This window comes from Ambystoma mexicanum, chromosome 6q (assembly GCF_040938575.1).
Source record: "Ambystoma mexicanum isolate Mex_15411 chromosome 6q, UKY_AmexF1_1, whole genome shotgun sequence".
Lineage (NCBI taxonomy): Eukaryota > Metazoa > Chordata > Amphibia > Caudata > Ambystomatidae > Ambystoma > Ambystoma mexicanum.
In genome coordinates this window covers 799,010,668-799,154,846 of record NC_090937.1, presented here as the reverse complement: position 1 = coordinate 799,154,846, position 144,179 = coordinate 799,010,668, and positions in this window count along the sequence as shown.

The following is a 144,179-nucleotide window of genomic DNA, read 5'->3' as shown; positions in this document are numbered from 1 at the left end:
ATACTAGAACAACTATCTCTGTTAGACTAGACGGCTTGGGACATCTCATGCAACCAATAGATACTGAGAACCGTCTCAAACAGGGGCGCAGGTTAGCACCAGCATTTTTCAACTTATTCATCTCTGATATTGATACCACATTTAAGCAATATAACCAGAGCGTCAGGGGCATTACGGAGTCCGTTTTCCCTTTCCATGGCGGACATCGGGAGCGGACGTGCTGGAAACACAAGTGTTCCCAGCGCGTCCGCTCCCGAAAAAGGATCAAAAGGAAGGTAAGTGGGGTTGGGAGGGTGGGAGTGGGATCGGGGGGGAGAAAACAAAAAAACAACAAAAAAAACCTACCTGCGTCCCCGGTGAGGGACGAGGGCAGCCTCCAGCTGTGTGGAGCTCCGAGTCTCCTCACGGCTGGAGGCTTCCCTCGTCCCCCGCCGGGGACATAGGAACAAGATTTGACGGTTTGAAGATCAATGTAAAAGAATCTAGGATTTTGACCTTGGGTGCAAGGTCAGGAGGGAAAAAGAGCTGTTACAGCTGGCAATTGAAAGGGAAAAAGATTAGAGGTTGCCTCTTTGAAATATCTTGGTGTGGACATTGGAAACAGCGAGATGGATGTGCACTATGAAAGCATGCTACGTAGTAGGGCGAACTGTTTGGTAGCACAGGTAAAACTGATATTAAAGAGGTACTGCAAATATACAATGATACCAATCATTGATTTTTATTGTAAAAGAGTAACTCCCATCTTGACGTATGATTCAGAAGCAATGTTGGTACTACCACACAATTTATGGCCAAAACTTGAAGGGCTCTTTTGGAGGAAGGTACTTCCCCTGCCAAACGCGACACCCATTCAGGATATCAGAGTACAACTGGGTCTAAATTCACTCTACAAAGTAGTCATTTGAAAGACCTTGGCACTTTTTAGCAAATGTCTGAGTGCGCGATGGGAAGGAGGCATGGCAGTCCTGAAAAAGGCCTTGTGGGAAAAGACCGAGCCTCTCCTGGATCAATGGAGTTTGATCTGAAACTCCCTACTGGTTTCCGTAAACGCCACCCAAGAGGATCATCTGAGAAATTCAACCTCAGTGAAGAAAAAATAGATGGACCTGGCCGGATTAATTCAATGGAGGCGAAGGACAGATGTACAATCTATGGCAGGCCTACCACAGAAGTAAGGGTGCAGGGTTCCCTCCACGCCTATTTAATTGAATTTCTGAGTAATCAATTTCGGCATCAATTTATGTACTTTTGGCTAAATCTGTTTCCTATGAAGGAGATTACAGAGGTAAGAAAACCGAAGGCAGAGAGGAACGTCTCTTGCAGGCTATGTGTGGACTCCAACGAAAATCTGCAACATCTGGTGTTATTTTGTCCTGCATTTAAGGAGGAACATACTCGACTTTTGGGAAAATTCATGGCTGAGTACACAACATTTGACGCAGAAGAATGATGGATTATGTTTAACTTGGGCGCAAAAGTATCTCCGTTGTTGGCTTTATTGGCATTCTTGAATATCACTCTTGAAATGCTGGTTGAATACGGAGAAAAATCAGATCCATAGTGACTTAAGGGCTGAGGCATTCATGAAACCAAGGGATGTATTTCAAAAGATGATTTAAGAAACTACTGGAACACGTTTATTCCCCCGTTCAGTTTATGGACCCAAATAAGGATTAGAGTTTTTTTTTCTTTTCTTCTTTTTTCCCTTAATCGTGCATAGAATTGAATTTTTGTTTTGTTTTGTTTATCAAGTCTTCCTTTTTTCTCCTTCTCGTTTTCTTTTTTCTCTATATTTTGGAATTGTTTTATAATGTAAAGAGGAGACAAATTAATTGTGATTTCTTTTTTTATCTATTGATATGTAATGGTAAAGATTTTGTTTTTAAACCATATGCCTAAAAAAAATATATATATATATATCAACAATCAGCAGAAGATCTAATTAAAAATGATCACACTCCATCAACATTAGATTTTGGAGCCAGCAATAGTGCTGCTAAAAATCACCTTGTCTATTCGAATCATGAAGAACTAGGGAGAGTTTTGCATCATTTGCACGCAGCAACATTAAGAGGGTAATTCATGGAAGATTTGCGTCGAAATAAACGGGATTTGTGCCCCATTTTGACCTCAAATCCCTGTTTAACAAATGGGGATTTAAGGGCAGAATGGCGCACAAATCCTGTTCTTTTGGCGCAAATAATCCATGAATTACCCCATAAATTGGGTACTAATAGTAGAAATTGGGCCATGGGAATTAGCAATATATAAGCATCTACACGTATTGTTAATCAATGTGCATGCAACCACCATATCAAACAATTGCAAGGAAAGGACTGTAAAATTACCACAGATGAGGTGATGTCACCCAATGGCACTGGACTGAAGGATGATAATATTATGTGATCAATAGTTGTGATTCATTTTCATTTTTTCTTTCTTTCTTTCTTTCTTTCTTTCTTTCTTTCTTTCTTTCTTTCTTTCTTTCTTTCTTTCTTTCGTTCTTTCTTTTCTTTCTCTCGTGTTTCATATTTATCCACTTTTTGTTTGATACCTGATCTCTGTTTAAACCCTCCCAAAACCCCCATCATTCCTATTTGTTTATTATATCAATGAATGCTTTGGCTAAACCGTTCATTTCTGTTGACTTTTGTACTCACACAAATTTGTATTGTTTCTCTATGGTTACGAATATGTTTGGGAAAACCATGGACTTTTGTTAATATGTTTCAAGCCCATTTTCAAGCCTTGATAAACACCTTCCTCAATCCCAAGGGTACTTTTGATTTGACATGTTTTCATCCAAAAGGAGATTACCAAAGATTTGCTTGACTATATTATTGTATTCCGCATTTGAGATATAACACACAGATGTATATTTACAAACCAATAAGTGTATAGGACAAGAGCAGGTCTTGGCAAAAGTGTCCAGCCTCCTTATGGATCCAACTGGAACAACATTTCTAAATGGCACCCATCCTGACTTCCAGAGGAGGTTGGTCATCTGGTCCTTGCATTCATTCCCATGGCCCACTACCAGAGGGCCGGGGTCGCCAAGCCCGGCCCTCTAGTAGTGCAATGCATTCCAATGGGCCCAGGTGGGAAAGGCCTTAGACGCTGTGGCAAAACTGCCAGGTGTTCTGATGAGGGGGCTGCTGGGCCCATGGCTTGACTATCAACCGCTAAATGCATTACAGCTTTACACGGCCGGTGGCCCGAGGGTGCTGATGGGTACACCATAGCTGCCAAGTTGTCAAGTTCCATGCAGGACTCCTCGAGCTTGTCTCAATGCACACTGCATGCCTATTCGAGCAGGCGAAGAGTTTTCACAAGCCCTGCTCATGATGTCTCCCTCTGCGCCATTGCTGCTGGACCTGCTCACCTTCACACACCACAGCTGTTTACATGCTTCTGAAATGGGGAAGATCCACTGCTGCCCACCCACTCCTTCCACATGCATGTCTCTTATGACCTCAACATGCCCCTGTCCATTCGTAAAGATGCTCTTCAGGACTTCGAGAAAGCAAACTAGCCAACCAGAGGATACACAAACATGAATTCATAGGTAAGGTAACACACCCTTCTCCATCAACATTCCTTGGCCATATCAACATGATACATGACACATGAGAAGAAGCTACTGACATCCGAGACCTGCACCTCATCAGCAATGCACCACACACTAAACACATCACCCACATGCATCAATGTCAAATGGATCATCCACCTATGTTGAAAGAGGCAATCAGGTGTTTTGCATGCCCATGCAACATGGGCAGGGGAACACCAAGAAACAAAAGAGGCCATGGACATGCTACCCGGAGTGGCCCCATATCACATTTCAACTACAAGGCCAACCCGATTCCAATGAGAAAATAAGGAAACACCACACAAAGGAGGCCCAGGGTGCACAGGCCTACCGTGAGTTCACCAGAGTACCCAATAGGCCAATCCACCCCTGATCATAAAGGGAACACTGGACATGACACATGGCAGAAGACGGCATGCACAACTGATATGACAGGAGTGCAAATGCAATTGCACAAATGAAACTGAGCTACTGCATTAACTCCCACCAGAATCATTTACACAGGTAAATCCCAAGGTGATTGTCTCCAAGTAAGTTGTGGATGTGCAACCAGAAACCCAAAGCACATGCATGGATGATCAAGGAGACAGGCACAGACATGCAGGCAAGCTCACATCTTCAGCGACAGTGACAATCACCAAAAAATCACCAATTCACATCATCAATGCAAACCCTGTGTGTGTCTCAGCATGTCACTATTGAGGTGCATACGTTGTCAGCAATAAACAAGATTGACCATGCACAACTGTACCTGCTGGTGCAGCTGTGGTGATGTGAATCCCTCACCACCTCAAGCTAACACTGAGCTTTGAATTCATGCAAGGAGGGTCAGTGTCCAGCAAAGGGAATGGGGACTAGGTGGAAATGGGGTGCTGGGTGGTCCTCTAAGGGAGTGTGGGTGCTGGATGTGGCAAGATATCTGTAACAACATAGGGCATAGGTTTGGACCATCTAAAGGAGTCAGTCATACAGACTGCACATATGAGAACTAATGTAGAATGGGATGTGCACCTGTATGTGGGAGGCTGTAGCAGTCCGTATCACCACGTCAGTTTACTACAATGGCCCTGACATGAAGGAAAAAAAGAAGAAAATAAAGTTAACCTTGGAAGGGGTATAAATCAAATAGAATCCACCCTGGATGAAGACAAAAAATAAAAAAGTCCACCTTGGACGGGTGTACAAATCAGAAAAGAACACAAATAGTCCATCCTGGAGGGGGTGGATACACAAATGTAAAAGAATAAAAAATCAAAATGCATACCCGTCCATGGGCTCATGGACACCAGGGCACCTGAAGAAGAGGTGGCATGGGCAAGTGGATAGGGGAGTGTGTGGACATGACCAAGGGACACAACTGCATGGTTCAACTGGGACTGCCACCCTGTCGTGCATCCTCGGATGGTGCACTCAGTGTTTATGGTCTTTGTATCGAAAGAAATGCATTGAAAGACAAATGCATCAATGCAAATCCATTGAATGGAAATCCATCGAAATGCTATCTTTTCCATGTAAAAGTACATTTCCATTGAAACTTGTCCATCCAATATAGGGATGGACAAATTTCAATGGATATTTGCTTTTAAATGTAAAACATAGCATTTTGATGCTTTTATTTCCCACATTAAAATGTTACAAGGAGCTGTCCAGTGCTGAAATTTCAGCACTGGCCAGCTCCTTGTAACGTTTTAATGTTTATTGTATATTGGGAGGTATCCCCAAAAAGCCCCACCAACCCCCACGCCCACCCCCCTTAACCCTCACCCAACCCCAACCCTAACCCAACCCTAACCCTAACTCTAAACCCAACCCTAACCCTAATCATAAGTCTAAGCCCAACTCTAGCCCTAATTCTAACCCTTGCCCTAACCCTAACCCTAATTCTAACCCTTGCCCTAACCCTAATAACCATCGAAATCCATCTAATTTTATTCAATGAAAATGCATTTCGATGGAATGGATTTTTGATGAATAAAATTCGATGGAAATGATTTAGTTGCATTTGTTTTTTATGTAAAGCCTAGATACCTGCACTTGGACCACTGTGAAGAATCCTATGGATCTCTCACTGAAACCATGCCTAAAGTCTCCTCGTAGGTGGCCATGAGAAATCAGACGCTTGCTGATCCCAACCCTGTGGGTGGTGTACTGTTGGAGTATCACCTCGGAGGAGACAGAGCACAGGGTGGTGATGAGATTCCCTGGGATGAGACACAGTATTTTTCCTATGGAAGGAAGAATCTTCCCAATGTATCTAAACAGGTAATGACTTATTGTCATTTTAATGTCCCTAACCCTCATATTAGACCTACCGTTGTGGACCCAAATATTGTAAAATCTGAACCAACTTTACCAAAAGAAAGATCTTTTTGGGTATCCCAGCTAAACACCTCCCTCAATCACAAGTGTGCAATGTAACGGAATATGGAAATTTTGTGTTCGGCAAACTACCTTCCAATGTAAGAGCTAATTCTCATAGCCCATCTTTTAATAACATTAAGGGAATTAAATCTACCCTTAAAAGTTACTCCAAAAACTACAAAAGCTAACATTGTTGAAGGGAACTACAAATCCCTGAATTCTAGAAGGACTGAAACGAGGAAGAGGGATGAGGAGGCATGCAGTTGTAACAGTCAGGCAATTAAGCCTAATAGCCACTGCAGTAGTCATGCAATTGAGCCTAACACCCCACACCTGAAGGAATCTGAGAGGCATAAAAGACCTCCTCAGTTGCAGGCAGCAGTAAGGTGTGGAAGGAGCTGGAACATTAGATGGAGTGCAGGCTGTACGAGTGGAAGCGAAAAGAAGGCACCAGGCTGTCAAACCAAGCAGAAGTGCGAGAAAAAGATGGATGCTTGAATGTGGAAACAGCAGATTTCCCCTGCATGTTATGAGAGAGTCCTGTTCCCCCAAACTCTGAAATGCACAGGCTGTGCAATGGAAGACATGCAGGAGAAATCATTTTCTGCATGTGAGCAAGATTCCCTTGGTTGCTGAGCTGCGAATGTGCAGGAGACTGAGGCAAGAAGAAATCATCAAGCCAAGGGTCTGAGGAGTAAGAGAAACTGCGAAAATGTATGGCCGGAAGGGGACACCTGTTCAGAAGAAGGGTGTGGGTCCCTAGCTAGACAGAAGCAGTAGAAGATGTGGTGGAAGTTGGGAAAGCAGAGCAAGTGTATAAGAAGCCGGTGAGTGAAGCACAGCATTCTAATACATTGCCTGAGCCTTGCCTGTAACAGTAACCAGCTCCTTAATAACTTGCATAAGGCTTTATGTGAGTAGAAGTTGTTTGTTACATTCAGAATACTCTCGACACTGGAAATGTAGTGCTTGCATGTAATGTGAAAGATCTCTTATTCGCGTGAGATGCCAAACGTTTCCACAATCCAATGTTCCATTATTAAAAGACTGTGTTCAAGGGAGTGGTCGCGTGTCCCTAATTAAGGAGACGGAACGCTGCTTACCTTATTATCGAAAACTGAACTTTGACAAAACAAGAGTTACAATCTTTAACGTGGGAAAACTACATCAAAGAGTGGTCACGGGTGCCTAATTGGGATTCCCAAGAAGACCTGAACTCTAACCTTTATCTTCACACGAGAATACAATTGATATGTCCATTTTTAACACTTGAAATGTACTTCAAACTGTGGTTGCATGCTCCTAATTGTAGTTTCTACAGGAAGACAGAATCTTACACTGTATCTAAAGTGACATACATTTCATTCATGCGAAGTTAAAGAATATAAACTGTTGAAGAGTAGAACAAGCATTGCCCATGCCAAGAGCCAAGAGGCACCCTGTGATGCCGGAAATGTATCGGAGGGACAGGGCCTCTGTATCCTTGTCTGTAACTGCCTTTTATCATGTGTTCTGTTGTATTTCCGCGCAGGAGTTCATGTGGGACTCCTGGCGGTGCAGCTCTCTCTCTTTTGGTTTGGTGAACAGACCCGTGGGATACCCTTATGGCACCCATGGTTGGGGGTACAACCCTGTGCCCCTAGTGTATGTTTTTGGGCACCTGTGGGTGGCCCAAAGAGCAGGGTATGGGCTGGTGGCAGCTCCATGCTGAATTTGACAGATGCGCTGAGTATCCTCCATTTTGGGATACCCAGGCCCTGCCATTGGAATCAGTTGATTCCAGATGCAAAACAAGATGGACCCCGTGGCCTCTTGCTTTCTATTACCTATTACCTTGTTTTCCCAAAGTCCTGAGAAGCCCTGACTCTGTCCCTTCCCCCTGACTGGCTGTTGGGTGGAAGTGCCATATATGGTGTTGTTGTGACCAATATGCACTTCTTGTTGTGGTTGTCTGGTTTCTGGCATGAAAGACAGAGACTGAGACAGCCCTGCCCGAAACTGGCGTGAATGCAGTGTGTTGTGATTTGATTTGATTTTTGATTTTGATTTATTTCTTACGCGCATCAGGCAGATAACTGCATTCCGGCGCAGATGTTAACTAGAGGATGACCATTTCACTGTGGGGAGTTTTAAGTGGTAGCGGCCCTAAGGCAAGGAATCATTTAAATAGGAAGGTTTTCAATTCCTTTCTAAATCTTCCCAGCGTGTTACAAGCTCGGGTGCTAAAGGGCAGCTGATTCCAAAGCTTAGGCCCAAATACAGAGAACCTTCTGTCTCCTTTTGAGATATATTTTGTCCTCGGGACACATAGCAGCAATTTGTCTTCCGAACGAAGGATTCTGGTTGAATGACTGGGTACTTGTCCAAATCCACATTCCTTGTTGTGAGTGTCTGAGAGGGAGGAGGATGGCCTGAATGCACTGTGTGCCTGATTGGCTGACTGACTGCATGAATGCCCTTCTGTATGATTGGCTGCTGAGAGTGACCCAGCAGTGTGGATGAGAGACAAGATAGTATATCTGGGGACCTCTCACCACTGGAAATTGTTCAGAAGCGTTCAGAAGCTGTGTCTTCATATTAAGAATAACTGGAACTGCTGATCCTCGACGCCCAGCTGGAAGAAGACTTGCTGTTGCATTTTCTTCGACCAATCTGAAAGCTGCTGAATCCGTCGAAGACTGATCCGAGAGAGGACCTGGTAAGGCGCCCTCTTCCCGTGCTCCGAGGGACCATCGAGCATCGCTAACCTTTGCCGAAGCTCCCTGGAAGTCAGACCCTCGAAAGGCTGCCAACCCAAGACGGGACCGCTGAGGAGAACAAAGCAAAGCACGCGGACTTCGCCGCTGTCGAAGTCCATTGCCGTCGACCAGGGTTTGCAGGTTTGTGTAACCGCTGGAGGCCCATCGAAGTTGTGTTGCCCAGCCGTGGGGACCACTTGACGCCGTGCCGCCGACGACCGGAGCAGCCCGCTCCTTTGCCTAAGAACATTTTGAATCCAAGGGCTCCCTTGTCCGCAACTTCAACCGCTTTGTCCCGCCGGAGAAAGTCGAGGACGACCAACACGCCGAGGAGAATCCGCCGGTGGGTTTCCCGCCACCTGAAGGCCACAAAGACTTTGATGACTTGACGCCCTCATTGGGCCACAGTTCTTCCGAAACTCTTTGCGGTCCTGAACAATCTATCACCGAGGTGCCCCACACACCTCATCCTCGTAGGACGTCGCTGTCGAGCACCGCCTGGATCGACATCGGGGTCTCGGCACCCTTGAACTTCTCATCGCCGCCGTCGACGACAAGTTCACCATCTTCGACGCCTCTCGACGATCCCTGGCTCCTGCTATAAAGGGAGTCACTCAAGAAGGATCCTTCAACACGTCTTCGAAGAACTCTACTCCACCAGGTACATTGAGGGGGTAAAACCTTAATAGGAGGAACTTAGACTAGTGAACAACATAGGGACTGGGCTTGTGCTATATATCTTTATTTTACAGGTTGCCCAGGTGGGGGGATCTCCACACAGAACTGTGTCTAGGTAACGGGGCCAGTATTCTGCCAATTGTTTCAACCATCTTGCGTTCCTTCCTATCTCTATTGCTGGTGTCCTCGTTATTGATCTGTGTGACATTTTAACCGTACAGTTGATGCACTTTAATGAGATTTGATAACATTGGTGGTACCACTTTAGAATTGTATATATTTATCATTGTTGATTTCCGAGTATAAAGTGCGTTATTGTGATCGTGTACATAAATTTGAATATTAATTATATAAAGACTGCGTTTTCAGTAATACAGTGTGTGGACATTATTTTGTGGGGGTTCGGGGACTACACTGTACTTAAGAACCAGCCTGCATCACCTCCTGAGAAGCTAGGCCTTGATTGCTCGTCCATTGCTACCGTAATAGAGAATCTTGGCTGGAGTCTTCTGTGCCTCTCCTCTGCCATATAGAGAGCAGAAGTACAGACACCCCCCTCCAGTCTTTACACTGGTGGCAGCGGTGGGATGCTTATGGTTTTAAGAATCAGTGTATAACCGTGCCACTTACAAAATATCTGCACTTTATTAAATTAAGGTTTGGTTGTGTACAAAATAACTGCACTACAAGCAATGGAGTCTATTGCAAATTGTAAATTGACTCGGATGAGCTTAGAGGCTCTCCAGAGTGCTTGTGAAGCCAGGGAGTTAAACTTTGTGGATAAGTCTAGGGCTGAGCTGATAGCTGCCCTGGTGGGCTACCAGACTGATGGTGAAACTCTTGATGAGGGGGGGTATGCAACCAATGAGGACTCTGCCCCTGGGATTTCTTCTGAATCTGTTTCTGGGAATGCCACCATTCCTGCTGCCTCTATTCCAAACCCCAGCAATTCCTTGGAGCTTGAGTTATTAAGGATGAAATTGGCCTTTGAATATCGCAAGTTGGAAATAGATGCTGAGCTTAAGAAGGAGGAGTTGGCTCAACAAGTTGAACTCAAGAATAATGATCTTGAACTCAAAGACAAGGACACTGAATGTCAGAGAATCCAGCTAGAGAAAGCTAGAGTGGAGACTTCAGCGAAACCCAGTGAGAGTGTCAGGTCCCCAGCAACTAAATTTATGAAAGATTTGGTTGGTGTGTTTGTGGAGGGTTCTGATATCCTCCAATGGATTGAAGCATTTGAAATGGCTTGTGCAATTCATGATGTTGACAAAAGAGATTGGGCTAAGTGTTTGTTAAGCAGAGTGCCTCAGACTGGGTATGGCTGTATTCTGAAGCTGAGTGTGGAAGAAAGGGGTCAGTATGAGTGTATGAAATCTGCTTTGATTGCCAAGTTTGGCAAGACACCTACCCAATACCTTAAAAGGTTCAGGGATTTTAAGAAAAGAGAGAATGTGTCTTGGGTTGACTGGGTGAGTGCTGCGCACATGAACATGATGGGGTGATTGATGGTTACAAGGTGAAAACTTTTGTTGAATTGTCCCACCTGTTGTTTTTTGAGCATTTTTCTGAAGCCTGTTCACCGGATCTGCATCAGTATGTTGCTGACCAGAACATTTTGGATCCCTTTAAGCTGGCTAGGCTGCCTGACAAGTGGGTCTCCCACCGGGTGTCCCCTAAGGACTCCAGTAGGAAGGACAAGGACAAAGAAAAGGGGGCCTCTCAGAAAGCTGAGAAGTCCCAAAAGCAGTCACAGTCGGGTAAACTTAAACCCTCCTCTCCTAAAACCCAAAAATCTAGTGGGGATAAGTCATCTGTGGGTGGGAATAAGAGTAGTGGTCCACCTGCTGCAAAGCAGGCTCCCAGTGGTTCCAGTACCGTACCCCGCACTCCTGGCACTTGTTGGGATTGTGGGGCTCTCGATCACAAGAGGGGTGACTCCAATTGGAAAGGTAAGGCACTTACCTGTCAGCCTGACCTACCCTTACCCCATGTCTGAGGTGGAGGCCACTGTCCTCTCCTCCTCTACAGGGATCACATTTGGTGCTCCTGTAGAGATTTCCTAAGTGTCCCTTGGGGCCTGGGACCAGTACGCAGAAGTACTGGCGACTATCCCACAGAACAGCCGTAGATTTTTGAGAAGTGTCCTCCTGAATGGCCAGCCTTCTACTGGTTTGAGAGACACTGGGGCGAGCATGACAGTGGTGGACAGGACCCTGCTCAAGCCAGAGGACTATGTAGGTGCTCCTCTGAGAACCACCAGGTTAGCTGGTGGGCCTCCCAAATTATCGCCTGTAGCCTTAGTCACACTCGTAATTGGAGACAAGAGAGCAAAGCTTCCTGTCCTGGTTCAGGACAATATCCCTGCTAACATTCTGTTAGGAAATGATCTAGTAGAGTTGGGATTGATCTCGGATAGTCTTCCCATGATTGCGGCTGCGGTCACTAGGTCACAGGTGACCCCGGGTCTGGCTGTGAGTCAGGTACCCGAGCCAAAGGCGCGGCCTAAGGCAAGACGAAGGAGGAACAAGAAGGCCACCTCTGTGGAGGGAGCTCCTTCTGTTCCTGCTGTTCCTACAGCACCCATTGGGATTCATGCTCCGGACGGGCTGGGTCCAGTGGTAAACCCCGTCTCAACTCCTGTGGGAGAAGAGTCAGAAGACTCTCCTGTGGGAGAGGTTCTCAACCCGGAGGATCATCCCGATCTTCAATGCTTGTTAGCTGAAGGGGGGCCCTCCCGGGCAGACTTCTGTGAAGGACAGAGAGAGTGCCACTCTCTCGAGGGTCTGAGGAAACAGGCCCTATCCCAGGTGCAAGGAGAAGTGCCTAGGACATTCCGGATTTATTGGGAGGGTGAGCTCCTTGTTAGTGAGCCCACTAAGCCTGAACCTGGTGCCCTCAAGAGGTTGGTGGTACCCCAGGTTTGCAGGCCCTTCCTACTGCAGTTGGCACATGAGGTGCCCTTGGCTGGTCATCTTGGTACCAAGAAGACTAAACAGAGGCTCTCTGCCCATTTCTACTGGCCTCGTATGGGAGTAGAAGTGGAGTCCCACTGCAGGACCTGCCCAACTTGTCAGTTGTCTGGCAAGACTGGAGGCAGTGTCATTGCCCCACTGCAGCCATTGCCAGTGGTTGGCACACCATTTGAGAGGGTGGGCATCGACATTGTCCGTCCCCTGGACCCTCCCACTTCAAGTGGACATCGGTTCATCCTGGTTTTGGTAGATCATGCCACCAGGTACCCTGAGGGTATATCCCTTTGGACTGTAACGGCCAAGGTGGTGGCCAGGGCTCTCCTGGGCATTTTCACCCGTGTTGGATTCCCTAAGTAGGTTGTCTCTGACAGAGGATCCAACTTCATGTGTAGTTACATGAAGACCATGTGGAAAGAGTGCGGAGTAACCTACAAGTTCTCCACCTCTTACCACCCCCAGACCAATGGTCTGGTTGAGAGATTTAATAAAACTCTCAAGGGCATGATAGGTGCCTTGGAAGAGCCCCTAAGGAGGAAATGGGATCTCCTCCTGCCATGCCTGTTGTTTGCTTACAGAGAGGTACCTCAAGAGGGTGTTGGTTTCAGCCCCTTTGAGTTACTCTTTGGACATCCCGTGAGGGGGCCCCTTGCCTTGATCAGAGAAGGTTTGGAAGCCACCCCTGCAGGTCCCGCCAAGCAAGTGGGGGACTATGTGTTAGGCCTCAGACGGAGGATGACACAGATGATGGGTCAGGCAACAGCGAATCTCAAGGCCAGCCAGGAATTGAACAAATACTGGCATGAACTTAAAGCATCGCAAGTGGGTTGGACTCCGGGACAGGAGGTCCGCGTGACGGAGGTCCTCGTGAAGGAGGTCCTCGTGCCCAAGCTGCGGGCATTGGCAGATAAATGGACTGGACCCTTCAGGATAATCTCCAAGATGGGCAAGGTCAATTATCTGGTTGACATGGGAATCCCAGGGGTAGCCCCTCAGGTATTCCATGTTAATAGGATCAAGCCTTTCCACAGGCGAGCAGAAGTCTCATGTCTCTTGCTAGCTTCAGAGTAAGAAGAGGATGAGAGTGACCCCCTTCCTGATTTGCTGCATACCAACCCTCAGGATGGCTCAGTGGAGGGAGTGCACCTCTCTCCAGGTTTGACAACAGAGCAGCAGAGGGCCTGCAGGACTTTGCTCCAGCAGTATGCCTCTCTGTTTTTCGCTGACGCCAGGCCTTACACCGTGGTGTAAGCACGAGATTGACACTGGTGATCGCGTACCTGTCAAAAGCAGGAGCTACCGTATGTCAGACACTGTTAAGAACCACATCCAGGCTGAGGTCGCCAAGATGTTGGATCTGGGTGTTATTGAACCCTCAAACAGTCCCTGGTGCAGTCCCGTGGTCGTTGTCCCCAAGGCAAGTTCCCAGGCAGGTACCAAGGATAGGAGGTTCTATGTGGACTACCGAGGAGTCAATGCCATCACCAAAACTGACGCGCACCCATTGACCAGGGCTGATGAGCTCGTGGACACCATAGGTGCTGGCAAATTTGTGAGCACCTTTGACCTCACCTCAGGCTATTGGCAAATAGCTCTGACGGACCATGCCAAGGAAAATACAGCGTTCTCAACACCAGAGGGACTCTACCAGTTTAGGGTCATGCCTTTTGGGTTGAAGAATGCCCCTGCCACCTTCCAGAGATTGGTCAATCATGCTCTCAGTGGGCTGGAAGCCTTTTGTGTGGCTTATTTAGATGACATTGCCGTCTACAGTTCCACTTGGGAAGAGCACTTGACACATCTGGGTAGGGTGTTGCAGGCCTTGAAAGGGGCTAACCTCACCACCAAGGCCACCAAGTGCCAGATAGCTCAGGGGAAAGTCACATATCTTGGTCATGAGGTAGGAGGGGATCAAATCCAACCTCTCCCCAGTAAGGTACAGTATGTACAGGACTGGGAGACTCCCACTACTCAAACCCAGGTGAGAGCCTTTTTGGGCCTCACTGGGTATTATCGCAATTTCATGGCAGACTATGGAACCATAGCTGCACCCCTGACAGCTCTGACTTCACCCAAACAGCCTAGGAAGGTTAATTGGACTGAAGACTGTCAGAGGGCCTTTGATGGCTTGAAAGAAAGTCTGTGTAGGGCACCTGTGTTGTGTGCGCCTGACTACAGCTGACCCTTTATCGTCCAGACGGAGCCTGAGACACCGGAATTGGAGCTGTCTTGTCCCAGTTAGATGACAAAGGGAGAGAACATCCTACCATATTCATCAGTAGACAACTCAAGGGTAGAGAACGTAGGTGGGCTACTGTTGAAAAGGAGTGTTTTAGTATAGTTTGGAGCCTTAGGCGTTTTAGGCCCTACCTTACGGCGTCTACCTTCAAGGTCCAAACAGATCATAAGCCCCTGAAGTGGCTTATGCAAATGAAGGGTGAGAACCCGAAACTGCTCAGGTGGTCCAGTAGCCTGCAAGGGCTAGACTTCACCATAGAGCACAGACCAGGGAAGAGTCACGATAATGCAGATGGCCTTTCCAGAAGGTATGTTGACCGTCTGGATGAGGGTGTCTATCCCGTGGGAGATTAGACACCCTCCACCTCAGTTTGGGGGGCGACTGTGATGCTGAAATGCATTGAAGGGACAGGGCCTCTGTATCCTTGTCCTTTACTGCCTTTTATCATGTGTTCTGTCGTATTTTCCGCACAGGAGTTCATGTGGGACTCCTGGCGGTGCAGCTCTCTCTCTTTTGGTTTGGTGAACGAACCCGTGGGATACCCTTATGGCACCCATGGGTGGGGGTACAACCGTGTGCCCCTAGTGTATGTTTTTGGGCAGTGCGTGGCCCACAGAGCAGGTTATGTGCTGGTGGCAGCTCCATTCTGAATTTGACAGGTGCGCTGAGTATCCTCCATTTTGGGATACCCAGGCCCTGCCATTGGAATCAGTTGATTCCGGATGGAAAACAAGATGGCCTCCGTTGCCTCTTGCTTTCTATTACCTATTACGTTGTTTTCCCAAAGTCCTGGGAAGCCCTGACTCTGTCCCTTCCCCCTGACTGGCTGTTGGGTGGAAGTGCCATATATGGTGTTGTTGTGAAGGCCTGGCCAGACTAGCTGTAGCCTTCCCAGTGATTGTATGTTGTGGGTACCTCCTGTGGGTGGGACCTGGGTGAATGGAGTGTGTGACCAATATGCACTTCTTGTTGTGGTTGTCTGGTTTCTGGCATGAGAGACAAAGACTGAGACAGCCCTGCCCGAAACTGGCCTGAATGCTGTGTGTAGTGTTGAATGGCTGGGTACTTGTCCCAATCCACATTCCTTGTTGTGAGTGTCTGAGAGGGAGGAGGATGGCCTGAATGCACTGTGTGCCTGATTGGCTGACTGACTGCATGAATGCCTTTCTGTATGATTGGCTGCTGAGAGTGACCCAGCAGTGTGGATGAGAGACAAGATAGTATATCTGGGGACCTCTCACCACTGGAAATTGTTCAGAAGAGTTCAGAAGCTGTGTCTTCACATTAAGAGTAACTGGAACTGATGATCCTCGACGCCCAGCTGGAAGAAGAAGACTTGCTGTTGCATTTGCTTCGACCAATCTGAAAGCTGCTGAATCCGTCGAAGACTGATCCGAGAGAGGACCTGGTAAGGCGCCCTCTTCCCGTGCTCCGAGGGACCATCGAGCATCGCTAACCTTTGCCGAAGCTCCCTGGAAGTCAGACCCTCGAAAGGCTGCCAACCCAAGACGGGACCGCTGAGGAGAACAAAGCAAAGCACGGGGACTTCGCCGCTGTCGAAGTCCATTGCCGTCGACCAGGGTTCGCAGGTTTGTGTAACCGCTGGAGGCCCGTCGAAGTTGTGTTGCCCAGCCGTGGGGACCACTTGACGCTGCGCCGCCGACGACCGGAGCAGCCCGCTCTTTTGCCTAAGAACATTTTGAATCCAAGGACTCCCAACGCGCCGAGGAGAATCCGCCGGTGGGTTTCCCGCCACCTGAAGGCCACAAAGACTTCGACGACTCGACGCCCTCGTTGGGCCACAGTTCTTCCGAAACTCTTTGCGGTCCTGAACAATCTATTGCTGAGGTGCCCCACACACCTCATCCTCGCAGGACGTCGCTGACAAGCACCACCTGGATCGACATCGGGGTCTCGGCTCCCTTGAACTTCTCATCGCCGCCATTGATGACAAGTTCACCATCTTCGATGCCTCTCGACAATCCGTGGCTCCTGCTTTAAAGGGAGTCACTCAAGAAGGATACTTTGACGCGTCTTCGAAGAACTTTACTACACCAGGTACATTGGGGGGGTAAAACCTTAATAGGAGGAACTAAGACTAGTGAACAACATATGGACTGGGCTTGTGCTATATATCTTTTTTTACAGGTTGCCCAGGTGGGGGGATCTCCACACAGAACTATGTCTAGGTAACGGGGCCAGTATTCTGCCAATTGTTTCAACCATCTTGCGTTCCTTCCTATTTCTATTGCTGGTGTCCTCGTTATTGATCTGTGTGACATCATTTTAACCGTACAGTTGATGTACTTTAATGAGATTTGATAACATTGATGGTACCACTTTAGAAGTGTATATATCTATCATTGTTGATTTCCGAGTACAAAATGCGTTATTGTGATCGTGTACATACCTTTGAATATTAATTATATAAAGACTGTATTTTCAGTAATACAGTTTGTTGTTGGGTGCCTTGACCCACGTTCAAGTTATTATGCTGCAACATTTGGTGCTGTGGGCTTAGAAAATCCAAGATGGCCGAAAAGCCCACATTTGCGCCAGAATCCAGGAAAACCGCACAGTTTTGCGCACACCAAAATGGTCACCTGACCTGCCACCCACCAGTGCGAGCGTGATGGGCCAGAAGCACCATGAGTGAAACGTGGTGCCAAAGGAAAAACAGCAGTGCCTGTTAGCTCAAAAAGCGCTTTGAAATCACCTTTGTTTCTCTGAAATGCAAGCTAAAAATGCCTATTTTAAACATTGCAAGATATTCAAAAATCTCACTGAACACCCGCAGACATTTGGCAGAATGTAGTCTTGTGTGCATACAAAATCTGGAAACATGAAGAGCCTAAAAAAATGTTTATAACAAAACTGGCTGAGCTGTGGATGTCAGCAAATTAAGTGAAATTGGATTTAAAACCACTAAAATCGAAATGTTTAAAATAAATGAGTGACCTACTTTTGAGTGTCACATAGGTTGCAACTGTTTAAAGGTCATAGTTTTCAACTTAGAATCAGCGTTCTAGCTGCATGTGTAAAAATTGTAAGTTTGATTTGAATGAAGAAAACTGGAACAAAAGTGACATTTAGCTGAAGCCTGGCTTGAAGAGATTGAATTCTGCCCGGCAACTACCCCCGACAGGAGTTGAAACTTGCCCAGCAACTGCATTTGCAGGCCTGGCTGCTTTCTGCTGTTCCCACCAAAACGAGATTACACCTTTCTGATTGAATCAGGGGAGGAGCACCTGGGAGCAGGGAAACAGAACAATGAGCTTTCCTTGTCTCAGGCAAATGTTAAATTAGGGGGGGTCGTAAATGGCTTCCTCTTGGAAGAAACTGGGAGGAGCAGTGCCTCTGTGAGCAACCTGAGTTGGAGGAAGTGGACAAACCAGAAATTCCACCATGTGCTTTGGGAAACCACACCCCTCTGGGCCAGAGCATAATTTTAAAAAGATGGATAATTCATAGTACGGACTTGTCAAAATTATATAATTAATATCATTATTCTTGTGATTTTTTATGTTCTGGGGGGTAGTAGCAGAAAATAAGGTATTACTCTGATTGTCTGTATGTTAAAAATCTGACACTTTATCATCTGATGCCCACATTCCTTGTGCATGTTTGTGTAAATTCTGGAAAAGTTTAGAGGTCCTGTTCTTGTTGAAAAGGGCAGAATTCTGTCATAAGTGGACACAACCTCTTACAAAGACTGGGATTGGATGGTTTGGTGCTACAGAAAATATGTTAACTGGACATATAATATTAGAAAAATGGTACATAGATAAATATGTATTTGGATCAAAAATAGATTTGTGTACAAATTGACAAGGGGAGTGTTCTTTCTGTATGCCATAAAATGGATGCCAAATGACACTCCATTCCTTCCCCCAATCAAGGGAGAGAGGAGAGCTTGGTCAATGATAAGTGGTGAGGGGCAGGCTTAGTTATGCCCACGCACACACCCATTTTCTAAAGACATAAAAGGAACACTGAAACCCAGGTAGAGTTTTCACTTTCCCCTTTCTTGCGAAGCGCTTTGCCGGACCAGACAATATCCAGAAGGACCATCTCCAGAACTTAGAATCCAGACTTCAGAACTTGTAACAGAGAGGCCTGAACGACCAGCTGAATCCTTTTTCAACAGGCCTCAAAATCTTTTGCAAAGTATTCAAACCGCCGGGCTGAGCTGTTTGATTCTGGCTAGAACCCTGTGCCAGCACCCAGAAAGCAGTGCTGTATCCAGAATCCGCTTGATCCAGACCAGCAGAACCAGAGATCCAGACTGCCGTGCAGTGCCGAGTGCCAGACCAGACTAGCAGAGCAGAGCTGACCCAGAGAGCTGTGACTTCAGAACCACCCGCCAGGAGTCCAGTCCAAACCTGACCAGACCTTGACGGCCTATTTCAAATTTATAGTGTGAGTACTCAGCCAGAATTGTGCAAACCAATCTCTTAGTTTAAAATAATCTAATTCAAACCATTTCCACCAATCTAGAACTGCATCATAGGATTGTGTGTCCATCCTGTTGATCCAAAACCTTCCACAGCGCATCTGTCATTCTGAAACTTTAATTTCATTTCTGAAAATCTATCTCCACAAAATCGTCTGTATCTTTTGAACCGCGTGTGCTAGGAACGAATGCCTGCCCATCCCCAATTATCTGACTCTACGCAATGTTGCAATGTGAGGGTCTTGCCATTGGTTCTTTTCCATTTCTACCCACCCCTAAAATGCTAACCTGTGGTTGGCTAGAGCTGATGTCCCCAGGCCTGGGATCCAAAATGGTTCTAAGCTCGAGGTGTACCTTTTCAAGGTAACAAGAACAACTATGGGCCTCATTACGAATTTGGAGGTATTCATGCCCTTGATAAGGGCATGGCTGCCTCCAAACTCGGGCCCGTGGTCCCTGAATGGGGAAATACTGGGCCCTTCCGACTTTAGAGGGCCCGGTATTTCCCCATTCAGGGAACCCGGACCCGGACCATCCCCATTCCCATTTGAGCCCCCATAGGGCTCAATAGGAATTGGGAGCATGTTAACAACAGGCCCGTTAATGATGGGCCTGTTGTTAACATGCTAGTCCCCTCGTGGGACCCGCAAAGGACGTCTGGTCTGACCATACATCCAGAGCGGGTCCCGCGAGGGAACCTCGAATTAGGGCGGAATCGGTTTAATTATCGCCGGCACCTTTACCGGCGCCGTTAAACCCATTCCGCCAGGGTCGTAATGAGGCCCTATGTGTCTGCATTGTAACATGTGTGCACCACCATAGTCTATGAGAGTGCCCGTTCACATCATGCAACTCTTGTCTTCTCGTTGTAATGACTTTGCTGCAAGCTTCTGTCTGGCGGCGTGAGATCGCTCCTCTTTCCCAGCACCGGTTTCAATTTGTCATCCAAGCCTGGCGAGTCACGTGTCTAGAGACAGGGTTTGAGCCCCTTCTGAGCTCTAAACTGTTATGAATATTGAAGAGTTATTTGCATTTACTGGAGCTGGTTTTACTGCCGTTCAGGGAATGGAATGTCACTCGTATCTCTGGCTTTGGCAGCAGGCCTTGTTTCATACATTGCTCTTCTGTCCTGCTTGAAGTCACTCAGCTCAGCTCTCTCTGAGGGTCTGTGGCCTGCTGTGATTTCCTAAGACATATCATGGCCCCTGTGTGCTTGTGCTACTCTATATTCTCCATATGTTAATCACACTGTACTATCAGGTCCCATGGGTGCTCCTATAGTTCCATAAGGTTAATTGCATATAAGCATCTACAAGCATTCATTCAGGATCTCATGCTTCTTGTATTTTCTGCGTTGCTGTGTTTAAACTAGTGACAAAATAATAAAGCAATGCCAGTATGTACGTGTATCTGTCCTCTAACTGTAGAGCTGCACATCCGTGTTCTTCATGTAATCGAGTGTGTGTTTCGTGGTGCGGGTGACATGTGTGCTTCCTGTCTAACGCTGCCAAGTTGTGGTGTCTCTAATCACTTCATTGGCTTCAGTTTCTTGGCGCTTTAGTCAATACTGTCAATAAAAGTCTCCTTAGTGGCCACCCGAGGCTCCACTTCCACTCGGGGTACTGTTTGCACTGCTCCTGGTCTGTAGGGTTGGCTTTGTGGGTACCTCTCGGCATAATTGTCCACCATAGGAGAACTAGGAATTGGTCTGAAATTGTATGGGTGATTGTGGTATCTCCTGTTCATCTTTCGGCCATGTGTTTTATGGGTGGGGAAGCAGGAGGTGGATTCGGCCATCCCACTTCAACTGTAACCATTAAGGCACAGATGACTAACATTGAATGATCTGTGCAATCATGTTAGTGCATATTAGGCCCTGCAACATGCCATGGTTTGGAGGATTAGGAGAACATACATACACACAGACATGAACGAGGGTTGTAGGTGAAAGGGTTGACTGCAATTGATTCGAATGCAATAGTTTAGAGTCAAAAGGACTGGAAAAAGGTCGCATTTTTTTTATTTTTTTGGGGGGGGTCCCCCCAAATCCCTGTTTTTGGAGTAAAAAACACTTTTTTTTCCTATACGGAAGCCAAAAAAAAAACATTTTACAAAAGGCATTCGACCATTTTTTTCCGGTCCTTTTGACTCGAAACTGATTAGAATCATTGTATTCGACCCTTTGACTGGACACCATGAACGAGAGTGGAATTCTCACCATTGGGCTTATGGAGGTCTGTGCATCATTACTGACCACCTACTATACTCCAACCTTGTCTTCTTGCAACATGTGGAAGTCTGACCTCTACTTCTGCTTACCAAACATGCATACAATCAAATGTATTGCCATAATCCCATTACCTCCATCACCACAAAGTCCTCGGCCAGATGAGTGGTTAGCCACGCTCACATGCATTTCTATTACGTGTCCGGAGAATGTGACATGGAATGGCCAGTGCATGCTTGCATGGTCACTGGACCATTGAAACTCCAAATGTGGAATGTACATCACTCAAACACCTATTGGCCAGCCACTGGAACTCCTGTCTGGAACATAACCTTTTGGTCCTTTGCTCTGACATTGTCGCTCTTCCATGTCCCATGGTGTCTACAGCCAGTGAATGGATAACTCTGACATCATCCACATCCTGGTGTAGTTCCTTGTGAGCCATTATTTGCATTGACAATGCACTATCCACATGCATGACACTGTGAGCATGTCCGATGAGATGTGTCTTGAATGCCATTACCACACATAGGTGTTTTGGCATAGCTGTGAATTTCTGTTTGCAGTGATGTGTACTGTGAGATCAATGTCAACTGCAAACGGATGCCACATATTCACCTCCTGGAATGCAAGACATTTGATGGAAGTGAACATGGTAACATTACTGCAGTACCCATGGATGGGTGAGGGGGACCTCAGCCCACTGTACCTCAACATTTGAAAGCATATCATGCGTAGATATAAGCACATATGACATCCACACATGACACTCACCTGATGTGGCTGCATAGTTGTCCATGCGTCCCATATCAACAACCTCCTCACTACTGATGAGTTTACTGGCAACCTCTTCAAATGGAGTCAGCTCATTCTCCTGTGGTGATCCACCTTCAGTGGATTGGGCAGAGGCCACATTGCTGCTCAGCGTCTCCTTGGTTCATCGCATTAGGTCCACCATCCTCTTGTGGACCTGCAGAGCAGTGCACCTCTCCACAGGCCTTGATGTGGTCTGTGACCTCCTGCCACATCCTTCCCCTCGGGGTCATAGGAAGGGAACTTTTAAGATGGATTTCTGAACTCTGAAATGGTGTACAAAGGTTCAGAAGGCCAGCCTAGTTTCTTGGAACAGGGTAACCTTCTGGACAAGCCAACCAATCAAGGTAGCATTAGCTGCGGACAAGGCTAGGTCTCAGGAGGGGTGAGGGTGATCGAAAGTCCACAATATATATATATATATATATATATATATATATATATATATATATATATATATATATATATATACAGTAACTATTGGCCTTAAGGAAAATTCAACAAGTAAAGATCCACAACCTGTAACAGAAGAGGGTCAGACAGTGCAAATATACTTTAGGCAATTCTTCAAGCATCTCAGCCCTAACTAATAGGCAGTCCAGTCCCTATGAAGTGTGGAGCCTTGTGCTCAAAAGTACAATCAGCGCGGCAGCACTCAATCGTGCATTAAAGTACACAAAGGGTCTCTTCAAGGGGATGTATTGTCACAGGAAGGGGGGTAAGACGATGAAGAATAGAGTTCCACTATTCGAGGAGGGTCTCCACAAAAGCGCACAGTTAATTCCAGGAATTGGGAATAAGATGGTAGTTCAGACTATACCTATAAAGGTATGTGGCCCTTGGGGGACAATCATGCAGAAAAGTATATCGATGCGCCAGGGGCCACCGGTAAGCGTTGCAAGTACTCACCAACCGTTGACGCAGTCCGAACCAAACTTTGCCAGTCAAGTCCAGTTCGCTTGCAGGTTCGAGTCCAGCAGTTGCGCGTCTCTGCAGCTTTCAGGGGCTGCGTTCCGGGACCTCAGTCCGTGGCAGGACAGTGGTAATTTCCCACTTCTGTGGAAAGGATCGGGCCATTTCCACTGCAGCTTGTCTTAGGGCACAGGGTGGCACAGCAGCAAGGCACTCACAAAGCTCGTCACCACAGCGGGGCAACCCGGGTAGCGCATAGGCTCAGGTTCAGCTGGACTCTCCTAATTCCAGACCTAGGAATAATAGATGTACAAAACTCGGCAGAAGAGTGTATTTTACCAAGAGTTTATGGTTCCCAAAGTCTCAGGTCAAGGCAAAGTTCCTGTACAAGCTGGTCAGTTCACTGGGTGGTCCCAGAATATGTCCGAAGGGGCTCGTTTGCAAGCTAAGCAGGAGGTTCCGAGACTAGTTAGTCCCACTACTCCAATGGGTCAAAGCGCCCTTGCAGGCATTCTGTGATAGATGAGAAACAGGGGCTCCAACGGGACAACAGCGGGGTAAGGGTGCCAAACCTTCCAGCAATCCACCGGCAGTTCCATGTATCTGTTCTTCAGTTCAGGATACTTGGCTCCTTTACTAATTGCGGAGTGAACTCAGAAGATCAACCTGAAATAGGTCTAGAGTACCTTCTCTTATCTGAAATCTGCTTCATGCCAAAATGAAGAGAAACCAATAGGAGATCTGCTCACATTGAAACATTCCAGATGTGGACCAATCATGGACCACAGTGGTCTCAGTCATCTCAGCACACCAGACATCCTGGCATTCAGGATGTGTACTGGAACTAGACAGCTCCAGCCCACTTCCTGGGCACACACACACAAGGCATGCAGAAGCCAGCCAAAGCTTTGGTTTGCGCACAGGTCTGCGTGACCAAATAAGGAATTCCCGAGTTGACCTGGGGAAGGCAAATGGTCAAAATGGCCAAAGGACAGAACAAAGGACCTCCTGGCATGGTCATTTTTAGCACTGGCCACTGTTCTTGCCATACACAGTAAACTCGGTTTGGAACATTGAAAAGAGTCAGAAATGCTTTAAAAGTAACTGCTGCCACCAGCTCTGTCCGGGACACACTTGTACATTCACCAAAAATCCTTTGAGGGTGTCTAGGGCCTTATAAATGCAAAAGAGACCCCAGCGCACTATAATGGAAGGTACATTGTGCACTGATAAAATGTTGCCAAGAAATGGCAACAAACTGAAAGACACCATGCATGCAAGGGAGCACCTGGCAATTACAGTGTTAGGCATATAGGGACGCTGCATGCAGTGTGTAGATTACATACTTAGGCCCGTTCTGCTGACCTTCACAATGCTGCCTCGTGAATCCATGAGAGACACCTGTTCCTCCTGCCTCATGACATTTCTTGCCTTCTCCTACCCTAGATTGCCTCCAAAACTCACCATCTCATGATGCCTATTAGTCTGCTGTGGAGTGCCTGCTATTGCCTCATTGCCTGTTCATCTGTGGCTCACCTGTCAGGCTTTGTGACCACCTATTTTGCCATCTTTGGACTTCCACCTCTCTGTTCCACCACAACAGCTCCACACCACACATCGTCAAGTCCTAGCTGCACCCTACCAGCCTCAGGGGGAGCCATGTTCGCTACATCGACCAGCATCCCCGAGGTGAGGCTGAGGGGTGTCAACTTGACTGCCACCAAAGTTGGTATCCTGGGTAAGCATATCCTGGCCCATTATGACACCCTCTTCGACCTGCAGAGGCAGCTTGGGACGTGTGGACATCAGAAGATCTGGGAGGACATCAGAGCTGCCATCAATGTGGAAGGGGTGGCTGTCTGTACCGTGGACCACGCCAAGAAGCAATGGGATAATCTCAGGCGCTGGAGCCAGGTGAAGGAGGCCCTTGAGGCAGGTGCCAGCATGGATGTGCATCGTTCAGTCCGCAATCGGGTGTACCCTGTCACCTATGGGTAATGGAGAGGGTCAACCCAGCTGCACACACCCAGTTTCTTGATCTGCAGTCATGGACCCATGCTGCTGGTGATTACCCACATGTTGTTCTTCTCTACAGTGTTTGTATGTTCTGTATGGGTATGCATGATTTGAGGTAATCTATTCTGTACATGGCATGTGTTTTGCACAAATCTTACCAGCATGCAGCGTAATGCCAATTCTGGCTGTATTTGATGGCAGACAATTGTGAAGTGGACATGTGTAAGTATGTTCAAGGTCAGTTCTTGGTGACAGTGTGTACATGTGTGCATGAAATGTGAGTTGCTGACAGAAAGTACCCAGACTGGGACAGTTGCCAGATTGAGATGTTGGGGGCAATATGAGGAGGAACATTCATGCATGACACCTTTATGAGTTACTCATTCGCAAATGATGATTGCATCATCCACACTCAGCAGCTAAGACTGACACGTGTATGGATGTCTGGTAATTACATGTTGGTGCATTGAATTTTGAGGAACAGCTGTGTGATCTGTCAGCCCACTGAATGATGGGTCAGACATGGCATGTGATCGTGGCATTTGTTGTGGCTGGGAGCAACCGCATTGCTGGTTGAGCCTCAGCAATGGGTGCCCATATGTGTTGCATGCTTTCATGTCGGACTATCATAGGTGCATTTTGCTAGATGTGATTGGAAGGACAAGTGACCATGCTTTGTGGAATCCAATAAGGACTGGCTTGAGGGGTCATGCATGGGAAATTGAAACCGGACTAGCTATACTTTCATGCGTTTAGCGATTGCCCAGCATACCAAGGACACCACAGCCCTACCACCCGCGATGCCTCTGTATTGCCTCCCAGGGCCACACTGCAGGGGGGCTAATCTTTGCCAGGAGGCCAGGCGCACGGCCCGTCTGGGCACATTGTGATGCTTTGAATTACCAGTTGGCTGCTCTACGTGCCTGGTCATCTGGTAGTTGACCATAGCAAAGTATGGAAGGACCAGGGGGCTGGCCAGCTATGGAAGTTCTGGGTAGTCTCCAATATGGAATGCTATGAATATGAGGAGGCAGGGCATCTTTGGACAGACCTCCTCCTCTTTCACCCATGGTGCACAGATTTCATGTAAGCATAGTTGCTCTGGCTTACTCTAGACAGTGTGTATGGGTCCTGTGTGAACTCCATTTGGTTCTCACTGCAACACCCAGGTGCCACACATCCCCAAGGCAGCCAAGCGCTGTGCCCCACACAATGTGCTGGCAGAGCTTTGCCTGCTGGGGGTGCTTTTTTGAAATGGCAATTTGATTTTGGAGAAAGTAGAATGCCTGGCAGACAAGAGAACCTCAGATGACCTGCACGTCAATGGAATAGGAGCCTGTCCGTCTCCATCCTCTTCAGTCCACCAGATCATTTGGCACACTTGTTTCATCTAGGTTTGGGCTGCTTGACCGGCCTCGGCTGCTGTTACAGGCAATTACCTTCCACCTGCCTTGGGACAGTGTTGACTCGAGAGAATGCCCCATTGGTGAGTGCACCCTTATATGTGTGGCTCTCCCCTCCAAGCAGAGCAAAGGCCAAGCAGCCTGGCAGTTCCCCAGTGGTCATATCAGAGTCGAAGTGTGGACTGCCCACAGGGTCTGGCCACCGTGCATTGGATGTGGGGCCACATGAGCCATGTCCTTGCACTTCTCCACCAAGCTTGTTTTTCCATAGCAGTTGGGATAACGACCGGTCCACAGGGCGCCGGGCCACCCTTCGCTATGCGAGTGGTTGAGGCATGTGTAGCAGTTGCCCCCATCACACACAAACTGTGCCTGGGACTATCCTCTCCCTCCTACCCCTCCAGCTGTTCCATTGTCAGCAGCGCAACTGACCTGGAATCGCAGCCTGCAGGGTTGGGTCATGCTCTGATGCTCGGGTACCTGGGACAGCCCAGAGGGTACAACAGTCTACCAGAGGCCAGCCACCTGAGCTTCTGTTACTTGACTACAAACTGAGATCAGATGTGGTGAACAACTGCTTTTTAGCATATTACTGAGTGGATTAAAATTAAATGACCAATAACAGCGAGTGAGGATGGTAGTGCCCAATGCAAAATTCCCATCCAGCGGCAGACACAGGGAATGTGGCATACAGTGGCTGACACCCCAGCATTGCTTAGGGCACACAAGTCTTTTTGATCGAGGCTCAATCTCGGAACACTTCTAGTCTGGTAGTGGCCCCCAGCACAGTGTTGGCTGGCTTATGCCCAGGACCCTAGATGGTGGTTTTAAGGCTACATTTAAGTGAAAGGTTTGGAAAAGATTAAGGCTACATTTGTTCAACACACACGCCAAGTACAGAATAGAGGATCTTAAGGTAGACACAATCATGTGGGCATAATAGTCTCTGCTAAGTGTCTCCATTTGGGCCGGACGTGTGGCTTGGGAGCCAGAGGGGCTCTTCTGTGCTCGGACAGGGACACCATAGCAGGTGTCTAGCAATGGGCCTGGCTGCAGTAGGAGAGGCTAGGCAAGCCTAACAATTGAAGGCCCAGGCAGAACAAGGAATTTGGTAGGAGTCCCAGGGAAGAGCTACTAGGGCTCCGTAAGGGAGTCAGGGTTCCCAGGTCTTTCTAGAGGGCACTACCCTAGGGAGTCAAAGGCCACGCCTCAAATGGCTGGGGTTGCAGTCCCCCACTTGTGTGCCACTGACTAGACCATAGCAGTCAAGTTTCCCTGTCCCATGATTGACTCCTCATGCCAGTCCTGTTTGTATTCTTTCACACACTTCATGTCTATGCGAGTGGATGAGGTGATATTGTGAGCCATGCTTGGTGCTACTGAAAGAATTTGCCCAAGTGCATTTCGCATGGCCTTGCTTGTAAGATACACTTGGGTCACTGCAGTATTGATAATGTGATGTGGAATGATTTGTTGCCATGTGTATGTGGCCACTCGTCAATCTGCTGGTATACATGTGCATGTCTCATAATTGTGACTCATAATTTCCCATACACTTGTGTGACTGTATTTATTCTGATTGCAGGGCATGGGCGTGTGCGTGTGTGGCAGCTGCTGGTTGACTCATGCTGACTTCATGCTACTGTTACTATTGTGTAAACCACATATACATTGCCACTGTTGACTTATTTAATTATTTTTACATGTGTAAAGCTCACAAAACAAAGCAGGAATCAAGGCACTGAAACTTGAGGATGGGGTGGGGCAGAGGGAAGAGGGATACAGTGAAGTGGAGGAGGGAGTGGTAGCGTTGCATAAACTAAGCTAATGAAAAAGTACCAAATGGTAAGGGTAAAGGAGTCCTGTAATGCGACTTGGTGGGGAGAGCGATAGTCAGGGCTTGGCCAGCTGCTGGGTGTAGCCATGTCTCAGTCACTGCAAGGATGTCTAGGTTGAGGTTCACAATGAGGTCTCTGACAACAGAATCGTGTGCAATGATAGAGCTGGCATTGATGAGGCCACATGAGATTGGCGCTGTGGCAATATTGGGGGTGCACTTCTTGTGGGATCGGCATGACCTGTATGGGTTTGTGCAGGGAGGGAGCCTAGGCATGAGAGGCGGGGGTCTGTAAATGGTGGGAGGGCATCAGGTAGAAATAGGGTGGAAGGGCGGGACGTCAACCTGAGTCTTCTTGGTGCATCTGAGCAAGGCTGAGTGATGATAGCTGCTGGAGGGGGGGCTTTGAGGACCAGTGCAAGGGCTGCAAGTGAGAGCTAGTGGCATCTGATGCGGACCAGTGTGAGGGCTGCTGGTGGGAACCAGTGGCATCTTATGCAACCACTGTCAGGGCTTCTAGTGGGACCTAGTGGCATCTGATGTGGACCAGTACGAGATATGCTTGTGGGAGCTAGTGGCATCTGATGCAGATCAGTGCAAGGGCTGCTGTTGGGAGCTAGTGTCATACGATGCAGACCAGTGCAAGGGCTGCTGGTGGGAGCTAGTGGCATCTGATGTGGGCCATTTGAGGGCTTCTGTGGGACCTAGTAGCATCTGATGCGGACCAGTGTGGGGGCTGCTGGTGGACACGTCTCACATCTGTTGGAGGCTGGTGTAGTGGCATGTCAAAAATGTTAGGGAGAGGAGTAGGCTGAGCAGGGCGTTGGGAGGGTGCTAGGTAGTCAAGAGCATCATGAGCACAGACATACCTGAAGGAACTGGCCTGGGGTGTCTGGAGGATGGGGCAGACTAATAAATACAATTGGGGGGGTTGGCAGTGTGCCCCATGGAAAAAGAGGCACTGGGCACCAGCAGCAGGTCGTAGGAGGAGGTCGAGGGGAGGGAGGAAGTGGGTTGTGGGTGGCAGAGTGGATGGGCCAGAGCTGCGGGATGGGTGGGGTGGTGTATGTGGCAGTAATTTGGAAGCAGGTTTTGGGTTTGCCCAAAAAACCTGCCGATGGCAACGCTGAGGTATGAATTGGCCTTAAGATCTCTCCAGACCCAAATGGACTGGAAGCTGCTCTTTTTGTTTAGCTCAATTATCGACCCTATGAGAAACACACTTTTTGGCTTACTGCACAAAAACCCAGACTCATTTAAAAGTGGAAAAGGTCGCTTTAATGTGACAGGCCAAAGCTTACAACAACTAAATGCTTACCTGGCTCCATGGCCTTACAAACTAAATAAATATTTTAAACAACCAATTAAATAATTAAACATTTTCATTTTCCCCCAACAATTAAATAATTAAATAAAGCCACTTCCTCCCTAACTATCCCTTGGACCCTACCGTCTCCTTACCCCTTTTCCAGGCGTCCCGCTTTCTCCCCGGGGCCATGCCCCTCCAGGCTCAATACCTGTTCCCCCGGGGTGGCCCGCTTGTGCAAACAGCACCACCCCATCCTTTCCCGTGCCATTCCCCCATTGTGCTTCCCTCCCCCCACATCAAAAGGGGCCATGCCCCCGGCACAAGAAAAACCCTCCACCGAGATGTTCTTTCTGCCCCACCCCCCCACCAATTTTCTTTACCTCCAACTCCTTAACCAATCTCCCAGCTAAGAGCCCAAGTCCACCAGATAATGATTATTCCCATAAAGCGACAAGTGTACACCATCCTCCCTAAAGATCATGAATCCTTCATAGACTATTTCCTTATGGTCCATAACCTGTACTGCCACTGAGGCACAAAACGTAACCATCTCTCTATTTATCCCCTTCCTAGCCCGCTCTATAGCTCCCTCACTTCTCGCTCCCTCCAAACTCTCCTCGGCAACAACTTAGTCCCCACTACCGCTGCTTGAGGCCACATTTCCCGCACCCAGACTAAATCCCTTTTCATTTTCCTCCAAAGAGCCACCCCCATATCCCTTACCAGGTCATTCTCCCCAGCATGAAAGCCCACATAGGAAGCAACTGATCCCAGCGTAGCCCCCCCAAACCCGGACCATCTTACCACAACATATTTAAAGTTGCAACCCAGTTGCCTGCCAACAACCCTTTTCTCAGCTTCTTTCCCCGCCCACTTAACCCTAGAATGTCCCACAAACCAGATATTTGACATCTGACCCGACCTCCTAGCAGCATCTGAAAAAGAAATTACAAAATCACTTACAAATCAACAACATCCTAATAAATGCAACACTCCTGCTACTTACTGAAAAATTCTACAAAGACATCACGTTTGCCCCGGTCCCTGACATACCCTTTGTATCTCCCTTACTTCCAGCGTCCCCACCTTTTCACCTACTCCTCTGAATGGCCCAGCCTGCTACCTTCAGATGCCGCACCCCTCCGAAATGAATGAGTTCCAACCTCCTAACCTTTTCCACACCACTAGCAACACCTTCCTCCATACCCTATCCTTCCTGGCCATCTCCTTATCCCTCTCCAGAAACACCCCCGGTTCTCTCCTACCTGTCCCCCTCTATTTCGCACCTTTCACCTAACCTTTAAACAATACACCTAAACCCACTTAGCCCTCCTTTTTCCTCTAAACTATTACCCTCCTTCTCACCCTTGCCCCCACCTTCCATCACCTTATAATATGGCCCTGCGTTTCCCCCCCTGCACCGGCGGCCCAAGTGCACACCCGTCCATGCAGGCCCTTTTCTTTATTACTCCTCTTCGCCCCTGCACCAGGGGCCAAACCTGCACCCTCGTCCATGCAGTCCATTCCATATAACTAATCTTCAAGATCCTTGCGTCCATTACCATCTGTTTCCCACCTGCACCAGGGGCCCTAGTGCACCCCCGTCCATGCAGGCCCCTTTTCTGCCTTACTCCTCTCCACCACTGCACCAGGGCCAAACCTGCGCCCCCTTCCATGCAGACCATTCCATATAAATTCCTCTTCCAACACCTTGCTTCGTTGCTCCACTTTTTTCTCCCAGCTGCACCAGGGGCCCTAGTGCACCCCTGTCCATGCAGACCCATCTCATCACTTCCCCCTGCTGCACCAGAGGCGCTCCCGCACCTCCGTCCATGCAGCGTGAAGCTTACTCACCTTGTCGTGCGGCAAGCGTGAGGGCTTCACCACCGTCAACCATGCCCTCCAAACGACGCCACCACCCCTTAACAATTTCCACAGTTACATCCCCCCTGCGGCCCACCCCTGCCCTACCTACCCGTCTTCCTCCTCATCCCTCTCCTACCCCCTTTGGATCGCCCCCAAAACCTCTCATCAAACCTTGTGCCCCCCCTCTCCTTTTACGATAAACTGAGCCCGACCTACCAGCACACCCCAATTTATCTGGCATGCGGTCCTTCCCCCCCACCTCCTTGCCCCACTCCTCGCCCTGACCCACTGTCCCCTGCCTGAAAACAATCTGTAACCGGATGCCGACCCGCACACCTGCTGCACTCGTGTTTAAATTTGCACATCCACCTTGTGCAGCCTTCTTTATTGAACGCCTAACATGCTGTTGAGGGCTGTCCTCGACCTCCTGCCCCAGCCCCCTCATGGGCGGGGCGACCAAGAAAGGGCCGGTACGGCACAGGCAGCCCACTTGCTGTGTGCAATGTCGGGGCAAGCCTCGTCATAGCCATCCATTGCAGCCAAAGATCCATGTCTATCTCCCCCCAGACCGCCTGACTGTTCTCCGCCATTCTCGCTCTGAATTCCTCATCATAGCGTACCCAGGCAAAACCCCCAAAACTCGGGAAAGCCTTCCTAATTACTTCCATATATTTAAGCAGGGCCACGCAACGATCCGGGAATTTTTCACAATATACACTGGCATAAATGATAAATGCCGACGTCCAATTCTCAATAGTCACCGGGACCCTTGGGCGCAAAGCCAGTTCCCTCTCCTCTTCTTTAGACCCCTCCTTTGCTCTCACTTCCCTATGGAGCAATTTAAAAACATCTACAAATTCCCCCACCTGAATCTTCTCCCTGGTCACTGCCATCAAGTGTGCCCCAAACGGTTTTGTTATACCCATGTATGGCAGTTTTTTCCCCTTGCCTTTCACTTCAACCTCCTTTTCTTTTTCAACTTGCACCTCGAGCACCAATGGCTCCACCACCTTGTCCGTTTGGACCTCCACTGAGCAAATGCTCTTCTCAACCCCCAAGGCTCCAATGGCCTGTACACCAACTTCTTTCCTTACCCCTTGCAGTCCAGACCCTTAATTTCCCATCCCCCTTCTTGTGACCCCTCTCTGCCATGCAGATGACCATTCCCTTTCCCGCTCACCTCTTTCAACGCAGGCCGTCTGAGGTCTGGCGTCCACACCGATGCTCCTCATCTCTTTTCTTAGGGGGCTCCTACTGCTGGGACAAAACATGTCAGCAGACTCACCCAGCCAATAGTTCCCCAACCTCTTGCCCCCTGACCACCCTGCACCTGCCTTTCCAGATCCCACCTCAAACTTCTTCTCTCCTCCCCCTTTCCCTTACTGCCCTATAACCTTCTGCCTCCCATTGCCCCACATAATCCTCCAATCCAACTTCATCACCCCTTAAATACCATTGTGGATGCAAGCTCATGCCCGAGTTGAGTTGATCTTCTTCTTGCGAGCCCGGGGCGTCCGCCCTGCCACTCCTTTGACGTCTTCTCGGCGGGGCCGTGGAAAACCCTGCCTGGTCCTCTTCTCCTCTTCTACCATCCTTCACCCTGGAATCCTCGTCGCTAGGGACCGTGCTGCACCCTCTAGGCTCTCCTTGCGCTGACCGAGGAGGGGCCGTTCTAAAACCCTCTACCTCCACCTGAACAGCGGGGGCTGCGCAGCGCCCTCCGCCCTCACTCCTCCTACCCGGGGGGGGCCGTTCCGCGCCCCACTCTAACCTCCTCAATTGATGGGGACCTCTCCCTCCTTCTCCCACCTGCACTCTTCTGCAGGTATTTACCCCCTCTTCCCCTCTGCCTTGTCACCCCCTTCTGTGCCCCATCACCGCCCCCACTGTGGTTCCCTTGATCCACCTCCTTTTGAGCATTCCCAGCTTCCCTAGGGCTATCATTCTCTCCCTCCCTCACTGGCTGCCCACCCGAAATCATTTCTCCCCCGGACGCACTCCTGTCTATCTCCCTCCTCATGTTCCTGCCCCTGGATTCCCAAACCTCCCCTCTCCCCGCCACGGGGGTGCAAGCCACCACTGCCGCGAGAGCCCCATCTGCCGCAGCTCTATGCTGCGGCCTGCCCCCACCTACCTCTCTTTCTCCCGTTACTTCCCCTACCGCCCCTTCCAATTGGGCCTTAGATGCCCTGCTAATTATTTCCAGGGCCTCCCTCAGAGCCCTAGCATCAACCAGACCCTTCTTGCTGGCTCCCTGTCCCACCATAGTGCACCAAATATATGGATGTGCACTAAAATATGCCCCTTGAAAATTTAACTAGCTATCCTAAGCTCCCGAGCCAAAATCTACCCGTGGACATATACCCCCAATGACAAACCACAAACTTTGCCCCGAGTTAAGCACGCACTTGCTATCACCAAAAGGTAACATGTAATACCCAAAAATACTATTCCCAAAATTATTATTATTTTTTTTATTTTTTATTTGTAATAATTTCCCCCCTAAATACTGCCCTATCCCTTAAAACCCCTTACCCTGGCAAATAAAATGCCACGGGAAAAGGAAAACCCCAAAAACCAGCAGCCCAACTAGAAATGGGGCCTAGATGAGACCGTGTCACACTGCCCCCTCTGTCACGCGACGGCTACCGCGTGTATAATTCCCCTCGCAGCCGCGAACAACATGGGACCCGGCGCTTCCCAATTGAAATATCCCCCACAACTCCAGCGGAAAAGAGGCTCCAAACCTAGATGCCCAATATCCTGCCCGCTCCCCCTCCCGGACCGCGTTCACCGGCACCTTATTTCTTAAACCCCACACCCTGCTGCAAGCTGGAAAATTGCCGGACAAAATGCCTTGACAGAAAAACCCTGCACCGGACCGCGGATAACGCTGGTACCGGACCCAGATACAGTAAGAGGGGGTACCTTATCTACGGTACCCCCGGCTACAACAATATACTTATAGGATTCGAAATTATGCTTACTAACTATACCTAACCTCCCCCAATACTAACAAACTATCCCTCTCACCTGCGCTACCCTGCAGCACCGAAGGCCCAGCTACTTCAGGGAAGGCTCGGGAGCAGGCGACAGGACTGATACAATCACCAAGTCCAACCGTCGCCTGCCTCCCGAACCTTCCCTGAACCCTTAAATACCCTGAGGAGGCGCTCTGCCCCCCTCGGCCACTCGCTGGCCGTGTGCAGCGCCAAAAACATCCCCGGGGGGAAACGCTTCGCTTTCCCACCTGGGCCCCCCTTTTGAAGATCTTTTGGTCCATTTACACTTAGACTCTTCTCGAACTCTAGGTGACCTTAAAAAAAAAGCTAAAGAGATTCTCCTTTATTGTGACTGTGATGAATATACACTGATTAATAATCCCACAAATGTTAAACAAGCCTTAACGTCAATGGACTGGATTACGACAGGTGATAAAATGAGGGCTTCATCAATTCCTGCCTCATTTTCCAAATATGGTAAAAAACAGGGTTACCTTGCTAGATATCTAACGAAGTCCTCTGACGTAGAAACTAGACAGAGTTTCCTCAGAACACGTCTCAACCTGATACGGACAGGTTCTGTTTTGAGTAAGTGGGGCCAAGGAGAGGCATCACAAATTCTATGGCCCGAATGTACTGTTCCTAAAGATCAGACCATCAAACATATACTGAGGCTCTGTCGGGGGACTTGGGAAAGCAGGGTAAAATACCTGGCTACCTTTGTTAGGTCTAGTGATCGTCTCTCATCAAGCATGTTTTGGGAAAGAATGATCTCAGGCCATGAGACCAAATGAACACTGAAAGTGGTGAGAGTCTTACAGCAGACGGAGTTCATTGCACAGGATACTTTGTAACTTCCCTCTTCAGGAGGAGAGTCAAATTTATTTTTCCCTTTTATATTTACTGGAGTGACCTTGTTTGTATGGGATCATTTCCTTTTCTTTTTCCTTTTTGAACAAAATGAATTGTATGAAATGGTTAGAAATGTACTATATAATCTGTTGTAAATTAGTCTTAAGTTTGTTAAGTCTGTCTTAAATCTGTACCGAAATGATTGAATTGTACTATTTTATAATTTTATGTTTGATATTAAGTGTAAAAAAACAAAATGTGGTTAAATCACAATACATTTGTTTTTTAAAACTATGTGGCAATGGATTGCGATAGAGCGACATGGAGATAGGGGCATACTGGCACTGATGTACATAGCAGGTGGAGGATGGAGTGGGGCCTGGGGGGCATGGTGTATGGGCCAGCCATGACAGGGAATCTCGTGAGCGAGCAGACGCTATAGCAGGCTTACCTTGATAGGCAGGAGGCAGAGCTGGATCTGCGTCTACGCTAGTAGAAGTGGCAGTGTAAGCGATCAGACGGCGGGACGTATATTTAGAGGATGGCGTCCATAGGAGGTACATCTGCATGGAGTGAAAGATGATAGCACCAGACATTGCAGGACAGGGCCAGACAGGATATGTCTCCGGCCTTAGTGTTGGGCCTTCGTGAGGGGCCGGCTTTGCCTGGCGGCTCCTATAGGCCTCCAAGACTGTAAGCACCAGTGTACAATCACGCTGGTGCAGAGGCGGGTCATGAGGTGACCAGGCCAGCATAGTAGAAGGCTTCGCAATGGCAGCAACCATTTTTAAATGGATTTCAGAGGATTTGACCAGCAATTCGAGTAAAGGCACTGTATGGAATTAATTAGATTTGATCAGCATTTTGATTAAAGGCACTGCATGGGTTTCATTAGATTTTATCAGCATTTCGATTGAAGGCACTGCATGGATTTCATTAGATTAGCCCAACAAATAAAATAAAGGCACAGCAGCCTCCAGCCCGTCGGGGCTTCCCTGTACTACCACATCATCTCTCACGATGCCAGATGAACGTGGTATGGGGCACTTTGCGATGTTCTTTGTCCCCCTTTCCACAGTTGCTGCAGCTGGCAAAACCCAGGGACAAGGCCTCCAGACCCAGGTGCAGACAAAAGCCACTCCCAGTTATGGCCACCTTTTCAGAGATCGGTGTGGCTGGTGGAGTGATGCCTACATTGGGCAAGGCTGCTGAGTGTGAGTATCAGGATAAGATCATTGTGTGGGACACCTCGGCAGTGGTGGGACAGGTTGGTGGTGATGTAGCCACACAGGGGACCCAAAGCATGGAGACCTCTCTGGAGGCATCAGGGCCGATATAGATGGAGGAGGAGGAGGAGGATGTCATTGTAACCCAGCCCATGTAGTCAAGTGGGGCCAACGAGGGGTGTGCAGTCTGCACACCTGGCCCTGAGACAGGAGGATGCGCAGTCCACCATGGAGGGAGTTGCACAACCTCGTGTTCCCGGCGCATCTTCTTAAGTGCTAACCACCTTCAATGATGCCTCAACCCAGACCGAGGCTGCTCGTCCAGCTGATGCGGCCATCCGGCATGAGGTGCTGCAAATGCTGATGGGTGCTTTGAGGTGGCAGGCTCCGATGCGTGATGATGTGCAAGCATCTTATGAGATGTTTGTACAGCATCACAAGCAGATGGACCGCCTCTTGGCACAATTGGCAGCAGCACTTCTTTCCAGAGGACTCTCTGGGCTGGCCACTGCAGTGGCGAGTGGATCTGAGGTATATTGGTGTTCCACAAAGGACTTGGATGAGGGCGGACTTGCGGGTGATGCCTTGGATTGTGGCGTTGGGGTAGAGGTCAGTGGGGGTATTCCGAGGAGGGCAGACCTGCGGGTGGTGCCTTGGGTTGCCAGGTTGGGGCAGATGTCAGTGGGGGTACTGGGAGGAGCCAGACTTGTTGGTGGTGTCTTGGGTTTGGGGGTTGGGGAGGTGCTCACTGGGGCTACTGTGAGGAGTGTGGAATTGTGGGTGTCAATCCTTTCCATATTCTGGCCAGACTTCATGCCCTTGAGGTGTCTGTGGTACCCAAGCTTCAAAATGTGCCCCCACCAACTCTTGGGGGGTGGACAGGCTAACCAAACGGGCACCTGTGACCTAGCCTGCTCCTGGGGTGGAAGGGGAGAGGCTAGGCCCAGGCACAACTTGAAATGGGAGGGGTTTTCCATGCACAACCACTGGTTTGATGACGGGGGTTAACATGTCAAACTGCTGTAGAAACATGCTTGGTGGAGAAGGGGCATGCTTAAAGGGACTGCATTGGGGCTAGCAACACCAACCCCATCCACTCTGATCTGACCACTATTAATCTTCCAGGCTGCTCGGCTTTTGCTTTGCTTGTTGGGGGTAGCCACCCACATAAGGGGGCCCTCCCTGAGGTGGCATACACATGACATGGTTCCAAGGTGGGTGGAAGCTAATTGCAGCAGCCAATGCCCGCCATGCAGTCCAACCATAGACAGACAAAAAGCGCCAAATTGATCCCATGGAGTGCAGGGAGGCGCACGGGCAGGCTGCCATGCCGTCTGTGTGCAAGTCAGCTGTGGTTCTTCTTTCGGCCATGGACCCTGCTATCTAGGATAAATTTGGACACTCAGAAAAGCACAAGAGGCTTATTTGCATTCACTGCCACTGCCCGGCAGGGCGCCCCCAGCAGGCCATGCTGTGGTAGAACATTGTGTGGGGTGCGGCCCTTAACCAGCTTGTGGGGGTGCTATGGTTTCACCAAGGGAACAATGTTGTGCAGAGAGAACCAAGTAGTGCACAGAAAGAACCCATACACACTGTATAGAGTACTTCAGCGGAAGGGGACTAAGCTTTCTTGTTGTCTGTGTATCCTGGATTAGTCAGAGGGTGGTCTTGGTAAAAGGGACAGCCTCCTTTTAGACCCAACTGGAGGGACATTTCTTACATGGCGCCCATCTGGGCTTCCAGAGGAGGCCAGCATCTGGTCCTTCCATCCATTTCTGTGGCCCACTAACAGATGGCCAGGCTCAGAGAGTGGCCATCTGGTGGTACAATGCATTCTAATGGGCCCAGACAGGAAGGGCCCCAGGTGACCAGGCAAAACCTTGAACTGCTGACTGGCCCCGGGAGGCAACCCCCAGTTTATTTGGGCAGGGGAGGCTGCAGGGCCCTTGGCAGGGTTGACAACCGCTAAAAGCATTAGAGATTTGCAGGGCCCCGGAAGCTTCAGGGCACTGATGGGTAGACAAAAGCAGTCAATTTGTCAAGTTCCATGACGTTCTCCTCAAGCCAGTCCTTGTTTCATTCCACAATATGTGCCTATGCGAGCAAGCGAGGTGATTACACAAGCCCTGTTCTTGTTGTCTCCCTCCACAACATTACTGCTGGACCTGCTCACCTTCACACACCACAGCCATGTACACTGTCCTGAAATGGGTAAATTCAACACCTACACACCCAGCACCTCCACATGCTTGTCTCTTATGACCTCAACATATCCCCGTCCAATCATGAAGATGCTTTTCAGGAATACCAAAAAGCTAACTAGCCAACCACAGGATACACAAACTTGAATGAAAAGTCAAGCTAACACACCCCTCTCCCTCAACAACATTCCTTGACCATTTCAATGCAAGCACATCAGGAACATGACACATGATACATGAGAAGAAGATATTGGCATCTCACACGTGCACTTCACCAGCAATGCACTGTACACTACACACATCACCCACATGCATCCATGCCAACTGGATCATCCACCTAGGTAGAAATAGGTTTTGCATGCCCATTCAACATGAGCAGGGGTGCACCGGTACCAAAACAGACCATGGAAATGATACCGAGAGTGACCCAATATCACATTTTAACTACAAGGACAACCAGATTCCTATGAGACAATTTGGAAACATCACACAAATGAGGCCCAGGGTGTAGAGGCTTACCGTGAGTTCAACCAAGTACCCAATAGGCCAGTCCACCCCTGATTGTAGATGAGACACTGGACATGACACAAGGCAGGAGATGGCAGGTACGACTGACATGACAGGAGTGCACATGGAATGCCAAATATTAAATTGAGCTACTGCATCAGCTCCCACCAGAATCATTTGCACAGGAACATCCCAAGGAAACTGTCTCCAAGCAGCAAGTTGTGGATGTGCAACCAGAAACCCAAACACCTTGGCTGAACAAAGAGACATGCACACACAGAGAAATGTAGGCAAACTCACATCTTCAGCGAGAGCTACCATCACCCAAACATCACCAAATCTCATCATCCATGCAAACCGTTTGTGTGCTACAGCCTGCCACCATCGGGGTGCATACGTCACCGGCCATGAACAAGATTGACAGTGCACAACCTTACCTACTGGTACAGCTGTAGTGCTGTGAATCTCTCACTGTCAGTCCAGAAATACTGAACACCTCTTGGGTGGAAGGAAATGCATGATTAATTGGTTGGCTGAAGACCAATCGCCTCTTTTACAGTGTTAGGAATATATAGTCATTAGTTATTACGTAGCTATTAGTTCAACTAGAGTGAGGCCATTTTAAGATGACCAGAATCGCCATTTTGTTTTCTCTCTGCTCTCTCTAACGTTGCCACTTTGCCTCATGTAAAACTGCTTTGCTGTAGATATTATTTCGCTTCAATGACCCAAGGCTAAGAAACATGTTGAAACATTACACTGCACAGCCAGACAGAAATGCCCGATTCCCTCCGTCACATATCCTTGAAGGCAGGGAGCAAGGCATTTTAATCAGTACACGAATGCCAGCGCGTCTCCTGAAAGAATAGCAATGTATGAAACTAGCATTTAAAGAGTTGAATTATGTTCTTCTTTACGGCCCCCCTTTCTGAGCACAGTGAGGCCCCGGAGAGCGGGCTGACCTCTAGAGCAAGAATCGAAACTAAGAGATAGTGAGGTCTTGTATGTGCCAGTCTCCTACGCGCAGCTTGCCCATGAAAACAGAAACGCTGTGTTCTCGCAAATAAAGAATGGTGTCTGTAAAATTGGAGATTGCAACCCATTACTAAATATGGTGGTCTAAGGTGTCATATTTGTCACAATGGTCAATCATCGCCTCTAATTCAAAGGGAAATGAATTGAGGGCGGCATTGAATGTGTCATACTGTGTCATTGCTGATTGGAAGGTGCTCCTTTTGGACAACTGGGACTCATTTCGTATTGCAATAAACCCTAGCTTTTGGGAACAGAACCTCGTGTTTGGCGTATCCATTCGTGTGTGGTGATTGTGCCTTGTTTCCACATCCGAGGGTCCCTCAGGGGCCCCTTCAAGATGGCGCCCGAATAGGGACCCTCCCCCACTTGTTCCATTGTGTACGTTGCAAAATAAGGAAGGCGGTGAGAACGGCGAGGACGGGAGCGATCGAACCGGGATCAAGAGGTGTTCGGGGCGCCCCTGCGAAAGCGATGAGAGACTCCTTTGCAGATCTGCACACAGCTGATCCCGGATCGACATCCCTGGCCAGCGAATAAGGGGGCGAGGGTCCCGAAACGGGGCAGAGCCGAGATACGTAGACACAACATCATTGGTTGCGTCAGTATACGGATGAATTGTGTCTTGAAAAGACAAATTGATTAATCAGGTGAGTCGTGCCCCGATTCGTAAGTAATCCTGATATTGGTTGAGAGTTGATTTTGCAAAATCAAACACCCAGAGTAAGTTTGATTAGCCAAGGGTAAGGTTAAAACATGCCTGGGGTGTTGTCCACCTTAGCAGGATTTTTCCGTTGCGGCGAACAATCTTTGGAAACTGGCCGGGGAGCGCCTCCGGGGGGAACGCCGCTTATGATATGTATATAAAGTATGGTATGGGAGCGATAATGTTTTGTGAAACTTGGCATAAGCAAACCAGAAAGCAGACAGACCTTCAGTGGTCGAGGAATGGGAGTTTTGAGATGGACCGGATAGATAACCTGGAAAAGGTTTTGATAAGAAAGAGAGCACGCCCTGGGGCACTTGATATCCTTAGGGACTGGAGGAGGGAAGCAATGCTCCGATTTAGAAGTAGAGAGAAACATGCGTGCAGGCATAAGTCAAAAACAGAGAAAGCTGAGGAGAAGGGGGAGGAGGAGTGGAGTAATAGTTTGAGAAAGACAAGGTGGCGCGATGAATTAAACATAGAAAAAATATATCCACAAGGAGAGCTACACTCATCAGACAAATTAATAAACAACATTTTAACTGAAACAAAACAGGGCCCGAGGAGTGAGACTAAAAAGACTACGTCAGTAGCTGCCGCTCAACCACCTCCCGTTGCTCAGCCCCTCCCAATCCCAGCACAGCCACAGGCTACATCAGTAACTGCACTGACCACTAGCCAGCCAGCCCCGAGTGTTTCGCAATTACCACAGCCCCAACAGATATCTCCCACTCTCACCGCCCCCTCCGCACCTCCCAACCAAGAGGGTGCCACTGTTCCGACCACCCCTCCCATGAGTGGAATTGAGCAAAATGTATGTATGAGAGTGACTCGCAGCACGATCAGCAAGGAGAGAAAGTGTGAGCTGCAAGAACAGGCGGAAATGTATGTAGACGAGAATTATGGGGTATCCACGCTAGCGTCACTATATGACTTCAGAAGGAACAATGAAAGACAGGCATTGTTGGAATGCATGGGGGAATATTTGTCGGGACAATGGAAAAAGTTAATTGGGAAGTTACCACTGCAACGATTGTTGGATTTAAATGCATTAGCCCGTTGTAGAGGGAGAGATGAGGAAATAGAAGAACATGTGAAGCGACTGTTTGAAATAAAGAATGAACTGGATGAAGAATATTCTGAAGTACTCGTCACACCGGGGAATAGGAGAAAAAATATTGAGAGGGACAGGAAGAGAGCGTCAGGACTGTATATGCAGAAATCCTTGCCGCCACCGGGACAGATAGGTGATAGACAAAGACTGCAGGTGTGTGTACGGGAAACGATGAGATGGATGTCAAGCCCTAGGACTTCGGTAGGGGAAATAAATGAGTACCCTTTGCAAATAAGAATAGAAGCCCTGCGAACGATAGTAGGGGTGTTACTCCAGCAGGTAGCAGGACACAACAGGGGAAGGGGAAATGAACAAAGCAGGGCAAATTTGAATATGCATGGATGACCTTTGGGATTAAACCAATGTACATATTGCAGAGAGGAAGGACACTGGCGGGCACAATGTCTGCATTTGCAAAATAGAGGCGGATATAGTCAGAGAAGGCCTCACAGAGGGCACCTGGGAATAAATGGTCACAACAGAAATCAGATGTCACAACAACAAAGTAATCAAGGGAATGGAGCACAGAATCAAGGTCAGGCTCTGAATCAAATTACTCCTACTCAAAGTCAAAATAAGCAGGGTATACAAACTGGAAATAGAGGAAGAGGGGGGAACATTTTTGATACTCAGACAGGTGCATACTATAATAACAGTGGTGATTACGCTTCAGATGATGTGTTGTTACCCCAATAGGACAGCCCAGGACAGGGGTCGGAACCAGTGTCAATTCCCGTGAATCAGAAAGGACCCTACGTACAGATGAAAATCGGGAATGAAGAGCATAGATTCCTCATAGACACGGGGGCACAAAAGTGCTCGATAGATCATCACTTGGTTGCAGACATACCTCTGTCAGGGCGACAGAATATCTCAGTAGGGTTTGCAGGTACCCCAGTAATAAACCCTCAGTCCAAATCAGTAGCAGTGACAATAGGGCCTTTTACTGAACATTGTCCATTTCTTTTAACAGAGCATTGTGGGGAAACTCCTTTAGGATTAAATCTATTGAAAAAACTAAGCGCAGTTATCCATTGTACATCAGATGGGGTATTTTTGACTATTTCTCCCCAGACTAGGCCGACTTCTGAATTTGTGACGAAACCTTTAACAGGGAAATTGAGTGAGGTACCAACTGGCATTTGGGCCGTGAATGACAATGATGTGGGATGCTTGAAAATAGAGCCAATACAAATTGCGTTAATAAAAAGGAGTAACGCTACCACGTATTCCGCAGTATAAAATTTCAGCAGAAGGAGAAAAAGGATTGAAAAATATTGTTTCTGATTTGGTAAAATTGGGAGTGATTGAAGAAAATAAAGGTAGTGTATGTAACAGCCCCATTCTTCCGGTGTACAAGAAAGGGGGTAATGAGGTACCGTACCGTTTCATAATTGATCTCCGTGCACTGAACAAAGTAGTAGATCCCCAATTCCCGTTAGTGCCAGACGTCACTATGATTTTGACAATGATCCCTGCTTTGGCAGAATATTTTAGTGTTATCGATTAGAAGAATGCTTTCTTCAGCATTCCAGTACAAAAAGAAAGCAGGTATTTATTTGCTTTCACTCTAGGAGGACGATCATTCACATTTACACGTATTCCACAAGGCTATACTGAAAGTCCAAGGATATACAGTAGGGCATTGAAAGAACAGCTAGACATGTTAGAATTACCAGCAGACTGTGTGTTGTTACAATACATTGACGATTTACTAATCGCTGCTGACACGGAAGAGATATGTAAAAAAGGTACTGTTCTATTATCAACTCATTTGGCTACACATGGACATAAAGCAAGCCTAAAGAAATTCCAGTACTGTCAGAGGAAGTAGCTTATTTGGGTTACCTACTTTCAAAGGAAGGGAGAAGATTAACACCAGAGAGGATAGAAAGCATTTCTGGTATGCCTATTCCAACGACACAGAAAGGAGTGAGAGCGATAATAGGTATGGCTTCATATTGCCGTCAATGGATTATAAACTTTGCTTTGATTGTGAAACCAATGGTGGAATTGACAAAAAAGGATGCTGTGATGCCTTTGCAGTGGAATGAAGAATGTCAGAAAGCATTTGATTCGCTAAAAACCATTTTGAGTTCTGCTCCAGTTTTGGGCACACCGAATTATGAAAAGGTTTTTAGACTATTTGTGCATGAGAACGAAGGATGCGCGTTGTCTGTTTTAACACAGGAACAAGGTGGTAGAAATAGGCCGTGCGGTTATTTTTCTTCTGCGCTGGACCCTGTAGCGCGCACTACCACGATATTTGCGAGCTGTTGCAGCGGCTGCTGCGTCAGTGAAACAAACAGAAGGGATGGTATTGGGGCACACTTTAATTTTAATGGTGCCACATGCCATAGATGTTCTACTCAATAGAACGCAGACGCAACACCTCACTTCTGCTAGATTGGGCCTCATTAGGACCCTGGCACTAAGTGTTTAATGGCGCCGTAAAAGGCTGCGGCGCCGTTAAACACTTAGCGCCTTACTACGAGGTCCCTTTGGGGGACCTGACCTGCACGGCTGGTTTAGACCAGCCGTTAAAGTAGGGACCCGCAAAGGGACCTTGGTGCTAAGTATGGTACCGCAATTTGCGGTACCGTACCTAGCGCCTTCCCCAGTCCCATTGAGCCCTATGGGGCAAAAATGGGAATGGGGAAGGGCCAATGTTCAATGGGGAATTACCGCCCCGCCAACCTTGGAATGGGGTGGTAATTCCCCATTGAACATTGGCGGACTCGTTACGATACCGGCACCAACCATGGTGCTAATAGCGCCATGGTTTAGCACCAGTATCGTAATGAGGGCCATTGACTAGATATGAAATTGTATTTTTCGGGCCCCACATCCAAATTATGAGGTGTAGCGCCATGAATCCAGCAGAATTAATGCCAACGCCAGGGGAAAACATTGGTGGGACTGAATTGCCTCCCCATGATTGCTTAATGGTTACTGAGGAAGAAACAAAAGGGAGAATTGATTTAAGTGATATACCCCTAAAAGAACCAGAAGGGGAACTGTTTTGTGACGGCTCCTGTTTTAAACTACCTGACGGCACATCATACGCTGTTACGACATTAAAAAGTGTTGTGGAGAGTAAAAGAATTCCTTATAACTCTGCCCAAGCAGCAGAGATAATTGCTTTAACAAGAGCTTGTGAAATTTCGGAGAACTTGAGCTTGAATATCTATACTGATAGCCAGTACGCCTTTGGCGTAGTTCATAATTTTGGTCGATTATGGGCTGAGAGAGGTTTCTTAACATCCCATGGGGCTAGAATTCAACATGGCCCTATGATTGTAAGATTACTGTCTGCACTTACGTGTCAAAAGCACCTGGCAATAGTGAAATGCGAGGCGCATAAAAAGGTGACATGTAAAGTGGGAGAAGGAAACACATTTGCAGACCAAATTGCGAAACAGACTGCCACTGATTTGAATACAAAAATGTTGACAGTACAATCAGAGGAAGTGCCCTGCATGATAGAGAATGGAATTGAACTGTTAAAGAGATGCAGGCGGAAGCTACTGCCGACGAAATACAGGGATGGGCCAAGGGCTCTGCAGAACTAGATTTGGAGGGTTGTTAGGTGGACAAGAAAAGTGGGAATTGGATGCTGCCAAATGCGTATGTAAACGCAATGGTTACAATGGCTCACAGTCCCACACACATCTGTGCGAATAAAATAGTCCAACATTTAGCTACAGTCTGGGAAAATCCACTCATAAAAAATAATGCCGAGAGGCTGGTACAAAACTGCATTACATGCCTACAGCACAATGTGGGAAAGGGAACGGTGACTCCAACAGGAAGTTTTGGACCTCCCTCTATGCCATTCGGAGTGATTCACTTTGACTTCATAGAAATGGAGAGATGCCAAAATCTGAAGTATGTTTTGGTGATCATATGTGCATTCAGCAAATGGGTGGAAGCATATCCATTGAAAGACTGCACAGCCATGAGCACAGTGAAAGTAATGCTAAAAGAGTATTTCTCTCGCTTCGGTCTGCCCCGTGTCATATGGTCGGACAATGGTCCGCATTTTGTAGGTGCAGTGATACTGCAGATTTTTGCAGGGTTACAGATCGATAAACGATTCCATTGTTCGAGACATCCGATGTTGGCCGGTCTTATTGAACACCACAACGGAATCTTGAAGTCCAAAATCAGTAAGATCTGTGCAGGCAGCAAATTAAGTTGGGTAGATGCATTACCAATAGCGTTACTGTGTATGCGAACATCAGTGCAGGCCAGAACTGGGCTCTCCTCATATTAAATCATAATGGGGAGACCGGCGAATGTGTGGTGCGCTAATCAGCCGAAGAGAATGAGATAGGGAGAATACCCTGTACTCAGCATGTATTGTAATTTGTTAGTAAAAAAACTGCGTTTTATTCATCAGCAGGTGCTGGAGGCATTACCGGTGAGGTACACTGGCCCAGGACATGCATTGAAGCCAGGAACCTGGGTGCTGATCAGGAACTACAAACGGAAATCATTGCTGGCACCCAGGTGGCATGGGCCGTACAAAATACTGCTGACCACGCAGACAGCGATACGCGTTTGTGGACCGAAGGCGTGGATTCATGCACGCCAAGAAAGTCCCATCGCCATTTGATATGTCAACTTATCGGGACAATGACCAGAAAGAGACAGCAGAGGTTCCAGAAACGAAAAATGCCATTGCCAACTTGCCACAGAAGCTGCCTGATCCTGAAACAAAGCCTGATGAGATTGCTATAAAAGCGGAAGGGCAAAGAGTGCCTCAACATTGTCCAGCAGATGCTGCACCCCTGCTGGCGGACATCAAGCGCATACCTCTGTGACGCCCACCATCTTCTGTTGCGCCACAGCCTGCATTGTTGCCTGGGCACCCATCATCATCTGCCATTGTGCCCCAGGCTGACTCCAAGCTTGAGACCGGAAGTGCACCCGCACTATTTGTCGATCACACGATACCAGGAGCAAATCGGTACAACCTGCGGAACAGAAAAAAGGAGTGATCACATTTTCATCTCTTTTTGATTTTCTTGCCTCTGTTTCCTATTTTTGGATGAAGTGGGAACCGGAGGCCTAGAGGAGGGTGGCGTAAGAGTTGTGCAAGTCAGACAGCTCACCAAACGCAACTCCTCGGTGCTAAATCCATGTGTCAGGAACCCGAGCGAACAAGCGGGGCGCATGTGGTACAAAGGCAGCTGCTCTGAAATTTTAGAGCAATGTGCAAAATGCACAGAGGCCTTGCAAAATGAATAAGCAATCCAGGCAGATAGCAAACTGGCATAGAAAGACTGTAGACGTTGATTGAACTCTTTCAACATCCTGAGAAGGACATGAACAAAAGATATTCACGACAAGCACAGCAGAAGAAGAAGGACGAGAGAAGAATGTCGGAACCAGCAAAAGCCCCCTCCTGCACCAATACTGATAGCGAGTTAAATGCAGTACATAGTAAGGTGAAAAAAGGACATGGTTGAAAGAATTGTATGTTGGGTCTAACCATAATAATGTGTACAATGAGTATATTAGCCCCAATATTGACCATATCAATACTATGGTACCTTGAAGAAATGCACCCTCTTGAAGTACTTTTGCCTATTATGAACATTTCCACAATTTCCACAATGAACATTTCCGAAATGCACCCTCTTGAAGTACTTTTGCCTATTATGAACATTTCCACAACGGAAAGCCCAGTCCATGTGATTTCCTATACCTTGTCCCCAATGGAAGAGAAACATAGGGAAGGATATGGGAACAACACATTGCTGTTAATAATGAATATGACACACTCAATCCTAAGAAAAAATAATTGTTGGGTTTGTGCCCACCTGCCGCAGCATGATGGTCAGGAAATAGGATGGTATGTGCAGCCCCTGCCCTTAACTTCTGCATGTTATGCTTCTCTAAGTGCCTTATACTATGGGAAATGGAACGAAAGTGAAACTGGTCAACTAGATAAAACAAACATGAATGAATTCGAGGAAGTGATTATGAAACCTCTGGGTTGCTCCATGTTCCATAAAAGACGATTAATTACACCAGCAATAATGCCACAGGATAGATTGTCTGTACCTTATAAAAATTCTGTGATCATGTTCCACATGAACCCACAGGGGAATGAGGATGCAGAACCCCCTTCATATACAGTGAATTATAACCCTCATTCTGTCCCATTCTGTTTAAAGAAAAAAGGGTTCTTTCCAGGTAGGAACATTTACCAGATGCAGGAACATAGCATTCCTTGATAAAGAAGTGGAACCAATATATGTGGGAGATCCTGTGTATTTCATATGTGGAGAAAAAGCATATCCTTGGTTACCTAGGAACTGGGGAGGCACATGTTATTTGGGATTTCTGTTTCCTGGGGTGTTTCTTTTAAAAACATCAGACGTAACCAAATTGACCAGGTCACGACCTCGCCGTAATATTGAAGACGGGTTGATTGTAGGGGACATAGCAAAATCATTCATACCATTTTGGGGCCAGGCGATAAACTCTTATAACATAAGACGACTGTCTAGGATATTGGAAGAAATAATAAATGGAACCACTGATATATTATATAATATGACTCTTGAAGAGAAAGGAATTAGATTGATGTCACTGCAAAATAGAATGGCCCTTGATATAATCTCAGTTGATCGCAGCAGTGTTTGCAAAATTGTGGATCAGCGTGTTGCGTATCTGTAAGTGACTCCTCCCCCACGATTTTTGAGGCGATAAGAAAATTGCATGTATTAAGTTTGGATCTCCCCCCCCCCCTGAAGGAGGCTGGGAATTGATCATAAGCTCCTGGTTTTGGGAAGTGTTACGATCCTGGGGATGGAAGCTATTTGCAATTCTAGTAGCAATCCTAGGAATATTCGTGACATGTTGTTGTTACATACATTGTCTCCCTATAGTATGTACTGAAATTAGTGAAGAATGTGTACAAATGCTGGAACGAAAAAACATGACTAAATCAAGCGCTCACAATAGTAATGAATCTAAAACCATTAAAGAATTCATGGCAATCGGCATTGATAATAATAAGGAGGAGACAACAAGTGTATACGAGTCAGAATTTGAATCAGATTCCGAATCTGATCCAAATACTTGGTCAGAGGAGGATGCAATGTATGGATGAGGCATTTGGCATACGGCCAAGAGGAGGGTTTGTCAGTCCAGAAATACTAAACACCCCTTGGGCGGAAGGAAATGCATGATTAATTGGTTGGCCGAAGACCAATCGCCTCATTTACAGTGTTAGGAATATATAGTCATTAGTTATTACGTAGCTATTAGTTCAACTAGAGTGAGGCCATTTAAAGATGACCAGAATCGCCATTTTGCTTTCTCTCTGCTCTCTCTAACGTTGCCACTTTGCCTCATGTAAAACTGCTTTGCTGTAGATATTATTTCGCTTCAATGACCCAAGGCTAAGAAACATGTTGAAACATTACACTGAAAAGCCAGACAGAAATGCCCGATTCCCTCCCTGAAAGTCTCCTGAAAGAATAGCAATGTATGAAACTATCATTTAAAGAGTTGAATTATGTTCTTCTTTACGGCCCCCCTTTCTGAGCACAGTGATGCCCCGGAGACCGGGCTGACCTCTAGAGCGAGAATCAAAACTAAGCGATAGTGAGGCCTGGTATGTGCCGGTCTCCTACGCGCAGCTTGCCCTGAAAACAGAAACGCTGTGTTCTCGCAAATAAAGAATGGTGTCTGTAAAATTGGAGATTGCAACCCGTTACTAAATATGGTAGTCTAAGGTGTCATATTTGTCGCAATGGTCAATCATCGCTTCTAATTCAAAAGGAAATGAATTGGGGGCGGCATCGAATGTTTCATACTGTGTCATTGCTGATTGGAAGGTGCTCCTTTTGTATATATGTAACTGATGTACGTCTCTCACTCTCTTGCGTCCCCTGAGGTCTGTTAGACACACGTCACGGGCGTGGGTCCATATGGCCAACTGGGACTAATTTTGTATTGCAATAAACCCTAGATTTTGGGAAAAGAACCTCGTGTCTGGCGTATCCATTTGTGTGTGGTGATTGTGCCTTGTTTCCACATCCGAGGGTCCCTCAGGGTCCCCTTCATCACCACCTCAACCTAACACTGTGCCTCTGCATTGGTGCAAGGAGGCTAGTGTCCAGCCGAAGGAATGGGGATTAGGGTGGAAATAGGGTGGTGGGTGGCCCTCTTAGGGAGTGCAGGCACTGGATGAGGCACGACACCTGTAACAATATAGGATATTGGTTTGGACCAGCTAAAGGAGTAAGTCATACAGAATGCACATATTAGAATCAATGCAGAATGGGATGTGCATCTGTAAGTGGAAGGCTGTAGCTGTCCACAACACCACGTCAGTTTACTCCACTGTATATGGATGCAGGTCCAGTCCTCAGACTTGAAATGCCCTTGAGAGGGAAATGGCCCTGACAAGAGGGAAAACAAAAAATAAAAGAGTCCATCTTGGATGGGGTACAAATTAAATAGAGTCAACCATGGACGAAGACACAAAATAAAATGTCCTCCTTGGACGGGGGTACAAATCAAAAAAGAAAAACACAAATAGTCTACCCCGGAGGGGAGAGAGGGACCCCCAAATGAAAAAAGTATGAAAAATAAAAATGCATATCACCTCCATGGGCTCATAGACACCATGGGACATGAGAAGAGGTCTAGTGGGCAAGAGTATAGGGAGGTATGTGGACATGTCCAAGGGACACACCTGCGTGGTTCTACTGGGACTGCCATCCTGTAGTGATGGTGCACTCTGACCATGAAGTGCTAAATACTGGTCCTCATTGGCTATGCCCACTTATGAAAGGGATGCGTGCATGAGGGTCAAATCGCTACAAAATCCTGGTAATGAACATTGTGAGTGGCCACAGAGTCATTATGCATCCTCACTCTTGACGTCTCCAACTGCATGTCGAGAGATATTCTCAAGGAAGTCATCTCTTGGAGGTGGAGGTCCATTGTGGCCACCATTTCATCATGCTGACACTGCATCATGGTATCTATGACTTTATGTTAGGATTGCCTTGATGCCCAGATCTCGGCCTGCAGGCATTTCCTCTGGGCTATCGGGTCTTGATGTAGGGATTGCTTCAAAGCAGTTATTATGCGCTTCTGCATCTTGACATTGGGATATCCTTGAGGCTGACATCTCCTCATGCAGTCTTTCCCTCAATGTGTCCATCACCTGACACTGGTGGTACCTGGAGGCCACAAACTCATAATGCAGGGATTGTTGGAGAGCCAAACCATTCTCACTAATGACCTGCCTCAGAATGTTCTCTCTCCCCTCCTGGTGGGATAGGCGTTGTTCAGAAATGTGCGCAGCATATGAGGAGATGACATGTTCAGCCAGGCGATAGATGTCCCCGGCCAACTCCTGCAGGACCTCGCCCTGTTGGGCACTTGCACACAGCAACTCCTCCTGCCTCTCTGAGTGTCCAGCAGGCACATGTCCTTCACAAGTGTGGGGCCTGCCAAGCCGGGATGCCAAAGCCTGGGCCCATCACAGTGTCTGCACTTTCATTGGCTGGTGGTCTGCAACCCTATGATTGACACCATCCTCTGCTGCTGGGTCCATTATGGGTGAAAGATATCTTGCAGACACTGAATCCGCCATTGATGCAGGGTTTCCTACTGCTGGGCCCAGGGTCTCCAGGCCCTCCTCCTCAGAGCCAGCTGCCTCAAGAAACTCAAGCAGCCCATTCCATACAGACTACCAATTGGTGCACCCTTCACCATGTCCCTCAGTATGCCTTCCACACCATATTCAGCCTCATCATATGAAGAGTCGACAGGCCTGCTGATGAAGCTCTGCAGCAGGTAGGGATTCTCAATGGGCAGAACATGCCAGGCAGCACTGGTGGATGGTTGTGCCTTTTCCTCCTCTTCCTCATCCTCCTCCTCCTTCTCCTGCTCCTCCTCCTCATCCAGCTCCATCTCCTCACCTGCTGAATCTTCACCTTCACAAAGACAGACAACAATATCCAGAGGCATGAGTACCTAACAGAACATGCATGTGTGAATTATGCATACAGACACAATATGGCCAGCCAAACATACTTCACACGTTGGAACTGAGAACACTTTGACATGTAAGGCTGAGATGACTGACATTCGATAACCTGTGCCATCATGTCAGTGTACATTAGGCCCTGCAACATGCTATGGTTTAGAGGATTAGGATAACATACATACATACAGACATGAATGAGGGTGGAATTCCCACCAGTGTAAGGATGGAGGTATGTGCATCATTATTGAGCCCCTACTTTACTCCAACTTTGCCTTATTGCAACATGTGGCAGTCTGACTTCTACTTCTGATGACCAAACCTGCATGCAGGCATATGTGTTGCCATAATCCCCCTAAACCCCATCACCACATTTCCCTCGGCCAAATACGTAGTTAGCCACACTCAAATGCATCTCAACCACGTGTGAGGAGAGTGTGACATGGACATGACTAGTGCACACTTGCATGGCCCTCCGACCATTGACACTCTAAACGTATAATGTACATCACTCAAACATCTACTGAAAAGTCACTGCAACCCTTGTCTGGAACACAGCCTCATTCGTCTTTACACTGACATGGGGCCTCATTACGAGTATGGAGGTAGCCATGCCACTTTTAGTGGCATGGCTACCCCCATACCGGGTACCGGGTCCAGGTTCCAGGAATAGGGAATTACCGGGGCATGCCGACTTTAGTGGGCCCGGTACATCCCTGTTCCCAGTTGAGCCTCCATAGGGCTCAATGGGAATGGGGAGGATGCTAGGGCCTGTTAATGACAGGCCCGTTGTTAGCATCCTGTTCTGACCTCATAATGAGGCAGCCCATAATGAAATGTGCCGGTCCCTTACTGGCACTGTTCATTACGGGTCCGCACTCGGTGTAATGAGACCCATTGTCTCTCATCCATGTTCCCTGACAGGCAGGACCAGTGTCTGGATGACTCTGACATCATCCATACCCTGTTGTAAGTCTGTGTGAGTCATGATTTGTGTTCACAATGCACTATCCACATGTATGACACTGTGAGTGTGTCCAATGAGATGTGTCTTGCATGCCATTGCCACACATAGGTGAATTGAAATTCTGTATACAGTGATGTGTGCTCTGAGATTAATGTCAACCTCACACGGATGCTACACATCCACCTCCTAGAATTCAAGACATGTGATGGAAGAGACCATGGTAGCATTACAACAGTATCCATGGATGGGTGGGTGTGACCCCAGCCAACTGTACCACAACATTTGACAGTATTTCATGCGTATATATTTAAGCACATATGATATGCATGCATGGCACTCACCCAATGTGGCTGCATAGGTTACATGCCTCCCATGCCAATCACCTTCTCACTGCTGATGAGTCTACCTGCACCCTCTTCAAATAGCGTCAGCTCATCCTGTGGTGGTCCACCTCCAGTGGCCTGAACAGAGAAGCCACATTGCTGCTGAGCTTCTCCTTGGTCCGTTCCAAGAGATCCCCCATCCTGTTGTGAACCTCTACTGCAGTGCCCCTCTACACACCACAGCCATTAATGTGGTCTACAACCTCCTGCAACATCTTCCACCTCTGTGTCATTGGAAGGGTACTGCCAGCCCAAAGGTACAGGTCGACCTGGTGTTCAGAAATGTAATCAGTGAGGATTGTGAGCTCCTCATATGAAAAGAGCTTCTTCCTTGCTGGCACATTCTCCTTGACCTTTGGTTCTTCCTGCTCTGCAGGCTGACCCCTCTTGCCCTTTGTAGACCTTGGTGATGTAGAAGCACCTGTCGGCTCATCACCATGTGTTGCAGGTGGACCTTTCTTCTGCCCTCTACCTCATCCTCTTCCTCACTGTGGAGCCCTCCCACTCATGGTGTGGTTAGAACAAGGTAGACTTAAATCTGGCCGCAAAAATCTGCATGGCACCACCTCAAAAAATACCTACCTCTGCGAAATGCATGTTGCATCCCAAACATGACAGGAAATATACGATACGCGCTACACCTCCTAAATGTCTCTGCCTCTGCATATGACAGGAAATGCGATACACATTCAATCCCCTAAATGTCTCCTTCTCTGTACTCGACAAGAAATGTGATAAGGGTTTAACACCCTAAATGTCTCAACCTCAGTGCACGACAGGAAATGCACGTTGCACCCACTAAATACCTCTGGCACCATGAAAGCAAGGGAGTGCATGGCATACACAGCATTATGCTCACTGTGTGTGACAGGTACGTTACAGGCTTGAGCACCTTCCTCTGATCTTAACACTTTTGCCTTGTGAACCAATGAAAACTCCTGTTCCTCCTGCCTCATGCCATTTCTTGCCTCCTCCTGCCCTAGATTGCCTCCACACCTCACCATCTCCTGCTGCCTGGTAGTGTGTGACTGCCTGCCGACCACCAACACTGCCTTGGAGTGCTTGCTATTCCCACATCACCTGTTCTCCTGTGGCTCACCTGTCAGGCTCTGTGACCACCTCTTCTTCCACCTTCGGACTTCCACACGTCTGTTCTACTACCACAGCTCCACAGCACGCATCATCAGGGCACAGCTGCACCGCACTAGCCTCAGGGGGAGCCATGTCTGCTATATCGACCAGCACCCCCTCCGAAGTTGGCATCCCATGTGAGCAGGTTTTGATACATTTTGACACCTTCTTCAATCCGCAGAAGCTGCTTGGGACATGTGGAATTCAGAAGATCTTGGAGGACATCACAGCTGCCATCAATGCAGAGGGGGTGGCAGTCCGTACTGTGGACCACGCCAAGAAACACTGGGATGACCACCAGCTCCGGAGTCAGTTGAATACGAAGTCGGACTGCAAGGCAGGTGCCACCGTGGAGGTGCACCTTGCAGGCCGTCATCCAGTTTCACCCCTTCACCTGTGGGTCCTTGCAAGGGTCAACCCAGCTGTCAATGCCCAGATTCATGGCCTGCAGTCATGGATCCAAGTTGCTGATGAGCACCCACAGGGTGTACATCTCTATAGTGTTTGTGTGTTCTGTATAGGTATGCATGATTTGAGGTAATCTCTTCTGTACACAGCATGTGTGTTGCACAAATCATAACCGACATGCAGCTTCATGCGGATGCTGGGTGTATGTGATGGCAGACATCTGTAACGTGGATGTTAGGAAAGATTTTATAAGTGTAGGTAATTTTCCTTCCATGTGACAACCCCCAAACTTTTTGCTGTTGTTTTACACCCGGCTCTAGACTTTGCCGGAGAAGCGCAGCCTTCCGCCGCACTCCTCTGGGCTTTCGCTCCATTCTTACGGGGAAACTGGCATGCCCTTAAGACATTCAGTACCGGGAGACTTCGTTTCCCTTAGTCCTTTCCTCATGTTGCAGCTTTTGAGCAACATGAAACAAGAGTGCACCATAACTTACATTACCGCGCTATTGGGTCTCTAGTCATTCCAATGGCCCTAGAAACTCTCGCTGGACTGGTGGCAGCTATCGTTTCTTTGTGTTTTGAACCCCTTTTTGGCTCAAATGGGTGGCCTAGCCTCCAAAATGGCCATGCCACGAGGTTCTTTGTCCTGTCCGCTGACCGTCTTGCCCCTTCACCTTTCCCCAGGTCGAGCCGACCCGGGGCAGTCCTTATTTGGTCATGCACTTTCCCGCGAAACACAACGCTTTCGTGGGCTTCTGCATGCCTTGTGTGTGCCTCCAGGATGTGGGTTGGGATGTCTGTTCCCAATACACATCCTGGGTGCCAGAGAGTCTAGAGTGTCTTGAATGCCTGGGACCACCGTGGTCTGTGATAGGTCCACATATGGTGTGAGTGTTTTGTGAGCAGATCTCCCATTGGTTCCTCTCCGTTTTGGCGTGAAGGGAACTCTGGATAAGAGAAGGCTGGAAACACCACTTCCATGTCAATCTCCTGAGTTCTCATGAACAAAGAATAAGGAGCCAAGGATCCTGCAACTAAGAAGCTGAGTCGAGGAATCGCTGGTGACCCGCTGAAGGTTTGGCACCCTGCACTGCTGTCGTCCTGTGAGACCCCTCTGCCTCTGATCGAACGAGAAGGCCTGTACTGGCACTTCGACCCTTTAGAATAGTGGGAACAACTATTCTCGGCATCTTCACCAAATCCTGTATGTAAGCCTTCGGAAGCGTCCCTGGGCCATCCAGTGGACTGACCAGCCTACACAGGAACCTTGCTCTGTCACCGCTGTCTGGCTTACTGCTAATCCCGTGTCCTCGGCACTCTCACACGATTCGTACACTTGGCATTCCCAGGTCTGAAGTGAGACGTGTGCTTTGGGACCGGAATACCTGCGGTTGCCGAGTTGTCTTGCTGTGGTTACAAACCTGTGTGTGTTCGCTGCATTTGGGACACCCTCGACTCGGACTCCTGCTGTCACGGAATCTACACGTCATCGAGACATCCTGCTGATCGCATCTGAACCTGCCAGCACCAAAACGGAACTGGAGATGTCTGGGTCTGCCTGCATTGGGGACCGGTGAGTAGTCAATACCCTAACCGGTCGCCCTCCCACAGCAGCCTGTGGCTCTCCACCGCTGTCGTAAACAGCAACCCTTTTCCGCACTCGTGCCCTGCTTCTGCCCACAAGTGGAGGCCACGCTTGAGTAGCGGGGAACTGTTCATCATCGTTTTGTTCACCTCTCTGAACTGCCTGATCTCCCTCGAAGAGACTCTCCTTTGCCCATTGGCACCCGCGTGTGCAGGTACTTTTGAGCACAAGGCTCCACTCTTCGTAGGGCTCGGACTTCCTTCTAGTTAGGTGGCATCTGATGTCAAACTGGGTCTAACGATTACTTGCACTGCCTGTTTTCCTCCCCATCTAGGTGGTCTGCATATTTCGTGCTTCTAACTCTTTAGACCCCTTGGTCTTGTATATATATTGTATTGCTTGTGATGTGTTGGTTTATTGGAGTTTTACCGTGATTCTTTACTATGGTCGATGTTACAAAGGCCTTGTAATAAATGTGTCTATATTTTTAATTTAACACCTCTCTGGAGTAATTTGTAAGCGTCCTTTCTTTCTGTGCTCATTGCGGGCTTTCAGTCACCCTCACCCCTCTTGATACCTAGTCTTGACCGCCGCCATCGCTACCCTGATTGGTCTGGCTTGTCCAGAGGTTACCCTGTTCCAAGAAACTAGGCTGGCCTTCTGAACCTCTGCCCCTCCAGGACAGAGTTCAGAAATCCATCTTAACAGTGGACAGGCGTAGGTATGTCCACTGTCAGTACTTGGAGAAAAAATGTACTTGTGTGCATGCAATGTGAGTTGCTGACAGCAAGTAAAGTGAGAAACCTGAAGGTGTCTCCCTGACTAGTCCCCGGGGGTCTGCCATCCAGGTGGCCATGACATGGCCATCGCTATTGGATCCAGTTCCTGGAGGTGGACCAGTGAGGGAGGATCACCTGGATGGGGGGTCCTCGGTTAGTGGAAGTGGGACACTGACAGGTGAGATGCGGTATCCCCTTATGTTAATAGCTTTTCCCCAACCTACCATGTAGGATACTCAAACATTCTACCCCTGCCTTTTCTGAAGCAAATACTTTTGCATATCACGAAGGATGATGGACTACCACCCAAGCAATTTACCTGACAAGTTTCAAGACAAGGGTCAGGCAAAGTCAAGCAATTGACCAAAACCGCACACACCTGACCACCCTTTCTCTTCTCCCCAGAGATAAAAGGTGAAGGGCAAAAGCACAAGATGAGCAAGGCAGACCGCACATCGAGAGAGCTAACTCAGCATGGCTGTTCAAGAGGAGGATAAAGACAGCACAAACTGAGAGGGAGACAAGGGGAGAAGCGTCCTTGCCCTTTCTGACCAAGGTCTGTGAAACCTCAGCAGAAGGAATCATAAGACAGCAAACAATAGCCAGTGTGTGTTGCAGCAGATGTCAAAGTCACACGAGACACTCCTCTGCTGAAAACCAAGCCGGGGAGAGATGCTTGTCTCCATGGTACTAACCGTGACTCCAGAAAGAAAAAAAGCCAAGTGGTTCATCATAGCCGGTGAGTCGAAGGGAGAGCCGATAAGAAACCGAACTGTGTTGAACAAAAGTAGCAAACGGCTAATTGAATTGTGAAAGAATACAAAGAACTGTTGATACTAGAAGAGGGAAAAGCAGCACTATAGGAGACCTGCACCACGTGGGTGCTCAATCAGGAAACTCGGGCGATTACCCGATTGTTGAAACTACTGTTACCAGAATTCCTTGGAAAAGGCACAAAGAGTGTCAAAGTGGTCATACAGGGGTACAGTAAAATCCTCTTTGCAGTCGAAAGTCTTTGACTGACAGAAGATTGTGTAGCTGAGGAAACCGGATCCTGCATCATGAGAACTGATCGACAAAGTTGGCAAGAGTGAACCCGAAGGAGGGATGCCGATAAACATGGAGCGAAGTCTAAATTCCTGACATACAGTGTGTTGACAGGAGTGAACTCGGCAGAGGAATGTTCAGCGTGAACTGTGTAAAAAGACATTGAGATTTGTGAATGATACAGAAGACATTGGAGGTCATTACGAGTATGGCGGTAGGGGCTTAACAGCACAGTTAAGGATGGCGGTGCCGTTAAGCCCCTATCGCCATATTCTGAGGTCCCTTAGCGGGTCCCAGCAGGAAAGGCTGGTCCCCGTTAAGGGACCTTGGAGCTAATAACTGTCCCGCAATTTGCAGGCCCGTTATTAGCGCCTTCCCCATTCCCATTGAGCCCTATGGGGGCTCAAATGGGAATGGGGAATGGTTTACTGAATGGGGACTTACCGGGTCCGCATAGGTCGGAATGTACCGGTAAGTCCCCATTCAGACCCGGGCACTAATAGCGCCATGGCTACCTTCAAACTCGTAATGACCCCCCCCTTGTGTTGAATGCCGTAGGGAACCCGACGAAAGGAGGCTGATATTTTGTTGATATGAGCCCGGAAGAGGGGGACCCAGGGGTGAAAAGATATCACCCAATGTACATGCGAAAAAGGAACTCTTTGTTTATTATTTGAGACACATCAGATCTTCAAAGGCAAGAGACTTTCTTTTTTAGAAAATAGACATAATCACCGAAGGCCCTGATTGCTGAGAGCAGAGTTATTGGCTCATGCTCCGAAAGCTCGAGCGTGTGCTGTGCTCCTGAATCCTACCTTGTCCCATGGTGAAAACGTGGGTAAGGGAGACCCCGACTATTTCATAATGACTTATTATTTGTGAACAATTCCTTCTTTCTTAAGAACATTATACCACACTTCGTTTTCTATTTATTATTATTGTTTGATGGTCGAAGCTTGCTCCCATCTTAGATTTAGGTTTCGATTAGATTAGATTAGACCTACACAATTTGATAAACACCCTTCAAATGTGATCACTTGTGTCTGTCTTTACTGTTGCTACCATGAGTTCCTTACAGTACTCAGATGGGAACATTTTCCAGATTAAGATGTTGGGGGGTTCAGCCAGCATTGTACACTGCTTCCCCGGGGAGGTCCCCTGAACCAGCTATACTCCAATGCATTTAGTGGTTGCCCTCCCGGAAAAGGACCCTGCAGCCCCCTACCCATATGCATCTGTATTGCCTCCCAGGGCCACACTGCAGTGGGGACTTTTCCAGGAGGCCAGGTGCATGGCCCACCTGGGCCCATTGTGATGCTTTGAACTACCAGTTACCCGCTCTCCGTGCCCGGTCATCTGATAAGTTGATAATAGGAATTTATGAAAGGTCCAGATGGATGGACAGCTGTGGAAGTCGGGATAGACTCCAATCTGAAATGTACTCTTGTTGGGTCTATGAGGAGGCAGGACACTTTTGGCCAGACCCCCTCCTCTGTCAACCAGGGTAGACGTATTTCAAGTAAGCCCTGGTTGCCTTCCTATGGCTTACTGTAGACAGTGTGTATGGGTCCTGTCTGCGTTCTATTTGGTTCTCGTAGCCACTCCAGACTTCTGCACATACCCAAGACAGCCAAAGTCCATGTCCCGCACAATGTGCCAGCAGAGCTTTGCCTGTTTGGGGGGCACTTCTGAGAGGCCTACTTGATTTCCGCGTCAGCAGGGTGCCTGCCCGACAAGAGAATCTCAGATGAGTTGCACGGCAATGGCAGGGCAGCCTCACGGCAGTCCACCAGATCGCTTGGCGCACGTCATGCATCTTGGATTGGAATTCATGGCCAGCCTTGGCCATTGTTTCAGGTAATTTGATTTGATTTGATTTTTATTCTTATAAAGCGCTACTAACCCAGAGGCCTCAGAGCACTACATAAAACAAAACTTACAAACATCATAAATATAATAAATAGACAGAATAAATACATAGGAACAACCCGAAAAGAAACATCAAAGGGGACTATGTGAACAGAAAAACATTTTAAACTAATTAACTATCATACTACGAGTCTTAAGTTTGAGGAGCCCATTGGCATATAATTACACTTATTTAAAAACCCAGAAAGGTTACTAGTTCCACACCCAACCACCACATAATCCCTATTCTTCAGGGTGCACACGCCATCAATTTTTACTCTATGTAAGAAGTTCAAGTCTGTGTTTCTAACTACACCTGGGCCCATTCTTAGTCAAAGCCATGTCAGTACTTTATTTCGAAGATCTTCCCTTGGTTCTCTCTCACAGGGCTCATTGACATTGGTAATTATGAAGTTCCTATGATCAGTAACCATGTCTTTAGTTGGGCCGTCCTTAGGAATTGTCATATAGGACTTTTTCAAGCGTAGATTCCGTAGATGAGATGATTTGGGGGCAATATGAACAGACCCAATCATGCCATCCTGGCATTATTCTATTTTTTGGTGACTGTGGAGGGGACAGAACCAGAAAGACAAAGTTGTACAGCTTTGAACAAATGATGTCCCTTGACAAGTTTGTGCACATAATCCAGCCATGCCGTAAAATCGCAAGAGTTGGTACATCTGTTTAGCTCATTGGTGATTTTTGTCTGAAAGAGCTTTTATGGCTCAGACGGGAGATTTAGTTCAGAATATAGGCCGAGAGGTGAAGTATGGTCGGAATGAATGATAGAGCTATCTCTATCTGGCAAATGTATTCCAATAGCAGAGAATATAAAGGAAACATGGCAATTTTCAGAGAAGTTTTCCGGAGTAGAGGCCTCAGAGGGCTAAACATTAGCACCATCTGAGAAACTGCCCATGTCCAATGGCAGTCCTGGGAAGGTTTTGGCAGGATTAGTCCCAGAAATTAAGGCTATATCATGTTCGAAGACTTTAGTAGAGTTAGAAGGCAGTGAAGTTAGCTTAGCTTGAAGTCTCTGCCTTCTACGTAAGCTAAGGACCAGTACCTTGGTAATGCAGTTCTTACTAGGTACCTTAATATATTGGAAAACATTCATAATACAATGCTATTTGGATTAATGCATTACTTAATGCTCTAGAATCCCTTGTACAGACTTTTCATGAAGGTTGCTTATCTTACCATAACTGGCAAATTTCAGGGTTTTTTCGGTTTTACTTGGAACCATAACGTCCCTTTAACAAAGTTTTTTCACTGAATTTCATAGGTATTTAGTAGCACAACTTCACCATAACATCCCCTTAACAAAGTTTTTTCATTGAATTTCATAGGTTTTTATGAGTCCAACCTAACCATAACGTCCCTTTAACAACGTTTTTTCATTGAATTTCATTGGTTTTTATTAGTGCAATTTAAGCATAACATCCCCTTAACAAAGTTGTTTTCATTGAATTTCATAGGTTTTTATTAGTGCAACTTAACCATGATGTCTACGAACATCTGACTTCATTGCAGACCTTCCGGAGAGTGCCACATAACCATATGCTGGCGCGCGGCATGATGACGTGTCCGAGAACCCGTACGCACTTCACAATAAGATCTGTGCTTCACGGACAGTTCGGAACTGCATTTTCTACTGATCAAGGAACTTTCAACTTCAAAATTACCCTTGCACAGCTCCAAAACCTATTCCTACTCATCCATTAACAATCTAGTACACAGTGCATACTTTCAGCAAAACTGCTATTTATCTTAAAATAGAATCCGCTAATGCCATCCCTATTCCCCAAGAGACACCACAAGTGCTGTAATCAAGGAGCATGAGAAACACTGCCCCCTACCTTAGAAATAACACACACGCAACATTTTCCTGTGTCCACCTGCCCCTCCGTATTAGTGTTTGGTGCCTCTTCCCTCATTTCCCTCCCCACCTTTCGTTCTAAGCTCTCCTGCCCAAAAAAATGCATCCAAAAACAAAATAAATGTTCCTTTAGGAACCACCTTTCACAGTTAAAAAATAGAACTAAAAGAAAAACATACAGACTCCATCTACTTTATATTTCTCAGTAAAGTACATAGACTCAAAAAGATTTTCCAACATTTCCATTTGCATTTTGTGTTATGCTAATGTGAATATTCTGGCGTTCATCCTCCGTTCCAGGGACTGGAACGGTGTATACCGGCTCAGCAGCCCAAGTTATCAGCACAAGCGAAGGGAGGGTGTATAACGAGGTCTCTGGACCATTATCCCTCCATTCAAGCCCCTGAAATGGGGGATGAAGGCCATTAGCAGCCTAGGTTCCCAAAGCGGGAACCCGGGGTACTAAAAAAGAGGGCCCCGGTGTAGGAAGGAAAATCCTTTTCCAAGATGGCCACCATGGAAAGGGAAGGCGGGGGTTCCATCCAGGGCCCCTCTTCTCTTTCCATGGCAGCCTGCAGAAGGCAAAAAGAGAACCCTATGACCATATTACCACAAGCACATTTTTCTTCCCTTTCAAATCTATCCTAATTTCGAATAACTTTATCACAAAGCCAGTCCCAGCTGGACATGGCCACTTTAATCCTGTGTTATTTTCACACCCCCCCCTCTAATTTTGCCCCTTCTTGACAAAATCCCACCAAACTTCGCAAAAACATTTATATCTAGATCTATTATCAGTTTGCCAATTTAAGTGTAGATTCGTCAAATGGCACCTCATAAAGTGCAATGTTGTGTTTTTTAATATGTTTTTACCGTGATGTCTGTGGACACCGGCCGCTGTCCGCGAATCCAAGATGGCGGGCGTTTCCAAAAATCTGACGCACTTCACACTCTTCACCATCCAATCAGCGAACACGTTGCATGTCCGCGGACATGAGGCAAGCCGATTAGCCAATCAGGACACTGTCCACGGAGCGAACAGGGAAGTGTGTCTGCGGAGCGGACATAGATATCACTCATTTTTTGTGACCTACTTTTTGGTCATTTTTTTAAAAACTACTGGACGGATTTTCACCAAATTTACAAAAGCACGCTTTCGGGACCAAGCTGATGCTCCTGCCGCAAATTTGGTGAACATCCGTCCAGCGGTTTGAGCTGTAGGCGTGAGCAAGGTTTTTTCCCCATTCAGTCTATGGGAAAAAAAGACATTTTGGGACCCCCCTCTATAACTTTGCCCCCCCCGGACCAAACCTCACCAAACTTTGTAAAATAATTCAGAGTGGGCCATATACTTTTTTTGCAAAGTTTGGTGAGGATTCGTCCAGGGGGAGCGAAGTTATAAGCCGCCCAAAAAGTGCTCTTCCTATGGGATTAGCAATTTAACCATAACTACACAGCCACAACCGTGGCTGTTTAATGAAAGGGCAGAAAATACTGGTAACAAAGAAATAGAAAAAACACTAGTACGTGTATCCGTTGATTGCTACAGTGGAAGGTACCTGACAACTGGCCTTCTATCCTTCAGCCGAGTGCCACAGAGAAGACAGGCAAGCGCGCTGAAAAGCCCTAACGGCACGATGGTAGGAAAGTATAACAGCCCGAAGCCTGGAGGGCCTGTTCCCCAAGGCAGCAGGGTGCAGCAACGGCAGCAATGGCAACCACAAAGTTGGGATCCGTCTTGCGCCGCGAGGTCTGAGCAGCCTGGAAAAGGTTAGATGAAAGAACCTACTACCGAGCATTAGGAATGTCAGGCCGCACTGAAACGTGTAGCCTTACAGCCGCATCCGATTATCCTGCTCTTCAACTCCCTTCCTTACCTTACACCCGCCTTGGGGCTGTGTTGACTCAAGAGTATGCCCCCTTGGGAGTGTCCCTTACATGGTTGGCTCTCCCCTCCATGCAGAGAAAAGGCCAAGCAGCCTGGTAGTTCCCCAGCAGTCATGTCTGAGTTGAAGTGTGGTGGGCTGCCCATCGGGCCTGGCTACTGCGCATTGGGTGTGGGCCCACATGAGCCATGCCCTTGAACTTCTCTACTGAGCTAATTTTTCCAATGGACAATGACTGTACTGCATGGTGCCACCCATCCATTCCATTTGCCGGTGGTGGAGACGTGTGCAGCAGCTGTCCCGTTTTCATGCCTTGAAACACTTGTGTATAGGCGCGTTACAAATGTCATATCATATCATAGCATATCATATCATATCACAGAAAATGTGCCTGTGCCCACCCTCTCCCCCCACCCCTCTAGCTGTGCTGATGGCAGCCACATGACTGACCTGGCTCCCCAACATGCAGTGTTGTGGCATGCTCTGACAGCCCAGAAGGTACGAAGGTCGGCCAGAGCTGGGTCACCTTAGCTTCTGTTACCTGACTGCGAACTTAGATCACACATGGTGAACCACTGGTTTTAAGTGTATTACTGAGTGGATGGAAATGAAATGACCAGGATTACCTCATTTACAGCGAGAGAGGAGGGAAGTGCCCAGTGCAAAATACCTCTCTGCCAGTGGACACAGGGAAAGTGGCATAATGTGGCTGACTCTGCAACCTCGCTGAGGGGGCACAAGTGTCATGATGCCTACCCCCGGGCATCAGGACCAAGGCCCTCAGCTCCGGGAGCAGGCATCCAGACATTTGTTTAAACCTCAGCAGCCCCGGCTAGGGGCTGTCTGGGTTCGGTCCTGGCACCTTAGGCGCCAGGCTCATCATAGAAATCAGTCCTGGCGCCATAGGCGTCAGGCTCATAGACCTTACTTACCTGATGCAGACCATGCTGCAAAAGAGTCCAAGCCTACATGAGGCCTGATTGGGACTATTTTGTTGCAGGGACTATATTTTACTCAGGCGTGGCTCTAGGGAACTTCTTACCTGGAACTACTTTGGAGGCTATTTAAACCACACCCGAACAGCAGCACATGCTTCGCGTTATTCTGCATCCAGCAGCGTGACGCTCACCGTGCCTGCAGCCAGCATCCAGTCTTCTGCCACGCCCGCGTGCCTGCAGCCAGCATCCAGTCTTCTGCCGAATCCGGAGCTCCTAGAATAAAAAAGAAGAAAAAAACAAGGTTAGAAAACAAACTTATTTCAAATTCCTCACCTAATTCCAGAACCATTTCATCTCTGGACCTGGAAAGTACATCAGTCCTGCATGCGTCGCTTTGCCAGCTCCAGCACGGCACCATACTCACCAGTTCTCACAGCATCTTTCGATCTGGCACTGTCTCCACCATTTCTTCGCCGTAATCCGGCACCTAGGGGACACAAGAAAAAACAAGGTGAGCCAAGGGAATCAACAAATACAACCTCTTCCCATCATAGATTTACCACCGGCGGTATTATTCCATAACTCTCCACATTTTCATATGCCGCATCTGTAAAGAGGGAGAAAAACAACACGTTAACGCATGCAATACTTACCGAACAGTGTTGGGTAACACAGACTCTTTCCTGAACACCAGCAGCAGCTACGAGACCTTCTTCTCACGAACTCAGTTGCAACTTAAGGAAGGAAGAAGACAAGAGTGAACATCGGGCACATTGAACTCTTTGAACTTGATACTTACCAATCCCGCCAGGGACTTCAGAGTCAATACTTACCGGAACCCTCCCAACGCCTTCAAACCAGTGAAGTAACTGGTATCTACGCGCCCCTGCAAGACACGCAGGATGGAGAGCTCATCTTTTACGAACATAAGGTGAGGTTACTAAGGGGATATCGGAAGTGATTAGTGGGGGAGAGCGAGAACAGTTGGGAGGCCATCACTAAAACCCGCAGGTGGTTAATCCCTGTCTCCACTTGCAGGAAAATACTTCTTCGGGTCCAGCAGACAAGACTAGGCGGGCCAGTCCAGACAGTCATCTCTGCACTATGCATCACGTTGAAGGAGACCGCAGCTGTCCGGGTCCGATCGACACCCCTGTGGGGTCCAGGTCAGCATAACAGAATGCAAAGCCTCTCTACAAATACCCACCCGGGTGTTATGGAAACCTCGGAAACCGACCAACTGGCCCAATTATTGGGGGAACGTAGGGCGGAAGTACATGCCGCTCGCCAAGAGACTAATGCCCTCAGGAGAGAACTGATTGTCTCAAAGGAGTGCACGGATGATCTGACTAGGCAACTACTGCAAAACCAAGCTGGACAAACGCCCCTACCTGGATATGGGGGAAACCCAACCCCCGTTTCATCAAGCAATCCAGTGCAAGTGGTTTTACCAGGAAATGTTCTGTTAGCTCCACCCGAATGCTTTGCTGGGGACCCCAAAAGGTTCGCCGGGTTTATGACCCAATGCCGCTTGCACTTTTTATGCAGACCGGGAGCATTTCCAAATGACCAAGCCAAAGTAGCCTTTGTATTGTCATATCTTAGTGGCAGCGCAGCGGATTGGTCCATTCCATTAGTCAACCAGGATGATCCTCTTCTCCGGGATTTTCAGGGTTTTCAAAGGAGCATGGAAAAACTATTCGCCAGACACTCACAGGGTCAAGACCTGGACCCCAAACTTTTATCCTTACGACAAGGTAACCAGGATCTGCTAACCTATATTGCAACCTTCAATAGGTTGGTGGTGGAAACCGGGTGGCCGGAGGAAAAACAAATTACATTGTTTCATCGTGGAATTCGGGGAGAACTCAAAGATGTCTTGGCTCAAGTTGTGAACCCACCTCAGGATTGCACAGAATTTATAGACTTAGTGGTCCAGCTAGACCACCGACTTCAGAACCGAAAGACTGATCGAGCTAAATTCGAGAACCAGGTATTGGTTAAACCCAACGTTGCCCCCAAAGGAACAGATGCATCTGAACCTATGCAGATCGGGGGGGTTAAAGCACCCTTAACTCAAAAAGAAAGAGAAAGAAGACGACAGATGCAGTTGTGTCTGTACTGTGGAACCTCAGGACATTTTCTACGGTATTGCCCTACAAAACCACCCAAGAAGGTGGTAGGAGTTGCTGATAAAAGCCACATAGAGCCTGATTCGGGAAACGACCACGCCCGACAAGCGTAGAGGTCCGCTTGCCGAGCTTAAAGAAGGTCACTCAGACCTCGCATCTGATCATCCCAATGGTCCTACTTGATCCCAGGCAGCCATCACGTATGCACACAGTAAGGGCATACATAGATAGCGGGGCCGTAGGAAACTATATGGACCACGAATTGGTGTCAAGGATGAATCTACCTCTTTGCAAAAAGACCACTTCGTATGTCATCACCACAGTTGATGGAACTGAGATTGCCTCGGGGCCTGTAACTCATTCCACTACAGAGATGACACTGTTGAGTCAAGATGGGCATCGAGAGGCTATTGTGTTTTATCTAATCAAAGCCCCACAGTTCCAGATAATACTGGGGATGCCATGGTTGGAAACACATAATCCTTGTATAGATTGGCGAGAGAAGAGAATAACCTTCCCGGATTGTGAACACACCTGTTACCCGGAGAAAACTTTGAACAAAGGCCTGGCTACAGTGTTTAACCCAATCATGCAGTTACCTCAGGAATACCAAGAATTTCAGGATGTTTTTCAAAAAGAACAGGGCAATACATTACCTCCTCACAGATCATACGACTTCAAATCGACCTCCTACCCGGTGCACAACCCCCATGCAGTAGAATCTACGCCCTCACAGAACCTGAAAATCGTCACCTACGGCAATACTTGGACCAATACCTTGCTAATGGCTTTATTCGTCCTTCCAAGTCTCCTGCATCCTCAGCTTTATTCTTCGTGCCAAAAAAGGAAGGTGACCATAGAACGTGCATAGATTACCGTGCATTAAATCAGATTACGGTAAAAAAACGATACCCATTGCCTCTGATCCCCGAATTACTAGACCAAGTAAAGGATGCTTGTATCTACACTAAGTTAGATCTCCGAGGGGCATATCATCTGGTACGTGTCAAGAAAGGCGAATGGAAGACTGCCTTTCGCACCAAGTACGGATTATTCGAATATCAGGTGATGCCCTTCGGGTTGTGCAATGCACCAGCAGCCTTCCAGTATTTTATGATCGATGTCCTTCGTGAACTCATTGACGTCTGTGTCGTCGTATACATAGATGATATTCTAGTGTACTCCTCCTCAGAATCAGACCATGTTAAGCAAGTGCGTGCAGTCCTTGAGAAACTACGCCAGCAGAAGTTATATGCAAAATTGGAAAAATGTGTTTTTCATGCTACGGAAGTTGAATTTCTTGGATTTATCCTGACTCCAAAAGGAGTCCGAATGGACTCCCGAAAGGTGGACGCAATTCTCAAGTGGCCATCACCCAGTTCAGTCAAAGGGGTACAAAGCATGCTTGGATTTGCTAATTTCTACCGCAGATTCATTCCGGACTTCTCCCATGTTGTACACCCCATCACAGCACTTTTGCTAAAAAACAAAAGCTTCTTGTGGACTGAATAGGCTGAAAAGGACTTCCAAGAGCTGAAAGCGAAATTCACATCAGCACCTGTCTTAAAGCCTCCACGCCCTGAGCTTCCATACATAGTAGAAACTGATGCATCCAGTTTAGCCATGGGAGCTGTCCTGTCCCAGAAGGATCCTGAAACCGGTCAACTTCACCCAGTTGCGTTTTGGTCCAGAAAGTTCTCAGCACCTGAGTTAAGCTATGCGGTTACCGATAAAGAGCTATTAGCCATCAAATCAGCCTTTAAGGCTTGGCGGCCCTATCTTCTTGGTGCCAGGCATACTATTACCGTAATCACTGATCACCGGAACCTGCAGTATTTAAAAACAGCCAAAGCCCAATCATCACAACAACTTCGATGGGCATTGTTCTTTGCCGAATTCGATTTCGTGATCACTTATCGACCAGGCTGCAAAAATGGCAAAGCAGATGCCTTATCCCGAATAGGGAAGGGAGAAGCATATGCAAACCCGGAACAGGTGCCAATAATTCCCAAGCAAAGAATTCTTGGCATAACTACTCTACAGACACTAGAAGATATTCATTCAAAAATCCAACAACTCTTCCATCCAGCAACCCTGCAGGACTGGGTAAAGAAAGGCCCGGACTACTCAGTCGTCAATGACCTACCTTACTATGAAGGACGACTATTTCTACCACACAAGGAAATACAAGAACTAGTCATCTCCAATTACCATGACACCCCGATGTAAGGGCACCCAGGCATCGCAAAAACTGAAGCGAAAATTAAGGGACAGTTCTGGTGGCCCACTTGGTGAAAAGATGTAAAGTCACTTGTGATGTCTTGTGGCATTTGCGCCCAAAACAAAAGCCAGAAGAAAAAACCTGCTGGCCTTTTACAACCTTTGGATATTCCACCTACACCATGGCACACCTTGTCCTTAGACTTTATTACAGATCTACCTCCATGTAATGGATTTAACACCATCCTAGTTATTGTGGATCTTTTTTCCAAGATGGCCCACTTTATTCCTTTAAAGGGGTTACCTTGTGCTTCGATTCTGGCCAAGGAGTTCCTCGAAAACATTGTTCAATTACACGGATTCCCTTCCGTATTGGTTTCTGACCGAGGTAGTCAATTTATCTCGCATTTTTGGAAGAAATGTTGTCAACTGGCACAAATCGACGTGAGGCTATCAACAAGACACCATCCCCAGACTGATGGTCAGACGGGAAGGACCAACCAGACCCTTGAACAGTACCTACGCTGCATGCTACACCAGACCGAAAGCAATTGGAAAGATATTTTATGGATTTCCGAGTACGCATACAATAACTCTGTACATTCAGGAACCGGACAAAGCCCTTTTTATACCATATATGGACATCACCCCTGAACCTCAGAACTCGATTCGCCTCAGCACTTAGAAATGCCCGCAGTTAGTCATTTGCACTCTACTATTACACAAGCCTTTAAGGAAGCCACAGAACATTTGAAACAAGCAAAAGAGAAATACAAGAAAAATGCTGATCAACATAGAAGTGAAACTCCACAATACCAGATTGGGGATCAAGTTTGGCTGGCTACAAAACATATACCTCTGAAGGGAACTCGGACTTTTAATCCTAGATATTTGGGACCTTACACCATTAAGGCCATTATAAACCCGGTGGCCGTCAAATTGGAACTACCCTCTAATATGCGAATTCATCCTGTCTTTCATGTTTCACTTCTAAAACCAGTTCAACCAGGGACAAGATTAACCAAACCACCTGACCCCATCTTGATAGATGGAGAACCTGAATTCGAGGTAAAAAATATCCTGGACTCCAAGATGATTAAATCAAAACTTTTTTATTTGATCGATTGGAAGGGCTACGGACCACAAGAAAGATCATGGGAGCCTAGCAATCACGTTCATGCACCTCGGTTGGTGAAAAACTTCCATCGGAACTACCCAGACAAACCGGGGCCAGGGGGAAGAACAACTTTAGGAGGGGCCTTGGGGGGGAGTGCTGTTATGATGCCTACCCCCGGGCATCAGGACCAAGGCCCTCAGCTCTGGGAGCAGGCATCCAGACATTTGTTTAAACCTCAGCAGCCCCGGCTAGGGGCTGTCTGGGTTCAGTCCTGGCGCCTTAGGCGCCAGGTCATCATAGAAATCAGTCCTGGCGCCATAGGCGCCAGGCTCATAGACTTTACTTACCTGATGCAGACCATGCTGCAAAAGAGTCCAAGCCTACATGAGGCCTGGATTGGACTATTTTGTTACAGGGACTATTTTTTACTCGGGCGTGGCTCTAGGGAACTTCTTCCCTGGAACTCCTTTGGAGGCTATTTAAACCACACCCGAACAGCAGCACATGCTTCGCGTTATTCTGCATCCAGCAGCGTGACGCTCACCGTGCCTGCAGCCAGCATCCAGTCTTCTGCCACGCCCGCATGCCTGCAGCCAGCATCCAGTCTTCTGCCATGCCCGCCTCGAATCTGGAGCTCCTAGAATCAAGAAGAAAAGGACAAGGTTAGAAAACAAACTTATTTCAAATTCCTCACCTAATTCCGGAACCATTTCATCTCCGGACCTGGAAAGTACATCAGTCCTGCACGCGTCACTTCGCCAGCTCCAGCACGGCGCCATACTCACCAGTTCTCACAGCATCTTTCGATCTGGCACTGTCTCCATCATTTCTTCGCCGTAATTCCGGCACCTAGGGGACACAAGAAAAAACAAGGTGAGCCAAGGGAATCAACATATACAACCTCTTACCACCATAGATTTACCACCGGCAGTATTATTCCATAACTCTCCACATTTTCATATGCCGCATCTCTAAAGAGGGAGAAAAACAACACGTTAACGCATGCAATAGTTACCGAACAGCGTTGGGTAACACAGACTCTTAACTGAACGCCAGCAGCAGCTACGAGACCTTCTTCTCACAAACTCAATTGCAACTTAAGGAAGGAAGAGGACAAGAGTGAACATCGGGCACATTGAACTCTTTGAACTTGATACTTACCAATCCCGCCAGGGACTTCAGAGTCAATACTTACCGGAACTCTCCCAACGCCTTCAAACCAGTGAAGTAACTGGTATCTACGCGCCCCTGCAAGACACGCAGGATGGAGAGCTCATCTTTTACGAACATAAGGTGAGGTTACTAAGGGAATATCGGAGGTGATTAGTGGGGGAGAGCGAGAACAGTTGGGAGGCCATCACTAAAACCCACAGGTGGTTAATCCCTGTCTCCACTTGCAGGAAAATACTTCTTCTGGTCCAGCAGACAAGACTAGGTGGGCCAGTCCAGACAGTCATCTCTGCACTACGCATCACGTTGAAGGAGACCGCAGCTGTCCGGGTCCGATCGACACCCCTGTGGGGTCCAGGTGAGCGTAACAACAAGTCTTTCTGATCAAGGCTCAACTCACAGACTGTGTTATGCTGGTAGCAGCCCCAAGCACAATGTTGTCGGCTTATGCCCAGGACCCTGGATGGTGGACTAATGGCAGTCACAACCCCATGGCCGCACGTCCATCTGTTCCTTTGGCCAGGCTGTGAGGGGTCAGTAATGTGAGGCAGATGCCTGCTTGTAGATTTGTCCAAATATGTCATTTTATTAAAGTAAATCATTGAAAATAAGGCCTTACTTGCCATACTCTACGGAAGAAGTCCCTGCCTAGTCTAGAAGCTAAGCTCACAATCTCTAGCATAGGTAAACTGGCCCTCACACTTAGCACTAAACATACAAGAAATTATATTGCAACACAATAAAAACAGCATTAACTCAATATCTAAATGACCTTTCATTATCCTATGTAAGATCCTTTCCCAAGGATTCCCAGTTGACTCAAAGTGTTCTTCTTAAGAAAAGAAACCTCTTGAACCAGTTCTTAAAAATGTCAAGTTAAAGAAACAGAACATCAAACAGAATTCAACTGGTAGCAACTCTTTTGTCCTTGGGTGAAAAGATCCCATTCCAGCTTCTAGCAAAGAAATAGCACCAATGTTAATCCTGGTTATGATACATTGTCTCACCTTCCAACCAGCTTACAACAGTTCAAATGAAGGACAACAGGTCAAAAGAAGGTGTCATGTTTCCCCACAGTCAATAGTACACTATTCTTTAAGACTTCTTCAGTACAGCTTTGGTAACATCTGTATATTGGTATATTTGTCATGTTGCTTTCTCTGGGCTGCTGCTTCCCTTTCAACAACCACACTTCTATTATTGGTACAATGAGAACAGTCACCTTTGTCCCACATTATGGTTCTGCTTCATACCACTTCAATGTGACATCTACTGACAAGGTTTTATACCATCACAGTGTTACTGCTACCGCTCAATACTTGAATTACTGGACACATTTTAACAGGATATATTGCAACCTCTTCAGGTAGGCAAGGCACTCTTCCTTTTGATGACTTTTGCAAAAGGGGGAGCCTATATGCCTCTACTGTCTTCTGCCACTTTACTTCAGAATATTCTTCAAAAGCAATTAGTCCCCTTTCCCAGCTTTGTTCACACCTTTTTGCCAGTCATCAGTGCAAACAATTACTCAGAAGCCATGAGCCACTGTTACAGCTTCAGTTAATAATGCAACATTTGTATCTTAGGCCACTGGATGGTTAACAACTTTGCCGTGGAGTTAGAGTGATCTTTAACTCTTGGCAGTGCGACTTTCACTATACAAAAGGGGTGCCTCTTGACTTAGGCAATGCTTGTTCTTCTCTTGATTGGTTTAAACTCTTTACTTCTTTAGAAATGGTAAGAATGTCACTTCTGGCTGTAGTGTAAGAATCAGTCCCTCAAGTGAAAACACTTTTGGGCATGCTCGACCCTTCTTTATAATACATTTTCAAGTTTAAAGTTGAAGAAAGGATTGTATTTCCATCTAATGGTGAAAGATAAATTCTGACTTCCTTTAGGAAACACAATTGGGTGCACGCGACCTTCCCTTGATGTATTTCTCACTCTTTGTTAATTTTAACTAGTATATTGTCTGTATCAAGTAATCTGCAATGGTTTACCAAGCGTTCCTCCTTCTTAATTGGGGACACGTGACCACTCCGTTATTCAGCAACAGTCTAAAGAGTGCAATCATGAAGTTTAAATGACTTTCGCTTACTCGTGAGTATCAGGTATTTTATAATAGATGAAAGTGCTACATTTCCATTATGACATAAGACTTCAGATAAACTAACAGCTTTCCCTCACGTTACACCCTATGTGAGTCACTTAGGAGCTGGCTACAGTTATCAGCAAGGTTTGTGCAGTGTGTTTCAACACTGCGCTTCACTCACCGGCTTCAGGGACACAGCTCTTGTGGGTTGCTCTGCTCTCCCAGCTTCGGCAACCTACTACTACTGGCTTGCTGGGGGCACATCCCTTCTCCAGCATGGGTGTCTCCGGGCCCCACACTTCAATTGGGAGTTCCTTTTTCTCCCAAGACCCTCAGCTTGCCTTCTGTTTCTGGACTTGGTCTCCTGCATGCTCACAGCTCTGCAATCTGAGAAGTAATGCTCACATTGGGAAAACCGCCTCCAGCACGTCTTCATCTGCGCACCATCTGCCATTCAGGTTTTGGGAGAACGGGACTCTATCAGAACTTGCAGGTGAAATCTGCTGTCTCCACATTCCAGCATCCGTTCTCTGCTTCCACTTCCTCTTGATTTTCTGGCCTTGTGCTTTTCCTCTGCCCCTACTACTACTAATACTACTACCAGCCTTCCAGCTCCCATTCCAGCTTCATCTGCTCCTGTTTTCCTGTGGGGGCCTTTTATGCCTCACAGGTTGTGTAATAAGCTTCAGATGTGGGCTATTAGCCTGAATTGTCTGACAATAGCAATAGCTGCTAGGCTTAATTGCCTGACTACTACATCTGCATGCTTCTTCAGTACTCTTCCTCATCTCAGTCCCTCTAGAATTCTGGGACTTGTAGTTTGTTCTAACAAAATTAGGGTTGACTTCTTCTAAATTATTTATAACTGCAGATTTGGTTCTCTTAACACTTTTAGCAGAGAGGCTGTGAGATTTAGCTCTTACAGAGGAAGATGTTTTAGAAAAGACAACATTTCCACAATCCTTTGTATTGTACCTTTGGGGATTGAGGAGGGTATTTAGTTCTATAGACCAAAAAGGGTTTTTCTTTTGGTATAGTTTGCTCAGGTGTTACAACCTTAGATCTAATATGAGGTTGAGAGACATTAAAATTACAATAGGCCATAACCTCTTTTGGTACATTTGTAAGAATCTTCCTGTCAGAGGAAGAATATAGTGTGTCATCCCAGAGAATCTCTTCACTACCCTTGGCCCTGTCTCCACCCAGGTAATCCTCCCGCAGTACACCACCCCCAGAGTTGGGATCAGAATGTGTCTGCCTTCCTTTGGCCACCTGGGAGGAGACATTAGGCAGGGTTTCAGTGAGGGATCCGTAGGATTCTTCAAAAGGCCCAATCATACATCTGTCTGGGCCGGATCCACCAAATGGCCTGAGTTGCAGGTAGCCAGGCTGTCTTCTCACATTTTTCTGCAGTGAGGCTCCATGGACCCCACTTCATGCAGGCTTAATAGACTGTTGTAAGTGTCTCCCTGTGGGACGCACTTGTGACATGGGCCCTCTGTGCTAGGACCAGGGCACCAGAGCAGCTGCGTAAGCTCGGGTCTGGCTGCAGTGTGAGAGACTAAGCAAGCCCAGCAGTTGAAGGCCCAGGTGGGACACATGCTCCGGTAGGAGTCCCAGGGATGAGCTACTGGGGCTTTGCAAGGCAGTCAGGATCCCCAGGCCTCTCTGGAGGGCACTGCTATAGGGAGTCAAAGGCCGAGCTAGACCACAGTGGTCAAATTTCCCTGTTCCATGCGTGACTCTTTGTGTCAGGCATGCTTACATTCTTTCCCACACTGCATGTCTATGCAAGTGGACGAGGTGATATTGCGAGCCATGCTAAGGTGCTACTGAAACATGTGTCCATGTGTACTTCCCATGGCCTTGCCTGCAGGATACACCGGGTCACTGCAGTATTGGTATTGTGATGTGGAATGATTTCTTGCCATGTGTATGTGGCCACACGTCAATGTGCTGGGTTCACATGTGCATGTCTCGTTATTGTGACTCATGAATTCCCCTACACTTGTGTGCCTGTATTCATTCTGATTGCATGGGATGGGTGTGTGCGTTCTTGGCAGCTACTGTGTAGAGGAGGTCCTAGAACACCTCCTTCAAACTGAATACAGGTAACATGCCAGGCTGATCAATGGTTTCAGTATTGCAAAAATCGGAATTATAGTGCTTTTTTTTGTATATCAGGTGACATATTTTTTGGGGTCAGAATGACCCAGGAAGTAAAGGGTGTCTCAGGTATTACACACACATCATGAATATGTAAAAATGTAGTCTGAAAACTGGCATCTAAGAATTTATAATGATGTCTGGCTGGATCTCAAATTATCAGATTATGTGTCAGTCAAACCATGCTTGCCGAAATGAAGTCATATGGATTTTGTGATATTGTGATTAATAGGCAAGTAAACCAATCAAACACGAGGAGGGCTTACATTAAAGCATTTTGTCACAGAGAAAACGTGTATAAAAGGAAAGATTATTGTAGGAGCAGCTGCTGTCTTTTGAATCTGTATTAAAGATGACTTTGAACCAAGTTCCAGGGTGTCAGTTTCCAGCTCTTTCTTTGTCTTGTCTCCAGTGCCTAAGTTTGCAGATGTCAAATGCTGATGGAGGATAGAGGGTTCTCCTGTTCAGCTGGTTGACTCATGCTAACATCATGCTAATGTTACTATTGTGTAAATCACATATACATTGTTGCTGTTGACTTATTTATTTATTTTTACATTTGTAAAGCTCACAAAACCAAGCAGGCATCAAGGCGCTGAAACTTGAGTATGGGGTGGGGGAGAGGGGAAGAGGGATACAGTGAATTGGGAGGAGGGAGTGGTAGCGTTACATAGACAAAGCTAATGAAACAGTACCCAATGGTAGAGGTAAGGGTAAATGTTGTATTGACAAAGTTAATGAGAAAGTATTTTCATGCACTTGTGTGACTGTATTCATTCTGATTGCAAGGCATGTGCATGTGTGTGCTTGGCAGTTGCTTGTTTACTCATGCTGACTTCAAGCTACAGTTACTCCGGTGTTTACCACACATACATTTTGACTGATGATTGATGTCTATGTTCCTTGTTCCATTTTCCAAAGTTACAGCATCTGGCAAAGATGGTGCACATAGTTCTGTGGAACAGAAACCCAGGGACAAGGATTCCAGATCCTGGAGCAGATCCCAGCCATGCCCAGGAATGACCACCTCTTCAGAGGGTGATTTGGCTGGGGGAACCCTGCATACATCGGGCAAGGCTGCTGAGGGTGAGTCCCAGGATAAGATCATTGTGGAGGACACCTCGGTAGTGGTGGGACAGGGTGGTGGTGAAATATGAACACAGGGGCCCCAAAGCATGGAGACTTCTCTGGGAACATCAGGGTTGATGGAGAAGGAGGAGGAGGATGCAACACAGTGGCAGGTGGGGGTCCGAAGAGGGTGTGCAGACTGCACATCTGGTTCTGAGTTCGGAGGATATGCAGTCCAATGCGGGGGGGTCAGCAAAACCTCCTTTCTCAGGGCCATCTGCTGCAGTGCTAACCATGTTCAGCGATGCCTCCACCAATACCGAGGCAGCATTTCCTGCTGATTTGGTCATCTGCGATTAGGTGCTCCCCCTGCTGAAGGATGCCTTGAGGTAGAAGGCATTGAGGCATGATCCTGTGCAAGCATCTCGTAAGATGCTTGTCCAGCATCAAGAGCCGATGGGCCACCTCTTGGAACAATTGGCAAAAGCAATTCCTTCTAAGGTCTCTCTGGGCTGGCCACTGGAATGGCCCCTCCTCCTCCTCATCTGTTCCCTAGTTGTCCTCCACTGAGGCCTCCATGCCATCTACCACCATGGCCTCCTGTGCAAGAGTCCAACCATTGCCCAGTCTGAAAGTGCCAGTGTCCCTGGTGTAGGTGGAAGTCCATTCAATGGCACAGGGGGTGGTCGCTGAGCCTGCCCAGGAGCCCACAGGTCAACAGGCAGTGGAGGTACTGCAGGCACTGTACTCCTCTGACAATGGCTGTCATCCGGTTGGAGGCAGTACCTGTGCAGAACACGCAATACTATGCAGCAGCAGATCATGAATGTAAGGACATAATTCCTGCAGGGCATTGACAGTAGGAGGAGGCAATCAGGTACTGACATGGCACAAGTGAGGTAGGAGACCCGACAGTGCCTGTGGGCCCTGTTGTCGGCCCAGGTTGATATTGTGAGGCAACAGCAAGTTGTGAAGCAGCAGGCATGTAAAGTGGCAATTGCGAGGCCCAGGGCAATGTGGATGAGAGGTTGGTGTTGGGGTAAGCTGCCATCCTGGTAGAATCTTGCAGGGCAGTGGAGGAGATTGAGTCTCAGAATAGGGAGGCCCTGCAAGCCTTCCATGCAGCAATGGAGGCTCGTCTGCAGGCAGCGAGGTAGAGGGGGAATCTAGGCCACGTCTGGTTGTAAATAGTTCTTTAGTTGTATTTTTCATTTTGTACTTATATTTCTATCCATTACTATTTTCCCCTTCCTCTTTTGTGTGCATAGTTTGTTTTTAATACAAGTTAATATCATGGTTCTGTGACACTGCTTGCTGTTTGTCCATGTGCACATTTTGTTGGGGCATGCTCTCCACGTGAGTATATCATATGGTTGTCATGTAGGTTAGGGCCTCACTCTCTGTGTCATGTTGGTCCTTGATGTCTGCTGGTGGTCCTGTGCGCATGCTGTGTCTGTGTGTGACGGATGTTGTACCCGTGTTTAATGAAGATGGGAGGACTATTGTAGATGTGGGGAGGCGACATGCTTTGGGATTCACATGTTTGACAGCTTTTTCATGCCCATCTGTTGCTTGCCTCCTTCCATGCTTTGAAGTACAGGCATGTTGGTCAATTGTAAACAGGGTGTGGATGGGTGCGTGAAACATGTATGCTGTGGTTGACTTTGTGCTCCATTGGTGAATATGTTCATGGGAGTTTAGTGATGTTGTGTGTTTTTATTGTTTGTCAGGGTGGCATTCGTTTCATTGAATTGGGAATGTGGACATGTGTTTCACATGGTGTTTAGGGTCTCTCATTGGGGATAGATATTCACTTCTTCATGTGATTTACCGGTTTAGATGTTTGTTCTATCTGGTGACATCTCATTCCCCTCTGCCTATTTGCTGCATAATGGACAGTTCATTGTACTTTGAGTTCCTTTCTGTCCCACTGATGTTGAATTGTTTCTTTGCACTTGCATGTCAATGTGCATGTATCGACACTTCATTCACAGGTATGGCTATTTTGCATTGTGGGTTTTGAGGAGGGATGTGGCCTCACTGTGGAGCAGAGGGCTACACTCATCACTTGTGCACTATCTCACATGCACATTGACTGGACAAAGTGTAGCTGGTGCACCAGTTTGGTGTCCTGTTGATGTGCAGCTGAGTGTGGTCCAACAGGGAGCCATGGAAGAGAATACAGTCCTGGATTCAACAGCAGTACTGCCAGATGTTCATGTTGGAGGAGGATATCTGGCAGGTGTGCTTCATGGTGGACACAAGTCAGAGGAGCTGAGTTAGGTTGGTACTCCACAATGGACTTGGACAAGGGTGGACTTGTGGGTGGGGCAGAGGTTAGTGTTAGTATTAGGAGGAGGGGAGACCTGCAGGTGGTGCCTTGGGTTGGGGGTTGGGGCAGAGGTCAATGGGGTATTGGGGGGGCTATTTTGCAGGTGGTGCCTTCAATTGGAGGTTGGTCTAGGGGGCAGTGGGGGTACTGGGAGGAGGGTGGACTTGCAGGTGGTGCCTTGGGTTAGGGGTTTGGGGCAGAAGTCAGTTTGGTACTGGGAGCATGGCGGACTTGCAAGTTTTACCTTGGGTTGTGGCAGAGGTCAGTGGGGGTACTGAGAGGAGGGTGAACTTGCAGGTGGTGCCTTGCGTTGGAGCAGAGCTAAGTGTGGCTACTGGAAGAAGGGCAGACTTGCAGCTGGTGTCTTGGGTTGGGGGTTGGGGCAGACGTCAGTGGGGGCACTGGGACTAGAACAGACTTGTGTTCAGTGGTTTGGGTTGGGGGTCGGGACAGAGGCCAGTGGGTGTGCTAGGAGGAGGCGGGCCTTGTGAGTGGTTCCTTGGGTTTTGGCAGAGGTCAGTTGGGGTACTGAGAGGAGGGCAGACTTGCTGGTGGTGCCTTGGGTTGAAGGGGTTGGAGCAGAGGTTAGTGGGGGTACTGGGTGGAGAGTTTACGTGCAGGTGGTGCCTTGGGTTGGGCGGTTTGGTTAGAGGTCAGTGGGGGTACTGCTCAGGGGGTAGAATTGCATATGGTGGCTTGGGTTGGGGCAGAGGTCAGTGGCAGCTCTGGGATGAGTGTGAACTTGCGGTTGAAGCCTTGGGTTTGGGCAGAGGTCAGTGTGGGTACTTGGAGGAGGGCAGACTTGCAGCTGGTGCCTTGTGTTGGGAGTTGGGGCAAGGGTCAGGTGCCATACTGGGAGGAGGGCAGACTTGAGGGTGCTGCCTTCGGTTGGGGCAGAGGTCAGTTGGGGTACTGGTTGACGGCGGACTGGCGGGTGGAGCATTGGGTTGGGGGTTGGGACAGAGGTCAGTGGGGGTACCTGGAGGAGGGCAGACTTGCAGGTGGTGCCTTGGGTTGAGTGGTTGCGGCAGTAGTCACTGGTGGTACTGGGAGGAGACCAGACTCACGGCTGGTGCCTTGGGTTGGGGGGTTGGGGTAGAGGTCAATGGGGGTACAGGGTGTAGAGCGGTCTTGTGGTTAGTGGTTTGGGTTGGGGGCTGGGGCAGAGATCAGTGGGGGTACTGGGAGTAGGGTGGACTTGTGGGTGGTGTCGTGGGTTGGGGTTTTGTGCAGAGGTCAGTGTGGGTCCAGTGAAGAGGGCAGACTTGCAGGTGGTGCCTTGGGTTGGGGCAGAGGTCCGTGGGGGTACTAGGAGTAGGGTGGACATGTGGGTATGCCTTGGGTTGGGGTTTTCGGCAGAGGTCAGTGTGGGTACAGTGAAGAGGGCAGACTTGCAGGTGGAGCCTTGGGTTGGGGCAGAGGTCAGGGTGGTACTGGGACTAGAGAGGACTTGTGGGGGGTTCCTTGGGTTGAGGCAGAGTTCAGTGGTGGTACTGGGAGTAGGGCAGGTTTACTGGTGGTGCCTTAGGCTGGGGAGGTTTGGGCAGAGGTCAATGTGGGTACAGGGAAGAGGACAGACTTGCAGATGGTGGCTTGGGTTGGGGCAGAGGTCAATGGGGTTACTAGGAGTAGGGTGGACTTGTGGGTGGTGCCTTGGGTTGGGATTCTGCGCAGAGGTCAGTGTGGGTACAGTGAAGAGGGCAGACTTGCAGGTGGTGCCTTGGGTTGAGGCAGAGGTCAGTGGTTGTACAGGGAGGAGGGCGGACTTGCAGGTGGTGCCTTGGGTTGAGCGGTTTGGTTAGAGGTCAGTGGGGGTACTGCTCAGGGGGTAGAATTGCATATGGTGGCTTGGGTTGGGGCAGAGGTCAGTGGCAGCTCTGGGATGAGTGTGAACTTGCGGTTGACGCCTTGGGTTTGGGCAGAGGTCAGTGTGGGTACTTGGAGGAGGGCAGACTTGCAGCTGGTGCCTTGTGTTGGGGGTTGGGGCAAGGGTCAGGTGCCATACTGGGAGGAGGGCAGACTTGAGGGTGCTGCCTTCGGTTGGGGCAGAGGTCAGTTGGGGTACTGGTTGACGGCGGACTGGCGGGTGGAGCATTGGGTTGGGACAGAGGTCAGTGGGGGTGCCTGGAGGACGGCAGACTTGCAGGTGGTGCCTTGGGTTGAGGGGTTGCGGCAGTAGTCACTGGTGGTACTGGGAGGAGACCAGACTCATGGCTGGTGCCTTGGGTTGGGGGGTTGGGGTAGAGGTCAATGGGGGTACAGGGTGTAGAGCGGTCTTGTGGTTAGTGGTTTGGGTTGGGGGCTGGGGCAGAGATCAGTGGGGGTACTGGCAGTAGGGTGGACTTGTGGGTGGTGCCGTGGGTTGGGGTTTTGTGCAGAGGTCAGTGTGGGTCCAGTGAAGAGGGCAGACTTGCAGGTGGTGCCTTGGGTTGGGGCAGAGGTCAGTGGGGGTACTAGGAGTAGGGTGGACATGTGGGTGGTGCCTTGGGTTGGGGTTTTCGGCAGAGGTCAGTGTGGGTACAGTGAAGAGGGCAGACTTGCAGGTGGAGCCTTGGGTTGGGGCAGAGGTCAGGGTGGTACTGGGACTAGAGAGGACTTGTGGGGGGTTCCTTGGGTTGAGGCAGAGGTCAGTGGTGGTACTGGGAGGAGGGCAGGTTTACTGGTGGTGCCTTAGGCTGGGGGGGGTTGGGCAGAGGTCAATGTGGGTACAGGGAAGAGGACAGACTTGCAGATGGTGGCTTGGGTTGGGGCAGAGGTCAATGGGGTTACTAGGAATAGGGTGGACTTGTGGGTGGTGCCTTGGGTTGGGATTCTGGGCAGAGGTCAGTGTGGGTACAGTGAAGAGGGCAGACTTGCAGGTGGTGCCTTGGGTTGAGGCAGAGGTCAGTGGTTGTACAGGGAGGAGGGCGGACTTGCAGGTGGTGCCTTGGTAGGTGGGTTGGGGATGAGGTCAGTGGGTGTACTGGTGGTGCCTTAGGTTAGGGGTTTGGGACAGAGGACAGTGGGGTACTGGGAGGAGGGCGGACTTGCAGGTGGTGCCTTGGTTGGTGGGTTGGGGAGTAGGTCAGTGGGTGTTCTGTGTGGGGATGGGACTTGTAGATGTTACATTGGGTTCGGCAGTTGGGGAAGAGGTCAGTGGGTGTACTGGGAGGATGCAGGACGTGTCGGTGGTTCCTTGGGTTGGGGCAGAGGTCAGTAGGGGTACAGGGAGGAGGGCAGACTTGCTGGTGGTGCCTTGGGTTGGAGGGTTGGGGAAGAGGTCAGTGTGGGTACAGTGAAGAGGGCGAACTTGCAGGTGGAGCCTTAGGTTGGGGCAGAGGTCAGTGGGGGTACTACAAGTAGGGTGGACTTGTGGGTGGTGCCTTGGGTTGGAGTTTTGGGCAGAGGTCAGTGTGGGTACAGTTTAGAGGGCAGACTTGCAGGTGGTGCTATTATTTTCATCTGCGCTGTGTTCTTTCTTGTGCAAATTAGTTAGCGTTGAGTTAGCGCTTTTTTGGTAAATTATGGCTATAGGGTGATGTGTGACCAGTGCAAGGGGTCCAGGCCTAGGCCCCGTACACATACTCCTCCCCACACCTCCCCAACGGGGAGGGGAGTGAGGGGGCTCCCAGAGTACATATTTTCCATTTCCAGCACTGATTAGAAGCTGTAGCTTTATTTAGCTCCCCTACGCTGTCATAGTAGAGTACAATAAACGTGGCTATCAACTGCTGTCACAACAGCAAACAGCGAGTGCAGATGTTGCTGTGGATTATGGCTTTCAATTGAAGCTGTGAATTAGAGTCTATGTGGAGGGTAACCATATGTCTAGCCAGTCTCTATATGCAGCACTTCCATACGTATGGCTGTGTGAATCGGTCAGCGGATTGGATGTGGTGGCTCTGCTCCCACATCCTGTACAGGACAGTGCAGCATCTAAGAGATGATAAGATATTATTAATACGCTTGCATCATTTGATCTTGATTCCTTTGCAAGTGTCCATCACCTCAATAATTATGTTTCCACGATATATGTATGCCACAAGATTATGCCTTTGCTAAATCATCCCACTTAAATGCTTCTTGGTGCAAGCCTACACGGCCGTACTAATTTCTTCTTTCATTTCGCAGCTATTAATTGGCTGATAACAGCAACCAATTATTGCTCCCCATTGGAAGGTAAGTTGGTAATTTGCTAGTTAATTGGCCAGGAGTCACTGAGCTTTCACGAAACGCATTTCCTTTTTCTTGCTGTAAAGCTCTTTCTGACCGATAAGAAGAAGGAGAGAGAAGAACACGCGTGGGTATTTAAATACTATTTGCACGAGTACTTTATTATTAATTACTTTTGCAGTATGCCCATCTTGTTGAATTGTTTTCAAATTTCAATTCAAACGACTGATCATGAAAGAAGTGCGTTCCAAAAATAAATCAAAATAAATACACATGGATAATTTCGCTTTTCTATGCGCATGCTCTTCTCTGGTAATTTTAATATTCAGAGATAATTGTACAGCGAGCATGAATTGTATTGATCTCGAATGTATGTTAATTGTACGTTCAGTCAAAGAGAAAGTCAAAAAAAGGCTCTCGAATTCACAACCTAGGCGCTCTGTGAGACTTCCTTGCCAGGGATATACAGCAGTCAAAGGGCTCGCATTACTAGCCGAACAGGAAACATGACTCAATGACACCAACAGGACACCGAAAACGTGGCTTTCTGGAAGCCGCGCCTCTTAAATTGCCGGTAAGTTCTTGCGGTTCATGTTGCTGATTGCAGAATACTGGAAAAGAAAAAAAAAACATTGAACGTTTAGAATCTGATTTTTCTAGCCGTTCCTCACAGGTGTCGTAATGAAAACTGGTGGACAATACATGTTTTCAATTTGCAATACTTGTATGTATTGTACATACATATCAATACTGTAGGGCAAAATAACGATGACATTCCATGAATGTGTGTGGCCACTCTTTAAAGTAATTTCCCTCCCACAGTAAAAATAAAAAAAAAAGTCTTATTGCGTACTATTATTGAATTGAATTGATATTTTATTTATTGCCCACAGAGGACACCGATAGTCAGTGCAAGATCCAGCAGCACCTCACTTCCAATGAATATAGATAGTGACGGCTAGGCTTCGTTGACGTGCACTGCTAGTTCCTCTAATCATCCGATTCTTGAGTGATTCGAATTTACCAAACTGGAGACAAACGTTTTATGAAGTTTTACTTAGTTTAATTGGACCACATGGCCTACAAAGAGTAGGGCCAAATAGTGAGTGATGGGGACTCAGTCAGAGAGTTTGCTTTAGGGTTGGTTTAGCTTACACCGTGCTGTATGGCACATTATCTTATTTAAATGGGATGAACAACACAAGTGCCATACAATGATTATAGGGGGAGAGAATTGCAGAGGCCGAGCGCTCATTTTTTGGTGACCATGTAACGCGCTAGCTGCTGCGCGCAGGGGCAGACACACACACACACACACACACACACACACACACACACACACACACCTTTTGCTTGGACAGAATAAGAGGGCCTAAGTTAATGTAGGTGAGACACATGCCATGAGAGTCACGCAGGCATTATTTTTGTGTGAGGAAGTAGCAGATGTCCAGGTAGGCAGAGATGCCCATCACTACTCAGTGTTTGTCTTCAGAAGTGAGTGAATAAGACATGCCCCATCGGACAAGACGATCAGGAGTAGAACTAAATCCCCGAGGGTGACATGTGCAAGAGTCACCATAGACATTGATGTGGACCTGAATGAAGTGGATCCTAACATTTGCCCTGATGACACTGCAGCTCCTGTTTCTGCGCTTATTTGTCTTAAACAAGCGGATGTGAAAAATCTTGAACTTGCTGAAGTCCAACAAGTGTTAAAGTGGCTAATGGAATCCCTCCCGGGGGTTATACATAATCATTGAGCCTTTTCTTTTCTTACCTGGATTTGCAGAGGCTTTGCTTGCCCATGTATTGAGGGCAGAGGGCTCAGTTGATTCTCTCTGTAGACATAGCTCTATTTGTCTTCAAGAAACTTGGGCAATGGACCCTCTGCTATGGGATGGTTTTGCTGTATATCAATCTTTCACAAAACGGGGCGCTAGGGGCCGTCCTTTTGGCGGCCTGCTCATTGGGGTGGTAAACACCATGGTTTCCAGAAGGGTCCACTGCGAACTTGAGGATCACCTCGTGGAGGTTGAGTATAAAGAAGAAAACTGCTTTTTTAGGTTTCTCCTTGTTAACCTCTACAACCCACCCGGAGCTACTATCAGTGAATCTTTAAAAGAAGCACTACAGGCACTAATGTCATCTTGGACAATGAAACCTGGTAATATTGCAGTGGCGGTCATGGGGTACTTTAACTGCCACATGACTGGGGAGGGTCACATATTGCCTAACCCTAACCTTAACACAATTTGTTTAATGACCCATGAGAAAAGGGATGTTAAAGGGCTGGGCTGGCTACAATTGTTTTCCCTATGGGATCTTGAGATGATTAATGGCCGCACGCCCGGTTATATGCCGGGGAAACATACTTGGACAAACGGGTCAGCTGCCAGCACTTTGGACTACATATTTATGTGCCCTGAGATGCAGACAAAAGTTGCCGACATGAAAGTGATTAATAACAGCTGGAGTGATCATGCGATACTCCAATGCTTTCTCCGACTACCTAGCCATACCCCTTCCATCTTGAATATTGGCAGTGTTAATACCAATAGAGCATGATCAAGAATTGTATGGTCAGAAAAAAATATTAGACTAGCCACGGAAGCCATCAAAAACATTCCCTTTGTAAACTCCCTGAACTTCAACAGCATGTCTATCAATGCCATTGAAGAATGGATTCTGGCATTCTCTGGAAAACATGCTGTGACTAAAACAAATTACATGTTAAGAACAGAGGGTGTTAGTCAACCTTACAAAAAAGGAATCAGAGATGCTAAGAGAGGGCTTAGAGCGGAAATTCGTAATGCTAAGACCTTGAATTTACCTGTAGCCCTTTACTGCGAGAGGATCAGAAGAGCCAAATATAGTTATAAAATGAGTATTAAGCATATAAAAAAGGCTGAGAGAAATAGTGCCTACCAAAGACTGATACTGACTATTTGCTCTAGGAACTCTCGCAGCATTTGGTCCCTGCAGAATGAGACCAGAGATAACGGTAAAAGCCAACTAGCTAACCCTATCAGCGAGGAGACCCGGGTAAAGTTCTTAGAAGAACGTAATCACAGGAAGAGTGAGTCTCTTAATATACCCTTGCCTATGGCCCCCTCCTATTCGCCTTTTGAAGTTTCCTCTGTGGCCATTTGGAATAAAATTAAAACTCTTAAGTCATCTAGGGCCCCTGGCATGAATGGGCTGGCAAATGTAGTGATTATGAACTACCCTGAATTCTGGGCGGAGGTGTTTGCAGTTCTTTTTGAAAAGGTTTTAGCGGCGGGGAGAATCCCACACTCTTGGCGAACAGCAATCCTCATCCCTATTTTTAAAAAGGGCAACCGTGCTGACCCTAACAATTACAGGCTCTTATCAATGTTGGACATATCAGGTTAACTTTTTGCTTCACTGCTACTAAGCGAAATACAGAAATGGGCAGATGAGGCCAACATACTTAGTAAATTCCAGAGTGGATTTCGGCGGGACTACTCCTCCTCACATAACCTCATGACAATGTATATAATCCGCACACGGGCACTCTCTAAGGGGCAGCCTCCTTTGTATGCTCTACATATTGACTTTAAGGCCACCTTTGACTCCATTCCTAGAGACAGACTGTGGCTGAAACTTGAAGCATTGGGATGCCCAGAAGGTCTTTTGTATTACCTGAGACTCTTGCACCAAAACACTTCTGTCCGCCTTAGGTTAAACCAAGAAGGCAATATGACTAAAAAAGTGATCCAAAACAGGGGGGTAAAGCAGGGATGCGTTACTGCACCCCTGATTTACAACCTCTATGTATATGATATCCTGGCAGTATTAGCCGATACTGGCAATTGTCCACCTAAAATTGGCGAGGCGCCTTGTACTGTACTAGCATATGCTCATGACCTGGTAGTATTTGATAACACCATCAGTGGGCTACGGCACTCTGCTACCACCTTATGGGAGTATGCTAGCAGGAATGGTTTGACCATTAATTTAGATAAGAATAAGACTAAAGTGCTCAGATTCACCGGAAAAAGAGCTTCCAGAGTTAACATGATGGTGGGCAAAACAAATAGACCTTATGCGTCCTCCTATCGGTATCTTGGAGTTGAAATTGAGCCTAATGGTGATTACCATTTATGCAGACAAGGTCGCAAAATCAGGGCAGCGCAAGTCACTGCATTGATCGCTGCATTTACTAACAAGCAGGGTGGTTTTACACTCTGGGGATACTGCACTTATACATACAAGTGTTTATGCCCATGATCACCTATGGCCTTGAAGCCCTCCTCTCGTTTGACTTAGCCTGGCTCCAAGTGATGGAAGGGAAATTCTGTCGTCGAATATTGGGATTGCCCCCGGGAGTGCCGATGGCTTTGATAAGGCTGGAACTGGGTCTTCCATCACTAAAACCCACGGTACTCAAAAGGATTGTACCTTAAAATGATTAGTTGTTGTTCTAACCCTCTATTGTCTGTGGTACATCAAGAGGTGGTCAAAAAACATACCACTTCACCCCTATTTAAAGCAATGACTATATTTCTTGCAGACATAGGATGGATACATAGAGGGGTAGCTTACACTAAGGAAGTACATAAAGCACTTGGGAAAAGGGTGGACCTCTGGGACTGGCTCGAGAATTTTTCACACTTTAAAGAGCTACACTTCATCAAATACAGATTGTATTCGTATATGAAGCCCCAAGCCTATTTGAACCTCTGCCCTACTAAAAGACTCAGACGCTTTATCATACTATTTAGACTGGAACAATTACCTACTCTGAGGATCGTGGGAGCAAGGGAAAATATTCCAGTCCCTGAGAGAGCCTGTCGCCTTTGCAAGTCACTTGATGGTTTGGAAACAGCCAAACATCTCCTAACGGAATGCCGGTCACTAACTAGCACAATACTACTGCATCTTGGTGAATTTGCACATAACCCTCAATATATCTGCGAAATGCCTTTTTGGCTATATTGTACAAATACTTGCAATATGCATTTATTCATAGCCCTTTATAATGTATGGCTTAAAATTGAGCTTAACCTGGGCCCACTGATTTGAGCTACCTGTGACCCGCAAACCGAAGTAAATTTAGGGCAGTACGAACTTGTTGTTGACACAGCCCGGATTTAAGCTGTATATATGAGCCTGATGTGAGCTACTATTGTAAACACGCATATTGTTACACATAGTGCATAAATCTGCACAACATTTTTGGTCAAGTTAACAACAATAAGAATAATGATATTCTGTTTTCTTATGTTGGCATATGTTATATTTACTTGTTTTTATCTTTTACTTTTGTATATTTGCGTATAACTGTTGAATATTATTAATGTATTGTTTTAAGGATATTAATGAAAATTGTTCTATTATGTGTAAAGTTTGAATTGATTTTCAATCTGTATCACATTAAAGAATAAATAAATAAATAAATAAAGAAGAGCCACCATTGTGTGATTTATTTGTGAGGATATAGCAGATGATCAGATAGGGGGAGATACCAGTCAGTGTACACCTCCTGAAGTAAGTAATGTGACACTTGGGCGCAGTAGGAGGAAGAGTAGAGATATCACTAAGGGAAGCTTTTGCGGGACTTGTTCACACAGAAAAACAACTATCACATGTGGACACTTCCGCAATGTACCTACAAATGGAGTGCTGAGGGAAAGCAGGGACCAAGCGGTATACAACATCCATGCAGAGATGGGAAGAGGTTAAAGGATCGGAAGTGCTTCAGCTCACGCAAACCTGCTGCCCCCATGCAATTTCATAGGGCTCCAGACTTTCGATAATTGTCAAGCCTTGCCCTACACTCTGTGGGCAAGGCTACTACACTTAAGTTCCTTTGAGAGCAATACCTCACTTGCTCCTAGAGTATGCCAGGTTACTCTGAGGATCAGACTGCTAAGTTGCAATACAGACCCTTTATGAGGAGCTCAGTGTACAGCTTATATTTGCCTCTGTGCATCTCCAACACGCTAACGGTTTTCACACGCCCACATTCTTACTCACCTCCATTTCACTCACACCCCACTGATTCCAATCATGCCCCACTGTGTCCATTCACACAACGCTCACTCCAATCACGCACACCCTCCTTGTTACAGAATGTACACGAATAAATAGTATTCTACAAATCTACCTGGCACCCCCTCTCTCTTCCACCCTGGCTACTGTCATGCCCTGCCACTCTTGTCAGAGGTGGTTTGTTATATTCCGTCTCTCCCTCACCACAACACACTCTCCAGGTCCCACCATTTGCCGCAGATTCTGCTTAAGTGTATAACTGTGACTGGCTGTGGCTATGACATGGACATACCCTTTCCCTTTTTGATACTAACAAAATCACTCTAGACAAACTGATCTTTCCGGGCTATGCCTGTGCTATGCACTTGCACATGTAAGTGGTTTCAACCCAGCACTCCACCTAAGTCAATGCCTAGTATGGGATGCCCAATTGAAACGCTTATTTACATATTTTTATTTCAAAAGTTCTTTTATTTCTGGATGATGTACCCTTATATAACGCCCCTCTCTTTGAATACCCCCGGTCTCACTGAACCAAGAAATAGGTTTGTTTTGAAAAGTTAAGAGATTTATTTGAAGAATTGCACAATATATATATATATATATAGGAACAATATCTGAATATCACACTTATGAATATATCTACAATGATCAGCAATGGGTAGTATTACAATAATCAACAATCTCTTTAATCAATTAGGAGTAGGAATAGGAAGAACAATGTATCAGAGAATAAAACTTTGTGTGGGTTCAATGAAATGCAATGATATGAAATTAATGCAACACAGAAATGAAACTTGATACAAATTCAACCAAAGACAATGTAATCACTCTTTCCCCCTGATACTACTCACTCCCCCCACTGTGCAATATGAAGAGATGGAATGAGGGTACACAGGTTTCAGGAATAACAATCAGCCATTGCAGTTTCAATCCCGATTCCCCCCAGCAAGCTTAGAGAGAACAGGAAGGATTTTAAAACAGGTCAAATGCTTTTAAATGTGAATTGAAATGAATGGGAAAATTCTAAAAATAAATTTAACTGGCTAAATAGGATTCAGGACTAGTGAGAGTTGCTTTGGATTGGTTCAGATATACACAAGCAATGATTGCTGAATGATTAGCAGATTGAAAACGAAATTCAGAAGTTGAAAGCAAGAAATAGCTGTTTTTACATGTGGTGAAATTGAGCCAAATGGAAAATCGTGGCAACTTTTCTGCGCGCAATAAATACGATTACGGAAAAACTATAAGGAGTTGGAATTTCGTTCCTAGCACGTACGGTTCAGATGTTACAGAGGTTTTAGTAAAGGTCGATTTTTCTCAAAAAGAGGTCAAGATTTTATAAATGAGATTGCGTTTTTGAAGATTTACCAACAAGGATGGGCTTATACTAAGGGGCTATGAAGATGCAAGATACCCAACAGTCAGCAACCAGAACAGGGCGCCTCCGCTCCGACATTTGTCCGCCAGGACACTTGACTTTCTTCAGAAAAATATCAGCGCACAGATGATTATCATTACAATTATGACAGAATTATATGGATGAGAGAAGGATTCTGGATAGGCACAAGAAATTCTACAATGCAGTTTTGGTTATGATGGAATGGCTTGGATGGGATTACTTTAAACAAAGAAATTTGCTATGGACAGTTCTATGCTAAATACTCACAACTATGGTTTGGAATGGAATAGGCCCATCAAGATCTGGTCAAAGGTTTGGCTGGAATTCGCTCGCCACCGGACAGGTCTCAGGCGCTTAGTTCTGTTCTCAGCAAGGCACTCTGGTCTGCACGGCCTCTTGGACTGGATCTGACGGGTGGTTCTGGGTACAGCTCTGCTGGACTGATCTAGATCTCGGGGTTCTAGCAAGGGTTCTTAGCCAAAAGCAGCCAAAACAGCACCGCCAGGCTGTTGAATGGGTTAAGCCCCGTGGAAGTTTGGGGTTAAATCAAGTTGCAGTCTGGAGTCTGGATCTGGGTTCTGGAGTCTGGATCATACGTCAGAGTGCTTCGCCAGTTGATCAGTGATGGGTGAATGTGTGTGTACCCTGTCCTCAGCAGTCCCTATTTATCCATTTTTCAAAGGGGTGGGGAGGCTGATTATACTATGCCCAACCATCTAAGAATCTGATAGGTCTGAGAATTCCCTCTCCCCTGATTTGAGAAGGAACAGAGTGTCATGATGTATCAGAGTGACACTGTGTTTATGGTCCAAAGAAAAATCCTCCCCTTTGCTTCTCTTCCAGAAATCTATTTTTCCTAAAAAAGATATTCATAATATCCCCAACTTGTTAATATTACATATACACATCACAGATTAATTAAGGCACGTCTCTGTTCAAGTCCCTTCTTCATAAGAGTTTTGGTTCTCAAATGACAATTTTTCATGCTTTTGGTGGGTTTCTCAATGTTAAATCTATACAAATATTTCCCCATACATGCACATACCATCTGGGCATATTCCTGTACATTTTCATATTTTTAACATAATCACAACTGCTACAAAGTTCACATTTTGATAGTTCAGTCTCTGAACATCGCAAAAATTCCAGAGTAGTTTCTACTTGTGAGCAATATTTTCATTTTAATAATCTCTAAATTCCATATTTTTGCCAGTTTGGTACGATTTTTTATAAGTCTTTTCCTCAAACATGTATTTCCTCCAGTTCAAAATCCACATCTCAGTCTAGTCCCGCCTCCATGGTCTTGGCTGAGCCAAAGAGTCACATGGGCTTCTTCCTGCCAGGGCTGGTTTCAGTTCACACCCAAATTAGCATTTCCATTCTGTTCAAGGGAGTCCTTTGTCTGCTAGCAGAACAACAGGCCAAAGTCCCCCTCCCAGTTCCTTTCACACCAGCCTGCCCGATTCTTAGCAGAGAGTTGGGGGAAAGATTCCTTTGTTGGGTAAAAGGGTGTGGAATGTCTTTGAAGCCCAGTGTAGTTGGCTTTACTCACTTTGAAAACCAAGTTTCACCGTTTTGTCCTAAAATACAAATTACATTATTAACAAATATCCACAAATCTCTTAATTTCAGCCATCTTAAAATATAGGGATTGAATTATAACAACCCATCTTGCTTTTGATAGGAAGTCTCTTCTTTGGCATATTTTGATTCAATGTACAACTTTAGATGACAGGTTTAGAGATCACAAACTTCTGATACAGGTGAGTAACGGTACTGCATCCATTTTTGAAATATTTCTTTCCAGCAAGCATCTTTAAATGTGGCTTTTTCTTATGATAACATGTACTTCTGCTGACATTGTGTTTATGTGGATTCTTGAAGTAGAGTGATGTTTAACACCCAACAAGGAGGTTGGATCTTTTGTGTGGTTTGTGAACCATGATTTCTGCAAATTTGACAACCAAGAAAAATGGATTTCCAAACAGCTCTGTGTTTCTTTTGGCAATCAGCATTGCTTTTTCAAGTAGTTTCAGGTGACTCTAGGGGTAGCCCAATGGTGGGTTTTGGCAGTGATCTTCTGTGTTACCACTGACATGGGCAAAAGTGGATAGGCGGCCTATTTTTCAGGTTCTCCTGTGTACTTCTGGGTGATTTTTAGCAAGCAGAATGCTTTCCGGCTGCCATTTCTGATGTTTCTGATGCAAGCAATGCACAGTGATGTTGCAGGGCATGGACTGGACTAGTGGATTAGAACATCCCACAAGCCCCCCCTCTTGCGATTTGGCATTGATCGTACATCAATGGGAATTCGCAAGACTGGGATGTCAGTTTCATCTCTTCTGATTCCACAAATGGCAAAGTTCATCTTTTCCTCCAACAGGGGTGGATCGATCGGTTCCCCTCACCAGTCCTGATATGAGTATTGCGGGATACTCCGGGCCCCTCAGACCTTTCCTCCCGGTCCCCGGGTAGTCCTCCTTGGTTAGTCTCCATGGTTTCCAATCCTAGGATGACAAAATAAAAACATATTTGTAGACATTTCCCCACCACTATTAATGTAGTGGGGCGGAACCATACATTTTGATAAATCAGGACACATTTTTATATGGTAAATCATGGACTATATATGAAGTATTTTAGAGTTGGAATTTTATGGAGCTGGAGTGAACCCCTTTGGGGTTCCAGAAGATTCCTCCAGTTGCTGCAGAGTGTGCCTAGGATGGCAGCACTTTAGTTGGTTAATATGGACCCACTTATCTCCCCCCTCTGCCAAACTGCCTTTGGGGAAGAGGATTTTGTAGGCGACTGGTGAGATTTTGTCTACAATTTCAAAAGGACCCCTCCAGGTAGGCAAACACTTGCGCTGTTTGTCCTGGTTCCTTTGGAAATTGTATATGTAGACCCGGTCATCTACATTGTATTCTTTTCTGGTAGTCTTTAAGTCATTGTAGGTCTTCATGCTGTCTGCAGATCTCTCTAGATTTTGCTGAGCATAGGCAAAAACATGTTGAAGGTGTTTTCTTAGATTTTCAACATACTCATGAGTTGTGGAGGCATTGATCAATGTCTGCTCTTGGGTTCTATGGAGCAGATGCTGGGGAAGCACCATCCTGTGTCTAGTCATCACCTCAAACTGTGACATTTTTGTTGCAGATGAAGGGATAGATCTGATGGCCATTAGGACAAGAGGTAATCGAACATCCCAACTTGGACCAGAATTTACCACAAACTTTTTTAATATGCTCACAATTGTTTTGTTGTCTCTCTCGACTGCACCACTAGAGGCTTGCCGGTAAGCAATGTGTAGCTTCCTTTTAACCCTAAGTATCTCTCCCATCTTTGTCATTACTTCGCAGGTGAAATGGCTACCTCGTCTGATTCTATCTTTTGGGGAAGTCCAAAACGCGAAAAGATGTGGTTGATCATCAGGGCAGCTGCTGTTTCTGCCTTCAGTTGGGGGCCGGGAGGCATTCCACCCATTTAGTAAACAAGCATGTCACGGTCAAAATGTACTTGTTTCCCCTAGAGGAGCGAATCACGGGCCCGATGAAATCGACTTGCAAATCTGACCATGGCAGTGTCATCTCCCTCTATTGGAGAGGCGCACGGTGTGTGAGGGATGTTGGCTGAAATTGTGCACACACAAGACACCCTTTCAAGCATTGTTTGAGGTCCTGCCCCATGTGTGGCCAGTATGCAACCTCTCTTAAGATTTCTTAAGATTTCACGATCATGGCCAGTTAGGGATCTCCTCACCAACAAACCGTCTTGGATTCTGAACATTTTTGGACATTTCATCAACTCTCTGTGGTCCTCTTTCCCTATGTAATTGGTATCCGTCAGGGGAAAGTTCTCAGTGTCCTCAATGTGTTGATAAAACGTACCAATTATTGGATCCCCTTTTTGAGCCGTAATCAAATCAGCATCTGGGGTCTCCTTACTCCATGTAGTTGAGAGTTCATTGTGAGCATTTGTCTGGGACCTAGTGATAGCAGTGACCTGGATCTCCCCCAACTGTGACTCGATCTCAAGTAGATCCCCTTGGATGGCCCCGGATTTGGCCAGCTGATCAGCTAGGTCATTTCCAGTTGTGTCTGGTCCCTCTACTTTAGAATGACCCTTGATCTTTTTCCAGTAGGTCGTCCCATTCGAGGTGACCAGAAAATCAATATTTTGAATTAATTTCCCATGTTTCAAGGGTTTATTATCAGCATATAGCATGCCCATGGTTTTCCAATTAACCAGGTGCTCCACGAACCCGTTCCGTACATAATCCGAATCTGTGATTATGACCAGTTCCTGGAGTTGATTTTAGACAGCAGTGAGGATGGCTTGATGCACAGCCATCCACTCTGCCATTTGACTACTTCAGGGACCAATCTTGTACCCAGCGGAGGGTTCTGGGGTCTCATTCACCCATGCATTCCCTGCGTCAGCCACAAGTTCTTTTTCCCCGTTGTTGTCAACATGGTAAGAGCATTGATCCACATAGACAGTGGGCATTCCCTATTCCCTCACACTTGTCCACTTCAAAGACTTTGTGTGGGGAATTGAGGTATGCCTCCATGTTGTCCTTGATTTTTAGACTCTTGTCCTCGAGACAGTTTTCTCTGGCACAATCATGCATGTCAGTCAGACCTTGCGCGAGGGGACTCGTCTTGTTTTGGCCATAGATGACCTCCACAGGAAAGCCTTGCAATTGCAGAATCGAGGAAGTAATTCGGGAATTGCTCACAGGCTGGTGTGGAGTCTCCACTATGATGTGTTCCCCCTGGATCAACGGGCCATAATTCTTCAATGTCCACACCGTTGCCAGGAGTGCCTTCTCACAATCCTTGAATTTTTCCTCCACAGAGGATAAAGTTTTACTCACATAGGAGATTACTTTATTGACCTTGTCATGCTTTTGGTATAATACTGCAGTCAAGCATGTATTAGAGAACCTTGCCTCCAAGAAGAACTCCTTGTTTCTGACAGGGTAAGCTAGGCAAGGCGCTTGTGAGAGGCTTCTTTTGGGTTGTCTTACTGCCTCGGCTTCTTCGGGACCCAATTCCCACTTGACCCCCCTTCAAAAGATGAATCAGAGGTCTTGTGATCTCTGTGTAGCCCTCAATGAACTTTCTGCTGTAATTAGTCAGTCCAAGGAGGCTCCTTAGTTCCCGCATAGCTGTGGGGTCTTTCAATTTCTGGAGTGCTTCTACTTTCTTTTCCTGGGGACAGAGACCCTGAGGAGTAATCTCATGCCCCAAGAAATGTACACGGGTTCTACACCACTGTGCCTTTGGAAAGGAAAGTTTTGCTCCGGCGGCCCTCAACTGTGTCAGAACATAACGGATCTTTGCTATGTGTTCCTCCACAGTTGAGCTTTTGATGAGGACATCATCTACATAAACCAGGTTACCCCTCTCACCCAGGTCGGGCATGGCCTTATGTAGAAAAATATTGAACTCATTGCCGGAGTTGATGTATCCGAAGGGAGTCCGGGTCCATGTGTACTGCTGCCCCCCAAAGGTAAAGGCCAGCTTGTATTTGTACTCCCTACTGACAGGTACAGTCCAGTATCCATTAGTCAGGTCTATTGCACTGAATACCTGTGACCCCTAGATCTGGGCCAGCCCTTTGTCAATGTAGGGAAGAGGCCATCGGGAAGTATGGACCCGTTTGTTGAGCTCCCTAAGGTCAGCGCAGATCCTCCACTGGCCGTTTGGCTTCAATATCCCCAGCACCAGATTATTGAAGGTGCTGTGGACTGGACAGATTATCCCACAGGACTCAATGTTCTTAATTATTTCAGTAAGGGACTCCATTGATGCGAGAGGCAAGCGATATTGCTTCACAAACACTGGAGTCATGCCAGGGTCCGTGGGAATTGTTGTTATGTGGATGTTGGTGCGACCACAGTCCTATGAGTCCACCGCAAAGAGATCTTGAAAATACAAGAAAACTTGTTTCAACTTTTGCTTCTGCTCCAGAGTCTCACAGGCATCCGCTAGGTTGACTCTCTCTTCAACCATCTGCCTGAAGCCTGGAAAGACTTCTGGTTTTGCTATCTCAGCGGCTTCCTCCAGGTGGGTGGAGAAGTCCCTGGTCAGAGTACTGATTTGGACTGGTGGCTTCAGGTGGGGAAGGCAGTCCTCACGGACCTGGAAAATCACCTCATCCCTCCTGAAGTCACAAGTCACATCTTCCTTGCCATAAGGGCAGGAAGTGTACACCAGGAAGTTCCCCCTATGCCGGGTAAAGATCCTGTCTGGTGTTGTGTTGTCATCACTGTCACTGTCAAAACAATCCTTGGGGATTGGTGCCTAAATCAATGGAAAAATGTCGGCCATCAACCACCATTCCAATAATGGTGCCTGCGGCTAGAGTGATACTCTTTAAGTCGCTCTTATCCACCTCTACTGGAATGATGTCATGTTCTATGTTGACAAGTGGTGTTGGGTTTACCCCCAACCCTTGCTGTTGGAGAGAAGCATTTAGATGAATATAGGCATCATGGTTTTTCAATTTCTGTCCTCTTTTAACTTTCACTTCCAGGGAGAATTGTCGGGTCCTTTCTGGGATGGTGACTTCCTCTCCAATCTGAATTTCAACTGCATAAGGTAGCAATTGAGCTGACCTAAATGCTTTCTCTGGATCATCAAAGCCCATGGGATTATCGGCTAATCGGGACCAAGCTTTGAGGTTTATTAGGTCCAAACTAATGGCAAAGCGATTGAGAATGTCACTGCCTAAGTAAAAGGCGGCAGTGACATCTCGCACGACCCATCAATTATGGACTATGCTTTTGTTGCCTATGGAGATTTTGAGCACACACCTGCTTGGCAGGAGATGTTTGGAATTGAGTGTTTCCAGATCCATTTCCCATTTGTCTATGATATGATAGGTTATTTATAACGCGCTTAATACCCAGAGGTTTCTAAGCGCGGACCCAGGGATCGAACCTGTGCTGCTCCGTGTCGTCTAGTTTCCAAGTCGAGCACGCTGCCGCTGAGCTATTCTCCTTGGTCTAAATGTGGGAATGGCTGGATCTTTTGGGAGTTGGCGGAACATGGCTTCGCTGATGAAGCTCTTACCGTTGTTCACACACACTCGGGCGAGAACAGAGTCCTTCCCTTCATTTAACTGAACAGGGATGAACAACTGCTCTCCAATTTGCTGAATATCAGACAGGCTCTGAGCTGATTTCTCATCTTTCTGGACCATAGGAGTGGGAATGACTGTTTGTGGATTGGTAAAGAATTTCAGAGTGTTTCCTTACAGTGTGGAATACCACCTTAAACTGGAAGGAAGGTTGATTTTCAGAAATAGAGAGGACCCCCCATCACCAGTTTTTTGTCCTACTGTTATTACTGTCACGTCTGGAATTTGGTTGTTCTGGAAGTGAAATTCTAGTTGGTCAGATTTTTGTTCAACCATGTGGGATGTGCCGTTTAAACTAACACGGTTGACACTGTTTCAACTTTATTGGCCGGCTTGCCTGGGTCCAGGGGACCTTATTTACACAGTCTATTAGGGGTGACAACCTTTGCAGGAGGTCATTCCCTAGTAAACAAGGGGTGCCCTCTGGAGTCACAACTATGACCTGGTGCTTCACCTTGTGTCACCCAATTTTAATGTCCAAATCCGCAGTCCCCTCGATGGAAATTTCCTTCCCGTCAAAGTTCTGAAGTTGTCCAGGAAGCGGGGTGAGAGGAAATTGGTAATTCTCCCCCCTTCCTGAATTCAGTTCATCAAAGGCCTTTCTGGACAGAAGGGTAGCTTGGGATCCAGTGTCCACCAGTGCCAAAATGGTACCCTGCCCCTGTACTTGGACCGGGGCATGGTATCTTCCCTCCTTCTCCGCAAGGGGGCACAGATAATGCCCATTTTTGGACAACTGGTGGGTTAATTTTCTAGTTTTGGACATTGAGAGAGAAAAGATTTGGGCAGAATTCTGTGGGGAGTCTTGGGAATCTGAAAGAAAAAGGTGGCAACTAGAGATGGGAGAAGTTTTGAATTCCCCTGTCACCAGGATGGGTTTGAACCAGGGGATTTTGATGCTGTTGGTGCTGGGGTAGGATGACGGGCGGTGCTAGCTCAGTCCCCACATCTCCCCAGTCTGGATTTGAATCCTTTGGGACCCATTTTTCTTTGGGAGGAGTTCCCCCATCGCTGAAGGAGAAGATCCTTTTCCCAGGATACTCTGAGGATCCCTCTCCTTCAAATTGGAAGACTTGTACCTCCTCCTCAAAATGGGTCTTTTTGGGTTCTTTGTTTCTCCTACCCCCTCTCTGCTCCTTGCGTGGCAGACTTTCAGGGGCAGGAGATTTCGGTTCCAGTTCCTGGGTTTCCAGGGGATTTCTATAAATGGGGAAGGAAGCGTCCTCCAAGGCTTTACACCCCCTTCCCCTTGTGCCTCCTCCTCGGGAACCAGTGGGTTGTTGGGGTGCTGCCCCCGTCATTGCTCTGGAGCACCAGGTACAGAGTTTGAGGTATTCTGCGCCGGCATGCTCATCTGAGGGTTCTGTTGAGCCCTCGGCATGCAACCCAGATCCTGTGCCATGTTTTGGACCTGGCGCTCTAGTTGTGAAACCTGCTCAGGCTGATACGGGGTTCTCATTTCTCCCCTGGGCTGATCCCGGGAAAGGTAGCTATCCCTTCTCTGGTAATACCCTGGGTTTGGAAGATTTGGGTACCCCTCCACCCTTGACCTCCCTTCTCCCGGATTAGGTTGTCTGGGCTCAGAAAAGTGGGGAAAGAAGGATGGATTGTTCTGCGGTTGAAAGTTTTGTGGGTACCTGGGGAAAAAGTTCTGCCCAGGATTTGGGGAATTTCTGCCCTCCTGGGGGAAGTTAGGAGGGAAGTTCCCTGGGTTAGGTGCTGCTTGGTTGGATCCCCTCCTTGGGCTGGAGGAGTCCACACATAACCCAGGATGGGTCAGTTCCCCTTGTATGATATGATATGATATGGCGTTTATAACGCGCCTATACACAAGTGTTTCAAGGCGCAACATGGCAAGGGGGGGAACAGAGGGAGGACAGACAGCGATCCTATTAGGCCAGGTGTCATTCAGATTGTGCAAGTGCATGGGAAGGGGGTGGGGAAGGAGAAGTGCGCAGGGGGAAGGGTGAAGGGAAAGTGCAGTACATGGGAAAGCGGAATAAATAGACATAAATAGGATAAATAAAACAGCCAGCTAATGACAAGTGCAAGGAAGTGTAGACATAAGTGCTGGTAGGGGGACTGAGGGATACTGAAAAACGGTCCCCATGTGCAGGGGTTGCCAGGGAGGCAGTGCAGGTGGGCAATTGACGGGGCCTGGGCCTGAGATCAGAAAGGGTGGCCAGGTAACCAGTGCAGTTTCAGTCAGGAATTCAGCAGGGGAGGGGTGGGGAGAAAGCTGAAGCAAAGAGAAAAGTTTTGAGGTGTTTCCGGAACCACAGATGGTTCTCCTTGAGTCTCAGGGAGGCAGGAAGGATGTTCCAGAGAGAGGGAGACTAATATAGTCAGGCGAGTGAGGGATCCCATTTGTGGGACTACCTCCTTGGCTCCCTGTCTGTGACTGGCCCGAGGGCCTTCTGGGCTTGGGATTATTCTGCTGTGCAGGTGGGTTTTTAGGCCCCCATCTCCAAATCTAAAATGGGGGCAACCTTCACCTCTGCCACCTTAGCAGCAGCAGGGGTGTTGGTTGGTTTGGGGCTTTTTTGAGTATTCTTGTTGTCTATGGGCTTTTGCACCTCATAGATCTGGGTGGACTGTTCAATGACCCTGTCTAGTGATCTTTTCTCATGAAAATCTCTCACTTGCTGTGTCATGATGTACTTTGGTAGAGCGTGAAAAAAAGTATTGACACATTCTCTGCTGTCCGTGCGCACCCTTCTGGTAGTCTGCGCAAAGGCACGCTTTAATTACTGCACAAATTCTTGTGGGGCCTGATCTTCCCCACATTGTAAATTGTAGGCTGCCTTGCAAGCCTCTTGGGGATTTCTGTGAACAGAAAAATGCTTCAAGATGGCCGCCCTATATGTGGACCATCTTGAATGATTTTGGTCCTCCAGCCCCGCAAAGAAGCTGGTGTATTCTGGTGAGAAGGTCCATTTAACATACTGAATGCAGCTACTGCTGTCTTTCAAATGGAAAGTTTCCATCATCTGCTCAAAGAGCTCTAACTGCTCACAATCAGAATATTTGACGTTCTTATGATAAGGCGTGATGACGCTCCTTATTGCTTTGATTTGTTTTAAGAGGTCCTTAAGCAAGGCCCTCTTTGCCTTATTGGCCTTCTTGGTTCGGGTAACCCTAGTCCAATCCTCTGACTAAGAGGCACTGCTGCCAGAGGTGCCCGCCTGGTCTTCTAGGTTTTCCCGGATTCTGCGAGCCTGGGAATGGCTGGCAGAATGTGGGGACCTAGTCTCCTGTGTCCTGGGGCGCTCAGAGGAGTCTTCTGATTCCTTCTTGCTCCCAGGAGTTGACGGGTACCCCCCCCACTGTTCTAGCTGGACAGAGGTTTTCAGGATGCCCTTAGTGGGCCTACTCTCATGGGGTTCCCCACTAAACTTCACAGTACTTGGGTACCCATACCCAGATGCCCGCCCATCCATTCTTGGGAGGTCCTGGTCTATGAGCCCCATACTTCTGATTGGATTGAAATCTGCCATCCCCGTGGCCCTGGGCACATGTGCGCCAGTGGACATGGGGGTGGCAGATTCCAGGGACTGGGAGAGATGAAGGCCTGTGGTACTAGGGTTCCTGAGGTTATGCTCAGGTGTTTCCCTGTCCCAGTGACCCTCATCTCTATCAGCCCCTGCTCCCTGTTGCCATGCAAGAACCTGAGCTTTCTGTTCCTCAATTAAAGCCTTACTAGTCTCTTGCATGGCTACCTGTCTGTGGAGCCTATCATTGTTCTCACAGAGAGCCTCATTTTCTCTCTGTGCTTCCTGGTTTTTTCTTTGAGTACTGGGCCAGTCTTTGCTGCAGGAGGTTTACCTCCTGAGTCCTGTCCATACTTACCTGCTCCTTCCTTGCCAGAGCATCTTCCACCCTCCTGGTGTGCTCTAACAATCTATCATGCTTTTTTTTGGAGATCACCCAGTCCCTGGAGAGCTAGGTGATTTTCTTCCATTTTCCCGTTTAAGTGACAGACTTCCTGGCCTAGGGTGTCCCTTTCCAGAGCAAGAGCCTGCCTCTGTGCTTCCAGGTTGTCCCTCTGTCTTTGAAGGGCACCAGCTTTCCGGCGCTCTTCATCAAACTGTGCCTCGGTGTCCAGGTCTTTCAGAATTAATTTGTTGCTCTCTGCCTTCTCTCTATCTAGGTGGCTTTGCAGGGTGACTACCTGCTCTACGCATGCCCCGATGAAATCCAGTTGTTGCTCCAGCTTTTTCTGGCTCTACAGTAGAGAGTCCACACTTTCTTGGTACTCCTTCTGCAAGGCCAGAATTCTGGTATCCTGTTCTGCCTTTTCCTGTTGCAGGATACCCATGTCCACTTTTATTTTAACTATATACTGCCTGCTTTCATTTCCTGACTACTGGCTCCTCTGCAGCCTTTGCTCAGAAGAGACCAGTTCAGATTGGGCCTTTTCTAATGCCATCAGTTGCCTACTTGCCAGATCTTGGCCTTCAGCATATTTATCCTGTATGGCTACAATAGATAAATATAGATATGCCGCTATTTTGGCAAACTTATTTTGCTCATCCTTGGCCTTATGGGCCATATATAGTTCACTCAGGGCCACATGTAAGGGACCCCGGTCTTTCCATGTATCTAACCCTGTTGCAGTAATCTGTTGTGTGATTGCCTGCAACCACACATTCTGATCCTGCTCTGTCCATTCACATCTCACAAATAACTTATGTAAAAGGTGTTCTCGAGCCATCTTGATGTCTACCAATGTCGTCATTTTCAGATTTCATGTATCCTGTCAGTTAGCACACTGTATTAAGCTGCACAAGTGGTAACTCTAATCCAGAAATCACGCGACGAGCCCCCAATCTGTAAATGGTTTCAACCCAGCACTCCACCTAAGTCAATGCCCAGTATGGGATGCCCAATTGAAACCCTTATTTATATATTTTATGTCAAAAGTTATTTTATTTCTGGATGATGTACCCTTATATAACGCCCCTCTCTTTGAATCCCCCTGGTCTCACTGAACCAAGAAATAGGTTTGTTTTGCAAAGTTAAAATATTTATTTGAAGAATTGAACAACATATATATTACACCTTTATGAATATGAACAATATCTGAATATCACACTTATGAATATTTCTACAATGATCAGCAATGGGTAGTATTACAATAATCAACAATCTCTTTAATCAATTAGGAGTAGGAATAGGAAGAACAATGTATCAGAGAATACAACTTTGTGTGGGTTCAATGAAATGCAATGATATGAAATTAATGCAACACAGAAATGAAACTTGATAAGAATTCAACCAAAGACTAATCACTCTTTCCCCCTGATACTCACTCCCCCCAATATGCAATATGAAGAGATGGAATGTGGGCATACAGGTTTCAGGAATAACAATCAACCATTGCAGTTTCAATCCCGATTCCCCCCAGCAAGCTTAGCGAGAACAGGAATGATTTTTTTTTGTTTTTTTCTTTCTTTTTTATTGTTTTATCAAAATATGATTTTACAATTTTACACTTTTTGTAGTTAACTACAAAGGATGATCAGAGAAAGACATGTCTTTGTTTTCTGTTTTGCAGACTTCTGTTTTGCTATTCATTGTTCGCATTTAGTAACTTTCCGTCGATGTGTTCTAGCATTTTTGCAGTTGCTATTTGCCACGTTGTTTTGTCTCCCCCAATGAGTCTGCACCACCACAGTTGCTCTTCTGGCAGTGCGCTGAACCCTGATATCATTGGCAGATAGCACTGTCTGAGTGCTGCGGTCGCTGTGCATGTCATGAGTAAGTGTCTTATTGTCTCTGTTGGGGGTTGTGTGTCGTTGGAGCAGAATCTGCAGATGTTTGACTGTGATTGTCCTCGTATGTGTCTTATTTCGTTTGTTTTGAATAGGTTAAGCCTAGCGCGTAGGATTAAGATCTGTGCTTGCCTGTTTGGAAATTGCTTTATATAGTTTTGTAGTTCATTTCTTTTTGCAGTGAAACTTGGTAGGTGAGCGATGAGTTTTAACATCGAGGTGTCATCGATCGTTTTGGCCCAGTCCAAGTCTTTAATCTTCTTCAGCACTTTGCATGGATTTGTGATAAGTTCATCTTCATCTGAGTTGATTGTCTCTAATACTTTTTGATTTTGCCTTTGCCAGTTGGTTATCATGTTGCACGTGTTGTCGTTCATTTCTTGTTTAATGATGCTGAAGATTTTGTTTTTGCTGTCCATTCTGCATTTGCGGTATAGCATGACTCTGTTACAGGTTGCGGCGCATTCCAGGGATTGTAAACTAAGTTTGCGTCGTATTGCTGTCCCTGGGGTCGAATTCGGTAAATTGAGAACTTTGCGCCAGAAATGAGCTTCTAGTTTACACCAGACTTTCTGTGGAATCATTGGCATGGCTTCACTGCCGTATATGATGGTTGGTACGACTTTCATCTTGTAAAAGTTTATTGTTGGTTTCAGGGAGAATTTTCCAAATTTGCTGTTGATTTTTTTTGCTTGCGCTGTTAGTTTGTTCATTTTTGTGTGTAATTCCTGCTGCATTGTGGTCTCATGGTGAGAGCTGTCCATGTGGACTCCTAGGTATTTATAGTTTGAGACCACTTCGATTTTGGTTTTGCCCAAATGCCATTGAAAGTTTTCCTTTCTTGGATGGGATTGGAAAATCATGATTTTTGTTTTATTAATATTGATTTCCAGGTGATTGCTATTGGCGTAAATTAGAAGGGCATCAAGTTTACGCTGCAGGCCAATTTGGGTTTGGTCAAAAATCGTTAGGTCATCAGCGTAGAGTAGGTGTCCAATTTGTGTTTTACCTAATGTTGGTGGGAAGACTCGTGTTGGACTTTTCATATTTTGAATGTCACCTATATAGGTGACAAAAAGTGCTGATGCTAATGGGCAACCTTGTTTGACTCCTCGCGTGGTGTTTATTTCGGATGATAGGTCACCTTCACGGCTGAGTCTGACTCTTATGGATGTTTCCTGGTGCAGAGCTTGGATTGGTTCTAACAGAGCGTGGGGACATTTCCATGCTTCAAGTTTGTTCCACAGGAGGGATCTTTCAACTCTGTCAAACGCTTGTGAAAAGTCAATATAAGCAGCAAATAGACGGTGCTTCTTTTCTAGGGTTTTTGCTTTTAATATACTGCACACTAGTATGTTGCATGTTGTACCTGTGTGTTTCTTGAACCCCGTTTGCATTTCGTCATTACATTCTGCAGAGGCCGCCCATCTTTGGAATCTCGTCAAGAGTAGTGAGGCGTATACCTTCCCCATGACATCTAGTAGAGCGATAGGTCGGAAGTTTGTTGGATCCGTGAGACTACCTTTTTTATAGATTGGTACCACAATTGCTTTGGACCAGGATTGTGGTAGTGATCTTGTTTCGTTGCATCGCTTAAAGATGACGCTTAGCAAGGTGGCCCATTCCTCTGGATGGTTTTTTAGTTCTGCATTACTGATGCCATCTGGGCCTGGCGCACGAGAGTTTTTCAGTTTGTTGATGATATCGATAATGTCTTCTTTTTTGTCTAAGTTGAACCATTGTTCACCTGTTGGTTGTTGTGCCTGTGGTTTTGCGTTTAGATCGGATTTGAAGACTTTGCTGAAGTGACTTTCCCATGTGTATTGACTGATATTATTTAGAATTTGATTATCCTGGGATTGTTCAACGTTGTGTATTAAGGACCAGAAGTTCCTGCTATTGTTGTTGATGAGCGCTTTTGTTATTTGTTCGGCGTCCTCTTGGTACAGATTGTGTCTATATGATCTTACCCAGGCTTTGTATTTTGTTTTGATGTTTTCCATCTCTGATATGCCATTTGTGGGCGTTCGCTTGGAGGCTGTTCGAAGGAGTCTTCTGTATTCGCGTCTTTTATCAATTAGAACTTTGTTGTATACGTGCCTTGGATTTTTGTTTGTTGCATTTCTTTTTCTTTTTGTTGATTGTATGTACGGCAGCAGTAGGGGTTGGTAGTCAACACTGAGGCATGTCGCTGATGTGGTAAAGGCCTTGTATTTTGCTGTGATTTTGAGAATTTCAGCACTGCTTAATTTAATTCTGGTGCCTTTCGCGTTTGCCTCAATTTGTATGTTCATTTGACAGTTTTTGTTTGTTTTGAGGTTCCATGCAGTTTCTAGCAAGTTGTGGTCACTTGTTGGAGTGTGCCGTACTTTGAAAAATTGTAGGCGTTGCAACATGGATTTAGATACATAGATATAATCGATCGTGGAGGCTGAGGATGCTCTCTGCCAGGTTGGTATTCTATCTATTTCTACGAACACTTCATCCAAGTTGTATAGCTCATTCGAGTCGGTGAACTTTCGCCAGATTGTGCCACGGTATACAGACGCCTTTTGTGATTCCGTTGCGTTCGTATTAATTTTTTGGGTGACATTTAGATCTCCGCATATCAGGATGTTTTCTATGTCGTGCTCGGTTCTTATTGCGTCAATTGTTGTTTCACAAAGGTTTATGAATTTTTTTGTAGTGATTGCAGCTGGGTTCCAATAAAGGTTTATTATCGCCAGTTTTGAAAAATCTGTCTTATGATTTGCGTTGCTTTGCCAGGCAATTTCTACTGCCAAGATTGATTGATTTGCAATCATCGTTTGTACAATGGAGGCTCCATAACCGTTTCGGCAGGCTATTAGTAGACCTGAAGTTGGACGTCCTTTGGATCCTCTTGCAGCAGGGGATAGAATGATTTGATAACCTTCTAGTGTAGGAGTTTGCTGCAACCAAGTTTCCTGTAGACAGATTATGTGGAATTCTCCAAGATTGGGGCCTCCCGGAGCAGTCAGATGTGCATGACCTCGTGTGTTCCATGAACATAACTTGATGTCGTTGTTGATTTCTGTTGGTTCGTTGCATGTGACTGCTTCCGCTGTCTTGAATGGCTATTGTTTACGATGTAGGTTTAAAGCTCGTGGTAACCAGGCCCAGATTCCTGTTTTGTTGCTTGTGTTTGGACTTTGTTTGTGTTGAGCAGTGGGTGTTGAGCCGACTCTTTGCGTACAAGTTATTTTTGTGGTACCATCTATGGTTAATTTCTGTTGTTGCGTTGCCGTATTTTCTTTCTTCGTTGTTTTGTTGTGTACTGAGTCATTCTTGGTTTTGTAGTGCTCATTTTTGCTCTTATCATGATGTGATCTCTGATGTTTTTTTGATGTTTCGAATTCCATTATTACTTTGTGGTCTCTCTGAGGGTAATCCTCTGTGTCTTTTGTGACATGCTTCTCATGTTTTGTGGTTAAGGGTTTGCTTTCTGTGGCATTGGTCTCTCTGATCTTAATTGATTCAATGCGTTCTTCGTGTCTGTAAGTTGTGAGATCTTCCACGTGGTAACCAGAATTGTAGATATCTCTTTTGTTGTTTAGAATTTTTTTGAATGTTGTTAACGACGTTAAATGCAGTATTGTAGCTGCCCCATGTTGTGTGTGCCATGGTTCGACGATTTTCAGGTTGTCTGTGTGAAGTCTCTGCAAGTCTTTAACTTGACGTAATATTTTTAAGACCGTTCTTCGATTTAAAATGATCTCTTCTTTTATGCAACTTCGTTGGGTCAGTCTGATGAAATATCTTGAGATATTTTTCGTGGAATATAACTCGTCATTTTCTTCAGGTTCTGTATTTCTTGTTTTTGAAGCATGAGATGCTCGTTTATTTGTCTCGTTCTGTTGTTTAGTTCTTGAGCTTAGATTGTATTTGGTGTTATTGTTGGATCTTCTTACTTCGTAATCTCGTTTCTTGGGTGTTTCTTCGTACACCTTTGACTTTCGTTTTTTGTCCACTTGAAGTTCTTGTGTTTTGTTTTGTACTTGTGAAGTGGTTATTGGCTCTCTATCCATTTTCTTATTCTTTTTTGTCGACAGTTCTTCTGATTTGTTTCTGATGTGGGTTGTTTTGTCGATGTTCTTGCTTTTGTTGGTTTCTGTATGTTTGGTTGTGGTATGTATTTGCTTATGCTCTTTTTTGTTCTCACGGAATGCTGCATACTTTGTTAAACGATTTCGTTTTTGTTCTAAAGTTTCAAAGTTACATTCTTGCAGCATTTTCACGTGATTTTCTTCTGTAGTTGTTGTAGTTTTTTGTTTCAGTGATTGTGTTTGTTCTGTTTTTTGATTGACTGTGGTTGGTGTTATTGGTGAATCACTGATTTCATCCGAGTATGTGCTCAGATTCGTTAGGGGATCTGTTAAATTCAGTTTATCCTTGAAGTTCTGGTTTTTAATTTGTTTACTTTTGTTGTTTGTTGCACTTTCTGAGTTACTGTTTTCCCCTGTTGTGGTGGACGTTGAGCTACTCGTGTTCCGTTTTGATGCTGCGCCTGGTGCTATTGTTTCAAAACTTGGGTTCGATTCTTTTTCTATGTTCTGATTATTGGCGGTGGCTTTTAAGACATCCTTGTTGGTGCAGGTTGAGATTGTTTTTGGACCATTATTCGGTTTGTCTTTTCGGCCAGTTGTTTCAAAAATGCCAAATGAGGGTGTTACAAGTCTGGTCACGCATTTGTCATTGGCGTTTGCTTGATTTAGTACCAACATTACCGATGGCGTTTGTTGTTTCGTGGTCACATTATTTTTGATGTTTGTGATCTCGTTATTGTTTGCTGAGTTTTGCTGTGTTTTTTCTTTATCAATTGCTTTTCTATCAACTGTTAAGTCGATGATGGTCTCTGTTTGTGTTCCTACTTGATATGTATTGATAGACTTGCTTGGTTGATTAGACAGTGTTTCGTTTCTCGTTTCTGTGCGGTTGATAATCGTGTCATTGCTACTTGACTCTATTGTACCTTTGTTGTTTGTGTGATTTCCTTTTGCTGTGATGTAACCTTCCAAGTATACTATTTTTGTCAGCAACATTGCTAGGATAACTTGTTGATCTTTTACTGCGTCATTCATGGTCTCATATAATTTGCAGAAGGGATTGAGTGCAATAGTTATGACAGACATAATTCCTTGTAGGTCCGTTTTTTTTGAGGATGCTTCTTGTACTGCGTTTGGCGTTTGTGGGCATGAGGTTCTGCCTGACTGATGTTCGAATTCGCTATGGCTTCTCCTAGGTGTTCGTGGATGATAAGAACTTCTTGCTTCCGGTTGTATTATTTTTTCTGTCGGAAAGATCCATTGAGGTCGATCTTTTATTTTATCCCCTTGCATGTCCAGTTCCACTGTCTTTAAATGTTTATTTAGTTCTTTTGTTTCTGTCGCGTGATGACTGGTTGAGCGTGGGCTGAGATTTTGACTGGATGCAGCTCGTAATGGGGATACTTCTGACACTGAGGTCTGAGGTGGGTTTTCTTGTTCTTGTGTTTTTGCTATGACCGCAATGGCCTTTTGGGACTCTTTAAGTTCGTTGTTACTTCGAGTCGGTTGTTCATCGCTTGTCGCGCTCTCTTGGTCTGTGTTGAACGATGTTGAGTACACACCTTCTGTGGTGTCTTGATAAGGTGCGTTTTTTCTATTAGGTGTGTCTTCGTCTATATTCATAGAGGGGCTGGTTTTTGCCATTTGACCTGTTGCATTCTCGTTATTTGCGTTTGTTTTTTTGTCGTCCTTGACAGTTGAGTCTGTTGATGTACTTCTTTGAACTGCGGTTTTGTCTGCTTGTGGCAATCCAGCTTCAGGTGTAAGGTCCATTCTTCGTTGTTTTGCGTGTGGTATGTTTTCACTTATGGCTGTTAACATTTCTGCATCAGAAATTTCCATGAAGTTTCGTGATTTCTTCAGTAGCTGGAGTTCAAAAAAGTCAGTCAGCATTCGCATAGTATTTATTTTTTTTGATTTCGCGATGCTTGCGCTTTTGCTCATCCGCTCTTTCGTAGTGAGTGATGCGTTCTTAATTGATCGATTCACTTTGGATCTAGCATGCGTATTTGATTTGATATTCTTTTGATTGGTTAGTTTGTGCAAACTTGATTGTCCGAATGTGGTTTCGCAACTGTCTCTGTTTCTTTTTTTCATGTTTCGCTCTAATGTTGGTGCGCTTTCTACGCCATTCGTTTCTGGTGGAGCGTGTTCCGTACCGTTTATACTTTCCTGGAGGTTTTCTTCGTTGTTTGCAGCGTGCACTAGGACTCTTACTTGTTGATGGGTCTTCGTTGATAATTGGTCATGAGTCTGTTTTTCAGATTTTTTCTCTTTCTGTCTATACGGTTCACAGCTCTCTATTTCGATTGCGGGTTGTGTGTTCTTCCTGTGCGCACGATCTTCATCCTCTGACTGCAGATCAAAGGTGACTGTAGACAATCCAGAGTTGGTAGAGCTTGATTGCGGCGTTTCTTCGACATCTTTATTTTGAGGGCGTTCGTCTGTTCCCTCACTTTGCTCCAGGCTCTCTTCATGCATACACTCCAACCCCCCTCCGGGGGTTGGCGGTGTGATTTGCTTGGGAGTGCCGAGTTGTGGGGATGCAGACTTTTTGCCGTCCTTGCCTTCTTTACTCTCTTCAGTGTTCAAATGTTTGTGATTTTGGACGCTGGTTATTGTTTCCTCGTTCGTCGTAGTTTCAACGATTGTAATGGGGGTCTGCGCAGGCTTGTGGTTTCTTTCTAGATTGACTGTCCGCGGGCCGGTGTGCTCGCAACTCGTTTGTATGAGGGATATTAACGATGCATCGGTGACTTCAGAGGGAGCGTCGTTCTTCTTTGTCGATCTATTTATCTCGTCTCTTTCAATGGCTGCACCGGTTCTGGGCCCTCCTGTTCCTTTCCTCGAGCTGCGAAGACGACGCCCGTCATCTTCTTCCATTTCTGGGATGAACAGATTTTATACGCTGGGAGCTTGGGTGCGTGTGATGTGTTAGCAAGCTTCAATGTTAGTGATTTTAAGTGGGATAGGTGTAGGAATTGAAGGTAGTGGGCTGGATGCAAGAGAAGAAAGCTTAAGAGCTTGGAAGGGCTTACCGTGTGAGCTTCTGGGACAGGGCTACCGCTACCGCGGCCCTCCGCTTGACCACGCCAGACCACTTAGACACCACTTCGCACCGCGCGCGCTCCGCGCCGCGGATGGTGTTTTGTAGTTGCTGCAGCTCCTCCTTCAAAATCGTGGCAATGGATGACAGACTCCGACCACGCCAGACCACTTAGACACCACTTCGCACCGCGCGCGCTCCGCGCCGCGGCTGGTGTTTTGTAGTTGCTGCAGCTCCTCCTTCAAAATCGTGGCAATGGATGACAGACTCCGACCACGCCAGACCACTTAGACACCACTTCGCACCGCGCGCACTCCGCGCCGCGGATGGTGTTTTGTAGTTGCTGCAGCTCCTCCTTCAAAATCGTGGCAATGGATGACAGACTCCGACCACGCCAGACCACTTAGACACCACTTCGCACCGCGCGCGCTCCGCGCCGCGGATGGTGTTTTGTAGTTGCTGCAGCTCCTCCTTCAAAATCGTGGCAATGGATGACAGACTCCGACCACGCCAGACCACTTAGACACCATTTCGCACCGCGCGCGCTCCGCGCCGCGGATGGTGTTTTGTAGTTGCTGCAGCTCCTCCTTCAAAATCGTGGCAATGGATGACAGACTCCGACCACGCCAGACCACTTAGACACCACTTCGCACCGCGCGCGCTCCGCGCCGCGGATGGTGTTTTGTAGTTGCTGCAGCTCCTCCTTCAAAATCGTGGCAATGGATGACAGACTCCGACCACGCCAGACCACTTAGACACCACTTCACACCGCGCGCGCTCCGCGCCGCGGATGGTGTTTTGTAGTTGCTGCAGCTCCTCCTTCAAAATCGTGGCAATGGATGACAGACTCTGACCACGCCAGACCACTTAGACACCACTTCGCACCGCGCGCGCTCCGCGCCGCGGATGGTGTTTTGTAGTTGCTGCAGCTCCTCCTTCAAAATCGTGGCAATGGATGACAGACTCCGACCACGCCAGACCACTTAGACACCACTTCGCACTGCGCGCGCTCCGCGCCGCGGCTGGTGTTTTGTAGTTGCTGCAGCTCCTCCTTCAAAATCGTGGCAATGGATGACAGACTCCGACCACGCCAGACCACTTAGACACCACTTCGCACCGCGCGCGCTCCGCGCCGCGGGTGGTGTTTTGTAGTTGCTGCAGCTCCTCCTTCAAAATCGTGGCAATGGATGACAGACTCTGACCACGCCAGACCACTTAGACACCACTTCGCACCGCGCGCGCTCCGCGCCGCGGATGGTGTTTTGTAGTTGCTGCAGCTCCTCCTTCAAAATCGTGGCAATGGATGACAGACTCCGACCACGCCAGACCACTTAGACACCACTTCGCACCGCGAATGATTTTAAAACAGGTCAAATACTTTTAAATGTGAATTGTAATGAATGGGAACATGCTAAAAATGACTTTAACTAGCTAAATAGGATTCAGGACTAGTGAGAGTTGCTTTGCATTGGTTCAGGTATACAGGTTCAGGTATACACAAGCAATTATTGTTGAATGATTAGCAGATTGAAAACGAAATTCAGAAGTTGAAAGCAAGAAATAGCTGTTTTTACATGTGGTGAAATTGAGCCAAATGCAAAATCGCTGCAACTTTTCCACGAGCGGGAAATGCGATTACGGAAAAACTATAAGGAGTTGGAATGCCGTTCTTAGTTTGTTTGAAAGCTGAGGAGGTTAGCTTCCAAATGGCATTTACATTTCGTTCCTTCCGTACGGTTCAGAAGTTACAGAGGTTTTTGTAAAGGTAGATTTTTCTCAAAAAGAGGTCAAGATCTTACAAATGTGATTGCGCTTTTGAAGATTTACCAACAAGGATGGGCTTATACTAAGGGGCTATGAAGATGCAAGATACCCAACAGTCAGCCACCAGAACAGGGTGCCTTTGCTCTGACTTTTGTCCGCCAGGACACTTGACTTTCTTCAGAAAAATATCAGCGCACAGATGATTATCATTACAATTATGACAGAATTATATGGATGAGAGAAGGATTCAGGATAGGCACAAGAGATTCTACGATGCAGTTTTGATTATGTTGGAATGGGTTGGATGGGATTACTTTAAACTAAGAGATTTGCTATGGACAGTTCTATGCTAAATACTCACAACTATGGTTTGCAATGGAATAGGCCCGTCAAGATCTGGTCAAAGGTTTGGCTGGAATTCGCTCGCCACTGGACAGGTCTCAGGCACTTAGTTCTGCTCTCAGCAAAGCACTCTGGTCTGCACGGCCTCTTGGACAGGATCTAATGGGTGGTTCTGGGTACAGCTCTGCTGGACTGATCTGGATCTTGGGGTTCTAGCAAGGGTTCTTAGCCAGAAGCAGCCTAAACACCACCACCAGGCTGTTGAATGGCTTAGGCCCCGTGGAAGTTTGGCGTTAAACCAAGTTGCTAGATTTTACATGGCCAGGCTGGGAAGGGTTCAGCCTTTTGGGTTATGCCTCTGCTTCAGGGTTCTGGAGTCTGGATCTGGGTTCTGGACTCTGGATCTTCCTTCAGAGTGCTTTGCCAGTCGATCAGTGATGGGTGAATCTGTGTGTTGCATGTCCTCAGCAGTCCCTATTTATCCATTTTCCAAAGGGGTGGGGAGGCTCATTATACTATGCCCAACCCTCTAAGAATCTGATAGGTCAGAGAATTCCCTCTCCCCTGATTTGAAAAGGAACAGGTCCAAAGAAAAATCCTCCCCTTTGCTTCTGTTCTAGAAATCTATTTTTCCTATAAAACATATTCATAATATCCCCAACTTGTTAATATTACATATACACATCACAGATTAATTAAGGCATGTCTTTGTTCAAGTCTCATCTTCATAAGAGTTTTGGTTCCCAAATGACAATTTTTCGCGGTTTTGGTTGGTTTCTCAATTTTTAATCTATACACATTTTTCCCCATACATGCTCATACCATCTGGGCATATTCCTGTACATTTTCATATTTTTCACATAATCACAACTGCTACAAAGTCCACATTTTGATAGTTCAGTCTCTGAACATCATAAAAATTCCAGAGTAGTTTCTACTTGTGAGCAATATTTTCATTTTTAATAATCTCTAAATTCCATATTTTTGCCAGTTCGGTATGATTTTTTATAAGTCTTTTCCTCAAACATGTATTTCCTCCAGTTCAAAATCCACATCTCAGTCTGGGCCCGCCTCCAAGGTCTTGGCTGAGCCAGAGTGTCACATGGGCTTCTTCCTGCCAGGGCTGGTTTCAGTTCATACCCGAATTAGCATTTCCATTCAGTTCAAGGGAGTCCTTTGTTTGCTAGCAGAACAACAGGCCAAAGTCCCCTTCCCAGTTCCTTTCACACCAGCCTGTCAGTTTCTTAGCAGAGAGCAGGGGGAAAGATTCCTTTGTTGGGTAAAAGGGTGTGGAATGTCTTTGAAGCCCAGTGTAGTTGGCTTTACTCACTTTGAAAACCAAGTTTAACAGTTTTGTCCTAAAATGCAAATTACATTTTTAACACATATCCACAAATCTCTCAATTTTAGCCTTCTTAATTTATAGGAATTGAATAATAACATCCCATCTTGCTTTTGATAGGAAGTCTCTTCTTTGTCATATTTTGATTCAATGTACAACATTTAATGACAGGTTTAGAGATCGCCAGCTTCTGATACATACATTTTTGACATATTTCTTTCCAGCAAGCATCTTTAAATGTGGATTTTTCTTATGATAAAATGTACTCTGCTGACATTGTATTTATGTGGATTCTTGAAGTAGAATGATGTTTAACATGCAACAAGGAGGTTGGCTCTTTTGCGTGGTTTGTGAACCATGATTTTTGCAAATTTGTCAACCAAGAAAAATGGATTTCCAAACAGCGCTGTGTTTCTTTTGGCAATTAGCATTGCTTTTTCAAGTAGTTGCAGGTGACTCTGTGGGTAGCCCAATGGTGGGTTTTGCTAATGGTCTTCTGTGTTACCACTGACATGGGCAAAAGTGGATTGGCGGCCTATTTTTCAGGTTCTCCTGCACACTTCTGGGTGATTTATAGCGAGCACAATGCTTTCCGGTGGCCATTTCCAATGTTTCTGATGCAAGCAATGCGCAGTGGTGTTGCAGGGCATGTACTAGTGGGTTAGAACATCCCACATACATACTTTGGGTATGCCATCCTTTCCAATGTTGCCAAAGCCCCTCTTCCCAAGGGAATTCACATCCCCCCAGGGCACACAGGACAGCTCACCTTTCTTCCTTTTACTAACTTAAGGATCTGTGTGGTCTGTCACGACATGTGCTGTAGTGTGAGGATTCCATACTTTTGTGGGTATATCTTTGACAACATTCACATTGCAGTCTATCACACACCGGATACAAACTGTGATGACACGGTGGTACTTCTCATCCAACACGTCCAGCCGTGGGTGGTGCAATGCAAAGATTGCTTTTATGACCCCACTTTTACGAAAATTAGTGACCTTGATTTCAGAATTTCAGATTGAAATTGGACCCCATTATCATTGAAAAAACACCTAAATACCCTCATGAAAAACTCAGTGACTGACAAGTGGTGGGATGTGCTGTCATATCGACCCCCATCCACCTGAAGTAATACTCAATGATGATAGTAATGCATTGTGTGTCATGTTGAAGTGATCTGAAGGCATCCATTCAATCCACAGCTATCTTCTACCATGCCCTTCCTGCTGTCTCTACAATCTGCAATGAGGGCACACAGACTCTCTCATCCATGTCAGCTGATACAAAACCAAGAAGTATCTCACGTACTTGTCAACATTCTCATCCTAAGCAGGCTAAAATGCTCCCTTTGCATTCGTGTTGTTAGCCTGGCCCCCTAAACAGTTCGCACAAACCTGTCAAATCTCTAATCTCCATAACATTCCCAGCACGTGTCTCCCTTACTTATAAGTACTCCTTTTAGTAAGGTTGCATCTCAAAAGTTAAATTCTTTTTTTTCTGGGCCAATCCAACCAGATCATTATTTATGTATTAATTTCAGCTTTGAGACATTTGCACCCTTGTGTTCACACCCTGCTTTCCTCCGCGCACTTCACCAGGTCTAGCTGCACTCACTCTCACTAAACATACCCTGCTTCCATCAGCACACATCACCAGGTCTAGCTGCACTCACTCTTAATAAACATACACTGCTTCAATCAGCACACATCAACAGGTGGTCAAGCTGCATCACTCACTCTTCCCGCAGCACACATCACCAGGTCTAGCTACACTCACTCTCACTAAACATACCCTGCTTCCATCAGCACACATCACCAGGTCTAGCTGCATCACTCCCTCTTCCCGCAGCACACATCACCAGGTCCAGCTGCACCACTCACTCTTACTAAACACACCTTGCTTCCCACAGCACACATCACCAGGTCTAGCTGCATCACTCACTCTTACTAAACACACCTTGCTTCCCACAGCACACATCACCAGGTCTAGCTGCATCACTCACTCTTACTAAACACACCCTGCTTTCCACAGCACGCATCACCAGGTCTAGCTGCATCCCTCACTCTTACTAAACACACCCTGCTTCCCACAGCACACATCACCAGGTCTAGCTGCATCACTCACTTTTCCCACAGCACACATCACCAGTTCTAGATGCATTACTCACTATTTCTAAACATACCCTGCTTCCCACAGAACACATTGCCAGGTCTAGCTGCACTCGCTCTCACTAAACATACCCTGCTTCCATCAGCACACACCACCAGGTCTAGCCGCATCACTCACTCCTACTAAACACGCCCTGCTTCCCACAGCACACATCACCAGATCAAGCTGCAACACTTACTCTTACTAAACATGCCCTGCTTCCCGCAGCACACATCACCAGGTCTAGCTGCATCACTCACTCTTACTAATGGCCATGGCCAGATCGTTCATTGTGCTCCATGGGTAGGCTCGGTAGGCAGTCCACTGGCTTGTTCCTCTCTCCAGGGAAGTGCTCTATCTGATAGTTGTATTCCTGCAACCGCAAAGCAATCCTGGCCAATCATGGAGACATTATTGAGTCCTCCAGGTGACAGGATATTTACTAATGGCTCACAGACCTCCAGCAGGGGCAACACTCTCCCCCACAAATGTGCGCTATTGTGCTCGACCCCATGTTCAGGCCAAAACCTCCTTTTCTATCACCTTCACATTGTTCCTCTCGGCATGTTTCAATGTCCTTGGTGCAAACTCTATTGACTGTTCCATTTCACTCACAACTGCCGATTGCTGTCAGGTGAAATAGTTGCAGCAATGAAGCATCTTGCAGGGCCTGTTTAGGCATCTTGAAACTCTGCTCTTTTTCAGATCCCCTTGTAAATCTCATATTTCCTTAACAATATGCTGTGCCCCTTACTTTGATCGAAAACATTGTGAATAATATGCAAGGATTATTCACACAGTCACAAAACTGATGCAGTCTCCTAACATCATTCTATCCAGCAAGCCGCCTTATGACTTCATCAGCCATTTTTAAATGACCGAGGAATTCGACCACTTGGCAGCAGGGATTATACGTGTCTTGTTGTCATGCCACTCTGCTTCAGAGAAGTTCTAGAACTTTCTTTGATGTTTTTTCATACTCTGTCCAGTTCCTGCCTAGAACAAGGTTATCATCTTGAAAGGCCATCAGAACTTTTACCCCTATGACCAGCCTTGCCACGATTCTCTGAAATTCTGCTTCCACTGAGTGTAACCCAAAAGGCATCCTATTGTAGTGATGCATTTCTTTGCGCGTCCTGAATACCGTGAGATGCCTTGGTGATAGATGGAGCTCCACTTGACTATAAGCTGTCCTGTGGTTGATAATTGCGGCTACATTTGCTACACCCAATGTTGCCACCGGCCTGTGAAATGTATGCGGAGGAAAACTTCTGAATTATATATACTTGTTCAGAGACCTCAGATTGACAGATACCCAACTTAAAAGTTTTCTTTCATGCAACCTCATTGGGGGCATCTGCTGCTGCTAGCATTCCGTTTCTTTCCAGTTTCCCCAATACCACTGCCAGTTCTGATCTTGCCCATGTTGGGAAACACAGACTTGGTGCTTCACTGGCACGGCTCCGTTATTCAGTTTTGTCTTGTGGCAGAACCCTTTCATGCATCTCAGAAACAAAAGTAATACGATCTGTGGGGTGCATTTAAAGGCCCCAAACAGAAATCCCTTTCAACTGAAAAGCTGCATTTAAACACTGCCACCAAAAACAGCCTGCTTTGCTTTTATTTAACATGAGTGGCAAGCATTTGAACACTGCAATAAACAACGCAGTGCTTTGCTTTCCCTGTCACATGAGTGGTAAGCATTGGAACACTATAAGCAAAACGGCCATGCTGTGCTTTATTTCACCTAAATGACAAGAAGTTATACACGGCATCCAAAAATGGCCTTGATTTACTTTTAATTCACATGAGGGGCAAGAATTTCAACTCTACAATCAGAAACGGCTTTTGCTTTCCTTTTCACTTGAACAGAAGCCCTTTAAACACTGCAAACGAAAAACGGCTTGGCCTTTTCATTTGTTCAAGTCAAATTAAAGAGCCATGTGGAAGGGGACCTATCCCTCATTATCAATGGACCAACAGCAAATGAAAAAGCGTGCACACATGTGAAAAGAAAAATGGCTTTAAAAGCCACAGTGGAAAGATAGCACTGCTCACGCAGAAAATGTGAGGGAAATATAAAGGGGGGGGTTGGCCCAATTAAATGTACATTATGCTCCAACCCACGAGACTCCAGTCACCTTTGTAGAGACGCTAACTACAGGAAAAACCAGTTTGTTTTTGCTGAGGCAGGAAACTTCACAATTAAAGGCCCTGCTTCCTAAAATGTGATGCTGCTGAGGGCGTCATAATTCCCTGCTCTGCCAGACGTGAAGGCAGGAGCTCAGAGAGTTTAAAGAAAGCAAAGTGTGTCTGGATCTTGACGAGGAGGTGTGAGCCCTTCCTGTGCCCACCTCAAAGAGCAAAGTTCAAAGGGACTAATAAAATCTCTGGTCACTGACTGATCCCAGAGGAAGATAGATGGCTGTGGGGGATGAACGGCCCTCCCACACAGGGGACCGACTCTCCCAAATGATATTAAAAGACTGATTTGATTTCAGGCATTTTTCGCAGCACTGAGAACGAGAATTCATTTTGTTTTATGAAATGTCTTCATTTAATTGCCAGGTAGTTTTAAAGGTAGTAATTGCATTTTCCTAGGGCTTTGGGGCCTGAAATGGCCAGTTAAGAATAGTTTCTGGCTGATCTAAAAATGGGACAAATGTGAAATTTGGTGAAAAGATGGAAAATGAAATTAGGAACATGCTTGATCATTTGTAGGTTTATAACTATTGTACATTTCATGAAAATGACAAAAATGTTCCAAAGGGCCATGCTACCTCGTACAGAGTTGGCGATCGGCTTACCTAATTCCCTACGACCAACTAAAACCACATACCTAGTTCACATGGCAGGGGCTAGTAGACTTATGAAGTTATGAGACATAACTCATATTTGGCCAAAAAGTGGTAATGAGAACAAATAATTGTAATAAATGCAAATGGACAGATGCTTCTCTTCTCCCCCGAATACCTCATGTCAGTGAGCAGAGACAGGAATGGTAAACTTTCCTATCCGAATGGCAGGGATAATTACAGGGTACTCTCCCTAGATTGTAAAGTTAGTGATGTAATTCATGCTATATAACGGGGACTGTACAACGTTAGAGAGACATACACGAGAATTCCGGTGCGACAGGAGAAGGAGGACAGAGAGAAGGCGGCTGAACCTTACCATCCTTGAGAGTGCCGTGAACAGCACCCTTGCCCTAGCTGTCCAGAGTGTCCTGAGATCCAGCTGGCTTTCTTGAATCCTAAACCAATGCTTGCTTTGTAAGTAGCATATACCCCCGTCCTAAATTGCATAAGCCCTTCATTTGTGTAGCATTGCATCCAATAGTTCTCCAATTGAAAACCCCATTGAAAACCAAACATTTCCAGTTTAATTCAGTCATCTTCCCTATTAGCCTGTGTATGTTAGTAGATGTCCTTTGGAAAACTTCTCAGTTGTCTGTGTAAATCCCTAACATTTTCTCAAGTAAACCTATTAATTTCCCCATTGAAATGCAAGGTTCAAGATTGTTGAAGTTCGAAATCAAGCATCTTTCCATGGTGTTGTATTTCATTTTTTATAGTCATTAAGATGCTGCCTCAAAAGAATGAGCTTCCTGTAGCTGAAAACCAAATCTGTCCATGTATTGTGTGCATTACCAAACAAATTCCCATTTGCATATGTCTTATTAAAGCTAAAGTGTTCTTCCATTGTGAGCAATCCCTTTTGCTTAGAAGTCTACCTATTATGTGCCTCTGTCCTTGTCATTGGAAACCGATTTTCCTATTTTAAGCTAAACCCCTTTGCTGCGCTGCTTGTCATTGTAAACCCAGTGTAAACGAATTTCCATTTGCCACTGTATTTTCCCTTTTGCATTTGCTTTCTCCCAAAACCGATTTTCCCCCTTCATTTCTGTTTTTGCCCTGGTGTGCTGATTAGTTTTCTATAAACTTTCTCAAATCTCCTAAACTGTAAGCAATTTGAGGTTCCTTTCATTCTGTCCTCTACAAGTTGTGAATAATAATTAAAATCCAATTCTGCCATTTTGCTCCAAAAATGGGTTTTCACTTCCTTGCTGTCTTCCCATCATGTGGGTGCGGTGGTTGTCTTTACCCCAAATTCGATTTTCTTTCTTTATTCCTACTCCTTGCCATTGCCTTACATTCAAAGGAATCACGTACATCTGATGTTTGGGGGTGCGTGTTGCAGGGAGGAGTGCTAAACCGTTGGTGCGATCAATTTGTAAAAATATGTTTTCCTTTTTGCCATTAAAGAACTATGTGAATTGTAATAAGTTATCTTAACCTAATTGGTCTGTACAGATCATTGAATTACCGATTCCACAACATTGGTGAGTGTGAAATTGTTTGATTTTCCTTTCTCATTAAATAATACATTAATACATATCTGATTGAAACACACCGGCCTGGTTCCTAGTCCATTGTGACACAGGGTGTTTGTGGAGGTTGGGTGAGAGAGGGTTGGAGGCCTACTCAAATGAATCCATATTATTTTAAACATAAAAAGCGTTTTTATTGTACGCCACATTATTTGTCGGGGAAGGAGTCCCTGGCTGGAGTGTGCTGTGTAATACAAACATGACAATATCTGTGTCTGTCTATAAGGCCACATGTCTACTCACTTTTGAGGATGTCCAGCGTCTGTTCTTCAGAGCATGAGTCCAATTTGATGTGTAGAAAAACACAGGTTTGGCAGAAAAAGTCACAAAACCACAGCGCTTGTATGAATAAATAATAAGAGTGCACATAGGCTGTAGGTGCCTGAGAGGTGTGGGAGTACTGCCAAGTACAACCCACTGTTGTGGAAACAATTAGAGCACGGGCAATTCTCAGTCGCACTGCGCCCAAGAGTGCAATATAGGCATGTGTTGCAAGTAATTGAAGAGAGATGTCGTTATAAATCCGATGGATTTATTTGCAAAGTAGCCTGACACGTGTTTCAAGTCTAAACCGACTCTTCATCCGAGGCTGTAAATGGGAAATGGGCCCTAAGATAAATTGAATGAAGGACAGTGCCAGAAAAATCTCTCACGGCTTCACAATTGCAGTAATTTCAGCACAGCAGGAAAAGCCAAAGTTATTTGTCGGGGAAGGAGTCCCTGGCTGGAGTGTGCTGTGTAATACAAACACGACAATATTTGTGTCTGTCTATAAGGCCACATGTCTAATCTCCTTTGTGGATGTCCAGCATCTGTTCTTCAGAGCATGAGTCCAATTTGATGTGTAGCACTTTGTGTTGAATCCACCCAAGCCTGTTCCCTAACTTCCAGGACCCAAAGACCTTGCACTTGGTCTTCAGTTAGTCAAAGGTGAGTGTCACTCTTAGATAACTCCACAGGGATATTTTAGCCCTATTTTAGTCTGCATGGTATTTGCGTGTTGGTTGACTCTCCTCAATACCTCTTAGTGCCCTGTAGGTTTTTGCTGACACAATGGTCAGACATTGAACCTTGTTACACTAGAATGGCTTTTTTGCTATAAGGGACCCCCTTTTTGCACTTGCCATTCCTCACACATATATCCCTCGCTTAATGTCTCTACTAATGCCTTCCTCCTTCTCTGACTCGTTTCACTGGGAGACACTTTGTGCTCTTGCATTCCTTCTCACTTTGAAGGCATGTGCAAAATGCCCCCTTCTCTGGCCTTCTGTTTCGAAGACTGGACAAGCCTGCCTAGTCACATTGGGTGTATTGCAGCTGCAATTGATCCATCTGCCCCATTGTCCATGTTTCACTCTCGCCTCTCATCCCAATTGCCATGTGCCTCACTTTGAGGTTTTGTGTTGACCTCACCTCCTGGCTGATCAGATTTACTCTACTAACAATATTCTGTCCATCCTCGAGTGTCGCTAGTTCCTGCACTGACTCAGCAGGCTGCTTAAATCTTCTTCACAGTCTTTAGCATAGCTTTCAAATTACCAGTCTAGCCTCTAAATTATGCGAACCTGCTTGATTTAGTTTTGCCTCTATATATGACATATTTTTCTTCAGCATACAGGGGCATTAAGTTGTTCTTATTTTCCCATGTTTCAGACAATTTATACCCCTGCAAGTCCATTAAAGGGATTTTACGCAAAGGGTTTGTATCCTTGTCCCTGCAATTGAATTTTAACTTGTCACTGCTACCAACAGGCAATATCTTAAAGCCTGATTCACAGAATGTTTTCCTATAGGATTGTGCCATTATAAAAAGTGTCTGTGAATCAGGCCCCACACGTTGTTAATGTTACTTCATGTTCTGGTCAGAGCTGTGCCATTTGTAATTTGTGCAGGATTGGACTGGGTTATAGGGCAATAGGGCAGTGCCCGAACCAAAAACTCAAAATGCTATTGAAGTCCCATTGGTTGTTCAAAGTGGGCCACATTTCTGCCAGTGGGGGCCAGTCTGATGAGTTTCTTCACCATGTGACTAGTAGTTTTGACCATTGTTGCTGAGTGAATATTCTTTAAATTGCCAAATTTGCATCACATTTTATCAGAAAACTCCCCCATGGGCACCATTCAAACAGTCTACCACAAAAGTGAGGACTTGCCATTTGCAACTGGGGACCTCCTTTTCATTGGTACCCAAGACAATTTTATGTCCCAGTCCGACCCTGAATGTGTGTAATACTTGTGAGGCCCAGGTGTGCAGACATATCATACTCATTAGTAGGTTTAGGCCTAGAAGAGCACATACTCTCTGGTATAGTTGTGTCCTCATGGTGGGGGATTTTAATCATCGGGAATTAGCAGTCCTGAGGAAATCAAAGCCCTGGGGCTTAATGAAATCTGTGTTTGTCTGATTCCATTTCTGATGCCTCAATCACAATATGTGAATGCACCAGAGAAATATTCAATCGCATGGAAAGAGGATTACAGTCTCTGTGTGATTAATGGGCCTTTTATATCTGATCAACCAGCTAAAGACGCATTGATTCACTCACCATCTGCTTTTGTAGAGGGTATCGTGTGCATAACTTGATATTGGTGTAGATTTGTCCATTATAAAGAAACCAGAAGGCAAACACTCCTCTTGGTCACTGGAGCTTTGATTATCCCCTTCTATGATCTCTGTCAGCAATGCAGAGTATGCTGCTAGGTGCATTAATCATAGGGTATGTAATAAAAGGCCTGATGGCAATTTGGATTCTGTTCTCCTTTGTGGTCCAGCCAGGCGAGGTCCGAAGTTATCGAATGTTTGTCAGACAATCTGGAACCATCCACTATAGTGAAAGCATTTGATTTCCCCAATGCTACCATTGCATCTACATTGCCGAAGCCTGCTAAAAAGGTAATATTCAACTCAAAGAAAATTGGTACAAAGTGGATGCAGGGATACAACACAAACATGACGAGTGATTATCACAAGAAGTGATTATACACAACAGTGCATGCGAATGCACACCGTAACTATAGGGACAGTCCAAAACGAGGCAAGCATGAAAGGGAAACTACTTTTTGTTTTGCTCACGTTTCCAGACAGTTCTGGCATTTAGTGGAAAGTTAGTTGGGCAATGATATTTTACAAAGTAATATCTCTGAACTCAACTGGCGTGAACATTTTAGGGACATATATAGTAGAGAGCAAAGGCAACTGCTACTACTGGATAGAACGTGTGCTAATTTACACGGGCTTGGAGAGGATACTGGAAAGTATCCGTCTTGTAAAGGAACTCTGTGGGGCCAAGGCCCGAAGACATGATGGCGTACCCAGAAATATTCATACAGTGAATCTTCAACTTTAGGCCCCTTTACCCCGGAATGTTCTACGCTTTATATTATAAAGAAAGACTTTGGGCCTCATTACGACCCAGGCGGATTTCGCGGTGCTAAATGCACCGCGAAGCATGGCGGAAAGCCGCCGATAGCGCCATGGGGGTTGGCGGATTTACCGCCCCATTCCGACCTCGGCGGAGCGGTAAATCCCCAATCCCCATTCTGCCCTTCCCCATTCCCATTCTTGCCCCATAGGGTATAATGGGAGTGGGGAAGGAGTTAATTACGCCACCGTAAAATACGGTGGCGTAATTAACAACGAGGTCCCGTAGCGCCATGGTTTTCTCCGGCTGGTAAAACCAGGCGGAGAAAACCTCCATGGCGCTACGGGAACTCGTAGTATGGCGGAGAGGTACGCCATGCACTACGCTGGCGTAATACCCTCTCCGCCAGGGTCCTAATGAGGCCCTTTACCAGAAACCCTGTGTGCAAACTCAATGGTGCCAATTTTTGAAAAAGGAAATAGGTCAGACTGTAAGTGCAACAGGCCTATTTTCCTTAGGAATGTCAGAGATTACCCATATTAAAAGAAGGTTAATTCCTTGTCTTGCGTATGCAGATGGTGTGGTTTTAATAAGAAGAACTCCACATGCAGTGCAGAAATTGTTGACTGCTAAAGGGATTTCATGGGAAAAAGGCACATGTAGGTTAGCGATGGGGAAAGCTCAAGTAATGATATACCAAAAGGCACAAAAAAGGCCTTGCAGTTCTATCTAGACAATGTTATATTGGTGGACCAAGGAGAACTGCATTTTTTTTTCTGCAAAAACGTTCGTTTGTTTTTGCAGCTTTCATCTCGGCATTGCGAGCTGTCAAGAGGCTCTTGCCGTGTTTAGCTTGCTTCCTGGAGGAGGCAGAGCTTTCCTGAAGGCACGTGACTAATCACGTGATCTACATCATCTTCAAAACACAGGCTCAACCACCGGAGTGGCGAGTGTTGGTGGACCAAGGAGAACTGCATTTTTTTTTTCTGTAAAAACGTTTGTTTGTTTTTGCAGCTTTCATCTCGGCATTGCGAGCTGTCAAGGGGCTCTTGCCGTGTTTAGCTTGCTTCCTGGAGGAGGCAGAGCTTTCCTGAAGGCACGTGACTCATCACGTGATCTACATCATCTTCAAAACACAGGCTCAACCGCCCGAGTGGCGAGTGTTGGTGGACCAAGGAGAACTGCATTTTTTTTTCATGTAAAAACGTTTGTTTGTTTTTGCAGCTTTCATCTCGGCATTGCAGACAGTTGGAATAACACCCATTGTGCAGCTCGCTAAGTACTGAGATATTAGTGTCGACATCGATTCCCTAGAGAATCGAGGAGAGGCACCCTAATTACACTCTCCCATTTGGTACATAACGTGACTAGTGAGGAGTTATCTGGAAGAATGGCCTCTGCTCTTTCAACGAAAGATGGCGACATCAACACTACAACTGGAGGATTAGCAGCTCGCCCGCATACAAGAGCGATCTCGAGACTCCCGCAACATCAGCGAGAGAGACCCGGAAAAGTCCACGAATCAACAAAAGAAAGAGGTAAGACAACTCGCAGCTCAAAATTATTCGTGGTGTCCCAGCAGGAAAGTAATGAGAGTCATGACATAGGGGAGAGGGAAGGAGGAAGGGATGAAGTCATGGTAGAAATACCCATAGATCATGCCTCTTCAGTGTCTGCAGGTAAAGGGACATCAGCAGAACTAACCTGTGAATCACAAAAGACCCCGCAATTTGAGAACAACGACAGAGAGAGGCAGACAGCCATTGAAATGGACAAAAATTTAGAGGTATTGATCCAGACGGCAACACTGGTGTCAGAACATTTAAATGTGACAGATGTGGAACTTACTGATGTTGGTCTGATGTTAGAAGCCCAACAAGAAAATAGAAGTGATATAATAATTGACTTAAATGAGTCCAGAGAAAGAAGTTCCAAATCAGAAAGAATTGACAGTGAGAGTATTTCCATATATAGTGAGAATGACAAAGGGCAAGAACTAGAAATACAAAATTCACCCACTCTGAACAAGAAAGATAAAGGAACTAATATCGACAAGAGTGAAAAAAGTGAAAACCACGGGGAAGTCAATGGGCAGTTAAGCGGTCAAGACCTAGATGAATCCATCTATTCGGACGCTTCAGAAATAATGTTAATAAGTGATAAAGGAGAAAATCACGATAAAACAAATAACATAATTAGTCAAGAGGTCGCGATTAACACGAAAGAAAACGAAGGAAATGCTTGTGACATAATCTGCGAGGACTCAAATATTATTACATCAAAAGTAGGAGTGAATAACCAGGACGATAAAAAGATTTAAAAATAATAAGAGGTCAATTATGGCTGCAGGTCCAAATGAAAAAGAAAACAGAAAATTAGAGTCCTTGTTAAAACAAAAAACACAGAAAAGATGTTATTCGCAGAAAGATGGGACTGAGTCATACAAACAAGTGAACCGTCTTCTTCAACTAGCAAAGAGTAAACAACACTCACCCTTAATAGGTAAAAGGTTTCATGAGAAAAGTCGAAATCAAGAAACTTCAATGGCTGAAGAGATTGGTGAACAAGAGTTGAGGGAACAATTTATAAAAACAATGGAAGGAAATACAACAAAGGGTGCTTTTATGGAAAAAAGAAACATACCTGACCTAGAAAACAGCCAAACGCCTCCACGCGGTCCACTAAAAGATCTCAGAGCGAAACCAAATACCCATGGACATTCCCAAGTAAATCAATTACTGAAAAATCCAAAAATAGGAGTAGGGCCAGAGCTGGCCTTCAATGAAGATGATGCAGGCACATTGATATTTTCACCTCTGGACAAAAGATGCTTACAATCAACTTTTGCCTCTAAGAGCCGCTTTCCCACTGAATTCACCGAAGATGGAGAAAAGTCTTGCACAAGGGTCCAGCAAGCAACAATTTCGACACAAACAGATGAGCCAAACTCCTCTCCTCAAAGAATGGGATCAAATGGTGAAAGCAATCGAAGAAACAACAAAAAATCAACAGAAATACACAATGCGAGTATGCATAACAAAGACTTACCTACGACCCATTGTAACTCGCAGGCAGATACTGGAATTCAACTACAAAACAACGTTATGGCCGCTTTAACAATCTCATTGGCCCCATATATGAAACTGTACGAAGCAATAAGTGAAAATGTTAAGGATAACAACGCATTTTTAGCATTGATGTTAACAAAGCTAACAGCACAAGAAATCACTGCCTTAAAAATAGATGCAAGGTTAAATCACAAAGCTGAAACTTCAGCTGCCTGGCAACGACGGTTATTTGACTTGGCGAGCGGTGAAAGACACGAGAAAGACCAATTAACTAATGCAATGCTAGAATCTCTAAAATGGATGCGGAAAACAGTTGAAAACGCAGAGCGAAATGAACAATCACGTAGCACAATAAAACCGGCTAGACAAACAGAAGTTAGAGACGATGTACAAGATCAGCATGATACCGTTCTCCATAATGTTGATAATCGTCAGCAAATTTCGAAAACCACAACAAATAAAAAAATTAACAAAGAGGCAAGACGCGAGGGACCTGATACAGGTACAAACAGACTCTCTAAAGAACTAAGCATGAGAATTGGAGATGAAAAGTCACATCCACAGGAAAAGGCTATGAACGCTCAAAGACTGGAATCGCCAAAGAGTAAAATAAGCCCCAACATCGACGACTCGTTGATTGAAGTGGAGGCTAATGGGAAAAACAATACTGGCACGATAAAGGATGACCTACATCCTGTGTTTGGTTCATCTCAAGGACAGGAGCCCCAAAAAAAAAGGCCCCGGCTTGAAATCAATACAAAGGAAAAAAGAAATGGGAAAAGAACCATGTAATCTGAAAATCAAAATAACCGACCAGAGTAACCAACTAGGCACTTGTACTGTCTTTAGGAACATCAACTTTGGAATACTTAACACAAGACAAACAACGAGCGAAGAAAAAGGCCAACCCTCACGAGAGGCCTTGACACAAAGTGAAAGACAGTTGAAGTCATAAACAATGAGGAAGAAAGTGATTCAGAGTCCTTAAACGGAACAAGAGATTTAATACAAGATGCCTCCTTTTACATCGAAGAGGCAGCTAACAGCTCATTACCTAATCCTATGGAAGAGGATGAGCTACCCCAAACAAGGCAGAAAGCAACAAGGCTTATACAAAGAGAGAAAAGCGATGATGAGAGTTCGCACTTGGGCCACAATGTAGATGAGACCACAGAACATCCAGGGTTTGTAACAATGGACGAAAAAAGAAAACTAATAAATAAGGAAACAGCTCAGAAAAAGGAGATAGTATCAAAACTTGAATCCTCCAGAAAGATTACAAAAGCATGGAATCCAAAGCAACCTGGTATGAGCCCGAGGGATGTTCACGAAAAGAGACACATCCAAAACCCAAAAAAAGAAATGGCCAACTCATCTAATAAGGTATCAATAGAAAATCTGCTCAGAGAGAATGAGGATAAAAACCTGAATCGTAAAAATGTGATGTCTCTCCTACACTGTGTGGACAGACTAAAAAAAAATAAGAAAGCAAGATATTGCTGTGGTCGAATACACATATGAAAATCGAGTAGACACAGTGGTCCTACACTTGAAGTCGAACTCAGATAAAGAACTAATATTAAGAGAAGGAAAAGAGCTACTAAAACGCGGCTATGAAGTCCGAGAAATTGTCAGACTTAAAAACGGGGAGGACAAGAAAGCTGAATTACCCAGTCAAGACCATATAATAATGACAAAAACTTCCCAGGTACCGAATAAAACGGAGAAAAGTGGACTGAAAGAAAACTTCAGAATAACTGTGGCAAACTCGAAAACTAAGATGGTGGAGGATGAACTAGATGCAGGCAAAATCGGAGAGGAAAAAATGAGAAATAAAAAAGACAACCTGAAGAGAGAAGTAGGGCTTAAAAAAAATTGGCAATGGCTGGCAAGTTCCCTATCATCAGAAGTAATTCATCAATAGCAAAATGAGAATGATCCAACGGACTAGGAAACATTGATCTCCTGGAACACACGGGGATTCAATCACTTGATGAATAAAGAAAACACCCTATTAAACACTGCAACAATAATTTGTCTACAAGAGACCTGGATAAGTGAACTCCCCGCAAGTAGGAACTTTGACATATGCATGAACCCAGCGAAAAGAGGAAGTGAAGGGAGACCATCAGCAGGGTTATTAACTCTAATAAGGAGGGGGAGTAGATGGAGAATAATTGACAAAGGCAACCTGACGAATTTTGTCCAATGGTTAACACTAGAAAATAATAGCACCAATAAGCAGGAGGAAACATCGTCCATAACAGTGCTAAATGTGTACTGGAATCCAGTAGGAATATCAACTGACCAACTTATAGAAGCAATAATAGAAATAATAATTGCCAGTCTGGGAGTGAATCCACAAACACAAATAATTAAATGTGGCGACCTTAACATAAAATGCCTAAACACAACTGGTATAACACAGTTAGATGCGTTAAAGTTGGGAAACTCGAACGCCTACAAATGACAAAAGGTTTTAACCTACATATGTTAAATGGTCAAATAACTGGGACATCCCAGGCGCCCACACATGGTCAAATGGTCAAGCATCCTCCACAATTGACTACATCTGGGTATCCTCAACCATACAAAAAGAAATAAAAAGCCTCGAAATTATTGAACAGGAAGATAGCGATCATAAAATCCTTAAAGTGACATGGTGGAGTACAAAAAAATTGAAAAAACTGGAGAAAATACACAAAGTGGAATTGAACCCGTCGATAAATCAAATAAGGTTAACAAAGAAAGACATTCGATCATTGAAAGGGGTCCTAAGTGAAACAAACACGCCCTGGTTTGATCACCTCAATTATGAAACCCTCTTAGAGGTTTTCATAATAAAGAAGTCGGGTTAAAAAATGACGCCCTTGTACATAAGCATAATTATAGTTGTCAACTAGTTGAAAGAAGGAAACAACTCAGAAAGGAAATAAGAGACTGCAAGAGAAGAAAAAAAGACACGGAAGAGGAAAGACAAAGGAAGATTAAGACAAGTCGATCCCAATTCAAAAACTGGTTGGCAGAATTAAGAAACCAAAGACAACAAGAACAAGAGGAGATAATGCTGAAGACCCTCCAGAATACAAGCACCAAAGACACATGGGACCTAATCAACAACTGCACACTAAACCAACAAAGCAGATTGTTTGGCAGGGTTTCTGAACAAGACTGGATAAAGCACTATACCAAAGTATTTTCAGCCAGATTAGAAGACACTGACCTTACGGAGGCAGTCACTGACGTTGCCTGGATGACAATGATGGACGAGGCGGAAATAGAGTCTGCTATTCGAAAATTGAAGGACTCCTCAGCAGCCGGACCTGATGGGCTAACAAACATCCATCTGAAAAAAGATCCAAAATCTTGGCCGGCGATAATAAGTAAGTTGTTCAAAACAATAGAGTCTCAAAGAAAGATTCCCGAAATCTGGAACAAAAGTATAAGAGTACCGATATATAAAAAGGGCCAACGAGACTTGCCGACCAACTATCGGCCAATTTCATCACTGGCAACAACCGGAAAGCTATTTGCATCAGACCTGCAGAAGAACCTAACTAAGTGGGCAGAAATAAACAGCATCATAGATCCACGACAAACAGGATTCACGAAGCAAACTAATACTGATTTTAATCTTTTTATCCTGTCAATGCTCAAAACAAATGCTGTAGCATATAAAAGGGAACTGCATCTTGCGTTTATTGACTTAAGTCAAGCATTTGACACAGTAAATAGACGAAAGCTCTGGGAAAAGCTAAAAATATTGAACTGTCCTTCTGAGATGCTGAATCCAATAAGAGCACTTCACCAAAAAACAACAACACAAATTAGCTTGAATGAAAAAGGATACCTAACAAACAACATCAAAATAATGAAGGGAGTGATACAAGGGTGTCTGCTCGCCGCCACATTGTTTAAACTATATTTATCAGATATTCCGGAAATAACATCAAATATAAGAATCTTTAGCCCGAAGTTAAATGACCAAGAAGTGGCGCTAATATGATATGCCGACGATATAGTCCTAATGGACGAAACAAGAATCAGATTACAGCGTCTACTGAATAATCTTCAGAAATACATACAAAAAAATGACTTGATTATCAACGTAGAAAAATCAAAGATCATGACTGTAAATGGCAAGAACAGCGCCATGATGAAAAACTTCACATGGAAGATAGGAGGTGATACATTAGAAAGGGTCTCCGAAATAAGATATCTGGGAGTCGGAATTAACATCTCAAGTGTGGAAAAAAACTGGGAAGAAGTGTTGATTGCTAAAGTTCTAAAGTTAAGAACTTAAGTGCGCAAGGCAGAGTCATGAATGGGAAATATGGCAAATTTTCCCTGGAGCCTGTATTATTGTTCTATGTACAAAAAGTACTACCATCACTAACTTATGGTAGTGAAGCCGGAGTGAACCTCTCTCATAAAAACTGGTCCAAGTTGGAAATTGGGTTCTGGAAACCCCTATTGAGACTACCGAAGAATACACCAATAGTAGCGATAAGAGCAGAGCTTGGTCTAGAGTCACTAGAGGCAACCATGAAATGGAAATCTCTAAGTCTGCTGAGGAAAATACCAGAAGGGAGTCCAGTCGTGGGCTATAAAATCCTAGCAATGAAAGGGCTAGGTAATAGCTCAACCTACTTAAACCATTGGAAAAGGGAATGGACTCAAATTCTAGTAGAGTTGGATTCGTCAGAAGAAGAATTACAATCAAATCCCAACAAAGTAAAAGAAAAACTGTTCAGACAAGACTGGATATCAACAAGAAAAGCCAAAATGAAACTAAAAAACATACAAAATATGGCCGTGGAACACAGAAGAAGAAAAGAACTCCCAGAGTATTTGAAAAGATTTCCGTCAAATATTCATAGACGCCTACTAATGAAAATTCGATTAGGAGTTTATCCGACCAATGAATATAAAAACAGAACTGGCGGTAGAGGAACCATCGAAGGACGTTGTAGATTTTGTACAGATATCGAACAACAAGAGACACCATCACATCTCCTTATAAACTACAGAGCGGTATCAAAAATAAGAAAACAAATGCTGGAAAGTCATATGTCAACAATGACACAAAGTAACACTGAGGAAAGATTCGACTATTTTATTCAAAGGCAAATGCCGGCAGATTGGATTCTCGCGGCTACCCATGCTGCATTTTGGAAAATCACTGAGGATTGGGTACCTTCACGGTCACGACTTATTTTATTGTCGTGGTTGACGCTATCCGACAGAAAGAGTATTGTTGGGACACGGTCGAGACATATGTAGAGATTGGAAAGCGTTTTTCCTAAAAAGATAGGCGAGAAGCTGCTACCACTCACATACTGAGCCCAGGAGGAGGCTCTCCCTATTAAATCAGGGACTGCATGCAGAGTGATTTTCTGGCGGTGGTGTGCCCCTGTGGGTGACCCACGTTTGGGTTCTCTCCCTACAGAATCATAGGAGATTGAATGTGAGCTCTGTTGGTGTATTCTACATATTCCTTTTTTCCATCTACATTCCACCTGACTTCGCCAGACCATAGTGCCCCTGAAGAATTTCTGTTTACTGGATATTACACAGAAAGAAACATGTCGGGTCGGGGAATGTATTGTTATTTGTGAACAAGTTAGAAGTCATATCCGCCCGAGCCATAACAGATCATAATAACATGGAATAGGCTCAGTGGTGTTATACTTATGGTTCATATTAACAATGGATTAGACATTGTATAATGATGTTTTAGAATGTTTGATCTTTATTGATGGTATATTGTTTTATCATTGAATGAATTGTGAATGAATTTTTGAATGACTTGTGTATGTATGTGGTATGGTTGAAGTGAGGTTGGATGTGGTTTTTAGATGGGAATGATGCATCAGATCAGTCCAATAATGAATTGGAAGGATTGATCAATACAAAATACTTTTGATACTAATATTGCTGTATGTTTTTATTATTAGGAAATCACCCTTTTTCTAGTGATCTGTTTAATAAATGCTAATAAATAAAAAATACTTAATCATTTGAGCGTCTACTGGGTTGAATTCAATTGTTTCACCTCATAGTTTTGTTTATTGATAGACACATGGACTTTACGGTTGTTTTGTGCACCTAGTAACTAGTATGATTATGTATGTAGGTTTTGTTATTACACCAGCAGTTGCCACCTGAACACAACAGTACTCTGACCTTCTATGTTAACCTTGTATATGTTCAATCCAGGCCAGGTCACAGTACTTAGATATTCCTGGTATCCCCTGTCACTCTTGTGTTTTGCTATTTTATTCAAGGACACAATCCCAGATTTTCGTTCGCAGGCATAAACTTTCTGGAAAAAATCTTGAAAGACAAGGATAACGAGGCAGAAAGAGAACCCACGGACAAAGAGTAGTGTAACAAGCAAATGGACATGGTGGCTGAAAATAAACGAAGATGGTCATGAAATGGAGTTTTAAAAAAAAAAAAGTGTGATAAAAGTTTTGTAATGTAAACTAAATTTTACACAATAAAAAAAAAAGAAAAAAAAATATTGACAACTGCGATTACTTCACTGTGAGGTATTCACAAGTTGATATGGTGGCTACATACATGACACATGCTAATGCAGACATTCTTCTTTTTTCTGCAACTCATGTGATTAATGCGATTGAAGTTTACAAAGGCACATTTGGTTGTATTGCCTGGAATGCCACTAGTAATTTGGACATTGGTTTCATGGCAATCTATTGAGAGGTCAGAAAGGGCAATTCTCAAAATTATTTTGGGTGTTAAGGATAGCACAACCAATAATCTCTTTTATTTGTAAACTGATTAACTCCTATAATAATGGGACAGCAAATGTTTCCCATAATGTTATGGTTATCTTTGTAGGTTAATGCAAAATCACGTATTACACATTTAATTTTACACAGTCCCTTGGATATTGTTTATTGTTTGTTGTTTATTGATTACGTTTTAAGCACTTATACAATAAAAAAATACTGGTAGAAAGCACCCACAGGGCAAGGGAGGAAGCAGGGGTGGGAAATACATTATTAAAATACATTAAAAACACAATACAATAAGAGCAGTGGGGGGGAGAGGAAAAAAGGACGGGCCTACTATGCCTTCTGAGTATTCAGATGTGCAAGTGCAGCAAGGAAGAAGGCAAGAGGTTAGTGCTGTGGGGGCTGAGGTTATGGGTGAGCCACAGATGAAGTGCTAGGAATCTTGAGTGCTACACAGCCTGGAGCCGCAAGGGGTGTCAGTGCGAGCCCCCCGGGGGAGGGTGTAAGTGCAAGTGCATTTAGACAGGAGCTTGGCCGATTGGGTGAGGTAGGTCAGTGCTCCGAGGACACATAAGGGCCCATGACACCAATTGCAGCAACTGTGGGATTAGCAGGGGAAAGAAGAAGAGAAGGACGAGGTAAAGTGGAGAGTCCTAAGGAGTTTCCGGAATTTAAGAAGGTCCTGCTCAAGGTGAAGAAGGAGGGCTAGGCTGCTCCATAGGAGGGAGCCAGCTGAGGAAAGCGAACAACCACCTACTCTCTGTTTAGCAAAATGCTTTACACACAGAGAGCTAGAGCTAGAGGGGCGTAGTGGTCTAGAGGGGGAGTATTTAGTAAGATTAAGTTGAAGATAGTGTGGTACCCAGGACCAGACCACCTTGTGGATGATGCAGAGGGATTTGAATTTAATCCATGCAGCAACTGGGGGCCAGTGAAGATTTTTAGTGCAGGAGAAATGCGGTACCTGGGCTTAAGGCCAAGGATAAGTCTTGCCACCCTATTCTGGATTAGCGGGAGGGGACGAAGAGTGGAAGATGGTAGATTCAGGAGGAGGCTATTGCAATAGTCAAGCCTAGAGAGAACCATGGCTTAGGTCACATGGTGTCTTTCTAAATCTACCTGCCTCCACTCTTTGCCCTTTACAACTAATCCAGAACAGGACTGCAAGACTTGTCCTTGGCCACAAGTCGGGGGATCGTATCTCTCCAGCTCTGAAATCCCTACATTGGCTCCCTGTGGATGCAAGGATTAAACCCTCTGCATTGTCCACAAGGCTTACTGTGGCCTGGGTCCAAAATACCTTCAACTATCCCTCCGTAAATACCTCCCTCTCAAGACCAGCGCTCCTCTACTTCTCACTTCTTCAGAGTCAGTTGTTTTTCAAAGAAATGATCTGGGGGTAGATCCCTGTCATCGGGTGGGGCCTCCTTGAAACTTGAGGAGAACCATCTCTGGTTCCAGAAGCACCTCAAGACCTTACTGTTTGCTTCCGCCTTTAGCCCAACTCTCCCCTGCTGATCTGTCCTCTCTCTCGGCACTGTGCATCTGCCCACCGCTCTGACCTTCTGGCCCAGTTACCTGCTCACCCAGCCTCCTTCCTGCACTGCCTCTGGGCCACCCCTGCACTGGGGTCTGTATCTGTACCCATACAGCACCCCTCCCACTCTTCTTCTGCAGTTATCACATATACACTATCTGACGAATTCTAGCACTTGCCACTTGCTGGCTGCACTTCCACTGTTCATCGTCTTTATTTAATTATTTTAAATGATTTATTCTGTTTCTCTCCTCTGTTGTGCAGTTTCCACTTCTCCCCTTTTCCATGCACTTCCCCCTTCTTACCTTTTCCATGCACTTGCACATTCTCAATGTCACTGGGCCTAGTAAAGTCGTTGTTTTAATTTGTCCCTTGCTCCCCTCCCTTTGCCTGGTCGTGCTCTTGAACACTTGTGTACGAGCGCGATACAAATAAAATATCATATCATATCATATCACATTGAGCTACTGGGGGAAAGTGAGAAAAGGGAGAATTCCTTTGAGAAGGAAGAGCTGAAATTGGGACTTCTTGGCAATGTCCTGAGTGTGAGGGAGGAAGGAGAGGGTGGAGTCGTAGATGACACCAAGGTTTCGGGCTTCAGAAGAGGGCGCAGAGGGAGAGACCAAAGAGGAAGTCCACAGTGAAGGAAAGAAGGAGGGAGCAGGGGTCCCGATGGGAAGGATATCAGTTTTACAGGCGTTGAGGCAGAGATCATTGGCAGTGCTACAGGACTGGATGGCAGATATGCAGTCAGGGATGATGGAGGGTGTAAGAGTGTCGACAGGGAGTTTGAAAATGAGCTGAGTGTCATCTGCGTAACACTGGAAGTTGGAGGAGAAGGAGGATATGAGGCATGCATGCAGAACAAGGTAGATGGTAAAGAGCCAAGGGGAGAGGATAGAACCCTGGGTGGACTAAAGGTGGAAAGGGAAAAAGAAGAGGAGAAGGTGCCCAGGATGACTTTGAGGAAGAGCGGTCAGTAAGGAAGGATGTCAGCCAGTCTAGTGCCCGTTGCCCTAACTCTGATGTCTTATAAGAGTCAGAAGAGGGAGAGGAGTTCCTGCAAGGGAGCCCCTCTTTGCCTCAACAGGCCCCTTTGCCTAAACCATTAGCCACTGGGACCCCACAAGGTCCACCACTGAGTCCAGAATGTGTGTCTCTTGAAAAAATTAGACTTGAGTTAGAATTCAAAAGGTTACAAATCCAAGCTGAAACCAAACACCAGGACATCAAACTCAGGGGACTAGAAATGGAGCGGACTAGAAATGCAGCATGCTCTTGAAATGAAAAAAGTGTCTCTTGAAAATGTTTCTATCCCAGAGTCCTCTAGGTCTTCCAGTCCAAAGAGACCTTGCATGCCTAAAGAGGCTGTGAGTATGTATGATGTGAAACTTGATATTTTGGATTGGTTGGGTGCTTTTGAATATAACTATGGCATTCAGGGTTTCACAGGGAATCAGTTGATTCCTTGGCTTTTGTCTAGGCTCCCCCAGGTTGCAACTGATGCTGTAATGAAGGTGGGGAACTTGAAATATTGGAGTATGAAAATGTGAAGCTTGCTTGGATAGCTAGACTTGGGAAAACTCTCTCCCAGTACCTTAAGAGGTTTAGGACCCTCAAAAAGACTGATGTACCCCTTGGGCTACCTGGGTGTGGGAATGTTTGAAAAAAATGTTGCGTTAAGGTTTACAGAGCGAACTTCTTTGAAGAAATGAGAAATCTATTTTTGTTGGAATCTATTGTTGATGCCTGTTCTCCTGAGCTGAGACAGCACTTGGCTGACTCAAAAGAGATTGATCCCAAAAAGTTAGCAAGAGTAGCTAACTCATGGGTGGCCAACAGGGCCACTCATGGAGATTCTGGGGCCACTCACAAAAAGGAAGAGGGAAAGCAGCACAAAAGTAAGAATAAGGATAGGTTTTATTCCAACCAACCAGAATAGGCCCCAAAACCACATATGGGTAGATCCCATGGGATACCTGTTAGGCCTAGTGAACCCTCTGGTGCCCAACCAGAGGGAGGTCAGCAGAAACCCCCATTCCAGAGAGCATTTGGTAAATGCTATGCCTGTGGGTTAACTGACCATATGAAAGGAGATCCCAGATGTCAGGGTAAACCTGCAGGGATCAGCACTGCCTCCTTAGCCTCCATCCTTAAGGGAGAAGTAGAAATGGCTAGTTTCCTCTTTCGCCTACTGGCTGAAAAACAATTTGGTGTTCAAGCCAGTTTATTCGTAGAGTCCCTGGGTCTGTGTAAAAATCAGAATATGGATTTGTATGGCTCCATTCCAGACAACTCCAAGCAGTATTATATGGACAGTATTCTTGTAAATAGCCAGGACACTTCTGCCATGAGAGACACTGGGGCCAGCAGAACAGTTGTGGATGAAAGCTTTTTCAGGCCTGAGGATGTGGCTAGTGCACCGAAAGGTCCCACTAGATTTGCTGGAGGCCCTGTCCAAATGGTTTCAATTCTACCAGCTCTCAATCAGTGTAACAATATGACAGTGAGGATTCATGTCAGTATTTAGAATGAGGTGCCTGGGAGAGTCCTGTTGGGGAATGACTTAAACACTCTGGGAGTAGTGTCCAGTACCCCTAGGCCTCCCAGTGAAAAGAAACAGAAACAAACCAAATTGGCTAGAGAAGCAACCTTAAGAGACCACCCTGAGAATGTGGTACCCTCTACAGAGAACCCCACTGGAAGTTCTTGTTTTAATAAATTGACCTCTAATCAAGGCACATCTGAGACTAGAATATTAGGGAAATGGTAGCCCCAACCATGCTCCATCATTGCCAATCCAGTTGTAAAGATTCCGACCCACCCTGCTTCTGAGGAAGAGGTGGATAGACACACTGGACCCCTCTCTATGCCTGTGAGAACTGGTAATTCTCAAAGCTGGAGGAAAACATGGAAATATAGGTCTGAGACTAAACACCTTTAGACTTTTGGATCTTCTACTAAAGACTCCAGTGTAAATCCTAGTGATAGGAGGGAAACCTCTAAGCCAGGTAAAATGAGATCTCAGAAGAAGTAGAAAACCTACACCCTGCTTGCCCACAACCCCTCCAACCAAGATACCTGAGACCAAACCTGTTCTTGTAAGAGAGGTGGTGAGGAACCATGGAGCCCTTCTAGATCTAAGGGATTCCTTTCTAGGAACCCCTTGAAAAAGCATATTATATGTTCAGAAGTTGTCACAACTTCTGAGGGTCTGTTAGAATAGCTCCCCTATACGTTACATAAGAGAGATGTACCAAACCGGATTTGTAGGTCATATAGCTTACAAATGCAAAACACCTGATAAAAAGTGCCATAGCAAGGGTAACAAAAGGTTGCTGGTGTAATCAGCAGGCTATTTAACCGACCTGCAACAGGAGATCCATCCTGGTGGGGATTAGATCCTCCTGTCCCTTAGTCTGGGGGGGACGAGTATAAGGGAGAATTTTCAATTTAGTGCTAAATTCCTCCCACCTTGGAGACTCCCAGCTCTTTTGCTAAACTTTGGGACTTTTTACTTTTAAATCTATGTGTTTTATGTGTTTCTTTTGGTTGTGGACTCTGACAAACTCCATAGACATCATATTTTTACACTGTGTCACACAGCAACGTCATTGCAGTGCCACAGGGAAGTCTTTTAAATATCACAAGGTTTAAATACCTTCACTTGGATAAACTTCTGTTTCCAAGAGCAGTGAAGTGAAATTGACTTCAGTTACACTGTAACTTTCTAGACCCAGCAAACACTATCTAACAATAGCGTGCTGGAGGGCTTACTTCGTATCCCCTTTGTCTAGTCTCTCTTGTAAAATGTTTATGTTACCGGTTCCTGAATGGCTGGTGGCAATGGTTACCTTTAACTACCGTGGTGTGCATATAATGCAGGCTGCGTTTTCAGCTGCAGTAAGGCACCCAAGGGTGCCATTTTTGTCAAAATGGCCCGGTCTGCTTTTTTCACCATTTCTTTGTGGAAAGGTCCTTCTTGAGATTTACTCAAACCAGGTTTGGTCCCTTTGTTCATTTTGTCTTTGGTGGGATTCACGAGTGAAGCCTGACTCTGGCTCCACTGTGTCTGGCGGGGGGCAGGAAGCAAGCGAGGTGCCCAAAACTCCCTGTGCTTAGTCTCCTAGGAGACTGGAATGCACTTTTAGGTAATTAGCCGGCTGGCTGTCTGGCAAGGACAGCCACCATGCTGGGTGACTGACAGCTGGGCTGGAATGAATGGGAGAAACCTGCATAAAAGGTGAGGCTTTTTGGCTTGGAGGGCAGAGTCGACCACTGGATGAAGGAATCCATAGAAGCACTTGAAGAGGACGCCTGCTGCAACTCCTGGACCGTTGGTTTTTGGTTTGCCCGGTGTAGCCCTGCTGCCATGCTGAAACTCCAATTTCGTTTTGACTAGAGAAGCCCAGCAAAGACGACTTTTCCCCTCGAGTTGGTGGGACCAATCAACTCCAAAGTATGCCACCTGGACATCCTCTCAGAGCTGGTTGAAATTCCACTGCAGTTGCTGCTGGAACTGAATAGCCAAGGAGAGGAACACCAGATTGTGTGCATTTCCTTTAAGTGGGCCAAGAGCTCCAGGAAGATCCTTTGGACTCCCAAGAAGCAGGACTGACCAAGCCAGAGCCACCTCAACAGAGTGCTGGAACCCAGATGCAAGGAAAGTCAATCTCGACAGCCAGAAACCGCAATGTTGCTATTCGCGGTAGACACAAGCTGAAACACCAAAGTGCAACTTGTTTGAAGATTGCTGCTTGTGGTCGGTGACAACCCCATTGCAGTGCAGGAGTCCCCAGACGTCCTCCCTCTTGTCCCCACAACTGAGGCCCAGGAAAACCAGGATCTGCAGAGCTGCACAGGAACAGAAGCCATCTGCTGCACTCAACCTAAAGATACTGTACAGTCTAAGAGAACTTACCTCTTGTTGTGTAACTGCACTTGTTGTCTGTTGGTGAGACTTGTTGTGGTTGCTCTGCAGATTTGCTGACAGCTTCTTTACTTCACAAGCCTAAACAGCTTGTGGCGCTGCTTTGATTTCTTCTTTTCTACAAAGAATTCGAAAAACATTGTGCAAGACTTTTACTTACCCACAAGAAGTGCTTCAGCTGATCTAGATTTTGCCCAATTGACTTTGGCCTAGCCTGGCTCCCTGAATGACTCTTCTTCCCTCTGACATTGTGTTTGGTCTTCCTTCCAGGAAGGGGTTAACTAACTTTGCAATGGGGGTTACTAAAAGTATGTACCTGCTTCAGAATATTTGTGATCTCTTGTTCTTTTCTAATAACCTTTTTCTTTGACATACTCCTAAGTCAGATTCTAAATGTAACCCGTGGTACATTAATGTCCAAAGTGTCCTAGTTACTAAAGTCACCTGATGGTCTAGGAAGTGTCTGTGTGCCATCCTAGAAGGGTTCTTACTGATTTAGAAATATTAAGAGTGTGTATTTTGGAGTGTATTTGTGTGTTACTGTTATATTGACTCCTTCTAAAGAAGGCTTACTCTAACTGACTGTTAAATAAATGAATACTTGTTTAATCAAGAAGCATGTTGTGTAAGAGTTTATTTGAATACTTGTCACTGTGAATCTCTGTGTAACTCCCCAACAGCTCACATTGACCCCTCTTAAGACAAGCCTGGCTGCTCAACACACTACCAACCTGTGTAGTACAGACTTATACCAAAGGTTGGGTTCCTTTTGCCAGGAGGTCAGGGTTGTTGTAGTGCACCCAAAGGGTACTGCATACAATCTTGCCTAACATCGATTGACTTGTACAAGGATTTCTTTATTGACAAGCTAGGGCATGAGGCCCTGATGAAGGACCTATGGTCCGAAATGCATAGGCTTTCTCTCGCTCTTTGCTATGGAAATATGTACCACCCTTTTGGTACTTTCTATTTCATTAAAAGACAAATTATTTGATGTAAACAAACTCGACAGCATCTTTTCTACTTTGATATAACGGAACATTATAAACAAGAGAAATACTTTTGAAAAGATAAACGTTCTTGGGCATCAGGGTGTGCGGCCCACACCGAAGGCTCACAAGTTTGGTCTTTTCTTTTCACTAGGAAAAATGTCACTCATTTCAATCAGTTCAATGGACCTCTATGACGAGACCGACAAGCTTGGTCATTACGGTTGGTTATATGTGATTTCATCATCAGTAATCCACATCAAGGGGTGAATAATATTTTTTTAACCAACTAAACACTCTTCCCAATATATATTAGGACTGGTGCAATTATATAAACAAACTCCAGTCCTAGAATATTTGGGGAAAGTGTCGGATTATGGCTCAAATAAAAAGTATTGTTTACCTCTTCATGTTTATTTCCAGCGATTAACTCACTGGTTACCTCCAGGGTAACCCTTGGTGCCTTCAAGAAATATGAACACAGTTGTGTATTCATAATTCAAATAAGACTTACACTTTCTTATCAGTTATTTAAAACAGTTAGTGCATACACATAGCTCAGACAGAATAAGTGAGGTTTCAAATTTGCAAGGTGAAACTGCAGCAAGCTTGTGTGCAAGAAAAATATATCTTCAGTGTGCCAAGTGCCTTTTCTCCATTCTGACAGCAAGCATACAATTCAAAATGCAGTCATCTGTAAGCATAACTTGGCCCAAGTGCAGAATGTAAGTCCCATTTCTTTAGATTAATTTTAAATAGCAGTTCTCATCTACATTCTTTGGGCAATCATTTACATGCATTGTTCATCCTCAGCAATCCCCCACTTTGACTACTAGCCTCAAATCGCTAAATACTTTGAATCACCAGCTTAAATAACCAGTGGCTTTCTGAAACACCTCTTCAATCATTTTCATCAACAGAAGTCCTTCATGATATTTAAAGGTATTTAATGGGTTAGTTTCCAAATATTTAAAATCGTCTTTGATTAGCAAATATGTGCAATCAATTTTAGTGTCACAAAAATCACCAGCACCCCATGAATTATGGAGGTTCCCAACAAGCCAACAGAATGTGTTAACTGGGACCACCCACTGTATGCATTATCTTTTGTGATGTATTCACATATTTTCTAATGTAGGAGAAATATCAGTAAGGCTGTCATCATTTGGGATATATGTTCAGCACTTTTCAGGATAGTGTCTAAGGCCTTTTGTTCTGCAGCGCCATAGTGCATATAGCAGCTACCTGCTTGAGTAGTCAATGAAAGGGAAACTGAGTTGTCATTAGTTACTTTTGCCAGTAGCAGGGGTAGATTTAAGATAAATAAGATAGTGCTTAGTTATCTTATCGTAATGCAACATGCAACCTTGCACCCTAATGTAACTGATATTGTTAACTAATGTACCCTAATGTAACTAGCGCTGATATACCCGAGGGTTTTGTGCGCTGTAACAAATGAATAGATAAATAAATAAATAAATATCAAAGTTTTCCTTGATGCCTATTCCAGGCATTACATAACCCATGCCTTCAATAAATGTTTGCCGTCTAGATTCTCTTTTGTTTCTTGGAGGTGATGGCATTTTTGGAGAGTCTCTGATAGCAAGCAGGGCATGTTCCATGTAAAAATGTCCACCTTAATGCTTCGGCACCGAGTTATAAGCCGATAGTCCACAGATAAAATATGTTCCATGGCAGGTAGCATAATCAGATTTGGCAAAAGAAAATCTTTTTTTTTTTTTAAAGTAACATTGCTTATAATAACACTGTTGCTGGTGGATAAAGAATATCTGCCCCTGCTACTACCAATAAACAGGCAGGAAGTTAAGCTTAAGCTTCAGCTTCAACTACCACACGCAACGTGAACAAGAGTACTGGCCTCACGCTGTCAGAACTGGTGCGTGTAGACTTCACCTATATCTACAAGATGACCAAGTAAACACAATCACTTCAGATTTTCAAATGACATTGCGGTCAATTGAATATGAATATCTGCTGTCTCAATTTAAAGAACGCACAAATAACTTAAGACAAGTTGATTTTGCTCCAAAGCATAAATTTGATCTCGAAATTCTACAACGCAAAAGATCTAAGCGACATGATCTAAGAAAAGCCCAAAAGACATTGAATGCTAACACCGCTGAATGTAAAAGACTGATTAGACAAACGTATAAGAACTGGATCAAGTTGCATAAGTCCACCATGCTCCAAAATGACTCCGAACTGATGCTGTCAAAAATGACTAACAAAAACACTGCCGACTTTTGGAGGCTGATAAATAACAACTTAGCCCCACAAAATGCATTACAGGCAAACTCAGTCTCAGAAACCGAATGGCCGTCATTCTACACCGACCTATTCCGTAAGGATGAAGTAACTGAGGTATGGAAAGCGCCATATCTGTCTCACTGGGACCTGGTGTTTGAAAGAGATGACATCCTCCAAGTAATTAAAAGCGCGAATGCTTCTCGAGCCCTGGGCCCAGATGGTCTAACTAATTACACCATCAAGCGTCATCCTGAACAATGGGCCGACTTCTGTGTCATCTTGTTTGACAGAATACTCAAGTGCTGTACCACCCCAAAATCATGGAAGTGCGCTGTAATTTTTAAGAAAGGAGACAGAAGAAAATCCGAAAAACTACAGACTG